The sequence below is a fragment of the Rhinoderma darwinii genome, chromosome 3 (assembly GCF_050947455.1).
Source record: "Rhinoderma darwinii isolate aRhiDar2 chromosome 3, aRhiDar2.hap1, whole genome shotgun sequence".
NCBI classification, from domain to species: Eukaryota; Metazoa; Chordata; class Amphibia; order Anura; family Rhinodermatidae; genus Rhinoderma; species Rhinoderma darwinii.
Window position 1 is genome coordinate 121,725,868 of NC_134689.1, and position 144,179 is coordinate 121,870,046.

At 42.8% G+C, this 144,179-nt stretch overlaps 1 protein-coding gene across 1 annotated transcript; it reads left to right on the forward strand.

Annotated features, from left to right (window-relative positions):
- Positions 1 to 44,025: 44,025 nt before the first annotated feature.
- Positions 44,026 to 94,859, forward strand: SNCB (synuclein beta). The gene is made up of 7 exons (XM_075856633.1): positions 44,026 to 44,333; positions 44,436 to 44,488; positions 45,587 to 45,723; positions 57,210 to 57,251; positions 61,736 to 61,854; positions 83,207 to 83,293; positions 93,948 to 94,859. Exons 3-7 carry the CDS (start codon positions 45,603 to 45,605, stop codon positions 93,978 to 93,980), a joined length of 402 nt encoding a protein of 133 aa, XP_075712748.1. The 5' UTR covers positions 44,026 to 44,333; positions 44,436 to 44,488; positions 45,587 to 45,602; the 3' UTR covers positions 93,981 to 94,859.
- The last annotated feature ends 49,320 nt before the right edge of the window (positions 94,860 to 144,179 follow it).

Genomic DNA, 144,179 nt, shown 5'->3' on the forward strand with positions numbered 1-144,179 from the left:
AGCAAAATACCTGTGGGGTCAAAGTGCTAACTATACCCCTAGATAAATTCCTTGAGGGGTCTAGTTTCCAAAATGGGGTCACTTTTGGGGAGTTTCCACTGTTTTGGCACCACAAGACCTCTTCAAACTCGACATGGTGCCTAAAATATAATCTAAAAATAAGCAGGCCCCAAAATCCTGTAGGTGCTCCTTTGCTTCTGAGGCCAGTGCTTCAGTCCATTAGGACACTAGGGCTACATGTGGGATATTCCTAAAAACTGTAGGACCTGGGCAATAAATATTGAGTTGTATTTCTCTGGTAAAACCTTCTGTGTTACACAATTTTTTTTATTACAAATGAATTTCGGCAAAAAAAAGAAAAATTTGTACATTTCCCCTCTACTTTGCTTTATTTCCTGTGAAACGCCTAAAGGGTTAAAATACTTTCTGAATGCTGTTTTGAATACTTTGACGGGTTCAGTTTTTAAAATGGGGTGACTTATTGGGGTATTCTAATCTATAAGGCCCTCAAAACCACTTCAGAACTGAACTGGCCCCTGTAAAAATAGCCTTTTGAAATTCTCTTGAAAATGTGAGAAATTGCTGCTAAAGTTCTAAGCCTTGTAACGTCCTAGAAAATAAAAAGGATGTTAAAAAAACTATGCAAATATAAAGTACACATATGGGAGATGGTAACTAGTGACTATTTTGTATGGTATTACTATCGGTTTTACAAGCAGATACATTTAAATTTAGAAAAATGCACATTTTTGCAAATTTTCTCAAAATTTTTGTGTTTTTCACGAATAAATATTGAATTTATCGACCAAATTTTTCCACTATCATAAAGTACAATATGTCACGAGAAAACAATCTCAGAATCGCTTGGATAGGTAAAAGCATTCCGGAGTTAATACCACATAAATTGACACATGTCAGATTTGAAAAATGAGGCTGTGCCACATGGCCAAAACAGGCTGCGTACTAAAGGGGTTAATTAAATAAATGAAAGAACACGAAATTGACCAGTGAAGAGAGTTTATCTAAGTGTGGACAGATTGAGTTAAAATATACATGTGTATGTCAAGGTGTTAGATTAAAAAAGATTTTTTGGGGTTTATTATTCCTAGAGATACACTTGGACAATAGTACAATAGTACAATGTATTTTGTATTTATTTACTGGAATGTGGCGTATATTCGGATCGAGTACTGGTGTATATACTCTTTTTATTCCAGTTTTATAGTATACTGGCACAGATATACATTGTGTTGTGAGTCTTTTTTTTTCTCTCCGTGTTTATTAAATCTAATATTTTATTGAATAGTAATATTTGTTTGAATAATGAAAACTTGATGGTTTGACTCTATACAAAAGTTTATTATCGAGGTGAAGGTTTTTTGAACAAGATCATTAATGGAACATTAATTCTTTCCTTAAATTAAGACCTTTTGGTACTCTTGTTTGTAATCTGAATATCCAATATGCTTCTCTTGTATGTGTTTTATGTCTGATGTCTCCCCCTCTCTTGGGAGTATGGATTTTTTCTATGGCATAACACTTGAAGTAATTGGTCAATCTACTGTGTTTGTGAATAAAATGTTTGCCAGCATTGGAAGTATTTATGATGTTCGGGTTACATATGTAGCCTAGATGTTCCAATTGTAATGGCAGGAAGGAGGTGAAGGGAAAGTGAGCCCTAATCTACCCACCGCCCTGTCCCTGCCTACTTGCAACGACCCGCCCTAGGCGACGAGGTACAACTGGGCGGCGGTCCCTACGCTGGCTAAGTGCACAGGAAGACAAACAGGGAACACGCAAGGGAAGGGGCAGTAGCCACGGAACGCCACGAGGAAACGGGGCGGCGAACAAACAGTCAGGACCAGGACGAAGTGAGTACACCCGAGCAGGCACAGAGACAGAAGCAAGCCAGGGCAAGCAAGCAGGTCAAGCAGAACTGCAGCAAGGCAGAAGCACGGCAGAAGCAGGCTGGAGCAAGCAGCAGAGGCCAGGAATCCAAAAGAATTACAAGCACTGAGGGAGAGCACAGGGCAGGTAATAAAGGGCAGGGGGCGGAGCTAACTCCGAGAGACCAGGCCGCGATAGGCTCTCCCACTCCTGAGCCTGCCACCCTGGTTGGTGGGAGAAGGTGTCAGTCGAACAGGTCTGGCCTCAGGTGTGGATTGATTAATCCCAGGAGTATAGCTAGATGAAGTACCTGGCAGATCCCTAACAGTACTCCCCCTTTTATGAGGGGCCACCGGACCCTTACTAAGGGGACCCGGTTTAGTGGGGAAGAGGAGGTGGAACCTCCTGATCAATACCCCAGCATGAACATCACGGGCAGGTACCCAAGTCCTCTCCTCCGGCCCGTATCCTCTCCAATGGACCAGGTACTGGAGGGAGCCCTGGACCATCCTACTGTCCATAATCTTGGCCACCTCGAATTCCACCCCCTCAGGGGTGAGAACGGGAACAGGAGGTATCCTCGAGGGGGACCAGGACGGGGAGCAGCGTTTAAGGAGGGAGGCATGGAAGACGTCATGTATGCGAAAGGATGGGGGGAGCTCCAGACGGAAGGATACAGGGTTGAGGACTTCAATGATCTTATAAGGTCCAATAAATCGGGGAGCAAACTTCCTGGACGGGACCTTAAGGCGCAAGTTCCTGGACGACAACCAGACCAAATCCCCGACGACAAACCGGGGGTTAGCAGAACGTCTACTATCCGCCTGAATCTTTTGTGCGCTCTGGGACGCCTCTAGGTTCTTCTGAACCTGGGCCCAGACTGTGCACAGTTCCCGATGAACCTCCTCTACCTCAGGATTATTGGAACAACCAGGGGAGACGGAGGAGAACCTTGGGTTAAACCCGAAATTACAGAAAAACGGGGAGACACCTGACGAGTTACTGACCCGGTTATTCAGGGAAAATTCAGCAAGGGGAAGGAATGAGACCCAATCAAATTGACAGTCAGAGATGAAACACCTTAAATATTGTTCCAGGGATTGGTTGGTCCTTTCCGTTTGGCCATTAGTTTCGGGATGGAAGGCGGAGGAGAAGGATAGATCAATCTCCAACTTTTTACAAAAAGCTCTCCAAAATAAGGAAACAAATTGTACCCCTCTGTCAGAAACGATATTGACTGGGGCCCCATGGAGACGCAGGATGTGTTTCACAAACAAAGAAGCTAACGTCTTGGCGTTAGGTAGCTTCTTAAGGGGCACAAAGTGGCACATCTTGCTGAAGCGGTCGACTACCACCCACACCACCGACTTGCCCTGAGATGGAGGCAAATCGGTGATAAAATCCATGGAGATATGGGTCCAAGGTCTCTGGGGAATGGGCAAGGAACGTAGTAGGCCCGCAGGTCGGGACCTAGGGGTTTTGGACCTAGCGCAAACTTCACAAGCGGCGACGTAAGCCCTAACATCTTTAGGCAACCCAGGCCACCAATAGTTTCTGGTAATGAGGTGTTTGGTGCCCAAGATGCCAGGATGACCAGATAGAGCGGAGTCATGGTTTTCCCTGAGTACCCTCAGCCGGTATTGCAGGGGAACAAACAGTTTGTCCCCAGGGGCGTTCCCGGGAGCTGCACCCTGATCAGCCGCGATATCAGAAGCTAAATCAGAATCCGTGGCAGAGACGATTATACCAGGGGGTAAAATACAAGCGGGATCCTTCTCGGAAGGAGGATTGGCCATGAAACTACGTGACAGAGCGTCAGCCTTAATATTCTTGGACCCAGCCCTATAGGTAACCAAGAAATTAAATCTGGTAAAGAATAGTGCCCACCGAGCTTGTCTAGGATTAAGCCTCCGGGCCGATTCTAGGAAAACCAGATTCTTGTGATCCGTAAGGACCGTTACCTGGTGTCTGGCCCCCTCCAGGAAGTGCCGCCACTCCTCAAAAGCCCATTTAATGGCTAGAAGTTCGCGGTTACCAATATCATAGTTACTCTCCGTGGGCGAAAACTTCCTAGAGAAGTAAGCACAGGGGCGGAGATGGGTGAGGGAGCTGGTACCCTGGGACAAGACGGCCCCTACTCCCACCTCGGAAGCGTCAACCTCCACAATAAATGGCTCCTCTTGGTTGGGCTGAATCAGCACGGGGGACGAGATAAAGCACTTCTTGAGAGTCTCAAAGGCCTGGACGGCCTCAGGGGGCCAATGGAGGACATCGGCACCCTTGCGGGTAAGGTCCGTAAGAGGCTTAGCGACGACCGAGAAGTTGGCAATAAATCTCCTGTAATAGTTGGCGAACCCTAAAAAACACTGTAACGCCTTAAGGGAGGCAGGTTGGACCCATTCCACCACAGCTTGAACCTTGGCAGGGTCCATGCGGAATTCATGAGGAGTGAGGATTTGCCCTAAAAATTGTATCTCCTGTACCCCAAAGACACATTTTTCAGTCTTAGCAAACAGATTATTCTCCCGAAGGACCTGGAGCACCTTCCTGACATGCTCCACGTGGGAGGACCAGTCCTTGGAAAACACCAGTATGTCATCAAGGTACACAACAAGAAAATTACCCAGGTACTCTCTCAGGATTTCATTAATAAAATTCTGGAAGACAGCAGGGGCATTACACAGCCCAAAGGGCATGACCAGGTATTCGAAATGACCCTCGGGTGTGTTGAACGCAGTTTTCCACTCATCCCCCTCTTTGATGCGGATAAGGTTATATGCCCCCCGTAGATCGAACTTAGAAAACCATTGGGCTCCCTGAACCTGATTAAAAAGATCCGGAATCAAAGGAAGTGGGTACTGGTTCCTTACGGTGACCTTATTCAGGTTACGATAATCAATGCACGGCCTAAGACCACCATCCTTCTTCCCCACGAAGAAGAAGCCAGCACCTACAGGAGAAGTCGAGGGGCGAATGAAACCCTTGGCCAGGCATTCTTGGATATACACCCTCATCGCTTCACGTTCAGGACATGAAAGATTAAATATCCTACCCTTAGGAAGCTTGGCACCAGGCACCAAATCGATAGCGCAATCGTAATCTCTATGGGGGGGCAACACCTCGGAGGCCTCCTTAGAAAACACATCGGCGAAGTCCTGAACAAACTCAGGAAGCGTGTTTACCTCCTCCCGGGGAGAAATAGAGTTAACAGAAAGACATGACATAAGACATTCATTACCCCATTTGGTGAGATCCCCAGTATTCCAATCAAATGTGGGATTATGCAACTGCAACCAGGGAAGGCCTAAAACCAGATCAGACGATAATCCCTGCATCACCAGTACAGAGCACTGCTCCAAATGCATGGAGCCAACCAGGAGTTCAAAAACAGGAGTATGCTGAGTAAAATAACCATTAGCAAGGGGGGTTGAGTCGATTCCTACTACAGGGATAGGATAAGGTAAATCAATACAAGGCATCTTTAGAGACATAGCAAAATCCACAGACATGATATTAGCAGATGAGCCAGAATCCACGAAAGCACTGCCCGTGGCAGACCGGCCAGCAAACGAGACCTGAAAGGGAAGCAAAATTTTATTGCGTTTCACATTAACGGGAAATACCTGTGCGCCCAAGTGACCTCCCCGATGATCACTTAGGCGCGGAAGTTTTCCGGCTTCTTATTCTTGCGCCTGGGGCAGGTGTTCAGTAGATGCTTGTCGTCCCCACAGTAGAAGCAGAGACCATTCATTCTGCGAAACTCTCTACGTTGTCGAGGGGACATGGAGGCCCCGAGTTGCATAGGTACCTCCGAGTCCTCCGTGGAGGGGCGAGGAGACGGGACCTCGGGGGGAATCACAGAAAAGTCAGAGGGGAGCACACTGAAGCGTTCTAGCTGACGTTCCCTGAGACGTCGGTCAAGTCGTACTGCTAGGGCCATAACCTGGTCAAGGGAGTCAGGCGAGGGGTAGCTAACCAGCAGATCCTTCAGGGCGTCAGATAATCCTAATCTAAACTGGCACCTTAGGGCCGGATCGTTCCACTGAGAAGCTACGCACCACTTCCTAAAATCAGAACAGTATTCCTCAACCGGTCTCCTACCCTGACGTAAGGTCACCAGCTGACTCTCGGCTAAAGCAGTCCTGTCAGTCTCGTCGTAAATGAGTCCGAGGGCAGAGAAAAAACGATCAACAGAGGAAAGTTCAGGGGCGTCAGGAGCCAAGGAGAAGGCCCACTCTTGGGGCCCTTCCTGGAGTCGGGATATGATGATACCCACCCGCTGGTTCTCGGAACCTGAGGAGTGGGGCTTTAGGCGGAAATACAGTCTGCAACTCTCCCGGAAGGAGAGAAACGTCTTACGGTCCCCTGAAAACCGGTCAGGTAGCTTGAGGTCGGGTTCTAGAGGTGAGGTGAGGGGTACTACTAAAGCAGCGTCACCCTGATTGACCCTTTGGGCCAGGGCCTGGACCTGTAGGGAGAGGCCCTGCATCTGCTGGGTCAGGGTCTCAAGGGGGTCCATGATAGCGTCAGCGTAGGAGAAATGGTAGACTAGGTAAGGGCTTGTAATTATGTAATGGCAGGAAGGAGGTGAAGGGAAAGTGAGCCCTAATCTACCCACCGCCCTGTCCCTGCCTACTTGCAACGACCCGCCCTAGGCGACGAGGTACAACTGGGCGGCGGTCCCTACGCTGGCTAAGTGCACAGGAAGACAAACAGGGAACACGCAAGGGAAGGGGCAGTAGCCACGGAACGCCACGAGGAAACGGGGCGGCGAACAAACAGTCAGGACCAGGACGAAGTGAGTACACCCGAGCAGGCACAGAGACAGAAGCAAGCCAGGGCAAGCAAGCAGGTCAAGCAGAACTGCAGCAAGGCAGAAGCACGGCAGAAGCAGGCTGGAGCAAGCAGCAGAGGCCAGGAATCCAAAAGAATTACAAGCACTGAGGGAGAGCACAGGGCAGGTAATAAAGGGCAGGGGGCGGAGCTAACTCCGAGAGACCAGGCCGCGATAGGCTCTCCCACTCCTGAGCCTGCCACCCTGGTTGGTGGGAGAAGGTGTCAGTCGAACAGGTCTGGCCTCAGGTGTGGATTGATTAATCCCAGGAGTATAGCTAGATGAAGTACCTGGCAGATCCCTAACACCAATATTCTTATTTTAAGTTTACGATTGGTGCATCGTATATATTTAAGGTTGCATTGGGTACACTCGATGATGTAAATTACTGATTTTGTGTTACAGTTAACATAGTTGTTTATGTTGAAAGTATTGATGTTATTTGAGTCCGAAAATACCTTTTTTGGTGTTGCATATAAGCAGACCTTGCATGGGTTATTCCCACATTTGTAAAAACCTTTTTGTTCCAGCCAGGTAGTTTTGGTCTCCTTGGAATTGAAAAAGGACGGTGAGAGGGAGCTACCTAGGGAAGGGGCTTTTCGTGCCACGATTCTGCATCCCTCTTTGAGGATATCTTCCAGAATATCGTCCTCCATCAACATAGGTAAGCGTTTAATAATGATCCTTTTTATATCTTGAAACTGACTACTTTGCTGGAGGACCAGGGTCGGTTTATTAGAATCTGGTGTTGAATGTGACTTCTCTTGAAATAGTAGGACGTCTCTAGATTTTTTGGATGTAATATTATGTGCTCTTGTTAAGGACCAGTCTGGGTATCCTCTATTGTGTAGCCTGTTGTGAATTTATTTCTGTTCTGAGTTGTAATATGTATCGGAGCTACAATTACGTTTGGCTCTGCACATTTCCCAAATTGGAATTTATGTGATTGTCTGCTTAGGGTGGTTGCTCATCGTGTGTAATATAGTATTACCTGTTAATGGTTTTCGAAAAATTTTGGTCTGTATCAATGTTCCTGCTGTTCCCATTAGCTCTAGATCCAAAAATATAATACTGTCTTTATTCCATATGTGGGAAAATCTGAGATTTGATGTATTTGAATTAAGGAAATTCATGAATTCCGGGATAGCAGATATGTCCCCGTCCCAGATGAACAAGAGGTCATCAATATATCTTCTATACCAGTGTATATTGGCTCCAAAAGGGTTACTGGTTGAAAAGATTGACAATTCCTCCCACCATGCCATCACCAAATTAGCTAGGGAGGGGGGAAATTTGGCTCCCATAGAAACACCCCTTAGTTGTAGATAAAAATTGCTGTGAAATAGGAAATAATTGTGAGACATTAAAAACAATAATACTTCCAAAATGAATGCCTGTAGTTCCTCGGTATAGGTACTGTGTGTAACCAAGTGATGTTTGAGAGCTGTAAAGGCTACATAGTGAGGGATGCTTGTGTATAAAGATGTGACGTCACAGGTTAACCACAGATAATTATCAGACCATGTTTTATTATGAAAAGCATGGAGAATGTCCCGTGTATCTTTTAGGAAGCCTGGGGTTTCTTGGGCTATAGGTTGGAGGAGAGAACCTAGCCATTCTGATGTTTTCTCTAGAAGTGATCCTATTCCGGACACTATGGGTCTCATTGGAGGGGGAATAATGTTTTTATGGGTTTTGGGGAGGGAATGCATGATGAGTATAAATGGGGTGTTCTACATACATATATTCTGCTTGTTTCTGTGTGAGTGAACCTACTTCAAGCCCATCATTTATTAACTGTTTAATTTCCCTTTGAATTTTTTCTGTAGGGTTATGTTCTAACATTTTATAAGTGTCTTGATCCGACAATAGAGCTTTAATTTGTATTTTGTAATCTTCTTTATCCATTATCGTGATACTACCCCCCTTGTCCGACATTTTGATGATGATATCTTTGTTATCCTGAAGAGATTTAACTGCTTTTCTTAGCTTTATTGGAAGGTTTGATTTCTCATTATGCTTTTTATTGCTATCTGCTAGTTGTTGAAGATCTTTCTCGATAGCTGCTTGGAAACGGTCCATTGCTTCAGTCCTTGACGTGATTGGATAGAATCTTGGATTCATTGTTTTGAAATTGTTTCATGTATTTGTTACTTTATTTGAAGTTTTTGTATCTAAGCTCTCCAAACAAATGGTAGTTCTCTGTTCCTCAAAAGAAAATGTGTTATAGTCTATCCTTTCTGATTTAAGTTTTTCTTCTAGTGGGTTGTCACTGGGAGTTTTATTACTGGAGGATGTTTCTTTTTTGTTATTTTGTTCTTGTTCAGTCAATTCCGATGTATAAAAATGCCTTTTCACCGTTAGATTCCGTACGAATTTATTGACATCTAATAAGGTGTTAAATGGGTCAAAATTTTGGCTGGGGGCAAAATTGAGGCCCAGAGAGAGTACCTCTGTTTGTTCCGGAGTAAGAGTAATTGATGACAGATTAATAACGTTTAAATTGGATCTTTGTTCCTGCGGGTACGGAGGCGACGGCTCTGTTCGTGATCCATGCAATTTATGCTTTCTGCCGCCCCTCCTGCCTCGTTTTTTGATGTGTAGTTGACCTTGTCAGGTCTGTGATTGTACTTGTGTCCCCCTCTGGGACCCACACTATCCGATCCCTCATTACCCCCATCCATAGAGTCTAATTCAGTAGAGCTGAAACTGACTCTGTTTGAATATTCTCCATATTTCCTCTGATGTTTTCGGTGCTTTAATATGGGCTTAATTTTGTTATGGTTCCTTCCCCGATTTTTCCATTCATATACTTCATTATTGGCGTAATCCTGGAGGTCCCGTTGGAATTTGCTTCTTTTAACTTCTGCTATTATTTTGTCCAATTTGTCTATACTCTGGGTGGTACGTGTTTCCAGCAATGTGAAATCAGGTGAGCTGGAAAAAGAATCCAATGTGTTTTGGATTTTGGAGATGTCAGTTTTTAATTCCAGTAATTTTGTTTCCTCTTGTTTAATGATTAATTCCATTAATTTTAAGGAACAATCTGATAAAGTTTAGTTCCATTCTTTACTGAATTCGTCAGAGTAATTGAGGGTTGGAATCTTTTTCAAGCGTAGACCTCTCGGAATAATTTATTTTGTGGTATAGTTCCTGAGGGTTGTCAGGTCCCACCAGACTTTGGCCTCCTGGGTCATTAATTTTTCCAATTCGTGGAATAAATCGTGTATTTCCGAGTTATTCCCTCTGAAATTGTCTGTATTGCCAAATACTTTAGCAGCCATTTCGGCTCAAGTATACTGTGCCTCATGACTCAGGATATCCAGTTAATTTTATCTCCAGCTTCCTTGTGTCTCCAGTACGAAGTAGTGATTTAAGAACAATGTGATTTAAAACGCAATCAGCCAGAAAAATATATATAATTTTTTGACAATATTTCAGTTTTGGTATTCACTCTATTATTTGTCATTAATTATTCACAACAATTGCCAATGTATCAATATGTACTAGTGATTTGGATGTACACTACCGTTCAAAAGTTTAGGGTCACTTTTAAATTTCCTTATTTTTGAAAGAAAAGCACAGTTTTTTTCAATGAAGATAACATTAAATTAATCAGAAATACACTCTATACATTGTTAATGTGCTAAATGACTATTCTAGCTGCAAACGTCTGGTTTTTAATGCAATATCTACATAGGTGTATAGAGGCCCATTTCCAGCAACCATCACTCCAGTGTTCTAATGGAACATTGTGTTTGCTAACTGTGTTAGAAGGCTAATGGATGATTAGAAAACACTTGAAAACCCTTGTGCAATTATGTTAGCACCGCTGTAAACAGTTTTGCTGTTTAGAGGAGCTATAAAATGGACCTTCCTTTGAGCTAGTTGAGAATCTGGAGCATTACATATGTGGGTTTGATTAAACTCTCAAAATGGCTAGAAAAGAGAGCTTTCATGTGAAACGCAACAGTCTATTCTTGTTCTTAGAAATGAGGCTATTCCATGCGAGAAATTGCCAAGAAACTGAAGATTTCCTACAACGGTGTGTACTACTCCCTTCAGAGGACAGCACACACAGGCTCTAACCAGAGTAGAAAGAGAAGTGGGAGGCCCCGCTGCACAACTGAGCAACAAGACAAGTACATTAGAGTCTCTAGTTTGAGAAATAGATGCCTCACAGGTCCTCAACTGGCAGCTTCATTAAATAGTACCCGCAAAACGCCAGTGTCAACGTCTACAGTGAAAAGGCGACTTCAGGGCAGAGTGGCAAAGAAAAAGCCATATCTGAGACTGGCTAATAAAAGGAAAAGATTAATATAGGCAAAAGCACACAGACATTGGACAGAGGAAGATTGGAAAAAAGTGTTATGGACAGGCGAATCGAAGTTTGAGGTGTTTGGATCACACAGAAGAACAAGGCTATCATTCCATTTTGCAACACCATGCCATACCCTGTGGACAGCGCTTGATTGGAGCCAATTTCATCCTACAACAGGACAATGAGCCAAAGCACACCTCCAAATTATGCAAGAACTATTAAGGGAAGAAACAGGCAGCTGGTATTCTATCTGTAATGGAGTGGCCGGCGCAGTCACCAGATCTCAACCCCATAGAGCTGTTGTGGGAACAGCTTGACCGTATGGTACGCAAGAAGTGCCCATCAAGCCAATCCAACTTGTGGGAGGGCCTTCTGGAAGCATGGGGTGAAATTTCCTCCGATTACCTCAGCAAATTAACAGCTAGAATGCCAAAGGTCTGCAATGCTGTAATTGCTGCCAATGGAGCATTCTTTGACGAAAGCAAAGTTTGAAGGAGAAAATTATTATTTCAAATAAAAATCATTATTTCTAACCTTGTCAATGTCTTGACTATATTTTCTAGTAATTTTGCAACTCATTTGATAAATATAAGTGTGAGTTTTCATGGAAAACACAAAATTGTCTGGGTGACCCCAAACTTTTGAACGGTAGTGTATGTCTTGTTTATGGAAAACACTGTCTTAATAGGATTGAGCACGTGAGGGAAAAAACGATAATAGTAGTAAAGAATGGGAGAGATCCTCCAGCTCACCTGGTTGTATGTTCACATTGCCTGTAGTGCTCGGGTCCTCGTGTCGGCACACGTATTTAATAGACAGATAGATAATGGATGGATCCAGCGCTGAGACCAATGTGTCTGTTAAAATCGGAAGCTTCTTCCAAGTTTTATTCCAAAAGAAAAAGTGGTTTCAAATTGACAATAAGTGTTTCCAAAGTACAGTGGCTAATTGAAGAAATAGGCAGTGCCTACGCGTTTCAGACGCGACCTGCGTCCTTAATCATGGCTTTTTGTGAAATTCTGACTTGCATAATTGGAATTTATATCCGGTCATTCATGTGGAATTGATTGCGGTCCGGGTTAATTCACGGTCTGGAACGCATCTCCATTTCATGTACTGGATGGTAATTGTATTGATAAGAAGACAACAACCGGAAACAACTGATCAGGTAAAATGTTTATGTTCATGTGTCTCTCATTGTTTAGGATGTTTTTGATCATGCCGTGGCCATGATCTTTAATTAAATAAATGAAAGAACACTAAATTGACCAGTGAAGAGAGTTTATCTTAGTTCTGATAACCCCTATATTACGGAAACAGCGAAGCTTGCTGACATTGGGGCTCTAGTGATGGACCCTAGGAAGGTAAGTAAAATAATTGCTATGCTTTTTTATGTTTTATTGATTTATATTTTGTGTTTTTTACAGGTTCGGTTGTTGGACTACTTTGGATTCGATGACGGCAGTATTTTTATTCTCAATATAATGGTTAACGAGGGTTGTGTGGGTTTTTTTATTTCAAAAATATATTTCTTCTATGTCTCTGTATTTTGTTTTAGCTTTATTACTACCGCCTTAGTATTGGCCGCTGGCTGATTGACAGCGTCCATTACTAAGGCAAAGCTTAATGTTAGGAGGTGAAAAGTCTAAGGGTATGTGCACACGACCAATTTTCAGGCGTAATGGAGGCATTTTACACCTCGAATTACGCCTGAAAAGACGGCTCCAATACGTCGGCAAACATCTGCCCATTGCTTGCAATGGGTCTTACGATGTTCTGTGCAGACAAGCTGTCATTTTACGCGTCGCTGTCAAAATACGGCGCGTAAAATGACGGATCGTCAAAAGAAGTGCAGGACACTTCTTGGGACGTTTTTGGAGCTGTTTTCTCATAGACTCTATTGAAAACCGCACCAAAAACGGCCGTAAAAAACGCAGCGAAATACACGAGTTGCTCAAAAAACGTCTGAAAATCAGGGGCTGTTTTCCCTTGAAAACAGCTCCATATTTTGAGAAGTTTTGGACTCTGCGTGTGCACATACCCTAACACTAACCTCCCATTATTACCCCGGTACCCACCACCACCAGGGGTGCCAGGAAAAGCCTGGTACGATCCAGTATCTCACTATCTGCAGTGATAGTCGGGTACTGGCGTTATTAGGCCTCGGAAAGGGAAAAAATGTTGGCCCTTCCAAAAAAAACACAGGCACATAGAAAAAAAACTATTTTATTGAAATAAAAAAAAAAACAACACACAACCCTCGGTAACCATTTTATTGAGAATAAAAAAACTGCCGTCATCGAGATAGTCCTCATATCCAAAGTATTCCAACAACCGAACCTGTAAAAATACACAAACAAAACCTCATTAGAAACACCTAAAAATAATTACTATACTTACCTCTCTTCGGTCCGTGACAGTAAACTAAGCAGTGACATCTCTAAGCTGTCATTGGTTAGTCTACATCAAGTGGTCCCAGGTTACCTCAGTTCATTGGCCTACTTTTAAAAGTAGGCCAATGAACTGAGGTAACAGGGCACCACGTGATATAAACTAACCAATGACAGCTTAGAGATGTGCCAAAATTTTAGCACATCTCATTCGCGTACGCCAGAAAACAATCCTAGTGTGGGGACTCCTTATACAAAGGAGTCCCTGTGCTAGGAGTTATTAATGGTCATTCACCTACTTTCAAAAGTAAGTGAATGATTGCTAGTAACAAGGCCCTTTTTACATCAGCCTTTCGGCATTCTGTTGTTCTGCTCTGTCAGAGCAGCTAACAATGAAAATGCCGGAAGTGCAGGCTCTGTTGAACAACGGAGACAACAGGCGCCCAACAGAACCCATTGACTTTAATGGGTTCCGTCGGCTTGTCCATGGTTTTACCGGAAACAATAGCGCAGCATGCTGCACTATTGTTTCCGGTATTTTCAGTGGAATCTGTATGGAGACCCCTAATGAAGCCTCCAACGCAGATGTGAATTAGGCTTGAGAGCTTATGGGTGATGGATTCCACTGTATGGCATCTGTCACAGGTATACATTAAACGTGTACATCGGGGAGCTCCCAACATCACTGTCCATATATGGACAGTTTCGTCAGGAGCAGTTCTAGAGTACCCGGGCAGAGCGCTATTGCCTAAGGGAAAATTAGGGCCTGCATACTGGGCTCAGCAGACAGTATCACACATGGTAAGCTTAGATGAAGGGCCTAGCATGCAGTATTACACCATGTGTGATACTGTCTGCTGGGCCCTGTATACAGGGCCCATGTGTGATACTGTGTGCTGTAGGCTTAGATACAGGGGCCAGCAGACAGCAACACACCATGCGTGATACTCTTCTGCTGGGCCCTATACTCAGGGCCGCCATCAGGGGGGTATTAGGGGTACTTCTGTAAGGGGCCCGGCCAGTGGCCTGAAGTTCTCCATCACAAACCTCGGACTTCCGGGGTCTGTGTCGGCAGCTCCGTAGAAATGAATGGAGCGCCGGTCGCGCTTGTGCGCATGCGTGACCAGCGCTCCTTTCATTTTTATTGAGCTGCGCAGACGCCGGAAGTCAGAGGTTAGTCATGGAGAACTTCGGGGGACTTTCAGTTCTCCCTATAGCTGCCAGCAATGACACATGTATCCCCTATCCTGTGGATAGGGGATACATGTCTTTTGTAGGACACACTGTAGGTCAGATTTTTTTGGGGGGGTTGGGGCTGCATGGCGTTACCTACAGGGGGGCTGCATGGCGTTACCTACAGGGGGGCTGTATAGCATTATCTACAGGGGGGCTGTATAGTGTTACCTTCAGGGGGGCTGTATAGCGTTACCTACAGGGGGGCTGTATAGCGTTACCTACAGCGGGGGCAGTATAGCGTTACCTACGGGTTGGGCTGTATCTTGTTACCTACAGGGGGGCTGTATAGCGTTACCTACAGGGGGGGCTGTATGGTGTTAGCGCCACACAGCCCCCTCTGTAGATAACGCCATACAGCCCACACTGTAGAGAACGCCATACAGAGTCCCCCTGTAGATAACGCCATACAGCCCCCTTTGTAGATAATGCCATACAGCCCCCCCCTGTAAGTAACGCTATACAGCCCCCCCTGTAGGTAATGCTATACAGCCCCCCTGTAGATAACGCCATACACCCCCCGCCCCCGTAGAGAACGCCATACAGCCCCCCTGTAGAGAACTCCATACAGCCCCCTCTGTGGATAACGCCATACAGCCCCCACTGTAGATAACACCATACACCCCCCCATAGAGAACGCCATACAGCCCCCCCTGTAGAGAACTCCATACAGCCCCCTCTGTAGATAACGCCATACAGCCCCCACTGTAGATAACGCCATACAGAGTCCCCCCTGTAGATAATGCCATACAGCCCCCTTTGTAGATAACGCCATACAGCCCCCCTGTAGGTAACGCTATACAGCCCCCCTGTAGGTAACGATATACTGCCCCCTGTAGATAACGCCATACACCCCCCGCCCCCGTAGAGAACGCCATACAGCCCCCCCTGTAGAGAACTTCATACAGCCCCCTCTGTAGAGAACTCCATACAGCCCTCTCTGTGGATAACGCCATACAGCCCCCACTGTAGATAACACCATACACCCCCCCGTAGAGAACGCCATACAGCCCCCCCTGTAGAGAACTCCATACAGCCCCCTCTGTAGATAACGCCATACAGCCCCCACTGTAGATAACGCCATGCAGAGTCCCCCCTGTAGATAATGCCATACAGCCCCCTTTGTAGATAACGCCATACAGCCCCCCCTGTAGGTAACGCTATACAGCCCCCCTGTAGGTAACGATATACTGCCCCCCTGTAGATAACGCCATACAACCCCCCCCCCCGTAGAGAATGCCATACAGCCCCCCCTGTAGAGAACTCCATACAGCCCCCTCTGTAGATAATGCCATACAGCCCCCACTGTAGAGAACGCCATACAGCGCCTCTGTAGATAACGCCATACAGCCCCCACTGTAGAGAACGCCATACAGCCCCCCTTGTAGAGAACGCCATACAGCCCCCTCTGTAGATAACGCCATACAGCCCCCTCTGTAGATAACGCCATACAGACCCCCTGTAGATAACGCCATACAGAGTCCCCCTGTAGATAAAACCATATAGCCCCCTTTGCAGATAACGCCATATAGCCCCCTCTGTAGATATCTACAAAGGGGGCTGTATGGCATTATCTACAGGGGGTCTGTATGGCGTTCTCTACAATGGGGTCTGTATGGCGTTCTCTGCAGTGGGGGCTGTATGGCGCTATCTACAGAGGGGGCTGTATGGCGCTATCTACAGAGGGGGCTGTATGGAGTTCTCTACAGGGGGGCTGTATGGCGTTCTCTACGGGGGGGTATATGGCATTCTCTACAGTGGCGGCTGTATGGCGTTATCTACAGAGGGGGCTGTATGGCGCTATCTACAGAGGGAGCTGTATGGAGTTCTCTACAGGGGGCTGTATGGCGTTCTCTATGGGGGGGTATATGGCGTTATCTACAGGGGGCTGTATGGTGTTATCTACAGGGGGGCTGTATGGCGTTATCTACAGGGGGAGCTGTAAGGCGTTATCTACAGGGGGGCTGTATGGCGCTATCTACAGAGTGGGCTGTATGGCGTTATCTACAGGGGGGCTGTATGGCGTCATCTACAGGGGGGGCTGTATGGCGTTATCTACAGGGGGGCTGTATGCCGTTATCTACAGGGGGGGCTGTAAAAAAGGCACTATCTACAAGGGGGGGGGGGGTTGTGTGATACCCAGGGGAGGGGGGCAGGGCCGCCATCAGGAATTTCAGGGCCCCCTACAGCTAAATTTTCTGGGCCCCCCTACCGTGGTACCGCCTGTTAACGGTACTCCATCCAGCACTATATCATGGTACCCAGGGCCGCCATCAGGGGGGGTATTATGGGTACTGATGTGAGAGGCCCGGCCAAACCTAATTGAAAGGGGGGCCCGGCAACTGCTGCGACTTGTCTTTGGTAGAAAAAAAACAGGCCCCTGCAATGGGGCCCGTTTTTTTCACCAAAAGAATGTCGTGAGCTGCGGGCCCCCCTTTCAATTAGGTTTGGCCGGGCCTCTCACATCAGTACCCATAATACCCCCCCTGATGGCGGCCCTGGGTAGCATGGGGGTCGTCATGGGGGCCTTCAAACACTGCCGCCCGTGCGACCGATCGCGCGCACCCGCAAACTCCCGCGCATGCGCACCCGCGACCGCCTGGAACCGCGCACCGAATTTTGAGGCAGATTTTGACCTGCCCACACTATCTTGCCGCGTTTTTTGCCCGCGGCGATTGAGGACAGCAAACAAAAAAAGGCAGGGAAAAATGCATTTTCTGCCTCCCATTGATTTCGATGGCAGGTCAGAGGCAGAACCGCGGCAAGAAAGGATGTGCTGCTTTTTCTTTTTTCCGCAACTGGCTCCCATTGATTTCAGATTAAATCAATGGGAGGCGGTTTTGGAAGTTGTTTGATGCTGATTCTGACGCAGTGTCCGAGTCAATATCAAGGCCCAAAAACTCTGTGAACTGGGCCTTATTGTTAGGGCTTATTCAGACGAACGTGTAATACATCCGTGCAACGTGTGTGATTTTCACGCGCCTCGCACGGACCCATGTTACTCTATGGGGCCGTGCGGACTGTCAGTGATTTTCACGCAGCGTGTGTCCGCTGCGTAAAACTCACGACATGTCCTATATTTGTGCATTGTTCGCGCACCACGCACCCATTGAAGTCAATGGGTGCGTGAAAATCCCGCCCAGCGCTTCCGCAACAGTATAAACTATGAATGAAAACAGAAAAGCACCACGTGCTACAAACATACAAACAGTGTCATAATGATGGCGGCTGCGCGAAAATCACTCAGCCGCGCATCATACGCTGCTGACACACGGAGCTGTTATGACCTTTTGCATGCGCTAAACGCCACGTTTTTGCGCACACAAAAAGCACACGCTTGTGTGAATCCGGCCTTAGGGTAGGAACACACTAGGCATGAACACTGCGGATTTTATGCAACACATTTTATTGTGGAAAATCCGCAGCGTATTACAGTCACAGCAGAGTGGGTGAGATATGAACAAATCTCATCCACACGCTGCAAAAATAATGGACCTGCAGTGTGGCTTTTGGCTTTTTAAGCCGCAGCATGTCAATGTATTCTGCAGAATCGCTGCTCCTCTGTTGCGGAAATGCTGCGGTTCTGCCGCAAAAAGCACACATGAGAAAAAAAAAAAAGGCACTTTTTTAAATTTATAAAAAGTTTAGACTTACCCCGGCCGTAGTCCTGGTGACGCGATCCTCTATTCTTAGCGCAGCCCCGCCTCCTGTCATGACGTTTCATCCCATGTGACTGCTGCAGGTCACATGGTCTACAGCGTCATCCCAGGAGGCGGGGCTACGTTCAGAAGAGAGAGATGCGTCATCTAAACTACGGCCGGGGCAAGTCGAAACTTTTTTTTCCCTGCAGGATTCCCGCAGCGGACACGCCTCACGAAACCTGCGCCACTATTTGGTGCGGTTTTGCTGGCGGAATTCCCTGCGGCTACCGGGGGCGGATAAGCTGTGTAGTTTTAATCTGCATATCCGCCTAGTGTGTCCCTTATGATGTCGCTCCTGGAGCTGCTGCCGGTCTCTAAATAGGCAGTTGGTCCAGTAGAATTTGGAATTATTTTTTTTTGTGAACCAGCTTAAAAAAATACAAAACTTTTGTGTTAGGGCCTGTTCACATCACCGTTCGCTTCCGCTCCGTCTGAGGTTTCCGTCGGGTGAACCCCGCAACGGAAAGTGAAAGTGACAGCTTCTGTTTCCGTCACCATTAGCGCAGTCGACTACGCTATTGATTCCGTCCGAAAACCTGCCGGAATGGTGACGAACGGAAACCATTAGCGATGTTTCCGTCACCATTGAGATCAATGGTGACTGAAACGGAAGCTGTGCTGTCACTTTCACTTTCTGTTGTGGGGTTCACCCGACAGAAACCTGACGGAACCACGGAGCGGAAGCGAACGGTGATGTGAACAGGCCCTAACACAAACGTTTTGTGTTTTTTTAAGCTGGTTCACAAAAAAAAATAATTCTAAATTCTACTGGACCAACTGCCTATTTAGAGACCGGCAGCAGCTCCAGGAGCGACATCATAAGGGACACACTAGGCGGATATGCTGAGTAAAACTACACAGTTTATCCGCCCCGGTAGCCGCAGGGAATTCCGCCAGCAAAACTGCACCAAATAGTTGCGCAGGTTTTGTGAGGCATGTCCACTGCGGGAATCCTGCAGGGAAAAAAAAGTTTAGACTTGCCCCGGCCGTAGTTTAGATGACGCATCTCTCTCTTATGAACGTAGCCCCGCCTCCTGGGATGACGCTGTAGACCATGTGACCGCTGCAGCAGTCACATGGGATGAAACGTCATGACAGGAGGCCGGGCTGCGCTAAGAATAGAGGATTGCGTCACCAGGACTACGGCCGGGGCAAGTCTAAACTTTTTTATAAATGTAAAAAAGTACCTTTTTTTTTTCTCATGTGTGATTTTTGCGGCAGAACCGCAGCATTTCCGCAACAGAGGAGCGGCGATTCCACAGAATACATTGACACGCTGCGGCTTAAAAAGCCACACTGCAGGTCCATTATTTTTGCAGCGTGCGGATGAGATTTGTTCATATCTCACCCACTCTGCTGCGACTGTAATACGCTGCGGATTTTCCACAATAAAATGTGTTGCATAAAATCCGCAGTGTTCATGCCTAGTGTGTTCCTACCCTAAGGCCGGATTCACACGAGCTTGTGCTTTTTGTGTGCGCAAAAACGTGGCGTTTTGCACATGCAAAAGGTCATAACCGCTCCGTGTGTCAGCAGCGTATGATGTGATTTTCGCGCAGCCGCCATCATTATGACACTCTGTTTGTATGTTTGTAGCACGTGGTGCTTTTCTGTTTTCATTCATAGTTTATACTGCTGCGGAAGTGCTGGGCGTGATTTTCACCCACCCATTGACTTCAATGGGTGCGTGATGCGCGAACAATGCACAAATATCGGACATGTCGTGAGTTTTACGCAGCGGACACACGGACACACGCTGCGTGAAAATCACTGACAGTCTGCACGGCCCCATAGAGTAACATAGGTCCGTGCGAGGCGCGTGAAAATCACGCACGTTGCACGGACGTATTACACGTTCGTCTGAATAAGCCCTAACAATAAGGCCCAGTTCACAGAGTTTTTGGGCCTTGATATTGACTCGGACACTGCATCAGAATCAGCACCAAACAACTTCCAAAACCGCCTCCCATTGATTTAATCTGAAATCAATGGGAGCCAGTCGCGGAAAAAAGAAAAAGCAGCACGTACTTTCTTGCCGCTGTTCCGCCTCTGACCTCCCATCGAAATCAATGGGAGGCAGAAAATGCATTTTTCGCTGCGTTTTTTGTCTGCAAAAAACGCAGCAAAAAACGCGGCAAGATAGTATGGGCAGGTCAAAATCTGCCTCAAAATTCCTTAAGGAATTTTGAGGCAGATTTTTTTGGCCTGCAAAATACTCTGTGTGAACAGGGCCATACATAAATAGCACTTTGAGACACTTTACTCACCATGTCAGAAGAGCTGCTCCCACTCCAGTCCTCTTCAGGCGATGTCTTCGGTCCAGATGTCGTCCTTCACCTCCAGCCTCCAGAAAATGGCGGGGATCGTAGAACTGCCGCCGCGCAACAACTAGACTCCTCCCCCTCTCCTTACGCAGCCACGCTCTGAAGGATGAGGAGGCGGAGTCGGACGAGGAGGCGGAGTCGGACGAGGACGAGAAGGCGGAGTCGGAGGCGGACGAGAAGGACGAGTCGGAGGCGGGCCAGCAGGTAAGTAGACTGCGCCGCTGTCCAGTGTGGCTGTCCTCCCCCCTAGATCTTGTGTTGCGGGCGCACCGCCTCCCTCTCGGCGGCGCGCCTTGTCGTTCGCGTGTGGGAGCGCGCGCTTGCGGTCGTTCGCGCGCGGTCGCGCGTAGTCGCGCAAGCGGGTGGTATTTCGCGGTGGTGATAAGAGGGGGGCCCGCAGCTCACGCCGGTGTTTCACGAGAGGGGGACCCGCAGCTCACGACATTGTTTTGGTGAAAAAAACAGGCCCCATTGCAGGGGCCTGTTTTTTTCTACCAAAGGCAAGTCGCGGCAGTTGCCGGGCCCCCCTTTCAATTAAGTTTGGCCGGGCCCCCTACACTACTACCCCTAATACCCCCTGATGGCGGCCCTGGAGGGGGGGCCCCAGTCAAAAGTTTGCTATGGGGCCCAGTCTTTCCTAGTTACGCCCCTGGGCCCGGCCAAACCTAATTGAAAGGGGGGCCCGGCAACTGCCACGACTTGTCTTTGGTAGAAAAAAACAGGCCCCTGCAAAGGGGCCTGTTCTTTTCACCAAAATAATGTTGTGAGCTGCGGGCCCCCCCTCTCGTCATGGGGGCCATCAAACACCGCTCCCGCCCCCCCGCAGGAGTCCTTCAGTTGCCACCTGGTCTTCATGATGATGCAATATTGTGTGGCAGCAAATTATTACTGGCTGCTGGTGGAGGGCATCTACCTGCACACCCTGCAGGTGCTGTCTGTGTTCTCCGAGCAGCGGCTCTTCAGCTTCTACCTGTGCATTGGATGGGGTGAGTACGGCCGGTGTGTTCATTGCCTTCAGGACAAGTCTCCCTAGAAAACCTACGTAACACGTATAAATTCCCTGCGAGTGGTGCAGCACCCCAGCCTACTGTATAATGACATTCTGCAGATTTCTGTCTTCCTGCTTCAGTTCCTCCTGATTTTCAAGATCTCTGCCTGCTGTCTGTGAATGAGAAGTTTGTTACAATGTATCAGTCAATCATCTGTGAGCTAAACGCAGCAACAGCACAAACCCCTCTCCTGTGCTGGACTCCAGGCAGATGGCTCTTATCTACACTGATACATTGTAACAAGACCATCAGCTGTGAAATTAATAAGCCAGGACTGGTTTTAATGTTCTCATTCACAGACAGCATGCAGAGATCTTGAAAATCATGAGGAACTGAAGGAGGAAGACAGAAAGCTGCAGAATGTCATTATACAGTAGGCTGGGGTGCTGCACCACTCGCAGGGAATTTATACGTGTAAGGCTATGTTCACACTGAGTATTTTGATGAGTTTTTTGACGCGGAAACCGCTTCGCAGAACTCATCAAAAACGGCCCAAAAATGCCTCCCATTGATCTCAATGGAAGGCGTCGGCGTCTATTTCCCGTGAGCAGCAAAAGGGGGGCCCAGAAAATTTAGCTGTATGGGGCCCTGAAATTCCTGATGGCGGCCCTGATGGCAGCCCTGCCTATACTACATTAAAAGGGGCCTGTATAGTATATTACATAGCCCCAGTTATTATAGTAAATATAAATTGGTGTGGTGTGGGGGGTCGTGGGTCGCCTTGGCTTCGGGGCCGAGACAAATGCGACCGCTATGACCCCTATAGCTATGCCACTGGTTAAAAAAATTGTACAGTTTTAAGGAAACATGGCTACTTTCTTCCAGAAACAGAACCACACCTGTTTATGGGTTTTGTCCCGTAGTTGATCTCCATTAAAGTGAATCAGCATCAGCTCCAATACCCCACACAACCTGTGGACAAGTGTGGCAATACTATTGGAAGAAAGCAGCTATGAAAACAGCCGAGTCATTGATGGGAATCTTCTGTGTATATATAACATGAAAGGGTTAATGCCTGTTTCCCTGTGGTCTAGGGTAGTGGTAGGGATGTAACTAGGAAAGACTGGCCCCCACAGCCCCCTATAGATAACGCCATACAGCCCCCTGTAGATGGTGGCATAAAGCCCCCCCTGTAGATAGCGCCATACTGCCCCCCTGTACAGGGCACCATACAGCCCCTTTAGATTGCGCCATGCAATCACCCCTGTAGAGTCCCCCCCTGTAGCTAGCACTCCCAAACAAATAAAACAAAATAACTCACCTAGGTTTTGTTCCCAAGATGAATGGAGCTGCTCCAAAGCATCAATGCCGACGGGATCCTAGCGTACGCCGGCGTGATCCAGTGACGTCATCACGCCGACCTGCGAACCTGGCCAGTAGCCTAATAAGTGGCAGAGCAGGGAGATACCTTCCTGCTCTGCCATAGTGTTCAACAGTGTCTGCGTCCTAAAGACTAGCGGCGCCACAGGGCATAGAAGGGGCCTGTGCTTGCGGGCAGCATGGGCCCCCTCATGCCGCAGGCCCCGTAGCAGCCACTATGGCTGCTACAGCGGTGGTCACTGGGTAGTGGAAATGTTGAGGAGAAGCAGGGCAGTAGTAAAAGCTGGACAGTTCTCCCTATGATTGGGCATTTTCAGGGCTGAGACATTGGGGAAGGAGGAGAATGCTTCTCTAAAGAAAAGTCAGATGTCATACATGGCAGATATTTATTCATAAATGTCTGCAACTAAACTCTATCTGATATATCTTAATGGGGTTTGTAAAAATCACGTGAACATGCTGCAGAAATAACCCCATTCAGATGTATAAAACAAATTTTCAGTCCTAGAAATTTCTGCAAGTAATGGGCCAAAATTGGACACTAAAGGCACATGCGTGGTTTTGCTTTGTGCACTGTCCCTTTTAGGAGACATTGCATCCGCTGTTACGTTTTTATTCCTCATTTTCGCTCCCATATTCTCTTTTTTGACACGTTAGGGATTGGATTTGCTTAGCTGCCACTAGTCTAGGTTGGTCCTGTAAACAATTCATCAATCTCACAGCCAGACTCGTCAGTGGTTCTTAAGGGAAAACCTGAAGAGTTAAATCAGTATTGTGTCAAAAAGTGTCAGTTTTTAAGGTCAGTGAAGCATCAACGATCATTAGTTTTTCACATCAGTGAAAAACTGGAAAAATTATACTTTTTTTTTCTTAGATTTGCTAGCAACCCATCAGTGAAAAACTGACTGCACTCTTGTAGTTCCACCCTAAAACACCCTGACTGGTAATTGGTTTCCTATGAAATTACTATATGACGCCTGAAAATTTACAGACACATGCCCTAGTATCAGTTCCAGTCTCACACTGTTCTTAGCAATGGCAGCCACATTCACCTATATCAATACCGGCCACAAATCCCCCTTAACCACTTCCCGACCACACCACGTAGATTAACGGGTTGCAGCACTGGTCCCTGTGCCTGCAGCCCGTTAATCTACGTGTGCTCCTAACAGATCACACAGGCGTTCCCCTATGCCCGGCATCTCCCAGTACGGGCTGCTACTAGCAGCCTTAGTACTGGGGGAAGACATCGGTTCGGATCACAGAGGTGATCCCCGCCAATTAATCCCTTAAATGCGGCCGTCAAAAGCGGTCAAGTTGTTATAACAATATAGGCACCCCGCGTCCGCATATGCCCCCTATCAGTGTGAAACTGACAGGTATAATACCTTTCAATACATAAGTATTGCAGGGTATTATAACAACGATCCAACAATTGGATCTTCAAGTCCCTAGTGGGACTAAAAAAAAAAGTTGCAAAAAGTTGCAAAAAAATTCTACAAAAGTAAAAAAGTTAAAGTAAATCGCCCTTTTTCCTTTATAAAGTCCTTTACTATTAGATAAAAAATGAAAAAAATAAATAAACTATACATAATTGGTATCACCGCGTCCATAACGGCCTGAACTATAAAAATATAATTTAATTTATCCCGCAAGGTGACCGCTATAAAAAAATTATAAAAAAAACTATACCAGAATCGCTATTTTTAGTCACTTCAGCTCCCAAAAAAATGGAAGAAATAGGGATCAAAAAGTCGCATGTACTCAAAAATGGAACCAATAAAATCTACTGTTTGTTCCGCAAAACACAAGCTCTCACACAACTTTCTTGACGCAAAAATTAAAAAGTTGTGGCTCTTAGAATATGGCAACACAAAATTTACATAAATTCTTTTTAGGGCTGTAGTTTCCCAATTGGGGTCACTTCTGGGGGGTGTCCACTGATTTGGTCCCGCAGGGGCTTTGCAAATGCGACATGACACACAAAAAACAATCCAGAAAACTTGAGCTCCGAAAGACAAATAGTGCTCCTTCCCTTCTGAGCCCTGCCGTGTGTCCAAACAACCATTTATTACCACATATGGGGTATTACCGTAATCAGGAGAAATTGATTTACAAATCTTGGGGAGCTTTTTCTTCTTTATTTCTTGCAAATATTGATAATTTCTAAGTTTTATTGGAAAAAAATATATATTTTATTTTTACGGACGAATTTCACTAATTTCAGCAAAAAACCTGTGGGGTTAAAATGCTCACTATACCCCTTAATAAATTCCTTGAGGGGTGTAGTTTGCCAAATGGTTTCTTTTTGGGGGTGTTTCCACTGTTTTGGCCCCTCAAGACCACTTCAAACCTGACATGGTGCCTAAAATATATTCTAATAAAAAGGAGGCCCCAAAATCCTCTAGGTGCTCCTTTGCTCTGAGGTCTGTGCTTCAGTCCATTACCACACTAGGGCCACATGTGGGATATTTCTAAAAACTGCAGTATCTGGGCAATAAATATTTAGTTGGTTTTCTCTGGTAAAAACCTTTTGTGTTACAGAAAAAAAATGGATTAAAATGGATTTTCTGACAAAAAAAATTAATTTGTAAATTTCCCCTCTACATTTCTTTAATTCCTGTGAAACACCTAAAGGGTTAAGAAACTTTCTAAATGCTGTTTTGAAAGCAGAGGGGTGCAGTTTTAAAATGGGTGACTTATGGGGGTTTCAAATATATAAGGCCCTCGAAGCCACTGAACTGGTACCTATAAAAATAGGTTTTGGAAATTTTCTTGAGAAATTGCTGCTAAAGCTCTAAGCCTTGTAACGTTCTAGAAAAAAAAAAAGATGTTCAAAAAACAATGCCAACATAAAGTAGACATATGGAAAATATTAATTAGTAACTATTTTGTGTGGTATTGCTATCTGTTTTACAAGTAGATACATTTAAATTTAGAAAAATGCTAATTTTTGCAAATTTTCTCTAAACTTTGGTGTTTTTCACAAACAAATACTACATTTATTTATCAAATTTTTCCACTAACATAAAGTACAATATGTCACGAGAAAACAATCTCTGAATCGCTTGGATAGGTAAAAGCATTCCCAAGTTATTACCACATAAAGTGACACATGTCAGATTTGAAAAAATCGGCTGCGTCCACAAGGCCAAAACAGGCTCAGTCCTGAAGGGGTTAATATGCCAGCCACATGACCCCTTAATAGTGCCAGCCATATGAGCCAAATACCCTCATATCTGTGACAGTTACATTGCCACCTCTAGGAGCAGAATCCCTGGTCAGAGCGTCGGCAACGCCCTAGCCGGGGATTCCAGTCCAGAAGGAGCCCCTGATGGGACAGTGACGTCAGGGGCTCCTCCAGGAGAGGAATCCCCGGCCAGAACGTCGGCAATGCTCTGACTGGGGATGCCTCTTCTAGAGGAAGCCCCAGTGGAGCTATCTACAGGGAGGGGGTGCAGCGCTGTTGACGGGGTGGGGTGTTTGGGGCGCTATCTACAGGGGGGTATGTGTGGCACTATCTATAGTGGGGTGTGACACTGTCTACAAGGTTGTGTGTGCCACTATCTACGGAGGGCACTTGGCACTATCTACAGGGGGCACTGTGGCATTATCTACAGAGGACACTGTGGCAATATCTACAGAGGGCACTGTGGCATTATCTACAGAGGGTACTAATCCCACACAATCGCCGCTCATACACAGCCGGTTCAGCCCACACAGTATCATGCTCCCGTAGCTGCCACCATACATTATAATGCCCCCCCATACAGTATAATGCCCACACAGATGCCCCATACAGTATAATGCCCACACAGATGCCCCATACAGTATAATGCCCACACAGATGCCCCATACAGTAGAATGCCCACTCAGATGCCCCATACAGTATAATGCACACACAGATGCACCCATGCAGTAAAATGCCCAAACAAATTCCCCCATACAGCATAATGCCCCATAGCTGCCCCATGCAGCATGATACCCCCATAGCTGCCCCCACAGTATAATGTCCCCCATTGCTGCCCCCACACAGTATAATGCCCCCACACTGCCCACACACAGTATTATGCTCTCCATAGCTGCCCCCACAGAGTATAATGCCTCCCATAGCTGCCCCCACACCGTATAATGCCTCCCATAGCTGCCCCCACTGTATAATGCCCCCATAGCTGTCCCCACATTATAATGCCCCCATAGCTGTCCCCACAGTATAATGCCTCCCATAGCTGCCCCCACACAGTGTAATGCCTCCTATAGCTTCCCCCAGAGTATAATGCCCCCATAGCTGTCCTCACAATATAATACCCCCATAAAGTATAATGCCCCAATAGCTGTCCCCACAGTATAATGCCCCCATAAAGTATAATGCCCCCATAGCAGTCCCGACAGTATAATGCCCCCATAGCTGTCCCCACAGCATAATGCCCCCGTAGCTGTCCCCACAGTATAAATGCCCCATAGCTGTCCCCACAGTATAATGCCCCCATAGCTGCCCCACAGTATAATACTCCCACAGTATAATGCCCCATACTGTATAATGCCCCCATAGCTGTCCCCACAGTATAATGCCCCCATACAGTATAATGCCGCCCCATATAGTAAAATGCTCCTATAGCAGCCACCATATCAGCCCCCCTTCCCTACCCAGTATAATGCCCCATAGTGCCTAATAGAAAAATAATAACATAATTACTTACCTATCCCCGTTCCCACTACGGGTGGTGGATCCTTCTCCTCTGGTCTGTGCTGTGAGTGACTTGGTGCAGACAAGCGATGACGTCACTACATCGTGCCTGCCTGCGCCAAACCGCTCACGGCAGAGTGAATGCTGGAGCACGGAGTTGTCAGCTCCTTGCTCCAGCATTCAGGAAGCAGGACCAGCGTGGTGAGCTCTGTGTGGCTACGGGGGCCCTGCGACCGTTGTGAACCCTAGAGCTACTCCACTATATACAATAGCCTATGGCAGAGCAGGGTGATACTTCCCTGCTCTGTCATAATGTTCAATAGTATCTGCAGCCGACGGACGCAGACACTATTGAATATGGTGTTGCTACCGCTGTAGCAGCCATAGAGGATGCTAGCGGAGCCTCCGGGCATAGGAGCGCCCGTATAGGCTGGTGGCACGGACCCCCTCATGCTGCGGGCCCCGTAGCAGCTGTTATGGCTGCTACAGCGATAGTTACGCCACTTGAAATAGGTTTTTAGAAGCCTCCCTGAAAAATGCACCTTCTCTCTCGATGTTCATTTTATTGCAAGTGTAAATTATTTCGTTTTTCACTTTGTGCCTTTATATTTCATGTATTTTCATGTCAATAAACAGAGATTTGACAGAAAACAAGGGTTCCAGCTTACAAAAACAGTGCCATACATGTCCACGATATTTGTGTAATATAGCAGCTAAGCCATGTTCACTTCAATGGAGCTAAACTGCAATACCAGACACAAACCAAGGACAGGTATGGTACTGTTTTTGGAAGAAAGATGTGTTTTTCTAATCCTGTGCAACCACTTTAACTATGGCAGTAAATAAAGCAGTGAGTCCCCTGGCTATTTTGATGGCATCGATGGTACAGGCCACAGGCTTCCTTGCACCTAGTGAGTGGGACTGGGCTATACACCACAGCCTTGAGTCTCGCTCTGGCCACACAGTTTAACCTCTTCCCGCTTTGGCCACTTTTGTCCTTCCTGACAGAGCCTCATTTTTCAAGTCCAACATGTTTCACTTTATGACGTAATAACTTTGTAATGCTTTTACCTATCCAAGCGATTCTGAGATTGTTTTCTCGTGACACATTGAACTTTATGTTACTGTTAAAATTTGCTTGTTACATTTAGTATTTAATTGTGAAAAACACCAACGTTTTGTGAAAATTTTTAAAAATTAACATTTTCCTAAATTTAAATGTTTCTTCTTGTAAGTTATACCACACAAACTTGTTGCTAATTAATATCCCACATATGTCTACTTTAGATCGGCATCGTTTTTTTGAACATCCTTTTATTTTTCTAGGACGTTACAAGGCTTAGAACTTTGGTACAAAGTTTTACCAGAGAAACGCAACTCAATATTTATTGCCCAGGTTCTATAGTTTTAGGATATATCCCACATGTGGCCCTAGTTTGGTAATGGACTGAAGCACCGGCCTTAGAAGCAAAGGAGCACGTAGTGGATTTTGAAGGTTTGAAGGCCTCTTGAGGTTCGAAAACAGTGAAAATCACCCAAAAGTAACCCCATTTGTAAAATTACACCCCTAAAGGAAATTATCTATGGGTATAGTGAGCATTTTGACCCTACAGGTATATTGCAGAAATTATTGAAAGTAGGCCGTGAAAATTCAAATCTACATTCTTTCAAAGAAAATGTAGGTTTAGATAATTTTTTCTCATTTCCACAAGGACTTAAGGAGAAAAAGCACTGTAAAATTTGTAAAGCAATTTCTCCCGAGTAAAAAAATACTCCACATGTGGTAATAAACGGATGTTTGGACACACGACAGGGCCTAGAAGGGATGGAGCGTCATTTGGCTTTTGGAATTCACATTTAGCAGGAATGGTTTGCGGAGGCCATGTCACATTTACAAAGCCCCTGAGGGGACAAAACAGTGGAAACCCCCCACAAGTGACCCCATTTTGGAAACTACACCCATTAAGGAAATTATCTAGGGGTATAGTGAGCGTTTTGACCCCACAGGTTTTTTTTAGAGCGCCATTTGGCTTTTGGAGCTCAAATTTAGCAGGAATGGTTTGCGGAGGCTATATCGCATTTGCAAAGCCAAAACAGTGAAGGCACCCAAAAAGTGACTCCATTAAAAAAATTACACCCCTTGAGGAATTAATCTAGGGGTGTAGTAAGCATTTTGGCCCACAGGTGTTTCATAGATTTTATTAGAATTGGGCAGTGAAAATAAAAACAATCCTTTTTCTTCAATAAGACGTAGCTTTAGCTCCAAATTTTTCATTTTCTCAACAAATGAAAGAAAAAAAGAACCCCAATATTTGTAAAGCAACTTCTCTGGAGTACGGAAATACCCTATATGTGGTCATAAACTGCTGTTTGGGCACACTGCAAGGATCAGAACAGATTTTGAAGGTATTGGCTTTTGGAGCACAGATTTTGCTGGAATGGTTTCTTGATACCATGTCGCTTTTGCCAAGCCCCTAATGTACCAGTACAGTGGAAACTCCCCAAAAGTGACTCCATTTGGGATACTACACCCTGAGGAATTAATCTAGGGGTGTAGTGAGCATTTTGACCCCACAAGTGTTTCATTTTTTTTTCCAATAAGCCGTAGCTTTAGCTCAAAAGTTTTCATTTTCTCAAATGATAAAGGAGAACAAGCACCCCAACATTTCTAAAACAATTTCTCCCGAGTACGGCAATACCCCATATGTGGTCAAAAACTGCTTTTTGGGCACACGGTAGGGCTCAGAATGGAAGGAGCGGCATTTGGCTTTTGGAGTGCAGATTTTGCTGGATTGGTTCCTGGTCGCTATGTCGCATCTGCAAAGCCCCTGTTGGACCAAAACAGTGGAAATCCCCCAGAAGTGACCCCATTTTGGAAAATACATGCCTCAAGGTATTCACCAAGGGGTGTAGTGAGCATGTTAACCCCGCAGGTGTTTTGCAGAAATTAGTATGCACTCGATGTTGCAGAGTGAAAATGGGATTTTTTCCATAGATATGCCAATATGTAGTGCCCAGCTTGTGCCACCATAACACGACAGCTCTCTAATTATTATGCTGTGTTTCCCGGTTTTAGAATAACCCTACATGGGGCACTAATCTTTTGCCTGGAAATTCAACAGGGCTCAGGAGTGAAAGAGAACCATGCGAAGTTGAGGCCTAATTTGGCGACTTACAAAGTATTGGTTCACAATTGCAGAGGCTCTGATGTGAAATAATAAAATAAACCCCTGAGAAGTGACCCCATTTTGGAAACTACAACCCCCAAGGCATTTATTAAGGGGTCTAGTGAGCATTTGCACCCCACAGGTCTTTTCCATAAATGATTGTGCTTCGGATGGTGCAAAGTAAAAATTTTCATTTTTCCCCAGATATGCCATTTCAGTGGCAAATATGTCATGCCCAGCTTGTGCCACTGGAGACACACACCCCAAAAATTGTTAAAAGGGTTCTCCCGGATATGGCGATGCCATATATGTGGAAGTAAACTGCTGTTTGGGCGTGCTGTAGGGTTCAGAATGGAGGGAGCGTCATTTGGCTTTTGAAGCGTAGATTTTGCTTGGTAGTAATTTTGTTTGGAGTTTAATTGGTATTTCAGTTTATAATGTTGGGGTACATGTAAGCTGGGCTGAGTACATAGGGGCATATTCAGGTGGTATAATAATGGGGTGAAAGAAAAACAATAAAATAATCCATAGATGTATGTTACACTGTGAAGCAATCCTTTATGCACAGGCCGGTGTCGCACTGATAAATTATGCCCTTCCTTATCCTCTTTTGGTCCACACTCTGCACCTTTGCAGTTTGGGGAATTTTACTGGGAAGTGTTGTCCTAGTATAATGCGGGCTCCCTCGCTTCCAGCAGATATGTTTGGGCCCTACCCTTCCTGGTTCTCCTAAAATTACATATTAACTTTATTCTGTCAGTCCGATTCTGGCGATACCAAATGTATGGCACTTTATGTCTTACAACTTTTTGCACAATAAAATTACTTTTGTAAAAAGAATGTATTTTTTCTGTCACCATGTTATGAGAACAATAACTTTTTAATTTTGTCGTCGACGCGGCTGTATGAGGGCTTCATTTTTGCGAGATGAGCTATAGTTTTTATAGGCACCTTTTTTTGATAAATGCAACGTTTTGATCACTTTTTATTTACATTTTTTGTAGGTCTAAGTGACAAAAAAACTGAAATACTGGCATTGTTTTTTACGGTTTTTTTTACGCCGTTCACCGCGTGGAATAAATAACTTTAATTTGTTTCAATAATAAAGTTCTTGATAAGGGGAAAAGGGCAATTGTGTTTATTTTATTACTTGAAACTTTAATTATATTTTTTACAACTTTTTTTTCACTTTTTTGACACTTCTTGTTACACTTTTCTTTAGTCCCACTAGGGGACTTGAAGGTCCAACTGTAAGATTTTTTTTCTAATACATTGCACTATCCATGTAGTGCAATATATTAGATCTGCCAGTCATTTACTGATAGCAAGCCAATTAGGCTTCGCCTCCGGGAGGCCATTGTTAGGTCTCCTGTTGCCATAGTAGCAGTCAGCTGCCGATCTGCTGACAACCACAAAGATGCAGCGATTGCTTTTGATCGCTGCATCTAAGGGGTTAATGGCAGGGATCGGAGCTAGCTCCGGTTCCTGCCGTTACAGGTGGATGTCAGCTGTAATATACAGATGACATCCACCACTGATGACGCCGGCTCAGCTCCTGAGTCAGCGCAATCTTGCCGACGGCCCCTTCAATGGGCAGGCGCTGGAAGTTTTCCGTGATAGACACACCTATTAGGCCTCTGGTTGCCATTGCAGCCACCGACACCCGGCGATTTCTTTGCTGGGGTGCTGATGAGCTGCAAACACCTTAAATACAGCGATCGCATTTGACCGCTGCATTAAAGGGCTTAATGGCGGGGATCGAAGCTAACTTCGGTCCCCGCCATTACAGCAGGTTGTCAGCTGTAAGATACAGCTGACATCCAGGGATGATGGCACCGACTAAGCTTCTGAGCCGGTGCCTTCCATTTGTCGTAGGTATACAACATTTTGCGGGAAGCACTGGTTTTCCATGACGTATACTTGCGATAAATGTCGGGAAGGGGTTAAATATGAACTGTTAGGAAATGTCCGTTCCTTTAAAAGGAACCATTCACCAGCATTTCACCTATTGAACTCTACTCACCCCTCGCTGGCCACTGCTGTCAAAAGTTCATTGCTGTTATCCCCTCTCCTAAACTCCTCCTCCGACCATAAATAACGATCTGCAAACATTTTGCCCCTTTTATGGTAATAATCCATCAGTCTCATTCGTTCCTCTTCTTATGCCCGCCCACCGCTGAAAACTGGCCTGCCATGAATGCAGAAATCTCATCTGAGATAGCGCGCATGCGCCGGTCAAGTATGGTCCGACACCCTTCCCTCCTTCGTCCAGGCCTCAAATCTAATTATGGCGCATGCGCCACTATAGTGTCCCGTTGCGCGCACGCAGCAGAACAGGACATCGATGCGCAGGATTTCGCGTCTGCTGGGGGAGACAAGGAGCTGTCAATCTAAACTAAGGAGTCGGGGTTAAGTTGGAAAGACTTGGGGAATGAAAATATGACTCTTTTCGAACTAATATATGACTCTTTTATATTCATTAGCATACAGTGAGGGAACACTAAAAAACGAAATATGAAAGGTACAGAGCCGACTTAAAAGATAATTATAGGTTACATAATAATTATTTTTCACCCACTTCCACCAGGTATCGCTGGTTTACTAGGTGAAATGCTGGTGACAGGTTCCCTTTAGGATTGCCATGACTACTAGTCTAGCTTCTGCGGCGTGTCCTCATAGGCTTGCTGTCAGTGTATTAGAGTAGCGATCGGGGCATCAGGTCCTCAAGTCCCTTAGTGGGACAAGTAAAAAAAGTAAAAAAATGTAAATAAAAATGTGGTAAAACAATAAAAACACACACATTTCAAATAAAAATAAAGCTAAACTGACTTTTTTTCCCATAGTAAGTCTTTTATTATGGGAAAAACCGTAAAAATAAAAAAAAACTATACATAATTGGTATCGCCGCGTCCGTAACGACCCAAACTACAAAACTATTATGTAATTTATCCCGCACGGTGAACGCGGTAAAAAAAAAACATGAAAAACAGCGCCAGAATCTTTGTTTTTAGGTCACATCTCCTTCCAAAAAATGCTAGAAAAAGTGATCAAAAAGTCACATTTACTCCAAAATAGTACTAATAAAAAACGACAATCCGTCCCGCAAAAAATAATCCCTGACACCGCTTTGTGCACGCAAAAATAATAAAGTTATGGGTCTTAGAATATGGCGACACAGAAAACAAATGATTTTATAAAAAAAGTGATTTTATTGTGCAAAAGCTGCACTACATAAAAAAAACTATATAAATTTGGTATCGCCGTAATCGTATCGACCCGCAGAATAAAGCTAACATGTAATTTAGGGCGCACTGTGGATGCAGAGAAAAAAAACAATAAAAAACTATTCCAGAATTGCTTGTTTTTGGTAATTTCCTTTACCAAAAAATGAAATAAAAAGTGATCAAAAAGTCCTACGTGCTCTAAAATGGTACCAATAAAATCTACAGCCCGTCTTGCAAAAAACAAGCCCGCACACCGCTCAATCAGCCGAAAAATAAAAAAGTTACGGCACTAGTAATGCGGTGATGAAAAAACATCTCAATGCGCAGGCCGGAGGGGAACATTCCTTCAGTTTCAGGTCCCTAGTATTTAGGAACTAGGAAAGGGCAGGGACATAGCACATCCGCTGGAAGCGAGGGTGCCCGTATTATACCAGCGCAAAACTTTCCCAGTAATATTTCCCAAACTACGAAGGAGAAAAAGTCCCCAAAAGGTGCAGAGCGTTACAAAAGGGGGATAAGAAAGAAAACCGTTTATCAGTGCGACACCGGCCTGCGCATAACGGATCGCTTCACAGCGTAACACACATCTATGGATAATTGTATTATTTACCCCATTATTATACCCTCTTATTATACCCTGATGTACTCCGCACAGATTACATATGCCACCACATTATAAACTGAAATACCAGCAAAACCCCAAACAGAACTATTACCAAGCAAAATCCATGCTCAAAATGGCGGTCTTTCCCTTGTTAGCCCTACAGTGTGCCCAAAAAGCAATTTATGGCCACAAGTAAGGCATTACCATGCCTGGGAGAACCCGCTTAACAATTTATGGGGTAAGATTCTCTAGGGGCACAACATCTTGTGCGGTGAATGGGCAGATCAGTGGAGAAATTGCAATTTTCACTTTGCACAATCCACTGCGTATTCATTTCTGAAAAACACCTGTGGAGTCTAAATTCTCACTACACCCCTTGATAAATGCCTTTAGGGGTGTAGTTTCTAAAACGGGGTCACTTTTGTTTGGTACATCAGGGGTTTTGCAAATGCAACATGGCGTCCGCAAACCATTACAGCAAAATCTACGCTCCAAAAGATAAATACCGCTCCTTTTCTTCTGAATGCTCCCATATATGTAAACAGCTGATTATAACCACATATGGGGCGTTACTGTACTCGGGAGAAATTACTTTACAAATGTTGGGGTGCTTTTTCTTCTCTATTCCTTGTAAAAATGAAAAATGTGTATCTAAAACGACATCTTGTTGGAAAAAAAAAATTATTTTTCATTTTCATGGCTTAATTCTAATTAATTCAGCAAAAAACCTTTGGGATCAAAATTTTCACTATACCCCTAGATGATTCCTCAGGGGGTGCAGTTTCCCAAATGGAGTCACTTTTGGGGTGTTTCCACTGTACTAGTACTACAGGGGCTCAGCAAATGTGACATGACACCCAGAAACCATTCCAAAATCCAAATGGTGCTCCTTCCATTCTGAGCCCTACCGTGTGTCCAAACAGATGTTTGTGACCACATGTGGGGTATTATTTTACTTGGGAGAAGTTGCTTTACAAATGTTGCGGTGCTTTTTCTCCTTCAGTCCTTGTATAAATGGAAAAAAAATACCTAAACCTACATTTTCTTTGAAAAAATGTAGATTTTCATTTTTACGGCCTAGTTACAATAAGTTCTGTAAAAAACCTGTGGGGTCAAACTGGTCACTCTACCCCTAGATAATTCCCTCATGGGGTGTAGTTTCCAAAATGGGGTCACTTGTTGGGGTTTCCACTGTTTTGTCACCTCTGGGGCTTTGCAAATGTGACATGGCCTCCGCAAACCATTCCTGCTAAATTTGAGCTCCAAGAGCCAAATGGCGCTCTTTCCCTTCTAAGCCCTGCCGTGTGTCCAAACAACTGTTTATTACCACATGTGGGGTATTGTTTTACTCGGGAGAAATTGCTCTACAAATGTTGTGGTGCTTTTTCTACTTTAGTTCTCTTGGAAATGAAAAAAAATTAGCTAAACTTACATTTTATTTGAAAAAATGTAGATTATCATTTTCATGACCTAGTTCCAAAAATGTTTGCAAAAAAACTGGCCGGTCAAAATGCTTGCTACACCCCTAGATAAATTCTTCGAGGGGTGTAGTTTCCCAAATGGGGTCACTTTTGGGGGGTTTCCACTGTTTTAGTTCCACTAGACCTGTTCAAAGCTGACATGGTGCCTAAAATATATTCTAATAAAAAGGAGGCCCAAAATCCACTAGGTGCTCCTTTGCTTCTGAGGCCGGTGCTTCAGTCCCGTAGCACGCTACGGCCACATGTGGGATATTTCCTAAAACTGCAGAACCTGGGCAATAAATATTGAGTTGCATTTCTTGGGTAAAACCTTCTGTGGTACAAAAAAAATGGATTCAAAATGAATTTCTGGAAAAAAATAATGAACTTTGTAAATTTCACCTCTACTTTGCCTTAATTCCTGCGCAATGTCTAAAGGGTTAAGAAACTTTCTAAATGCTGTTTTGAATACTTTGAGGGGTGCAGTTTTTAAAATGGGGTGACTTATTGGGGGTTTCTAATATCTAAGGACCTCAAAGTCACTTCACAACTGAACTGGCCCCTGTAAAAATAGCATTTTGAAATTTTCTTGAAAATGTGAGAAATTGCTGCTAAAGTTCTAAGCCTTGTAACGTCCTAGAAAAATAAAATGATGATCAAAAAACGATGCCAATCTAAAGTAGACATATGGAGGATGTTAGTTAGCAACATTTTTGTGTGGTATAACTGCCTGTCTTACAAGCAGATGCATTTAAATTGAGAAAAATGCTACATTTTTGCAATTTTTCGCTAAATTTTGGTGTTTTTCACAATAAATACTGAATGTATCGGGCAAATTTTGCCAGTAACATAAAGTCCAATGTGTCACGAGAAAACAATCTCAGAATCGCTTGGGTAGGTGAAAGCATTCAGAAGTTATTACCACATAAAGTGAAACATGTCAGATTTGAAAAATGAGGCTCTGTCAGGAAGGTCAAAAGTGGCCAAAGAGGGAAGGGGTTAAAAAATTTTCATTTTATGGAATTTTGGGGAAAAATTGTTGGCAGTACAGGTGGGCTTAAATTCTTCTGAGATTTAGGGTTCAAATGTTGGTAGGTATAGTATTATACGCTGTTAGTAATTCTTGTATTTTCGCTTCTATATTATAACCCGTAAATATAAAGCATGACACATTTCCAAAGACTATAGCTATATAAATCGCATGTCCATGGGCAGGTAGCTTAGTACTGCAGATGATTTAGTGCTCTGTATTTGTGCTCTGTTGGTGCACATATATGATAACATCAAATATTCATTAAATACAGTCCTTTGACAATTCTAATGCATTTTAAATCCCGGTACACCGCATATGAGAAAGAAGTCCTCTGTATTGTTTGCCTTTCTTTCCTAGTCACTGGAAGGGCCAGGGATGATGTTTTTATCCCTAAAAAGAGAAAATGATCATTGGCAGCCCTGTGCTTGTGTTAATAAAGCCTATTTCAGGAGGAGCTAAAAGGAAAACCCCTGGACCATAGCAGGCATCAGGGATTTTTATAGGTTCCAGTGGAAGAATCCTTTTACATCTAGACTGAGCAGTTTCCATTAACTAAACACTGACAACAAGAGCAAGGAAAGAATCTGTTGATACAGCGATGGGAATTTCTACATTAGGTGGATTACTAAAACATACGTAATATAAGATATGAGTTCACTGGTAGGTTTCAAGCATATCTGCACATAAGTGGAAATTCTGAGTGAATCTTTTGTAAGGCTTCTGTTATTAACATTTGTCAGTTGTCACCTATCCACAGGATGGCTGCAGTGGGGATGAGTTGTATGGATCAATGGGCAAGTATGTGTATGGCTCATTCTATGCTAAGCTATAGAAAATATGGAAACAGCACAGTGGATAGGTGATAAATCTTAATAATGGGAACACTTCTTTAAGGTTAAGTGTAGGGTTGTATCGTGGCAGGGCATTGCTCATAAGTCTCAGAATAAATACGAAATTATTAAAGGTTGTAATTGTAATGATTTTTTTTAGAAAAATGATGCTGTATCAATTATATTCTCATCTTGCGGACACTTTATACATTGCTTTATTAGCAATTATCTGAATTCCTTGGTAAGCAAAATAAATTCCTGTAGCAGCATTATATTAGAGCAGTGCTGATATCTATTCCTGTTTAAAGTGGATTTTAAGGCTAGGTTCACACCATATTTGCGGTGAATGTTCAATGTACACTACCGTTCAAAAGTTTGGGGTCACCCAGACAATTTAGTGTTTTCCATGAAAACTCACACTTATATTTATCAAATGAGTTGCAAAATGACTAGAAAATATAGTCAAGACATTGACAAGGTTAGAAATAATGATTTTTATTTGAAATAATAATTTTCTCCTTCAAACTTTGCTTTCGTCAAAGAATGCTCCATTTGCAGCAATTACAGCATTGCAGACCTTTGGCATTCTAGCTGTTAATTTGCTGAGGTAATCGGGAGAAATTTCACCCCATTCTTCCAGAAGCCCTCCCACAAGTTGGATTGGCTTGATGGGCACTTCTTGCGTACCATACGGTCAAGCTGCTCCCACAACAGCTCTATGGGGTTGAGATCTGGTGACTGCGCTGGCCACTCCATTACAGATATAATACCAGCTGCGTGCTTCTTCCCTAAATAGTTCTTGCATAATTTGAAGGTGTGCTTTGGATCATTGTCCTGTTGTAGGATGAAATTGGCTCCAATCAAGCGCTGTCCACAGGGTATGGCATGGCGTTGCAAAACGGAGTGATTGCCTTCCTTATTCAAAATCCCTTTTACCTTGTACAAATCTCCCACTTTACCAGCACCAAAGCAACCCCAGACCATCACATTACCTCCACCATGCTTGACAGATGGCGTTAGGCACTCTTCCAGCATCTTTTCAGTTGTTCTGCGTCTCACAAATGTTCTTCTGTGTGATCCAAACACCTCAAACTTCGTTTCGTCTGTCCATAACACTTTTTTCCAATCTTCCTCTGTCCAATGTCTGTGTGCTTTTGCCCATATTAATCTTTTCCTTTTATTAGCCAGTCTCAGATATGGCTTTTTCTTTGCCACTCTGCCCTGAAGGCCAGCATCCCGGAGTCGCCTCTTCACTGTAGACGTTGACACTGGCGTTTTGCGGGTACTATTTAATGAAGCTGCCAGTTGAGGAACTGTGAGGCGTCTATTTCTCAAACTAGAGACTCTAATGTACTTGTCTTGTTGCTCAGTTGTGCAGCGGGGCCTCCCACTTCTCTTTCTACTCTAGTTAGAGCCTGTTTGTGCTGTCCTCTGAAGGGAGTAGTACACACCGTTGTAGGAAATCTTCAGTTTCTTGGCAATTTCTCGCATGGAATAGCCTTAATTTCTAAGAACATGAATAGACTGTCGAGTTTCACATGAAAGCTCTCTTTTTCTAGCCATTTGGAGAGTTTAATCGAACCCACAAATGTAATGCTCCAGATTCTCAACTAGCTCAAAGGAAGGTCAGTTTTATAGCTCCTCTAAACAGCAAAACTGTTTACTGTAAAGGAACTGCCAGGCACAGCTTCGGGGTTAACTCCCATAATTAATCAGTCAGCACCTGAATCTACATCCCTGAGACTGACTCCAGCTTCCACCACTCAGGCTGGCAGGCTTAGGAGTGGGAGAGCCTATCGCAACCTGGCCAGACTCAGCTAGCTCCCGCCCTCGGTCTATTTAAGCCTGCCCTTCCTGTCCCTCGGTGCTTGTGATTCTTTTCGTGTGGTTTCCTGGCCCAGCTCAGCTCCTTCTATTTTGATCCTGCTCCATACAGACCCTGGCTTACTGACTACTCTTCTGCTCTTCGTTTGGTACCTCGCACACTCCTGGCTTGACTCGGCTCGTTCACCTCTCTGGTTGCTCACGGTGTTGCCGTGGGCAACTGCCCCTTTCCCTTGCTTGTATTCCCTTGTATGTTTGTCGTGTTTGTCGTGCACTTACTGAGCGCAGGGACCGCCGCCCAGTTGTACCCCGTCGCCTAGGGCGGGTCGTTGCAAGTAGGCAGGGACAGAGTGGCGGGTAGACTAGGGCTCACTTGTCCGTTTCCCTACCCCCCGTCATTACATTTACAGTGGTGCTAACATAATTGCACAAGGGTTTTCAAGTGTTTTCTAATCATCCATTAGCCTTCTAACACAGTTAGCAAACACAATGTACCATTAGAACACTGGAGTGATGGTTGCTGGAAATGGACCTCTATACACCTATGTAGATATTGCATTAAAAAATAGACGTTTGCAGCTAGAATAGTAATTTACCACATTAACAATGTATAGAGTGTTTTTCTGATTAATTTAATGTTATCTTCATTGAAAAAAAACTGTGCTTTTCTTTAAAAAATAAGGAAATTTCTAAGTGACCCTAAACTTTTGATCGGCAATGTATATGCCGGAATATTCTCCCACAGTATATATTTAACATGCCCATAGGCTATCATTAGGAAGACGTATGCCATTTGGTATGTTTGGTAGGTATAATGTTACCTCAACTGATTTAAAAAGCATAATCGACCACGCTTTTTAATTCAGCCATTTAAATCCCAAATTTGGTGTAAACCTGGCCAAAGAAGTACTACAGTGTATTCACCTTAAATCTAACTAGTACTGATGTGGCTATTACAGGCATTTACGACTGCAGGTTGTTTTATCTAGAAACTGTAAGGCCCTGTTCAGATCTGCGTTTGGAATTCCGTTGTTCTGCTCCATCAGAATAGCAGAACAACGAAGATGCCGGAAGCGCAGGCACCATTGAACAACTGAGAAAGGCAGCGCCCGACGGAACCCATTGACTTTAATGGTTCTGTTTGGTTAATGGTTCTGTTTGGTTTCCGTCAGGGTTTTCGTCGTTTTACCGGAAATAATAGCATGCAGCGCTATTGTTTCCGGTATCTTTGGCGGAATCTGTGACGGAGGCCCCTAACAGAACCTCCAACACAGATGTGAATGTTAAATTGCATCATGTAATTCTAGTATAAAACTAGCTTCATAGAGGACATACCGTTTGTTTTAGGCACGTGCCTCTGCTGTCTTCTTAGCCCTTCACCCACTTTTGTTTTTGTGTTAATTTTCTTTTTCCTGTGTAGCAATAAATAAATAAAAATAAAATAGTAATATTGTATTCAAATGATGTATCCCTGATCTACTTGCACTCGAGCCATTTAGTTTTTTTCTTTTATTTTTAAGACAAATTGAAAATACATAAAACGAACAACTGTACATATCACATATACCCTGAATACAACAATGAATATTACCAACATGATCCGAAACCAACAACTCACGTTCATTGTGCTCATTTCTATACACTAGGACCATAGAAACAAATGGCCCATATATAATAGTTCCACTTTTTTACCACGACCCTACTGAATACATATACTCTATAACTCCTATAAAAAAAACAGAGCATATCACTAGATAGTTTTAACTCTGCACAAAAAAATATATGAACCAACAACGTACAGCTGCTTAGTTTCTTCACAGAACATTATAACAATTAAACCCCCATCCCAAAAAACAAAAACAAAACAATAAACAAAAAAAAATTATATCTCCAAACCACTTTCTCCTCCAATACTTCCCTTTCCAGTGCCTCAAACCGACACTGAATCCATGGGGCCCAACCAGAGAAGAAGAAAAGAGATCTTCCCCTTCTTTCTAAAATCATTCTTTCCCAACAATTCTATAATTCTATTGGTGTATTTAACCCATTTATCTACCGATAGAGGGATTTTTCTCTTCCAATTCAATAAAATACACTTCCTAGCATAATAAAGTAATTTTCCCACTGCCATAGTTCTCCCCGCAGACCCCTCTCCCACCTCCAGAGCACTCAATAAACAAATCCAAGGGACTAGAGATATTCTTACTTGTAAAATCCCAAAAATATCATTATAGATCTCTTCCCAGAACATATTTCTTTTTGGGCACATCCATAGTAGATGCAGGTTATCAGCTTCTAGACATTTAGGGCACCTGGCTTCCTGATGCCCATAGAATTTGGCTATTTTGGTGAGGGAGAAATGTAGATTGTGAACAATAAAAAATTGTGATATCCTATGGGCCGGGCTGGTTGACACTTTTTTGAGACCCCTTAATACCATTCTCTACCATCCCTAGTACATAGAATCTCTTCCCAGTACTTCCTGGATTTACCTGGATTCCTTACCAACCTTTGCCTCATATAGGATTTATATAATTTAGACGACAGCCCCTTATTAGAAAGTGAATTCATCATTAATTTAATCAATTCTGGAACCTCCACAATCCTCATTGCTCGGCCATTTAGTTTTTATTATGAATTATTACATTATTTAATTCTGTTATTTATAATTATATAATAATAATAATAATAATAATAATAATAATAATAATAATAATAATAATAATGACAAAATGTCTGGCAGAACTGAACAAAGAGAAAGGAGACACATTAAGGGCGGGTTCACACATGGCGGAATTGCACTTAAATTCCGCTGCGGACACTCCGCAGCGTTAATCCGCAGCGGAGCCGTTTCTACATTGACTTTCACTTTAATTTAGCAGTGTTCGTTTACACGATGCGTACAATTCCGCTGCGGAGCATAGGCTGCGGAGCGGAATTTGGTGTCCGCAGCATGCTCTGTCTGTTGCGGAGCAGTGGCGGACTCATGGCGGAATTTCTCCATTGACTTCAATGGAGATTCAAAGTTCCGCAATGAAGTCCGCAGCTGTCATGCACATGTCATGTGTGCTGCGGATGCGTCTTGCTTTTTTTACTTGACATTTCTTCATTCTGGCTGGACCTATGTATTTCTAGGTCTACAGCCAGACTGAGGAAGTCAATGGGGCTCCCGTAATGACGGGAGCGTTGCTAGGAGACGTCTGTAAATAGTCACTGTCCAGGGTGCTGAAAGAGTTAAGCGATCGGCAGTAACTGTTTCTGCACCCGGGACAGTGACTACCGATCTCAATATACATGTATCTGTAAAAAAATATATAAGTTCATACTTACCGAGAACTCCCTGCGTCTGTCTCCAGTCCGGCCTCCCAGGATGACGTTTCAGTCTAAGTGACGGCTGCAGCCAATCACAGGCCAAGCACAGGCTGCAGCGGTCACATGGACTGGCGCGTCATCCAGGGAGGTCGGGCTGGATGCCGAAAGAGGGACGCGTCACCAAGACAACGGCCGGTAAGTATGAAAATCGTTTACTTTCACTAGGGAAAGTGCTGTCCCTTCTCTCTATCCTGCACTGATAGGGAGAAGGGAAGCACTTTTCCCGCAGTCTGCAGCAGCTAGTCCGCATCAATGTACTGCACATTTTGTGCAGATCCGCTGCAGAATCTGCAACGCAGATTCTGTGCGGCATCGATGCGGACAGTTGCGGAGGAATTCCGCCATGTGTGGTCATGCCCTTACAGACAAGGTAAATGGAACAAATGCCTTATTGTGACATTTTAATATCCGCCAGCCTTTTAAATATATCCACTAAACACATATATACATGTACATTTAAACATGTTTCTTTAGATAAGTGACCAACTATTATAATCATGGATGATACAATACATTATAATAAAGATTGCAGAAAGCTATTGGCTGATGGAATGAAAGAATTGAAAAATGGTGCCCTAGCTACGGGTTCATGGTAGTGGCTGACGTGTATCTGACCTCACCATGTCTGATGGGAAGAGGGAAGTTACAGAGCATCCTTGCATGAAGGAGACAAGGTCAGAGATGAGAGCTGAGGGAGGGTTTTTCATTTTGCGTATGTAATTTTATGGGTTGTGTTGGGGGCTGGTAATAAAAAGCTAGGTTCTTCTGTCTTCTAGCAGCAGCATAGAGGGGGCAGTTTTTGACTGTGGGCTCCTGCTTCTGATATCTATTCTTGGTTGTTTATAGGGTCTCCTACCACAAGGGGGTAGACAGCACTCACATAAGCATTAAGCACTTTCAAGTGGAGCTTCATCTAGGAGACAGAGGCGGGTGTACAGCTGAGTAGCATCCCATGGCTCTGTAGCACCAACACTGCCTACTGAGGGACCCCCTGAGATATCTACATCTGATCCCTCCTCTGGTTTATCGTCACATAGAGAAATAACTGAAACCAATTTACCTCTGAACCCCAGGTAAGGGAGGGTGAGGGGCAGGCAGAGCTGCATTTATAAGGAGCTTCATCACAGCTGCTCCATCTGTCTGACATTTTCCTCTGCCTTTTTTCACACTTACAGGCAGCCGGTTCCAGAAAAGCGACAGCACCTGCAATAAGATTGGGTCTGAGAAGGTCAGTGTTTGTATTTATAATTCTCTACTTATGGTCGATTGCATTGTTGTCCAACGAAACCTGTTTGCAGGGCCCCTAGGACACAAGAGAGTGGGGGTAGTTGCATCTGTCATAGGAAAAAAAGCATTGGCTGGTCTCATCTGCATCATGCCTGGGGAGACAATTCCAGGTCCTTCTACTAATTCCTCTGTTTATGTCTGATAATATGGGGAGACACCGAATATAATATAGCCTAATCTCCCATTATGTGTAAGTCTGAGTAACAGATGAATAATCCTGATGCTTAGCGAGGGTGGAACTAAGGTGTCCTCAGGGTAATTTCTGGTCTGTCATCATCATCTGCTGTCTCTCTATAATCACAAGATGGCCAAACTGTAGTCTTCATCTTATCCATCATAGTATTTCTAGTGTCCTCTTTTTCTAATATCACATCCCCATCTTTTGCTCATGCAATGCTTATGTACAGGGTAATGCTGGGATTGCTGCACCTCCCCCTCGTACCCTTCCTCCTTTATTTTGCAGAGGAAAAAAATCCAGGTTTCAAGGACATGAGGCCAATCTCGCAGAATTATGTTGCCTGAATATTTACACTGAATTACACCTGTTCAGAGCTTTATTAAAATATGCCATTCACATACACCATACACATATACACATGCCATACACATATACACACAATGAATGTCTATTTGAATGATTATATATGTAAATATATCAGTGTTTCCATCATAGATATAAATCTTTGTATGATAGTTACACTTATATATAAAATAGCAGATTACACTTACACACTAGCTATATCTCTCATATACATATATTAGATCACCTTATTTAGTATGGATATTTTTCCTATGAATATAAATCATACAAGCATATATGTATACATATACAATTCTAGAATGACATGTGTAACATTCATTTTACTGACTCATTGTTAGCCCTTGCTCCACCAGAACAAGGAAGGTACTAATCTGATGTGAGTAGGGGTAGCTTCCTATTTGAAAAGCAGGTCAGAGTGAGCTGCAGGGGCTTCTGCTATCACTCTGCCTCCTGTGCTTACACTACTAAGCTGCTGCCTCCTCTCCCCCCTATCTGCAGACTGCAACAGATCAGAATGGATGTGTTTATGAAAGGCTTGTCCAAAGCAAAAGAAGGGGTGGTGGCTGCAGCTGAGAAAACCAAGCAAGGGGTGGCAGAAGCTGCAGAGAAGACCAAGGAAGGAGTTCTATATATGGGTAAGTATCTCAAGACTATCACAGACTTGTGCTCTACAAGTAACTGTTGTCTGTAAGCCAATAACTAAAGCCTCTAGACAAACCATTAATCTTTGGTGAATATAGTCTGGGGTTAAAAATGACCTTATCCATATTCATTATATCCTTAGATGACTTGAGAATTTATATGTGTCTATATGGAACGAAGTGCTTAATTTGTAGCTTTAGATATAAATTAACGGTAAATAGGTATCCAAAATATCCACAAAATCGCAAAAACTTTTTCCATTAAAAAAAAATTAAAAAAATTAATAACGACAGTAAGAGGCCTTAAAGTGACATGTCACTAGTTCATATAATGGAAACAGTTTATCTGACCTAAATCCCACTGAACCCCAGATTCCAGTGCCATTTTTCATTTGTTCCTTGGCCAACCTGTTCCTGAGACATGGACCCTTGTTGTGTTGGTGCCCTATATTCTAATTCCCTGTAGTTAGCCAACAGGGCGTGAACTACACTGATACTCCAAAGGTGAAGTCAGATCCACAGCCTCTGATGTTGTTCAATCAGCGCAAAGCAGCTTTAGTCCAGTTAGGCACAGCGTGATCTTACTAGAACAACCTTATCTCGCATAACCACGCAGGGTGAAGACTTCAGAGCAGATCTGAAGCTGGCTCACGCTGATTGGACACCATCAGAGACTGTGATGCTGGCTCCACCTCGGGAGAATCATTATAGTTCACACCTTGTTGGTCAGCCACAGGAGAGTAACATATAGAGCACCAATACAACGGGGAGCCATATCTCAAGAACGGGGGGACCAGACACAAAAGAAAAATGGCACTGGAATCAGGGGGCAGCAGGATTCAGCTCAGATAGTTTGAATTTTATGACCTAGTGACATGTCCTCTTTAAATCTGTTCATTATAGAATGTCTTTTGTTACACAGCATACAAAGGAGCTGTCCAGTGCTGAAACCTTCCACATCACTGGCTGGCTTTTATAGGTAAATAGCTCCATGTCATTAGTGGTAGTCCTCAAATATACACAAATATACACTATGTTTGGTCTTGGAAAGCTGACCTTGAGGGCCATGGTGGTAGACAGGTATTGTGTATTTACATGCCATACATTCATGCAGGCAACTCTATGGACAGGACATTTATATCATTTTGTATAGGTGTATCCTTTGTATCTATTTCCATAGGGACTTTGCCTGTCCACAGTTTCACGTGTACTTATCATCTTGTTTTTGGAATTTAAATATGTCAAATTCTGTGCTAATTAATTTCATGATATATAATTATACGGGTCAGCTTATGTTTTTTTCAGTCACAGAGATCCAAATCCCTTTCTTTACTTAGTCTTAGAAATGTATTGCATATCCATAGGATATGCCATAAATGTCTGATAGAGGCGGGTCCTACCTCTGGGGCCAACACCTATCACCCAAACAGGGGTCTCCGACCCGGTCCCACCTGATGAGGGGACTGCTGGCTGCCGCATCCAGACATATAATTAGTGGAGAGGTGGTCAGAAATTTCGGAAACAGCCAAGCTCGCTGTGCTTAAATGTTTCCGTAACACCCATAGAAGTTCATGAGAGTTATGAAAACAGCATAGCACAGTGAGCGCTGTTTCCTTTATTCCAGTCACTTCTTCACTGATTCTCCACCTAAATGCGACAGTCCGCGGCCGCCTCACCAAGCGGGGCACTGTTGGGGAACCCCATTCTGGGGATAGGTGCTAATGTCTTAGATATTTATGGCATATCCTATGGAAGATATGAATATCCATTTAAATGAAATTATTCTGGCTGCTTGCAGCCACCCCTAGGGTGAAATAAGGAGCTACCAAAGATGGATTTATTGTTGTAATGCACAACCAGAAAGTCATATTTTAACTCTTTGGCTGAAAATAAGGTATGTGTTAGATAATTGCTGTATATATAATTCCATAATATATAATGTAGGTGATTCTAGACTTTGAGCTTAGTTTTTATCACATTGGGGGAGATTTGTCAATACAGTCGTAGGATGCATACATTAACAAGATGGCAAAAAATATGTAAATTTCACCAAATTATTAAAATGGCAGACGTGGCTTGATTAATTTGGCACAATTTACTAGGCATGTAAGACACATTTTTCCTACTGGTGGACCCATGCATCAATATTTTATAGCAAAAATTGGCACAGGTTTTAATATATTTGGCAAGTTTTATGTCTCTTCTTAGTCTCGCACCTTTTTCTAGACCCTTTTCAAAACTGTCAAGGTTGGAGCAAAAGCCGTCAAAACAAATACTTAATTTGTCGCACGTCATGTAATGCATTTTTTGGAATCGTTTTTGACCGAATTCTGTCACAGTTTGCTTAGTAAATCTTCCCATTGATATTTTGCATCTAATAATTAAATGCAGATTCTTTAAGAGATTAATGTGTTCCGGGGGGGACAAAAAAAATTCTCTCTTTGCTTGGAGCTGAAAGTGGGTTTAGAGTTGTCACTTTCCTTTCCCCTGATGGGAGTTATGGGTGTAGGTGGATACCATGTCTGGATGTGTCTTTTACAGGTGCTTTAAGAAGTTTGGAATGAAGTGTCTTACTACAAGTTACAATGAATTTGGATTTGTGTTCATGAAGACGCATTCAAAACTGTTTCTTCTCATTATTTATAAGAGCAGAGCTGTACACAGAAAGTACCCCATCATAAAAAAAATGCTCCATAAAAAAGTATAATGCCTCCCTGACAGTATAATGACATTTTTAGTGCCCCACATAGTATAATGCCCTTTATAGTGTCCCCACACAGTATAATGTGCCCTTTAGTGCCCCTCTTACAGTATAATGTCTCCTAAGTGCTCCCACACAGTATATTGCCCCACACACAGTATAATACCTCTTTAGTGCCCCAACACAGAATAATGCCCCTTTAGTGCCCCCATACAGTATAATGCCCCCATAGCTGCCCCATACAGAAAAATAATCATATTTAATAATATAATATATTATAACCCTTTAAAGGACACAGTATTTTGTCTTCTAAATGTGCCCACACAGTATAATTCCCCCTAAGTGCCACATATATTGCCCCCTGTTATGCCCCTACACAGTATAATGTCCCCTTATTGTCCCTCACACAGTATATGCCCCTTAGTGGCCTCCTGGGTGCCACAAACACACACCCCCCTTGTAGAAAGTTCCCCACTGTAGATTGTGCCATACAGCCCCCTTGTAGATTCTGCCATTCAGCCCTCCTGTAGTGCGATACAGCCATCACCTCCCCCTTGTAAATAGTGCCATACAGACCCCACCTCCCCCTTGAAGACAGTGCCCCCAACCTCCCCTTGTAGATAGTGCCATACAGCCCCCTCCCCCTTGTAGAAAGTTCCATACAGTCCTCCACCTTTCCCTTTGTAGACAGTGCCATACAGCCCCCCACCTCCCCCTTGTAGACAGTGCCCCCAAACCTCCCCCTTGTAGACAGTGGCATACAGCCCCCACCTCCCCCTTGTAGAAAGTTTCATACAGTCCTCCACCTTCCCCCTTGTAGACAGTGCCATACAGCCCCCACCTCTCCCTTGTAGACAGCGCCATACAGCCACCCACCTTCCCCATGTAGACAGCGCCATACAGCCCCCTCCACCCCCTTGTAGACAGAGCCCCTTAACAAATAAAACAAAAACTGTATGCTCACCTAGGCCCCGTTCCCGCGACGAATGGGATCCTTGAGTAGGCAGGCGTTATCCAGTGACCTCATCACGCTGGCCTGTGCAGGGATCCTTTCCCTGCGTCTGATATGCAGCAGGCCGAACAGACTGTCGCCTAATAAATGGCAGAGCAGGGAGATACCTTCCAGCTCAGCCATATTGTTCAATAGTATCTATAGCGGCTGTTAGTGGCGCCACTGGGCATGGCACAGGCCCCCTCAATCCGCGAGCCCCATAGCAGCCGCTACGGCTGCTACAGCAGTAGTTACACCGAGAGCAGAGAAGGAGCGCCCAAGCCCGGCGACTGCAGTTGAGTTTCTGTCCGGGCGCTCCTTCTCTACTCTCGGCGTAACTACCGCTTCAGGAACACAAGCAGGGGAAGGGAGGCAGCGCAGCACTCCCTTCCATCTGCTGGAGTGATGTGCCCTGCGCGATGGCACAGGTCGCACACCCCAAAGGCCGGCCCTGTATATATATATATATATATATATATATAAAAGATCGTTTTTGGATGGAAATACTCTTTCAAGTATTCCTACGACCAGTTTGGTTATAACTAAGAATGCACCAAATAACATAAATCAGACTAAGGGCCTTTTACGCGAGCAGATCGATCCCTGCACGCAAACGAGTACCAATCGACGATAACGATGTGTCGATCGGCACTCGTTTGCTCTATTTACTTGAAGCAATGATCGTGGCTATATGGGGGACGAACTAAATTTAATACGATTGTTCATTCCCATTACAGTTTACACAGTGTCGGCAGCACATCCCCTGTTTACACAGGGAGATGTACTTCTGAGAAACAATCATTTTTATGGCCACATAAAAGATTTGATCAGCCCAGAAATGAACAATTGCTCATTCATCGGCTGATCGCTGTCCTGTTTACTCGGGCCGATTAACGGAAACGCGGGTTCCCATGAGCGCTCGTTCGCCAGATCATTTTTCCGTGTAAAAGGGCCTTAAGCTTTTTGTTGATTAATACTACTTGCCATTTCCATCAATTGAAACAAAAACAAGACAAAATTGAGCTATTCATCTGTAATTACATAGACTTACACTTAGCAATATTTTGCACTGTATAGCATTGGTTCCCTTCGTTTATGCCCTCTATAAAAACAAAAGCATCTTTAATCTATACTATCAATAAGTGGATTATTGTATTTAAATGTTTCATCGTACAGCATTTACTAAAAAACTGAACAAAATATATTTTAAGGTTCTGTAAAAACCAGTGTGTAAACAAGCGATTTTTCACAGTATTCATTCACACCTACATGCCAAGAGAGGTGCAAGATAAGCTTGAGAGAGCTGCACATCTAATAAATTAACTATTGCAAGGATAGTGTATAAATTATCCACATATTATTACATAGGAAAATGGGGATGTCAACCAATAAGGATTGATAAGGTTATTGGCAAGATCGTGTTTATTACCTTAATAAGCTCCAACCATGCATGTCCCTGAGTGACACTGCTATTTACATATGTAATGATTTCTTGAAATCCTCAGCTGTTCTTTCTGGGTGAACATGGGTTAATTATAGTTAATCTTAGCGTTTCTTTGTGTATAGCTGAAGCTCTGTCCCTCTGGGCCTCTTGGATGAAATGCTGAACCAAATTAAATGGTCGCTATCAAGGTCTATTTCATGAGCCATTCATTATACAGACAGGCAGAGTATTCTCTCATAAGTGAGTGGTGCTCAGTGATTGTTTTAGCGGTATATGTATTAGTAAGTTGCTGTTTTATTCTTTTATTGTATATGAAAATATGTTCCTTTTCGAATGCTTGATATCAGCGGACATGTCTTCATATTATAGTCCATATCAAGTTAGGAATCCTCTAAATAAATTTGTGTTTATTTTAATGGCATGTGAGCAAGCACACATGAATATTAAGTTATACAATCCCTTGTATATATGTATCACATGTGCCTCCAACTTGTTTTCTCCAAAATGGCAGATGTGCGTTACAGTTGTGTAATACTCAAAAACATTTATTTTCTGTATCAACATCTAAATACCTATTATCTTGTCATCCTCTTAACCTGTACTGTAAATGTATACAAATAATAATATATATCACGGAGTTTATATAGTATATAGTATTGCGCATCTGTGACAGTTACACCCCCTTAAAGGGGTTTTCCAGTCCCTAAAAATTGATGGCCTATCCTCAGGATAGGCCATCAATAGCTGATTGCTCAGGGTCCGACTGCCGGGACCCCCGCCAATCAGCTGTTTTGAAGGGGCCGCAGCGCTCGTGTGAAATACCAACACAGTAGTAGCAGCGGTTTACAGTATTACAGCTTTCTCACATTCACTTCAATGGCAGAAGGTTGTAATACTGTGTAATACTGTGAATCGCTGCTACTGCCGTGTCGACGATTCACAATACCAGCAGTGACAGGAATGAAAGGGAAGCAGCGCTCGCAGAGCGCTGTGGCCCCTTCAAAACAGCTGATCGGCGGGGGTCCTGGCAGTCGGACCCCGAGCGATCAGCTATGGATGACCTAGCCTACAGGGACTGAAAACCCCTTTATTTAGAGACACCCTGTGCAACCACACAGACCGGTTCTGTATAAATACATATATATATATATATATATATATATATATATATATATATATATGTGTGTGTGTGTGTGTGTGTGTGTGTGTGTGTGTGTGTGTATATATATATGCATATATATAAATTAGTACCAAGTACCAGATGGTACTCAGACTCAGGTTCTGACACAATAATGGACTGCAAAGGTCCAGCAGAAGACAACCCAATTTGAAGCTGATTTGGCAGTCATCATTTGCTTCTTGGGACAATTCTTATGGGTTGAATCACAATTTATAATTGTTTAACGATACTATATGACCTGTGTCCACAATGATAACATTATTAAGGTTTTAAGTGAAACTGGACATTCACGTGTTCTGTATAGATTTAAGTCATGCTTCTGTCTTCAAACACTTGGGCCCAACGCAACATTTTTAACAGTGCCACCCAACTATCACATATCATTTACAGTACTGGCCTCCTCAGATAGGACAAAGGGAACTTTTGGGCCACATCAGGCTCCATGGAATGTGTGCAACCACAACCTATACGCTCCCTATAGATATATTCCTGATTGAAGGTAGCCCCTCTGGAGGTCACAAGACCCAAAGGACCTCAGTCCAACTCTAAACAGATCCCTGCCTGATCTATTTTTTGCTAAAGGAGATTGAAACATAATGGTTCCTAACTGATACCATCCACTTTAATGGGATATATTAGGTTTCCATTTTTTTTTTAGTGGGTAGGTAGAATTGCGTAGTGGATTATGCAATTCTGCCCACCACTAACAACAGAAACCTGATGGAAGGGGGCTGATGACCCAACTGATGAAATTTAGTAGAAAGATCCCATTGAAATTAACAGGGACATTATTGGAAACATTTCTGTATTCTTTTCTGTAAAAATTACAGAACTGAATTAACGTAGAGAGAACACAAATGTAAAAAAAACGTACACAGTTATTACATTAGACAAAGTAAAATAATATGTCATGTATAAATGGAGGGAATCAAATCCATCCCCTCCCCCTTCCACTGAATTTGTCAGCCCAAAGAACAGTACTGCCTTCCATGTTCTATTAACCCTCAGAATATTGGTGCCCTCTTTAGAAAGGCTGCTCATCCCCTGCAGTAATAAGGTTGTGAGGTCGTAACAATATCAATAACATCATTATCTCCTCCAGCTTCTTCAGGCAGCTATGTAAATCTGGATCTGTGGAAGTGTTTTGTTCCCTAAGGAGGACATATTAGCTCATGTAAATGAGATCAATATAGATATCTTTATAAATAACTGCTAGTGCTTGCCCACAATAATGTTGGATCCTTCTGCCTAGGTTTCACTCACGTAACCTTTCATAGATTTGCAAATTATAATATCTAATAATAATAATAATAATAATAATAATAATAAAAAGATAGTGGTCTATTTAATTTTTTCTTTGAACTCACAAATTCTGAGAACACATTGGAGCTACCCTCCACCCCAAAGTGAACGGGGTTGGGATACAGTTCCCTGCACAGCTGGTAAACGGGAGCACTGCTGTGCAGGGAAAATCTGTGAAGGCTAACTAGTGACCGATCAGGAAGTCATGGCATAACCTAGTGACATCCCATCAATTCTAATGGTGGGAATACCTCTATAACCATGGTGTGTTTCATTATCCAGTGCATCCAAGAGTCCCTTAAATAGGGCACATGTTTATAATTTATGTAGCATTTAATAATTTTTTGTATAAAATGAGAATTTATGATCATGGTCCAATGCAGAAAAGCTGAACACGTACCTATTCTTTGTATAATATCATTTACCTAATATTCCACATTTTCACTGGTTTTTATGAGATTTTGCACAGTGATTGAGAATGCGCAAATTGATTGTTGAACTATTCAGAAAGCTGAACATTTTTCAAATTCTGACCGCACTGCAAAATTTTGGGTTAAAATATTCTAAGTCTAGCTTTTTATTGATAGTTTTAAAATGCATATGTATTTGTACCCGACGATATATTACAGGCACTCTTCAGCTGTGATTAGATAAATCCATTTGGAGGTATGAAGATATGTACCATAAATTAGAAATGGTTTACCTAGAGTCACGGTTTTCTTAATGACAGGATGTTTGTCTAAATCAATAAAATAGTATCTTAGTATTGTAAGGTTGAAAAGAAACATAAATCCATCTAGTTCAACCTATTCTCCTGCAATGTTGATCCAGAGTACAACAAAAACACTCATGAGGCAAAAGACAATTTTCCTCATCTAAAGAAAAAAAATGCTTTCTGCCTCCAAATATAGAAATCTGAATATTTTTATGTTTTTAATAAAAACGATGTGGCCCGATATAAGGTTAAAGTCTATAGTGAAATATGAAAAAGTCTACATTTTGGTTCTTAACGTTTTTGAAAACGCACCAATATAGGACATGCAGTGAGTTTCGAGCAACGGACTCTCGCTGAGTGAAAACTCCTGCATGTGTGAACGGCCTCATTGAAATCAATGGGTCCGTGTGCTGTGCGTGATTTCCCTGCCCAGCACACAGACAAGATTCACGTTCGTGTGAATGGGCCCTTAGGCCTTATTCTGATGAATGAGTTATACGTCCGTGTGACGGCCGTTAAAACAACGGCTGTCACACTGACCTATGTAATTCAATGGGGCCGTTCACACGGCCATTGTTTCAACGGACCGTGTGAAGGGTCTGTGAGAAAATAGAACATATCCTATTTTTTCACACTTCACGCATCCCTCCATAGACTCTAGTCTATGGGGAATGTGTGATAACGCGTAACACAGCGCAGAGCACTTACTTTAATGGGTAAAATTGTGACATTAGAGGGGTTGTCCGGTTTCAGCAAATTAATGTTATTTTTCTGTATAATTAAAAGTTTTAACATTTTCCAATATACTTTCTGTATTAGTTCCTCACCATTTTTAATATCTCTGCTTCTTGTTATTCAGTAGGAATATTCATTGTTTACTTCCAGCGGATACAATTCTGTCCATGGTCATGTGATGGACACACAGGTGCTGGAATCGTTAGAAGACACATCTCTGATACACATACTGTAACGATCCCAGCACCTGTGTGTCCATCATATGACCAAGGACACAAACTTATGCACTAGAAGTAAACAATGAACGTTCCTACTTAATAACAACAAGCAGAGATCTTGAAAACCATGAGGAATTAATACAGAAAGTACATTTGAAAATTGTATGACTTTTGGTTATACAAAAATATATAATATTAATTTGCTAAAAGCGGACAACCCCTTTAATCACAGTTTTCCTTAGCAGTTTTAGGGACATTTCATAGAATTGCTTCTTTAAATGTGCCACAACTATGTGAGACGAATTTACCTATAGACACTTTGCCTATATGTGACCCTGGAGAAATAGCGTCTGATTCAGGGTAAAACCTATGAATCCTCTGAGCAATGTGTATTCATAGATAAAGTATAATATAAAGACGCAGTGGGAATGAGAGGAGGACACCCATGCAGGAACCAGGGGAAGACTACAGAGGGAGCTAGATGTTGGGAGAAGTACATTGCAATGTTCTTCTTTATTTTATAAGAGCCTCCTGAGATGTAAATCCGGTGCACCGCCGATTTTATTAACATATCAGACAAGTTGCCAAATCTTAATAGGCCTTTATGCTGATTTTCTAAATGTTCAACCCTATGCATGTGGTATAACAAAGGACTCACATTTTACCATAAGTAATACAGGTTGATCCACTTGTCTGCAAATCAACCCAAGGGTCATGTTATCTCAACAATACATTCATTATAAAGTGTTTATATTGTGGCTTGCAAACATTAAGAATTTATTGCACTTTCATAGTTACAGCAGCTCAGCTTAATGTCTTTGCTCTACATGTAGCAGCTGAGTACCTAAACATGATCATAACCCACTTTGAAATATCATCAGCTTCTATGTGGTTGTCTCTTAGAAGAAACAATATATAGCGCTTTTCTTTATACAGCCTGTATGTATTCCCAGGTGTAGCCATTCCCTATACCATGTTATTACAATGCAGGGATAGAAGTGTAAATGTACAAAGACTCAATATTCATATGGTCTGGCATAACATGATTTGGTTACAATCAATTTCTTATCTAAAAATCCAGAAATGGCTTTATTTATTTTGATATAGTTGATATATAGGCTGAGTGTTATTAATAACTTACCTTACGTTACCTTTATTGAGGCTAGTGTTGCATAAGGGCTCCTATGTCTAGATTTTTGCCGCCAATGTCTATGTACTATTATATGTAACAACTTTAACTGATAGAGAACATTACATGATATATCTTCAGTAGCACACTTTTTAAAGAGCGTGGAATAAGCTCATCTCTAAATTAGATATGGTCTCCATTTAATGACATCCCATAGCAGTACTGCCTATAATAAATTTTAAAATTGTACCCTAGTTATTAAAGTCCTTCAGTGACGGGTGAAGTAATATTTATAAGCATGTAGTCTATAGGTTCACAATGATCCCAATAAAAACATACCTCCCACTCACATATAAAATCAATGTTATGACATTTCACCCACGCTCCTTCATATCTTAACCCCTCACCCATCTCTCAGCAAGCCCCATCTTCATGCCAGGTTTAAGACAGGCCAGCAATGTAATGAATTATAAGAAAATAATAACAATAGGTAAAGCTACATTATGTCCAGTATAATGTCATTAAAGTTAGAGTTCACCTCTCATGATGATGGCAGGGCAGACTGGCAGGACTTTAGCTATATCATGGGTTGCGCGAAGGGTAAACCACAAGAGCCATAGATAAGATATAAAATGTTATCACAAGCCAACCAGGAGCTCAACCTAGATAGGAAAAAAAGCAGCACAAGGAAAGTGGGGAAACGGGGATCGAGGAAGAATATCATAAGCAAGTTGAGGAAAGAGATCTGGTGTAGGAGTATGAGCAATGGTCACTCATTACCGGAAAAGAAGGATAGCCCTTGTATTCTATTGGGCATTGTCCATTAGGAGAAGTTCATATTTTTGAGAGATGAAGCATTGTCCTCATCTAGATTATTTCATTATGTTAGTAGATGCATTGCTGGTACGTTTCTGCGCAAACAAACATGTCCTTTTGACTGATAATATTTGCTTTGCACATACTACTCAAATCTCTTTGTTTTTTTATGTGTGACCCTACATATAATACACTACACTATAATAATGTACATTTTATAACAATCCATCTTGTATTCTTCTCTTTTAGGAAGCAAAACCAGAGATGGAGTAGTACAAGGAGTGACTTCAGGTCAGTGTCACCATGGTTTGAAAGCTGTGTTCTTAGTGCCGCTACAAAGGCTGCCAATCTGTGTGACACAGCACCTCAGGCAGCCAGAGCCAGCTCTGGTCATAATAGGATCAAAAGCTAATGGGTGACTGAGATCACCCAGGCTGAGCTAATGCAATTAATACAAGTAGCTACTGCTCATCTTCTGCATGTTTACATCGAAATCTGAAACTAGAAACATGCGAAATGCATAAAATCCTGATATGATATGACAGACAGACAGCTTGTTTAGTCACGTGCCGGATTGAACATATGGAGCGCTGCGGTTTCCGTGCATAATATTTTACATACATACAGTAAAATTTTTGAAGCTTTGCAAGCATCTCAAGAACCCAGGTGGCTCAGCAGAAGTAACAAATATTAGTCCACATGTCACAAATAGGTTCAATTCTTACAATTTAGGGAATGTGGACGTTACGAAGGTCATACACAAAGTTAAGGGAGCCTGATAGCAAAGACTGTAATAGGGTCCCCCTTTTGGTGTTGGTTAACACTACAGAACTTCAACCACCTAAAACAGTAGGACTTGATGCTAGTTTGCCCCATCTCCGTTCCATGATCTGTGGGTTAATTACCCAGACCCTTCTTTGCACAGGTTCTCACCACCCATTAAAATAAGGGAGTGCAGCCGACCTGGGCTAGGTCGCTATATCCAGTGGCCCCATAGCAGTCACATGATCTGCCTCATTGTACTGTACGTACACCCTTGAATGTTAAGGGCCTTTTAGACGAGCCAAGAAATTGTAACGATTGAACGATTTCGGTCCGTTGCGAATGATCGTTATTTAATTGCATCTGTTATCGTTGAAATAGTCATTGTTGTAATCGGTGTTTAGCTCGCTTGTCTGGCATCTTTTTGTGCATTTGCACCTGCTTTGTCGTTGAAATACGAACGATACCTGTTTAAATTTGCACCTTTAGTGATGACGAACAATAATATTTCTCTCATTCAAAATGAAAGGATCGTCGATATACGAAGGATATATCGTTAATCGTTCGATCACTTGTAGTGTTTACACCTAGGCTGATTGATCACTTTTGCTCAAGCGAAAGATTATTCGAAGCAGAATCGACTCGTCTGAAAAGCCCTTTACTCTTCATAGGCTATGTGCTTATTATATGCAGAGCTGGCCTCTTACAAGGCATGTTTGGCTTTTGCGGAGCACTAGGAGTATGTTAAATTAAGTTATTTGAAGTCGAACCTAAAAACAATGCTTTGTGTGAACCCATGAATATGTATTTCTTAGTGAGTAGTATACATAGTTTGGTTTACCAGAGCAAATAGAAGTAGTTCTAAAATTATCAACATGAAAAAAGTGCCTATTTTGGAACCTCATCAAAACCGTATATGTATAAATGTAATATAATAATGATTTTTGCTGCATATTTTATATGCCTTAGTAATTGTGTGAATCCAGTTTTAGAGCAGGGATGTTAGTCATATAAAGAAGTTTGGGTGGGAGCTACTTGGAACTATGCAACACCTACTGGTGTGACTATTTAGCAATCTACGTAGCCTAAGGCCTCATGCACACGACCGTGGTGTTTTTCTGGTCCGCAAATTCCAGGACCGTGTTCCGTGGAATGTCATCCGCAGTTCATCCGTATGTAATCCGCAGTTCATCCGTATGTAATCCGCAAAAATGCGGATGAAAAAAAAAAAAAAAAAAAAAGGACTTTTAAACAGGATGCCAAAAGCTTGGTCAAACCCCCTTTAGAAGGTCACATGATCCGCAAATCCGCAAACTGCGGATGACACACGGCGGTGTATCCGCAATTTCCACGGGCCCATTGACTTCTATTGGCATGTCCGCACCGCATTTGCGGCCCATAATAGGACATGTCCGGAGTTTCTGCGGCACGGATGTGCGGACATGCGGAGAGCCGTGAAAACACGGATAGTGGGTATGGCCACATAGAAATGAATGGGTACGCAATTAACCCGTGGATTTGCGGTTGAATTGCGGACGCAAAAACACGGTCGTGTGCATGAGGCCTTACTCTAAGCTTCAAGGTACAGAAGAAAGTAGAGCAGGGTTCTATCACCCTGTTACAGATTATGTTACAGATTTAGGATTGCTGCAGGCTTCGTTACATTATTTAGTTTGCTAACTTTTTCATGCCAAAATTATCTAACTCTTCTTGTCACCTCAAAGTTTATAAATAGTATACGGGAGCGCAGACAAGGCTTACAAAGGGTCACCTCAGGAAACAAGAATTCATTTATACGTGGCCTTTTATACAGGCCTAATTCAAGACATCTGATATCAGTGATCTCATACTGACGTCAGTGTTCGAACAGGGTACATTGAGTCCATCATTCTTAGGAAACATATACCGTACTAATTTCATCCATACACAATTGGATTGTAAACTCTATTGTGTTCATTGAATATGCTGGCCATGACATCAAAAGAGCATAAAAAAACACCAAGAAATAATTCTCAAGTTTTGTTCTCTGTCGTTTCCATGAAATATGTGTGGGTTTAAAACTCCTTAAAAGGCTATTTACGCTTTTCCAGCCATTTTTTTTTATTGTTTCAGTGCATCTAAAATAAAATAAAAAATAAGAAAGATCTTAGAAAATAGTTTTGGTTCTGCGGCTATGTCTCCATAGTTACAGACTACAAACCAACCCCGTGTGAAGTCGGAAACTGCTGTTATACCCACTTCCATCTGCAAGAAGCAAGGGACAGAAGGACAGGAGTGGTGTATGACTGTAGGATCAGATTAAACAGGGTTGGGGTGTAGTCTGTAATCACAGAGACACATATGCTGCATATGAGCTGTGTACAAAACAGTAGGATATTTTTAATCAAGACTATTTACAAAGTTGCTTCTTTTTGTTATTTTAAATGCATTAAAGCACTGAAATAATGGTTAAAAAAGTGTAAGCTGCCTAATGACATAATATCATTGGTGACCAAACGATCTCCAGATGACAATGAAAGAAGCCTATATATGTTTGGCTTATGCAAGTGAATTCTATGGATGAAGGAAGAGGTGAAACAAGATTAAAAAAATACAAATTACGCAGACTATGTTTGCAACTACACTAGAAAATAGTCTGATCTGTAAACAAAATTATAATGTCCATGGGCAGCTTTAAAGAGGCTCTGTCACCAGATTTTGCAACCCCTATCTGCTATTGCAGCAGATCAGCGCTGCAATGTAGATTACAGTAACGTTTTTATTTTTAAAAAACGAGCATTTTTGGCCAAGTTATGACCATTTTCGTATTTATGCAAATGAGGCTTGCAAAAGTACAACTGGGCGTGTTGAAAAGTAAAAGTACAACTGGGCGTGTATTATGTGCGTACATCGGGGCGTGTTTACTACTTTTACTAGCTGGGCGTTGTGTATAGAAGTGTCATCCACTTCTCTTCACAACGCCCAGCTTCTGGCAGTGCAGCACTGTGACGTCACTCACAGGTCCTGCATCGTGTCGGCACCAGAGGCTACAGATGATTCTGCAGCAGCATCGGCGTTTGCAGGTAAGTCGATGTAGCTACTTACCTGCAAATGCTGATGCTGCTGCAGAATCAAGTGTAGCCTCTGGTGCCGACACGATGCAGGACCTGTGAGTGACGTCACAGTGCTGCACTGCCAGAAGCTGGGCGTTGTGAAGAGAAGTGGATGACACTTCTATACACAACGCCCAGCTAGTAAAAGTAGTAAACACGCCCCGATGTACGCACATAATACACGCCCAGTTGTACTTTTACTTTTCAACACGCCCAGTTGTACTTTTGCAAGCCTCATTTGCATAAATACGAAAATGGTCATAACTTGGCCAAAAATGCTCGTTTTTTTAAAATAAAAACGTTACTGTAATCTACATTGCAGCGCCTATCTGCTGCATTAGCAGATAGGGGCTGCAAAATCTGGTGACAGAGCCTCTTTAAAGTGACTGTCCAGTAGTGAGCATAAAGATGATATGTAAATCAGTATCTATAGTGAATGATTACCTGCTATTTAATTTCCTCAGTGCTTGCTGATTAGCTACTTTTTAGCTCAGCTCCGTTAGGGCAGAGCTGTTATTTGTCACTGCAGTGTATCTACAGTGTCTGGGGTAGTCTGTGACACGCCTCCTATCTCATGATTGGTTCAGGCTGCTGCTCTGTCCCTCCCCAGTGTAGCTCTACCTCTTCAGATTGGATGCTGTGTATAAACACAAGTCCAGCGCAGGCTCACCAGTATGGCAGTGCATGGAGAGCTGATTTCTATTACAGGAAGAGCAGAATGACTATAAAGAATAGACTTATATATCACCAGTAAGAAAAAAATGAACATGAGATAATTGTTGCACATATACTGAGAGAAATTAGCCCTATTAAGCCTCGAGAGCTGTTTTAAACCACTGGGTTTGCCTGAGACCCAGCCATCCTTCATATTGTATGTAAAGTTCTGTAATCATGTTTACTTATTTTCCTTATTCCCAACAGTGGCTGAGAAGACCAAAGAGCAGGCCTCTCAGTTGGGTGGAGCTGTCATGTCGGGAGCTGGGAACATTGCTGCAGCCACTGGCCTAGTGAAAAAGGATGAATTTCCCACAGATCTAAAGGTAAGATATTGACAACTTAACTATTAACAGCTATCGCATGACTTCTGTCGGTGACATTAACTAACTCATGTCATTCTAATTGGTATATTTGTCATGCAAAAAAAATGTACTCAATATAGTTTTTGCACTAAAAAAAAGTCTATGTGTACCCCCACTCTAAATATCAAAGCATGTAGAAGGATACTCCGTCTTAAGATATGAAGAGAAATATTTAAATTTCAGTTTTTGTCCAGATTTGGGCCAATTTCTCTGCCTCCTATGGTCCTGTGATGCAGAGATCTGTGAGGTTGTTCCTTTCTTCTTCCTCTGGAGCATAACACCTTTATCTCCTACACAGCGTGGTATCATGATCTTCCTCATTATTCATATGAATGTGTACTCCATCAGCAGACATGATCAAATCCAGCAGCGGGAATATCTATTTATACAGGTAACGGGGTGGATCATGATTCCACTCTATACTTGTGTCATGCTCCACTCCAGAGCACATAGGAAATCATTACCTATATCTTTACATCACAGCCTTCAGGTACGTAAAAGTTTGTGTCACCTTGTGCTTCCCTTTAGGCCTTCTTCACAATGGCAAACTTAAAACTGACAGCGTTTTTTAACTGTAACTTTTTTATGGCGGTTTTACAAGTGTTTTTGATGGCTATTTTATTTAGTGTCATTTTGTACATGGGTTTTTACGGGCCTTTTTGAAGTTCTATAGAGAAATCTATGGAGCAGATCAACAGAGTACAAAATAGAGTATGCTGCGTTTTTTAATTAAAACACCACTGACGGCAAAAAGACATTCTCATACTTTACTATAGACTTTAAACTGACATCTGGCGGAAGGATTTTTGTTCCCAAAAAAACATACAAAGAAAAAAAAAACAAAGACATATCAAAACGCTGTTTGTGAAACCAAACTCAGGGAAATGGGATATTTGGGTATATTGGATATATACTTATCATGATTTCAATTTGCTGTCCTTCTCACAGTCTCTTTAGGCTGTATATTCCACATGAGTGGATATATACTTTCATATCTCCTGAACTGATACAGTTTGTTAGCTTCTTTTGCATCTCTTTGTACTCTAAAACCAGCCATAGAAATAAAATAACAGTCGGCCGAATGCTTATCTTCCCCGACCACCCGTCAAAATCAATTTAATGTGTATAGGCAGATTAAAGCGGTAGTGGTGAACCAACAAGCTACACATTCACATTCAAGAAAAGTCCAGAACAGTAAAAGAAACATGGAAACAAGATGAATGTTATATAATGAGATTTAATTATGATCGGAAAGTAGAAGGTAGCACAATGGAAAACATTATTTCTATTTTTACGTTCATTCTTTAAAACATAGCTACATTTGTGACTTGTCTGGTTGTCTACTTTGGTCTTATGGAAGATACTAAACACAAATAAACACCAAGTTGATGGTTGGTTTTGGTAGGTTTTGAGTCTGGCTGATCTAGAAGTGGATTATTAGATATGTCCGAGTTTCCAGTGCAGTCTGTCGAGTGTAATTCCTTAATTCTAAATGGTGGCATCTATGTAATTTTGCTTTAAATTGGTATTGACTACGTACAACTCACTGCTAAACCATTGTTGCAGAGTTTCTGCTGGAACATAAAGATCAAGATCTAATAGGCTTTAGATTGTAATTTGATTGTAATTTGTTTCTTTTGAATTACATTTACAAACATAAACCTATTTATTGTTAAATATTTACTAAGAATTAGCTATATTCTAACTCCACACTGTAATACCAAGCTGATATTTACAGCAGCTTGTATTCTGTATATTATGAAGATGTGAGAGACACGATGATGTCATACGGTCTGTTACTTATGTGTGATAGTTATGTCATTTTGTAGAACTTAACAGTTTAAATGTAGCAGCGCTCTGTGAGAAAGGAGTCAATCGTATTCAAGAGCTACCGCTCCCCCGCCTAGCCATTGCTGATTGGCAGCTTTTTCTCTATGCACTGTAATAGGGAGAAAGCTGTCAATCAGCGGTGGCTGGGTAGAAGGAGTGGCAGCCTATGAATACTCTGGACTCCTTCCTCACAGCGCCACGTGAGCGCTGCAATATTTAAACTGTACAGTCACAATACTGACATAACATTTCCACATACAGAAAGTGAAATCAGCGTGTCTGTGACCCGTTTATGCTGCCATCAGTGAGGGTAGCATAGAAATGTTGACATGGTAATTTTAGTTTGTTTCTGTTTGTGAAGGGAGCAAATCTGATTTTAGACATATGTATTCCCTAGTATGTAATTTTGTGTTCACTACTGGTGAGTTTACACTTTGTTGTAGTGTGCTGACTTCAGAGTACAGCCTGCTTCAGAAGGCAGGAGTATTTTTAATTGGTACAGAGCCACTAATTCCAATAATAAAATGATAATCAAGAATTGATGATAATGAATTCCTTCACATAATCGTTCATTCTTTCAATCTTTTCATTCTTTTAAAATAAACTTTCTATCTGTCCCAAATTTCTTTATAATAGCCACGCACATACCTAGGCAAAACAATCTATTTAATCCCTAGATATTTAGATTATTTTTTTGCAGTTTGTACAGTTGTTATATTTCGGATGAAGGATTTTTAGATACTACAAATCCTGAAGCCAAACTTCATGTCCTGAGATGAGTTGCGTATTCCTTTGTTCATAAACCATAAAAAACAATAATATTTCTGGGAAATCACTTTAATATTCATGGCTGATCGCTGATTCCGCCGATCAGCTGAATAAAGGGACCGAGGCTAAATATTGCAGCTCAGCCTCATTCACTTAAAAGGGACTGAGATGCAATATCAGGGAGAAAAAAAACACGGACAAGTGTGGCACTATTTCAAGAGAGAAAGCAAACTCTTTTTTTTATTTTTTTTTATTTCAGAGAACCCACTGTGTATGGTTTATGTTCATTAAAACTGGAGCATTTATGAAGCTACAAATCAAAATAAGATAATTTTTTTTTCTCTTCTACTCCATCTCTCTTACTCTGGGTTGGGTATTGTTGCAAAATATTTACTTGTCCAGACAAAGTTGTATTTTTTAAGCAATAAATGAAAAAACGTTAAAAAAAGGGAAAAAATAGGCTAAATTTAGCGTCAATTCTCTTTGCCAGTAACAGCTTTCCCTCATCCAAAGATAGTGTGCCGTATACTATGTTTACCCCTTTGAAGAAGAGAAGTATGGTAAAAACATTGGGGCAGTTGAATTCTTTTAGTTGTTAAGCCTGTTGGAGGAAGTTAGGGCCAATCTTAGCTGAGACCCCTCTCCACAGTCCTCAAGGCAGCCATACAAATTAGAACTATGGCACGCACATCCTCGTGATTAAATGTATTACCTTGATACATTTTCCAGGAGTGTTAAAGGGGTTGTCGCATCAAGATAAACCCTGTCAATAGGCCCTATAAGGGTATATGGACATCATAGTGGCGGTTCGGGGGTTCCACCGCTCGTGACCCCCCCTCTACAAGTCAGGGTGGAGAGCAGCTGATAAGCAGGGCAGACAAGTGCAGTCAATGCCGCCCATTTTAATGACTGCATGAAATACTAAATTTTTCATTCAGTGGCCATTGCAGGGGAAATGTTCAGCTAACAGCAACTTCCAATGCAAATTCAGCTGTTTGCCCAGGATCTCAGGAGCCGGAACCATGTGATCAGAGTCATGGCAACTCTGAGATCATAGGAGACTTCTGTGATGAGACAACCCATTTAGACCCCCTTCACACACAGAATTTTTCTGGCAATTTAAAGTGCATCAAAAAACGCTTCTCTTATTAAAATGTAACATACATTTTTTTTTCAGGCATTTATGGTGGTGTTTTTCATTTGGTGTCATTTTGTACATGCTTTTTTTATGGTGTTTTTGAAGTCCTATAGAGAAGCCTATGGGAAAATGCATGAAAAATCCCAAACCCAGAGCATGCTGCACTGACCACAAAATTGCCTCAAAATGCCACAAACCAAAAAGCAGTTGTATGTAGTGAATTTTATATTTCACTAAAGACTTTAATGTAACATCTAGTCACACTAAAAAATGCAACAAAAAAATGCTGCAAAAACACCATTAGAAAAATCACGAAAAACCCTAAGGCTGGGTTCACACGACCTATTTTCAGGCGTAAACGAGGCGTATTATGCCTCGATTTACGCCTGAAAATACGGCTCCAATACGTCGGCAAACATCTGCCCATTCACTTGAATGGGTTTGCCGACGTACTGTGCCGACGACCTGTAATTTACGCGTAGCTGTCAAACGACGACGCGTAAAATGACTGCCTCGTCAAAGAAGTGCAGGACACTTCTGGCAGCTATTCCAACATTGATTTTCACATTATAAATTTACGCCGTTTACTATGCAGCATAAATAACATGTTAAATTTATTCTATGGGTCTGCACGATTACAGGGATACCAAATATGTATAGGTTTTGTATGTTTTCCTACGTTTGCACAATAAAAAGCCTTTTAGAAAAAAATTACTTGTTTTTGCATTGCCGCATTCCAAGAGCCGTAACTTTTTTATTTTTCCTTCAATGTGGCCGTATGTGGGCTTGATTTTTGCAGGCCAAGGTGTAGTTTTCATTAGTACTATTGAGGTATATAGGACTTAAAGATTAACTTTTATTTTATTTTTTTATGGGGGTGAATGGGAGAAAAATAATTTTCCTATTGTTTTTTGCATTTTGTTTGGACAACATTCATCCGGCGGTTTAATTAATATGTTAATTTTATTGTTCGAGTCGTTACAATCGCGTGGATTTTTTGGGGAAAAATTGTTTTTATTTTATATTATTTTGACTGTAATACTGTTTGGTTTTTTTTCATAAACTTTATTTAAATGCTTTACCATGGGATCTGCCGATTGCTTATATAATGCTTTGGTATACTTAGTAAAACTGACAGGCAATCTATTAGGCCATGCCTCCGGCATGGCCTAATAGGCAGTTGCTGAAGGCAGACCTGGGGCCTTTGTTAGGCACCTTGCTGCGATTTCTTTGCGGGGGCGCCGATGGGGAGACAGAAGGAGCTCCCTCCCTCTGTCAAACACATTAGATGACAGCGGCATCTAATGGGTTAAACTGCTGGAATCAGAGCCCGCTTAGATTCCAGCAGTTGCGGCAGGAGCCAGGCTGTGTATAACAGCCGTGCTCCTGCCGCTGATCACGTGGGTACACTGGCAGTACCCACGTGATCAGAGGAATGATATATCCATCCTTTTGCGGGAACTAGCACCTTCACAGGACGATATATCCGTCCGTCGTTAAGGGGTTATGCGGGGACCAAAAATTATTAGCAGTGTACTCAGTGCATTATGTTAGTACACTCGCTAATGTACATTCCGGTCCCCTGTTGTGCTGATTCTGAGATTTTCCTAGATTTTAATAGCGTTGCTGGGAGTCCGGAAGTCTAGTTGCACAGCCCTCTTTGATGACGTTACGCTTTGTCATGTGACCGACCCCACTGTGCTCTATGTACAAGCAGTAGAGGTAGTACAGCAAATACATGGAGTACAGCGGGTTTGATCACGTGACAAACAGTCATATCATCATCAAAGAACGCTGTGCAACTAGACTTCCGGTCCCGCGGCAGCGCTATTAAAACCGGAATGTATATTAGCGAGTGCACTCACATACTGCAATAAGTACACTGCTAATCATTTTTGGTCCCCGCATAACCACTTTAAGCGTTGCAGAGTATTAATACATAATTTCAAGTATTGTTTGTAGTAGTAGCAGCAGACGTATTGTATATTAATAAGGACAGACAAGCAAAAGATATCAGGAGGGTAATCTACGGGATATACACGCATATTAAGTGCCTGCTGCAGTAAGCAGTAAGGGCAGATTCACACGAACGTTGCGTTTTTGCGCGCGCAAACAACGCAGCGTTTTGCGAGCGCAAAAACCATTTGACAGCTGCGTGTGTCATGCGTGTCTGATTTTCGCGCAGCCGGCATCATAGAGATGAGGCTTGTCAACGCCCGTCACTGTCCAAGGTGCTGAAAGAGCTAAATCTTTCAGCACCCTCGACAGTGAATGCCGAACACAACAGCGAAAAACCTGTAAAAAAAAAAGATAAAGTTCCTACTTACCGAGAACTTCCCGGCCGTTGCCTTGGTGACGCGTCCTTGGTGACGCGTCCTTGGTGACGCGCCTCTCTTGACATCGGGCCCCACCTCCCTGGATGACGCAGCAGTCCAAGTGACCGCTGCAGCCTGTGATTGGCTGCAGCCTGTGCTTGGCCTGTGATTGGCTGGAGCTGTCACTTGAACTGAAGTGTCATCCCGGGAGGTCCGACTGCAGGAAGGAGACAGGAGTAATCGGTAAGTTAGAACTTCAGGTTTTTTTTACAGGTTAATGTATTTTGGGATCGCAAGTCACTGTCCATGGTGCTGAAACAGTTTAACTCTTTCAGCACCATGGACAGTGACTATCTCCTGACGTCGCGTACCGATAATTTTTTTGCCGGGATCGGCCAAAACGAGTTTGGCCGAACCCGGTGAAGTTCGGTACGCTTGTCCGGCTTCGCTCATCGCAAAGACACTCCGTTTGGATGTTCGGAAACAGAAAAGCACGTGGTGCTTTTCGGTTTTCATTCATCCTTTTCACTGCTGTTGCGCGAATCACGCTCGTCCCACGGAAGTGCTTCCGTGTGGTGCGCGTGATTTTCACGCACCCATTGACTTCAATGGGTGCGTGATGCGCGAAATACGCAGAGTTATTGAACCTGTCGCGCTTTTTGCGCAGCAGACAAACGCTGCGCAAAAAGCACGGACTGTCTGTACTTCCCCATAGACTTGTATTGGTCCATGCATGCCGCGTGAAAACCACGCGGCCCGCACGGACCGAATACACGCTCGTGTGAATCCCCCCTAAGAAAAAGGAATCTTGGAATACGCACACTCCTCAGACAACGAAGGGACTGCTTCCAGCTTAGCTTATAAATAGCAACAGCTGAGAAAATGAGGCCACAGCTTATACTGCCAGGATGAGAACAAGCACTGGCGGAAGGCAGCATGCCATGCTGGGGAATGATTGGAGGGAATAAGCTTGCCCTCCCTCACCAACCGTCTTCTTTGATCCTATAAATCCCTCTGTTCATATGACCCACAGACAGATATGAGTGGCCCTCTCCTCCGCTTTTGCAGATTACACTCAGACTACAGGCTCATTCCCCAGTTTTACACTGCTTAAAATCGACTGATTTGTTTTACCTGATGTATTATTTTTTTTATGTCTGCAGAGGCGTAGCTTGATGCTATGTAGCAGTCAGGCTTTATTGGAAGATTATTTTATATAGAAATTGAGCACAGCAATGGTGCTACCTACATAATGTCACACTAATTATTAGATTTATTTAATATGCATATCACAGATACAGCGGGGGCCTTTTATTTAGTTAATAACATAACTTAATTCTTCAGGGGAATATGAAGATAAAAAGATCACAGCGAGAGGTGAAATCAGCAGGAACTGTTTCACTCCCTGTAAATCAAAAAGTCTGTTATTAAATGAAAATGATCATTGAAATGCAATCCAAAATATGGGATACAGTTGTACTCACCAATGCCAAACAATATTTCTATATGTATATTTATGTCTAACTTGCAGTGTGAGTTTGTCAAAGAATGAAGATTTCTTCTTAAAATATGCCAGCAAAATTGATCTATGGACTTTAATTGATAGACATATTTAGCATATCCCATTGTCTAAGGGCGGATTTACACGAGCGTGTGCGTTTTGCGCGCGCAAAAAACGTGACATTTTGCGGGAGCAAAAGGCACTTGACAGCTCCGTGTGTCATCACCATATGATGGGCGGCTGCGTGCTTTTCGTGCAGCCGCCATCATTATGACACTCTGTTTGTAGGTTTGTAAATAGAAAAGCACGTGGTGCTTTTCTGTTTTCATTCATACTTTTCACTGCTGTTGCACGAATCACGCTTGTCCCACGGAAGTGTTTCCGTGTGACATGCGTGGTTTTCACACACCCATTGACTTCAATGGGTGCGTGATGCGCGAGAAACGCAGAAATATAGGACATGTCGTGAGTTTTTACGCAGTGGACACCCGCTGCGTAAAAATCACGGACTGTCTGCACGGCCCCATAGACTGACATAGGTCCATGCGAGGCGCGTGATAATCACGCGCGTTGCACGGACGTATATCACGTTTGTGTAAATCCGCCCTAAGTCAGGGGTAGGCAAACTTTTTTGTATCGCGTGCTGATTTAAAAAAAAACAAAAACAATGATCAAATACTTAGTGTGCCATGCAAACATTAAAGTCATACGAAACAAACTATTACCACACATGTGACATAAACGAAATCCTTAAAGGGGTTGTCCAGGAATACATTTTATTTCAGTTTTAACATAATTAGTCATATTTAATAACATTTCTAATATAGTGTCTGCTTACCTGTGCCAGCGTTACCGTGTTCCGATCTGCCGTCACGTGACCGCACCCAGGGTAAATTTTTTATCTCCTGTGAGGTACCGTGTCTTTGCTCAGCCAACACTTCCGGCTGAGAAAGGCAATGCACGTCATCAACTACATTTACAGGCAGTGGGCCAGGCGGATGTTTCATGAGCTCTTCAGAGCTCCGCCTCCTCTGGTCCCGCCGCCTGTAGATGTAGTTGATGACGCGCCGTGTCTTTACACAGCAGGAAGTGCTGGCTGAGCAAAGACACGGAGCGTCATCAATCTTAGTACACGCCCCCTCCTCCTATCTCGTCGTCCACACCTCCTCAGCCCTCTTCACACTCGTAGGTCCCGCACTACCTGACCGTCTTGTCTCTTCCCTAACACACCCCCTCCTCCTTTTATCTTGTACTCCATGCTCCCTCCTCCTCCTCTATTGTCCTCCTATCGCTAATGGACCTTTTTTTTTTTTAATCTATTAGCCTAATTACTGTCTGCAACAACATTTGTTAATTGAATAAAGTGTTCAAACTGTTTTCATCTATCTGTTGGACTGGTTTATTTCTCTACAAACCACAGCTCTACATTATACTTTGCTCAACACAAACCATTCATGTAAGTATAAAAGAGATGTGCCCTATCTCTCTTTATACTGGATTGTGTGTAACAAGATGTCTGAAATAGGTGGACTGGGCAGAATTACATTTATCAGTCATTGAAATGGGTGGGGGAGGGAGATGGGTGCCTGTAATTAGATCAGGGATAGATGGAGGCACAAAGGATAATGATGATTATTAGTGTGTAAGGCCTCATTTACACGAGCGTGTGCGTTTTGCGCGCGCAAAAAACGCTGCGTTTTGCGCGCGTTTGTATGGCGTATGCACTGCGTATACGCAGCCTTGTTGCGCTTTAAACGCGCAAAAGGCATTTGACAGCTCCGTGTGTCATGATGCGCGGCTGCGTGATTTTCGCGCAGCCGCCATCATAGAGATGAGGCTAGTCGACGCCCGTCACTGTCCAAGGTGCTGAAAGAGCTAACTGATCGGCAGTAACTCTTTCAGCACCCTCGACAGTGAATGCCGAACACAATATACACCAACCTGTGAATATAAAAAGACTTTCATACTTACCAAGAACTTCCTGCTTCCCCCAGTCCGGGCTCCCGGCCGTTGCCTTGGTGACGCGTCCCTCTCTTGTCATCCGGCCCCACCTCCCAGGATGACGCCGCAGTCCATGAGACCGCTGCAGCCTGTGATTGACTGCAGCCTGTGCTTGGCCTGTGATTGGCTGCAGCTGTCATTTGGACTGAACTGTCATCCCGGGAGGTCGGACCGGAGTTATCGGTAAGTCAGAACGTCTTTTTTTTTTTACAGGTTCATGGATTTTCGGAGCGGAAGTCACTGTCCATGGTGCTGAACCAGTTTAACGCTTTCAGCACCGTGGACAGTGACTGTCTCCTGACGTCGCGTACCCGAACATTTTTTACCGGTTTCGGTCAAAACGAGTTTGGCCGAACCCGGTGAAGTTCGGTGCGCTCATCTCGAATTTGACACTCCGTTTGGATGTTTGTCAACAGAAAAGCACGTGGTGCTTTTCTGTTTACATTCAGGAGTTTGACAGCTCTTGCGCGAATCACGCAGTTCGCACGGAAGTGCTTCCGTGCGGCATGCGTGGTTTTCACGCACCCATTGACTTCAATGGGTGCGTGAGTGCGCGAAAAACGCACGATTATAGAACATGTCGTGAGTTTTTTTCTGCGCACACGCGCTGAGCGCAATTCACGCATCGTCTAAACAGCCCCATTGACTAATATAGGTGCGTACGACATGCGTGCAAAGCACGCGCGTCGCACGCGCGTATAATACGTTCGTGTAAATGAGGCCTAAGACAGTGTGCAGGGAGCTAGGTGCCTGTAATTAGAGCAGGGAATCACACTGTGAACATAGAGGGGCGTGGCAGTATGCAAATAGCTGAGATTCTTTGGAGGAACGGGGGATGTAAGCTGTCTCTTCAGATGCAGCAGGGGATCATGGGTATGGTGGGTTACAAGATAGGAAACAGCCTGGACCAGAAGCAAGGGATGTAAACAAACAGAAACAGCAGCAGTGACGATTTAGATCAAACTGAGGGGACAGTTTTTAGAAAAAAAAAAATCCTGGACAACCCCTTTAAGGCCTGATTCACACGAGCGCTGCGGATCTCCGACATGAAAAACTGCAGTTTTTCACATCCGAGGTGCATCCGTGCTCAGCGCTGCGGGACGCGATGTCACGCATCCCCCATATTTGAGAGTCCATAGAGGGATGCGTGAAAAGATAGGACATGTCCTATTTTCGCACGGACCCTTCACACGGTCTGTTGAAACAACGGCTGTGTGAACGGCTACATTGAATTACATAGGTCCGTGGGACGGTCGTCCCACGGACATTTAACACGTTTGTGTGAATCAGGCCTAATACTGAGTTGCAATGAGTGGCTGCCCCCTCCGACAGCACATCGGCCCTCCTCATGATGCGATCGCGCAGTGGTGCCATTAATTGTCATGGCAGCCTGGAAGCCTTATGACCCCAGATCTGCCATCTCTCCTTAAAGAGGCTCTGTCACCACATTATAAGTGCCCTATCTCCTACATAAGGAGATGGGCGCTATAATGTAGGTGACAGCAGTGCTTATTATTTTAAAAAACGATCTATTTTCACCACTTTATTAACGATTTTATATTTATGCTAATGAGTTTCTTAATGCCCAAGTGGGCGTGTTTTACTTTAGACCAAGTGGGCGTTGTACAGGGGAGTGCTCTCTAATAGCAGCCTCTAAAACTCACGATATACTGCTCTACATTAGTAGTGCAGTATATTGTACAAGCAAGCCAAAGATCGCTGGTTCAAGTTCCCTAGGAGGACTTATAAAATAAAGTAAAACACAGTTAAAGTTTTTTTATTGTACAAAAAAATATTAAAAGTAAAAAAAAACTTTTTCCATTTTCCCCCTAAAGTAAAATAAAATAAAAATAAGCATAAGTGGTATCACCACGTTTGTAAAAGTCCAAACTATTACAATATAACATTATTTGGTAAAGGCTGTAAAAAAAAAAAATTATAGTAAACGCCAGAATTTCTGTTTTTTGGTCACCATAGCTCCCAAAATAAATTTAATACAAAGTGATCAAAAAGTCACATGTACCTCAAAATGACACCACTAAAAAGTACAGCTTGCTCTGCAAAAAAAAAGCCCTCAAACTGCTTAAATGGTGAATAAACTTTTGAAAAACTTCTGATATGTCAGTGACATGTCAGAAGTTTTGATCGGTGGGGGTCTGAGCACTGAGACCCCCACCAATCGCTAAAATGAAGCGGCAGAAATGCTTGAGTGAGCATAGAGCCGCTTTGTTTTTGACCGGCTTTTCTCGGAGTTCCGAGCAGTTGGTGTACAGGCTCATAGACTTTCTATTGAGCCCGTACACCAACTGCTTGGCTTTCCGAGAAAAGCCGATCAGAAACTTAGTGGCTCAGCCCTCACCTGAGCACTTCTGCTGCTTTGTTTTAGCGATCGGTGGGGGTCTCAGTGATCAGACCCCCACCAATCAAAACTTCTGACATGTCACTATGACATGTCCGAATTTTTTTGAAAGTTTAGTTACCCTTTAATCGATGGAAATATTAAAAGTTATGGCTCTTAGAATAGCTAAATTTGTTTTTAATAATTCATTTTTCCTTTGTAAAAGGGGTAAATCATTAAAAAACACGATATATAAATTTGGTATTTTCGTAATTGTACTGACCCGCAGAATAAAGTTACCATGTCATTTTTACCACACGGTGAATGCTATAAAAAGTAAGCTCAAAGAACAATAGTGGAATTATCGTTTTTTGCCCATTTTATCCCACAAAGATTTTTCTTTTTCCTAGTATACTATTTGGTACATTAAATGGTGCCATTAAAAACTACAACTTGTCCTGCCAAAAACAAGCCCTCATACGGCTATGTCAATGAAAAAAAATGAGTTATGGCTTTTGAAATGCAGGGAAGGAAATACGAAAATGAAAAACCGAAAATTGGCTGCATCTCCAAGGGGTTAAGTTATGTCAGGGACCAGATGCAATATGAAAGTATGACAGCTTTTCCTCCAGTTTTCAGAATTGAAGCAGATGGACAGGTCCAGGGAAAGCGAACAAGCCTGGAGTCAGAGACCCAAGAGACTATTTCACTAGAATATAGAACCAAGATTAGAACCAAGATTAGAAGAAGTTATGTAGTTTAACATGTAGTCAAAAAAGTAACCATGATCAAAAATGACAAAATTCTGCGAAAAATTCAGGAATTTTAACTTACAGTGAAGGAAATAAGTATTTGATCCCTTGTTGATTTTGTAAGTTTGCCCACTGTCAAAGACATGAACAGTCTAGAATTTTTAGGCTAGGTTAATTTTACCAGTGAGAGATAGATTATATTAAAAAAAAACAGAAGATCACATAGTCAAAATTGTATATATTTATTTGCATTGTGCACAGAGAAATAAGTATTTGATCCCCTACCAACCATTAAGAGTTCAGCCTCCTCCAGACCAGTTACACGCTCCAAATCAACTTGGTGCCTGCATTAAAGACAGCTGTCTTAAATGGTCACCTGTATAAAAGACTCCTGTCCACAGACTCAATTAATCAGTCTGACTCTAAGCTCTACAACATGGGCAAGACCAAAGAGCTTTCTAAGGATGTCAGGGAAAAGATCATAGACCTGCACAAGGCTGGAATGGGCTACAAAAGCATAAGTAAGACGCTGGGTGAGAAGGAGACAACTGTTGGTGCAATAGTAAGAAAATGGTAGACATACAAAATGACTGTCAATCGACATCGATCTGGGGCTCCATGCAAAATCTCACCTCGTGGGGTATCCTTGATCCTGAGGAAGGTGAGAGCTCAGCCGAAAACTACACGGGGGGAACTTGTTAATGATCTCAAGGCAGCTGGGACCACAGTCACCAAGAAAACCATTGGTAACAGATTACGCCGTAATGGATTAAAATCCTGCAGTGCCGGCAAGGTCCCCCTGCTCAAGAAGGCACATGTACAGGCCCGTCTGAAGTTTGCAAATGAACATCTGGATGATTCTGAGAGTGATTGGGAGAAGGTGCTGTGGTCAGATGAGACTAAAATTGAGCTCTTTGGCATTAACTCAACTCGCCGTGTTTGGAGGAAGAGAAATGCTGCCTATGACCCAAAGAACACCGTCCCCACTGTCAAGCATGGAGGTGGAAACATTATGTTTTGGGGGTGTTTCTCTGCTAAGGGCACAGGACTACTTCACCGCATCAATGGGAGAATGAATGGAGCCATGTACTGTCAAATCCTGAGTGACAACCTCCTTCCCTCCACCAGGACATTAAAAATGGCTCGTGGCTGGGTCTTCCAGCACGACAATGACCCGAAACATACAGCCAAGGCAACAAAGGAGTGGCTCAAAAAGAAGCATATTAAGGTCATGGAGTGGCCTAGCCAGTCTCCAGACCTTAATCCCATCTAAAACTTATGGAGGGAGCTGAAGATCCGAGTTGCCAAGCGACAGTCTCGAAATCTTAATGATTTACAGATGATCTGCAAAGAAACTTGTAAATAACTCATGAAAGAATAAAGTAACGTTAAAACCAAGCACACCATTGTTTTTCTTTTGAAATTCTCGATAAGTTTGATGTGTCACATGACCCTCTTGCCATTGAAAAAACTAAAGTTGGATACAAAATGGCTGACTTCAAAATGGCCGCCATGGTCAACACCCAGCTTGAAAAGTTTCCCCCCTCCCATATACTAATGTGCCACAAACAGGAAGTTAATATCCCCAACCATTCCCATTTTACTTAGGTGCATCCATATAAATGGCCCACCCTTTACATCATTTTGCTTGACCTCATCAAAATCCAATATCTTGCCGATATGAGACTATCCTATAGGATAACACCACATCATTATTTGAATACAGTTTTGAATGCCAAAATATGTGTCAGTGAAAAATTATTCTCCAGCGGCCGAATCAATAAGACAATAATAAAGGGAATTTTTTTTTATTTTTTTTTAGTTAAACAATTGTTATTTAAGTGATTACACATTATTTAAATTTATTTTATTTTTTCACAAGTCAGGAAATATTATAAATTAGATTCTAATTTATAACATTTCCATGTGCTGGCCACTAGAGGGAGCAGTTCCGAAAATGGTAGCATTGTCAATGTGGTAAAGCAACCTCATTGCTTTATGCTGCAAATTTGGGGTAGACGCACTCTCTCTAGTGTACTCACACATTCCCCCTCCCTTCTTCTGGCTAGTGCCAGGAGAAGGAGGGGTTTGAATATTCAAACCTCCTACACTGTGTGTCGCCATATTCTGAGCGACTGCACAGTGTAGGAGGATTAGATACAGTGCTCAGCAGACAGTATAACATGAACATAATACACACATCACATACACAAACATAAATTACCTTCTCCTGCCGCCGCCACCACCTCTGCTCCTATTCCTTGCGACTTCGCTTTCTTGAACATATGGCCGAAAGCCGCGGCCGGAAGTCGTCATCTTACTGTCCGGCAGCGGCTTCCGGTCCACATGAAAATGGCGCCGGATTTCGCTCTGCAAACGAGCTTCGTTTTGGTCTGTGTGGGAGCGGCACATGCGCCGTTCCCACACACACGGCATACGCTTCTGAGAATGGAACGGCTCCCGTTCGCATACTCTATGGGGTTGTATGTGCCGTATTCCATCTCTGTATGTGTCGTTAATCGACATATACAGAGATGAAAAAAAAAATGGCAGCCCCCATAGAGAAGAAAAAGTAAGAACAAAGTAAAAAGTAGAACATGAGAACACAAATAAATAAAATTTATGTTCATATCATACTAAAAGCAATATGACACCTTCCCTTTAAGTTGGAAAGTGATATGTTACAGAGTGAAGTGTGGTGGGTAACTAGAACACAATCACTATATCATTAAATCATCAGTCATTCATCAATCTTACATGGGGTCACAGCTTCTTCAATCTTTTACATATATTCGACATCCTATAACAGCATCATCTGCCTCTTACGATGAGCTTACAGAAAACAAGCACATATAGTGCACATAGAGTTGATGCACTTTATGGTGTAAAATATACACAATAAATACATTCAGGGTCAGACTTGGCCACCAAAGTACCTGAGGATCCTCCGGTGGGACCAGGGTATGACATAATAATGGGCCGCAAAGGTCCAGCAACCGTATTCAGAGCTCTGTGGCCAGTCATTTGCCATTAGGGTCTATTTTTTATGGGTTAATTCACAAATAACATATTTGACCTTATTGATGATATGTTCTTTGTGTGCAATGAAAACAGTAAAGTTCTTTTTTCTGGCTGTATGGGCATTCTTGGTTCTCAAAAGGAGGCTAAGCTTTTACCGTTGTTGATAAAAAAGGACATTTCTTTACTGTAGTGACTGACAAACCCTATAAGTACCATTTCATGGTGCCTGTATGAGTTGTTACTTCCTCCCTCAAGCAAATGTCTAATGCGGAGATAAAGCTCCCACCTTTGAACTCCCCTATCACATCCGTATAGGTTACCCTACTTAGACTATCCAATCATTTTGGGTTTGGAGATGGCTTTGCAAATGAAAAAAGTGGAATGGGCTAGGCAGAACATTTTAGTAGATGATTATGGAAATCGGTCTACATATTTCTAAGAAAAACTCCACCTTTTTTTTAATTGTATTTATAATAGTTAGAATAAATCAATTAAGAATATTATTTATCATGTTTATGTTTAGAAGACTTGTTTTTATCATGTGGCTTGAAACATACTATGGTCTGTGTGCTCATAAGGAATACCCGGATTCTGTCCGTTTTACTATGAGCAAATCCTGAGCAACCAATAATATTTCTGGATGTAGAGACAAAACAATATCCACCACCACCACCACCACCACAGTCAGAGGCACACCTAGAGATTTTAGTGGGGGTGGTTGTTCTAGTTCCATTTAAGTGAGATTCAAATTGAGTTGCCAGGTGTCAAACTGCTGTTAATATTGAAGGTTTCTAGTGGTCTGGTGTGGATTAGGGATAAATGCTGGATAGTCCTAGTGATGTAGAGGTATTTAATGAATAATACATATTATCCCTTGTGGTCTAGTGGTTCAATCTAATTTTCAAGGTGGTCTAGAGTGGTTAGGGTGTTATTATAATATTTCTAGTGGTCTGTTGTGGTTTACAGATTAAAGGGGTATTCCAGTGGTGATGTTAATTTTCTATCCCCCTAATGTGTTTGCTTATGAAATAGAAAGCCCATGGTTCTGTCCTGCTCAATGATATTTCTTACACTGATTTCTAGCCCTTGTAGTGCTACCTTGCTTATTTTTTTGCCACTATAGTGGGGCATGTTTTATATAGTGGCCACATGACCTGCAGAGCTTGTCTATCTACTACAATTCCCATAATTCCCTCCTACAGCCTCCTACATTGCCAGGCTATCACTAGGCTAATAAGCAGACTGTGAATGGTGCATTTAGAAGTACAGGGCATGCTCGGCCACTGTTCGTCTGGAGCATACAGGACGTTGTCAATGGCAGAAAGCTGCAAGCAAACAATAAGGTGCACGTCTAAGGTATTTATTTCACTCGTAAATACGTTAATACATTTTCTTCCTGGTGTTGTAGGCTAGAGAAGAGGTTGATCTTTGCATCTCTGGTAGTCTAGGGTGGTTAGGCAGTTTAGGGGTTAAGGGAAACCCCTTAAGTGGGCTGGGTGATGAAAGGGTTAATGGCAACACCCTTTGTAGTCTAGGGTAGTAAAGGGGTTATTTGTTTCATACCTAGTTACTCATCTCTTTAGGCTCCAGTAAGGTGTTACCCACTTATTTATGAATCAAGAGAGCAGTATTTCCAAGCTGTGCGCTCTAGAAAACAAAGAGTTAAAACAAATTACAGATCTACCTATCTGCAGGGCGTGATTTTTTAAGGGGTTATGCCACACAAAAAGTGTGTGCGAAGGAGGCCTTATTATTCACATGGTAGGTGTATGTGTTGGAAGTGTGGTCTATAATGGCACAGAGAAGAAAGAGCTGAGAATTGGTTTGCAGCACATAATGAAATGATTCTTAATAGAAATGCCTGTGTCTTGCTCCCAGCATTCACTGATGTATCAAACATGATAAATGCATTCACACTTTATGTACCAAAGGTGTAAAAACTGCTGTGAAGGAACAAGTGATATAAAAATGGTGCTGGATCAATGCAACAATGACAGGAGCTAGATCTGGGGTCACACTGTGGGTACTTGGCAGTGGGGCTCTGTGCACATCACATTTTGGCACTATGTTTAGGTAAGCTCCCAACGTACATTAATTGTGTCCATAGGGCTCCGTTAGCCCGACAGAGGCCAAAAGAGTGTCCTGTTGGCCTCTGATGGGTTGGTATATGTTGGTATACCTTTTTTTATGGAAGATAAAATAACGTAGTAGACTGTTTTTCACGCAAAAAAAACAAAATGGTAGCCTGTGGCATATGTTACAGGTGTACGTTTAACGTATATGTCATGGACTATTTCATAGCCTTTCATGGCGATACCAATATAGTCTATGGGAGAAGTATGCTTTAAACAGATGCCCAATAGTTGCATCCATCACCCATTGACTATAATGGTATCCGTTTAACATATACGTCATTAACAGGGTCATGAGATTTCATGACGTATACATTTAACATATACCATTAAACTCTGTTAAGACATCCGTCACAGTCTACAATCAACGTATATGCCAGAAGTTTTTTTTCTGGCATATACGTTAAATGTAGGTCACAAACGTGATGTGCACATAGCCTATACAGTATGTTCTTTGACCATTGCTTTTATCTAGCTCTGTTTCCTGTGGACTGCCCTCTACCTTTTGTTCCAGCGATAGAGCGAGTACGATTCTCAGCTTTCACTGTAAAGAGGTCATTCCTAATCTGAAAAATCTGAGAATCTATCAGTGAAGTTGCTTTTGCAGGAGTACAGTGTTCATATGTCGTACAGTAGATCAATCACTAGATTGATTACATTAAAACAAGAAGAAACAACGTATATCTAGAGGTCTAGACTTAAGTACTATTCAATTATCGGCCAGTGTTTAGGAGAAAAAAACATCATAATATGTGGCCCCTTATAGGATGGAATCCTGACAAAAACAGCCTGAAAACACAGAACCTGAGGGAACCACAATCCTTCATTATAACTGACACGGATGACTAAGTCTAGGGCTCCCTGGCAAAATATTGTTGCCTGCGAGAGTAAAATTTTGTAATTAACGCAGTCACGTCGACACTTCTCTATGGGAAAAAAGCAACTTTGTGGCCATAACAGAAAGTTTGACCATGTCACAGTGCAGGAGACCCCTTCATCGTGCTGATCAGGGGTGATCCCAGAGTTTGGAGCCCTACCAATGAAACAATCATTGTAAAAGTCCTGGAGAATCATCTCCATACTATACCAACCTCTAAGTACAGGTCTTAGAAGATTACTCGTGCTTTCGTTGCCTGTCCAAATGAAATTTTAAGGTATATCTGTAATTTACAAAACGCCTTTTTAACAGATTTCTATCATACATTTGAACATGATATATATCTAGCTTTTGAACTCAGTAGGCCCCTTAGTATATTTTATTTGCTTTGTAAACTGGTAGTGAGCAGATTGCCTCCTATAAATTGCTTCATGCCAGGAGTACATAATGCCTTGTAGATAAAGCCGATAAAATATCGAAAGGAACCTGCTGGCTGATGCCCTTTAATGTAAGGTATAAGTAAACAAAACATTGTCTTTCAGAAAAGGATCCAGCTAGACAGCAATATATGTGTGTGTGACTTGTGTTTCTAATGCATTTGACCTCAGTTTTCGTGTGACCCAGCACTCCACATGTATACAATGATACACCAGCATTTTCATCCATTTGTATGGGGAGAAAAATACAATTTTCCCTATTAAATACAAGTTGCATAGTATCATCTAGACTTACATTAGGTGACATTGCTGTATTCTAAATCTGTGGTTGGTTACTTGAGTGTAGACGGTTACATGTGCTTAAATAGGGTACATGTAATGTGTATATATATGGTATGAGGCTAAAATATTTTTTGGACTGAACATTGATAATCGGTCTGACTGTGGAAAATATGCAGATTTACATGATACCAATGGGGGATGTTGTTGTTGTACCACACTTGGACAAAAGTTTGGGCATCCATGGAGTGCTGATACGGGTTCATTATTCTGGAGTCTTACCATTGTGTCTACGCCATACTTATCTGAATCCAAAATTGGTGGAAATTTGTTAGCCCCGTTCTGTTCCAAATAGAAACTGTCCGACATACCCCCAAAACTGCTCCTTTTAATCCAAATTTGCAGATATCCCACTTCTTTGCTGTCTAGTTCGCAAAGAAATCGAATATAACATTCTATACAAAGATCCATTCAGATCGATGAAGGCTTGCTTAGAATGTTGTGACAGATTTTCAGTCGAGAAATCTCTAAGCAGTGCCAAAGGGGTTTAAAGAGGCTCTGTCACCAGATTTTGCAACCCCTATCTGCTATTGCAGCAGATCGGCGCTGCAATGTAGATAAGAGTAACGTTTTTATTTTTTAAAAACGAGCATTTTTGGCCAAGTTATGACCATTTTTGTATTTATGCAAATGAGGCTTGCTAAAGTCCAACTGGGAGTGTTTAAAGTAAAAGTCCAACTGGGCGTGTATTGTGTGTGTTACATCTGGGCGTGTTTACTACTTGCTGGGCGTTAGGAATGGGAGTGTATGATGCTGACGAATCAGCATCATCCACTTCTGTTCGTTAACACCCAGCTTCTGGCAGTGCAGACACACAGCGTGTTCTCGAGAGATCACGCTGTGACGTCACTCACTTCCTGCCCCAGGTCCTGCATCGTGTCGGCCACATCGGCACCAGAGGCTACAGTTGATTCTGCAGCAGCATCAGCGTTTGCAGGTAAGTAGCTACATCGACTTACCTGCAAACGCTGATGCTGCTGCAGAATCAACTGTAGCCTCTGGTGCCGATGTGTCCTCGCTCGTCCGACACGATGCAGGGCCTGGGGCAGGAAGTGAGTGACGACACAGCGTGATCTCTCGAGAACACGCTGTGTCTGCACTGCCAGAAGCTGGGCGTTCTGAAGAGAAGTGGATGATACTTCTATACACAACGCCCAGCTAGTAAAAGAAGTAAACACGCCCAGATGTAACAGACACAATACACGCCCAGTTGGACTTTTACTTTAAACACGCCCAGTTGGACTTTAGCAAGCCTCATTTGCATAAATACAAAAATGGTCATAACTTGGCCAAAAATGCTCGTTTTTTAAAAATAAAAACGTTACTGTAATCTACATTGCAGCGCCTATCTGCTGCAATAGCAGATAGGGGTTGCAAAATCTGGTGACAGAGCCTCTTTAAGCTCTTAGATTCAGGAATTCAATGGTGGGCTGAGATCACAGATCTTTACCCTGGTGATCTCCTTACATGTAGCTATGACATCAGAAGATAACTTTCACTGGATTTCCACTGTAATGTTTTCAATATTTATGTATTGTTTTTCTGAGAAAGTATAAAAAGTCTCAGTGCATTGTGCTGTCATCTTGTAGCTCTTCAGCCCTTAGTTCAAATCCAGCCAATGCAACATCTGTGTGGTATTTGTATCTTCCTCCTATCATGTGGCCGCATGGTCATGTGCTGTAGGCAGAAGGCAGGGATACATGTAAAACATAAACACAACCCTTAAACATTAGAGATTCCTCAATATATGATGTTGTAGCTGATACTCCACAGAGACAGTCAATTACTATGTATATAATAAAGGTTTAGCAAAAAGTTATTGTTTATATTGTCATTATTCACTGCTGTTTCTCTATTTTTCCAGCCTGAAGAAGGTCAGGAAGCTTTGGAAGAACCTGCTGCTGAACCACTGCTGGAACCTGAAGGGGAGAGCTATGAGGAAGCCCCCCAGGTAAGAGATCATGTATTGTACATAGGATGCTCGAAAGAAAATCATTGAGTATTTCCATATCACGACATAAAATATTGTTAATATGTAAATAATAATCTGAAAATGTTTTTTTTTTAGACACTTACAGGTTACATACCAACTAAAATATCCAGTTAGCTGTGTTCATAGGCATAAAGAGCAGAAAGTGGTTCATATATGCACCTTTTTTCCACAAAAGCCACTCCTGTCTATGGGATATGTCTGGTATTGGAGATCAATAGTAGTATCCTATTTCAAATACTGTTTCTGCACTTATACTATAGTAATAAATTGTTCTGTTCACATAAACAATTTTATGCACGGACGCACACATACTCGAATGCCGTAAAAATAAAAACGCAGCATGTGGATCGGATGCTTAATTACGTCTAAGAAATTCTCATAAAAGTCAATGAAGACCTAAAATAATTGCATTTGTTACGTATTATGGTTGGTACAATATAGGATTTTTTTGGGGACAACTGAGCTCCACACATTTTATTTTTTTTTTTTTAATATCTATTTTCATTTGCTTGATACACATAGACCATAATCCAAATAATATCAATCAGACCAAATAAAATCCCTCAAACCACTCCCTAAATCAACCTCCCCAGCCCCAGGAGAAACAGAAAAATAAATAAATATTATTTCTATTTTTTGCCGATGACACCAAGCTATGTAGTATTGTTCAGTCTATGGAAGATGTTCATAAATTTCAAGCCGATTTGGACACACTGAGTGTTTGGGCATTCACTTGATAAATTAGGTTTAATGTAGATAAATGTAAAGTTATTCGCCTGGGTACCAACAACCTGCATGCATCATATGTCCTAGGGGGAGCTACACTGGGAGAGTCACTTGTTGAGAAGGATCTGGGTGTACTTGTAAATCATAAACTAAATAACAGCATGCAGTGTCAAGCAGCTGCTTCAAAGGCCAGCAAGATATTGTGGTGTATTAAAAGAGGCATGGACTCGCGGGACAGGGATGTAATATTGCCACTTTACAAAGCATTAGCGCGGCCCCGTCTAGAATATGCAGTTCTGTTCAGGGCTTCAGTTCATAGAAAGGATGCCCTGGAGTTGGAAGAAATACCAAGAAGAGCAACTAAACTAATAAGGGGCATGGAGAATCTAAGTTATGAGGGAAGATTAAAAGAATTAAACCTATTTAGCCTTGAAAAGAGACGACTAAATGGGGGACATTATTAACTTATATAAATTGCCCATACAAGAAATATAGCGAAACCTGTTCCATATAAAACCCCCTCAAAAGACAAGGGGGCCCTCCGTCTGGAGAAAAAAATGTTCGACCTGCAGAGGCGACAAGCCTTCTTTACTGTGAGAACTGTGAATCTATGGAATAGTCTACCGCAGGAGCTGGTCACAGCAGGGACAGTAGATGGCTTTAAAAAAGGCTTCGATAATTTCCTAGAACAAAAAAATATTAGCTCCTATGTGCAGAAATTTTTTACTTCCCTTTCCCATCCCTTGGTTGAACTTGATGGACATGTGTCTTTTTTCAACCGTACTATCTATGTAACTATTTATCAACTCTTATTTCGATATTTATTTTTTTATCCAATTAGACCATATCAATAAGAATGTGACTGCTTTTTCTTCTCTTGATAATTACATTTTTTGGCAATAAACAGTGTATTCATTGCCCTGATCCAAGCTTCAAATCCCAGAGGGATCTTCGCCTTCCAGTTCACACATGTCACCCTTCTGACCATTTGAAGTGATTTCAGGCCCAACACTAAATTTCTCTGCGATTTTCTTATCCCCACACTACTCCCAGGCAAAGTTTTTACTAAGCACAGGTTTGAATGGGCTATTAGTCTCCTCTATGATTTTTGCCCAGTAGATATGAAGCTTGGGGCAGCGCAACACAAAATGTTTATCAGGTAGGCATTTTCCCTATTACATCTAGGACAGCCTATGTCAAGTTTGGAGTCAAATTTCTTTAATAATTTAGGAGTATAGTAAACAAATATTTCTTACCATTTTCAAAGCGTTCTTTTATTGATTTAGTGATAGTGTATCTATTACCTCCTTCCATTATAACCTTTATTATAACTCTTATCTAAATTATTCTCCGTGCTCGTGGTAAACAATAAGCTATATATTTTTGCCATAACCCTCTTTCTACTTGCACATCCTATAATATACATACAAAATCTTGTAATTTTGGGCTCTAAACAGCTCAATATTGATCTGTGCTTTCATCGTGTGCTGTACTTGTAAATAGGTTAAAAACATTTTTGTCTGAAATCTTATATTTATCTTTAACATCCTGAAAAGCTGTAAATGTGCTAATATTGAACCATTGGGATACCAAGTTTACCATTTTGTTCTCTCAAAATTCCCCACAGTGAAGTGAACTTGTAATATACTTTTTATTTGCCCATAGAGGTGTAAAAGGTAAGTACCCCTCAACTTTATTTTTTATTTTTGATGGTTTCTAAGAATATGGATCTAAAAAATGGATCTAAAATCTAGAACGGATTTAATACAAACAGTCAGACGTAATACGGACATGCTTATGGAACTCTTTTCCAGAACTACCTGTGAAACTTTTTTATGGTCGTGTCACGTGTGAATAAGGTCTTACTTAGGCTGCTTTCACACGGCACTGTTTTGCATTAGTATTTATAAGCCAAAACCAGGAGTTAAAAAATAAAAAGTATAATGACAAGATTTGTACCTCTTCTGTGTATTGGACCCAATCCTTGTTTTGGCTTCCAAATTTCAGACAGGCGTAATAGGGGAGCTTTTCCCCCCGTAAAACAGACGCAACACTCGGAACTCCCGTGGTTTATCAGAACCGGAGATAGAGCACCGTAAAAGCCTATGGTGCTCCAGTTCTGCTTGAGAAAGGCTTCATGGAGTAGGGCTAAAATGTTGCACTGGTATGAATGAAGTACCCAGCTTGCTTCTTGTATTTTTTTTTAGCTAGATAGATTGATTTAGGAACACTTTATCACAGCAACTGCCTAAATTGTCACTAAAAAGTCACAAATCAAAAATGTGATTTTGGGCTACTGTTTTTTTTTTAAGACAGAATTGGTTTATGTAGCGTTTAGAAGGCTAGGGTAATTTAATCATAAGTGGAACATTTCACCTGAGCCTCGGCAATTGTTTAAGTATGATTAAATGAGTTTAATAATTAATGACATCCAGGTGCAGAAATTTATGTCTGCCAATAAGCACCGTAGAAACAGCAAAATTAATAACACAACCTCAGCACTATTTGCAATTATAATGTACATTAATGGATTTTTCCTGAAATTAAAGGATCTTTTACACGGGCCAATGATTGGGTAAACAAGCATTTGTACAAATGCTCATTCCCGATCATTGCCCTGTGTACAGGGCAAAGATCAGCCAATGAAGGAGCAAATGCTTGATCGTCGGCTGATTACATCTTTTATGCAGAAAAAAAATGGTCACTATTTGGCAGCACATTTCCAGTGTGTAAACGTAAATTGTTCGACGCCATACTAACAATCATTGCTCAATTTGAATGGAGCAAACGAACGACGATCGACAAGCTGTAGTGTCAATCGGCGCTCATTTAAAGGTTGTAAACACAGGCAATATCTGCCCATGTAAAACCATCTTAACCCCTTTACTACTAGTGAATGTATCTAGATGTTTGGTGGGGTGGTACATATTATTTCAAGAAAACTGTAGGTACAATATTATGTTTTTTATTACGGCGTTAGGCCTGATTTCCATTGCATTTTAGCCCTACATTTAGTCTGTACATCGGGAAAGGTACAGACGGCCCCGCTAAACTTGTCCATAGGGCTCCATTAGCAAAACGGTGGTCAAAAGAGTGTCCTTTTGGACTCTGTCAGGCTGGTATACGTCGGTACAGGTTTTTTTGAGGATGGAATAACGTAGTAGACACACTATTGTTTCCCGGTACAACCACGGACACCCTGACAGAAAGCAGACGGAACCCCTTAAAGGGGTTCCGTCGGCCACCGGTGGTGTCTGTGGTGCAACGAAACCGTTGCTTCTGGTTTTCCCTTGTTCTGCTCTCTCTCAGAACAGAGCAACAAAAAGCAGCAACACAGGTGTGAATACAGCCTGAAACAGGTAAATAATTATTATGAGTAAGAATCTGCTGGTTCAAAACGCGTAAGTGTCTTTTCCTGGGAAATTTTTAGCTATTCTTTTAACTTGATGAAATAAAGTAATTTTGTTTTTACTTGGAACGTGTGCTGGACAATACCTTGCTTTTGTGCATTACTATCTACTACCGACGTGGATTCCCTGTCCGAAGCACTGATGTAATACAAGCGAGGTGTCCTGGATTAAAGTGTACGGTGAGCGGACCATTAGTATATTCTTTTAAACAATTATTATGCCAGTACTATACACAATAGAAACCCCCAAGGAAACAGTAATAGCCGAACATCCTAGGTAAAAAGTAAACGATACCAATACAGTTGGCGATGAAAAGGCCTAGACAAGACACCAGAGCCCACCAAACCCGACATGCGTTTCGCAAAGGATGCTTCGGCCTGAGGGATAAATAACATGTTACCTTTTTTCTATTGGTCGGTACAATACCAAATATGTAAAGTTTGTTTTATGTTTTGCTACTTTTTCCACAATAAAAGCAAGTTTCAGGGAAAAAAATAGTTTTTCTGTCACCACCTTCCAAGAACTTTAACCTTTTTATTATTTCATCAATGTAACCTTATATGGGCTTATTTTTTGAGGGACAAGTTATATTTCTTAACAGAACCTTTTTGAGGTACATATAAATTATTGAATAACTTTTATTATTTTTGGGGTGGGGATGGAAGAAAAATCAATTTTGGCGTTTTTATTTATGCTGTTCACCATAGGTTTTTTTTTTTTTATGCTGTTCACCATAGGGTTTTAATAATATGTTAACTTTATTATGCCGGTCGTTACAGTTTCGGCGATGCCATATACTGAATATGTATTTTTTTTTTTATACATTTTTGTGTGAATTTATATTTTTATATTTCTTTAAGTGAACACTTGGCTGTATATTACATAATTTTACGGGAATGTACCATTAAAATTGACATACACTTACGTCAAAATGCGGGAAAGGGTTAAGATAGAAGCACAAATATCCTCTGTGTTTTCATGCTGTACACTCAGGCTCCCCCCCCCCCACACAGTGGGCTTGCCCAGCAGGAAAAATCACACAGCAGTCAAAACCTAGTGAAGCTTTGACTGCTCACTGCTGCCTAGCTGAAGTCGTCTCCCTCTCTTAAAGGGCAAGAGCTTTTATCACTCAATTTTTATTTTCCTAATTTTATATATTTGAGAAAGGTTTTATATATTGGTCTCCTGTAACTTCATGAGGTTTCCCAGGAACTGATAAGTACTCTTAAAGAGGCTCTGTCACCAGATTTTGCAGCCCCTATCTGCTATTGCAGCAGATAGGCGCTGCAATGTAGATTACAGTAACGTTTTTATTTTTTTAAAACGAGCATTTTTGGCCAAGTTATGACCATTTTCGTATTTATGCAAATGAGGCTTGCAAAAGTACAACTGGGCGTGTTGAAAAGTAAAAGTACAACTGGGCGTGTATTATGTGCGTACATCGGGGCGTGTTTACTACTTTTACTAGCTGGGCGTTGTGTATAGAAGTGTCATCCACTTCTCTTCACAACGCCCAGCTTCTGGCAGTGCAGCACTGTGACGTCACTCACAGGTCCTGCATCGTGTCGGCACCAGAGGCTACAGATGATTCTGCAGCAGCATCGGTGTTTGCAGGTAAGTCGATGTAGCTACTTACCTGCAAACGCCCCGATGTACGCACATAATACACGCCCAGTTGTACTTTTACTTTTCAACACGCCCAGTTGTACTTTTGCAAGCCTCATTTGCATAAATACGAAAATGGTCATAACTTGGCCAAAAATGCTCGTTTTTTAAAAATAAAAACGTTACTGTAATCTACATTGCAGCGCCTATCTGCTGCAATAGCAGATAGGGGCTGCAAAATCTGGTGACAGAGCCTCTTTAAATATTCGGTTTTTGCTCCATTTTTTAATTGGGCAAACCCTCTAGTAATTTACACACAATAAATGTCAACATGCCAGAAACTTTGTTCCTGCAGGAACAAGAGAGAGATGACTGACCATGGCTCATTCCCTTCTCTCCATTGAAAACAATGCATATGTATGGGGGAGACGATAGGAAAAGCTGTCAGGCCAACCGACAGCTATCTAAATTGTATGGCCTGCTTTACACCACAGAAAAAATTCACAGTATGCTCTAAAACTTCAGTGATCACTTTATGAAAAGTCTACAGCTGCCTCAACGCTTTAGGCTTCGTTCACATATCTGTTAGGGCTTTATTCTGACGTTCCATTGAAGATTTCCGTCAGAATAGAGCCCTGACTGACAAATGGAAACCATAGGTTTCTGTTTCCATCACCATAGATTTTAAAGGTAACGAATCCTGTCCCAATGGTTTCCGTTTGTCTCCGTTGTGCAAGGGTACCGTCGTTTTGACTGAATCAATACCATAGTCAACTTCGCTTGAAATCAATGGTGATGGAAATGGAAATATATGGTTTCCGTTTGTATCGGTCAGGGCTCTATTCTGATGGAAACCTCCGACGGAACGTCAGAATAGAGCCCTAACGGATATGTGAACGAAGCCTTAGATCGCCATAATCCTAACGATTGGGCAAAAAGCTTTTCCTCTCAACTCCCCCATAAGTGAATCCAAGCGTGCATGTGTGTTCAAAGGTGAGAGTGGAATAAGCCCCTGCTAGACTCCTCTGGTAGTGGCTTGTCTCCCCATGGCAACAAAATAACAGCAGTCACGGGAAAGTCGGGACAACCCTATACACATTAGATAGTCACCCATCCCTGTTGAAATCCTCTATTGTGTATGGGCACCTGAAGGGCCTCATGCACACGACCGTAGTGGTGAGTATGGCCGTGATTTTCGGAACGGACGGCCCTGGAGTATCACTTGCGGGCTGCCCGCAAATCACAAGCATTGCACATGGCACAATACGACATGCCCTATCTTTTTGCGGTCCAGGCTCCAGGGCAATGCATGGACCGTGGAAACCACGGTCGTGTGCATGGGCCCATAGAAATTAATGGGACCGCAATTCACCCACAAAAACACATTCGTGTGTATGGGGCCTAAGAGGGAACTCGTGAATTTTAATTCACTAACATTGCACACCTGGACCTTGACATTAAATACCACAGTGGCAAAATGGAAGCAAGGATTTGTGAGCACAGCTCTAAAGAGAAAAGGTGACAAACCCCAGTTACCTATTGTAGTTTTTCATTCTTCAGATATCCTATGGAATCATATTTTTAGTAGTAGCTAAAATATATTTAGGCCCTTGCTTAGGAACAGAAGCCATGTCAGCAGGTGACCCCAGATCTTACCACTTCTCCACATTATTCTAAAGACGCTGGTGATACCACCACTAGCCCATACCCCAGTGGTTGAGAGGAAGTTGGCACATCTCCCCATTCCTGAAGCTTGAATTTCTTGGTAATGGTTTTTGACATTCCTATCATGAAACGGGGGATGCACAGGAGACTTTATAACATTGCTTGTTATTAATAACATCAATATTCAAACTTTTTTATTATCTATAAGCTGGAGCCAGGGTCAGCAATTTTGGAAATTGCCCTCAGATAGGGTTATAGAGGAACATAATCCACCATGATATTTGTGTGTATGGCATACACACACATATACATTGTAATTATTGTACACAAGAAAATGGCAACAGCACTCTGCGAACACTAATGCCATCTAAACACTATAAATAAATGAATATGCATTGCTTCTGAATCTACTTACAATAGTGAGGTTCTTAGCGCACATTTTGATCAAATTGTGTGAGCCCACCTGCCACGACAAGGCGACCTCTTGTAATTATTGTACATTTATCAGTGATGCTTGAAATTCCTGCATTACATATGATTATAGCGTCAGGCAATATCTATGGATGCAGCAAGGGACTTGGGCACTGCGATCTGTGAAAATAAGCAGTTCTCAGAGAAGACATGTTCAGCCAAAGCTCAGCTATAAATAGGAAAGACACGCTGTTATTTCATTACCAATCTCTCCCTCTGGTGGATACTGATGAAAACTCACACGCTGCAGTAGACGTTTGCAATCAATGTTTTTTATCTATCATTATGAGCCCTCTAGTGGCAACTAGCAAATCCCTAACTACTTAATCCAGCTCTATTTTACAGGCACATTGGTGCACTATAAATGAGATATGGATGTTGGAAGTGCTTGTTGCATCAGATTATTCACAGCAGCAAGGGATGCAATATTATGACACCAACAATACTAACCAACATCTGATTTATAGCAGTTATTCAAGGAAGAGTGGGTTAACCCCTATAGGACCTGGCCTATTTTGGAGTTTAGTTGCGCAGGAGCAGAACCACGAAAATTACGGCAGTGACGGCTTCATCACATGACGGAAACCAACTGCACCCGTCAAAACCCATTGAATTTAATGAGTTTTGGCGAGTTTACTTCATTTTGCCAGACTAAATAGTACTGCATGCTGAGCTATTTCATTTGTGAATTCGCCTAAAAGGGTTTGTTCAGTTTCAGAATATTAAGTAATACAATTTTCGAATATACTTTCTGCATTAATTCCTCGTCTATTTCAAAATCTCTGATTGTTGTTATTCAGTAGGAACCTTCATTGTTTACTTCCGGTGGATACAATTCTGTCCATGATCATATGATGGACACACAGGTGAACGTTTTTTTACAGTCAGGGTAAGTTCTCACATAGCGTAAATACTGCGGATTTTCCGCAACAGATTTAGTTGCAGAAAATCCACAGCATAAAACAGTAGCAGCAACGTGGATGAGATTTGAACAAATCTCTTCCACACGCTGCATAAATAATGAGTGGAAAAACTTTTAGAAATTGACCTGCGGTGCGTTTTTTTAATCCGCAGCATGTCAATTGTATTTGCGTAATCGTTGCTTTTGTGTTGCAGGTTTTCCCCATTGAATTCCCCAATAAAAGATGTTGCGTTTTTTTGCGCTGGAAAAGCAGCGATTTCGCCGCAAAAAACACATCCTCCTGGGATGACGTTTAATCCCATGTGACTGTTGCAGCCTGTGATTGACTGCAGCGGTCACATAGGATGAAAAACATTGGTTTTTCTACGTGCAGTTTTCTGCAGCGGATATATCTGCCGAAAAACAACACCACCATTTGGTTTGGTTTTTCCTCCGGAATTCCCTGCGGTGTCTGTGTGCTCTTACGCATGTGTATCATAGCTGTGTATCCATCAATTCTACTATTTTTTTTTCACTTTAACATTTTTCCCATTCACTGTGTGGCATAAATAGTATGTTACTTTTTTTCTATGGATCGGTACGATTACGGTGATACCAAACATGTGACTTTTTTTATGTTTTACTCAAATAATAACACATTTAATGGAGAAAAATAGTCTTTATGTCGCTGCATTCCAAAAGCCACAACTTGTTTATATTTCCGTCTTTGTAACCTTATGTGTGCTTGTTTGTTGTGAGATGAGTTGTATTTTTTTAGTGGCACTATTTTGGGGTACAGATAACTTGTTGATTAACTTTTTGGAGGTGGAAAAAACAGCAAATCCAGGACTGCTTTTTGCATTTTTAATTTATGCTTCTCACCTTACATCATAAATAATGTGTTACTTTTATTCTATGGGTCGGTACAATTACGGCGATACCAAATATGTGTATTTTTTATGTTTTACTAATTTTGTATAAATAATAGCATATTTCCAGAAAAAATATAGTTTTTATGTCGCCGCATTCCAAGAGCCATAACTTTTTTATTTTTTGTAGCTGTATGTGGGTTTGTTTTTTTGCTGGACAAGTTATATCTTCTAATAGAACCTCTTTGGGGTGCATATAAATTATTGCTTAACTTTTAGGCCTCATGCACACGACCGTAGCCATGTGCACGGCCGTGATTTTCGGGTCGGCCGGGGGCGGAGTGTCAGCCGCGAGCCACCCGCAAATCGCGGGCCGTGCACATGGCCGTGGCCATTATTTTCAATGAGCCCGGACCGCAGAACACGGCCGTAATAAGGCTTGTCCGTTCTTTCTGCGGGTCGGGCTCTGGGGCCATGCACGGACCGTGGAAACCACGGTCGTGTGCATGGCCCCATCATAGGAATGAATGGGGTCGCAATTCTCCCGTGGATTTTCGGGGGAATTGCGGCCGCAAAAGCACGTTCGTCAGCATGGGGTCTTAGTATTATTTTTTTTCTTGGGGGAATAAAAAAAAAATCTATTCTGCGTTTTTACGTCGAGCACCGTGTATTTTTAGATAAACCAATCAGGGAAGACCTACGTTTTTAAGACCTCATTCAATACTTCTAGGGGAGAATAATTCAGTAACATGGCATCCGATGGAGCATGCCTGATTCTGCCCTGAAAATCTGCAAGAAACCTTTATATAGCTCATATCCTACACAACAGAACAGATTTTGGGATTACATTACAGAGATGACGATGGGATCCGATCATTATTCACCTGAAGAATTCTCATTTTTGGTGGAAAATATTTACTATATCTTATACATCTTTGCTAAAACTGTTATCTCCTATTTTACAGGACGATTACCAGGAATATGAACCAGAAGCATAACACCCCTTCACTCTGGACCCAGCCACCAGCAGCATCAGCACAAAGATAGCTATAATGAAGATACTAATAAAAAAAATAAATCCCCATATCCCTAATATCCTGTCCTACCCCAAGAGGAGTGTGATCTACCCATTCTCTTTCCTTAAAAAGTGAGCTCTTCCTCTACTCCACCTTCAGAGAGCCTCATGTGAAGTGGTTTTATGTATGGTAATCCTTAGCGTTGAGTCATAGTCCAAACAAACTGGTGTTTAAAATAACAAAAAAGCCCTTTGTAATGTATGAACCCATGAATGCATTGTACTAGTCTTTGCAGTCATAATGCCCCCCCGGGGAATTATTTCTGTTTCCCTCCCAGAGAATAATTGCCGGGGGTTTTTGGTGAATTTTGTCTATCATAATTTTCTTTTGTTCTGGTGTGTCAACGTGTTCAGTAGCAGAAGGGCCTGCAACCACCTGCCATTGAACAGGTAATATTCTTTTGTGTCTACGTGCATAAATAAAGCATGTTCTAACTTTTTATAAAGAGATGGTGAAAAACACCTAGAAATGCTTTTTTCCTTCTGAACAAAACGGCTGCCATAAATTTGTGCACTTGCACTTTTTCGGTAGTCATGCAGTTGAGGGAAAAACACAAAAAAAAATGTAGCCGTGGATGACTGAACTTTGACATAGTTTATTCAGTGTTCTAATGTGATATTTATTTTGCTGTTGTTTTTTATACATATATACACATATCTAAAAACATATAAATGGGTTAACTTATTTGTGACTGTTCTGTAAAGCAGATAAAAATCTGTGAGAATTCATGCAGAATCTTTTCAATGTTCTCGTGTTCCAAATAATTTTGCAAAAGGAATAAAAAAAACAAATTTAACCAAACAGTTATTTTTATTATTATTATTATTATTATTATTATTATTATTATTTGTGTAATTGACTTAATTAATAAAGTATGATGTTTCTGGGGTTAGTGATGATCACATACTGAAACTGCGAACATACATGATCAGGGCTGTGACAATTGAAAGGTGCGGTAGGCATCCTCCTAGGGTGCAACAGAAATAAATGGAAAAGTGGACACCATTTTAATATGTTCTGTTCACCCAGACTCCCACAAGAGCTCCTTCTACAGAGATAAGGATATGTGTTGTGTATTGTGTTTATAATGAATCCACATCTTTACATTTTTTACAATTGGCATCCAAACGATTTGTACCACCACTGTTGCGTGCTTTAAACCTATACCAAGACATCATCTTCTACATTATCCTATTAAAGAGGCTCTGTCACCAGATTTTGCAACCCCTATCTCCTATTGCAGCAGATCGGCGCTGCAATGTAGATTACAGTAACGTTTTCTTTTTTTAAAAACGAGCATTTTTGGCCAAGTTATGACCATTTTTATATTTATGTAAATAAGGCTTTCTAAAGTACAACTGGGCGTGTTTAAAGTTATGTCCAAGTGGGCGTGTATTGTGTATGTACATCTGGGCGTTTTTACTTCTTTTACTAGCTGGGCGTTGTGAATAGAAGTGAATGATGCTGACGAATCAGCATCATCCACTTCTCTTCACAACACCCAGCTTCTGGCAGTGCACAGACACACAGCGTGTTCGCGAGAGATCACGCTGTGACGTCACTCACTTCCTGCCCCAGGTCCTGCATCGTGCCGGACGAGCGAGGACACATCGGCACCAGAGGCTACAGTTGATTCTGCAGCAGCATCGGCGTTAGCAGGTAAGTCGATGTAGCTACTTACCTGCTGATGCTGCTGCAGAATCAACTGTAGCCTCTGGTGCTGATGTGTCCTCGCTCGTCCGACACGATGCAGGACCTGGGGCAGGAAGTGAGTGACGACACAGCGTGATCTCTTGAGAACACGCTGTGTGTCTGCACTGCCAGAAGCTGGGAGTTGTGGAGAGAAGTGGATGATACTTCTATACACAACGCCCAGCTAGTAAAAGAAGTAAAAACAACCCGATGTAACGAACACAATACACGCCCAGTTGTACTTTAACTTTAAACAAGCCCAGTTGTACTTTAGAAAGCCTCATTTACATAAATATAAAAATGGTCATAACTTGGCCAAAAATGCTCGTTTTTAAAAAAAAACAAAACGTTACTCTTATCTACATTGCAGCACCGATCTGCTGCAATAGGAGATAGGGGTTGCAAAATCTGGTGACAGAGCCTCTTTAAGCTGACGTTACTGTTTCCAAAATGCCTGTGCTGTGACAACATGTTGCACATTATCGCTGTCCTTTGATATGACTCTGTGCATTCTTATTGTAGTGTGACATCACTGTTTGCATTATCAGTTTGCTATGACTTCATTGTGTTCATCATGCCTGTTCTGTGACTCATTGCATGCATTATACTTTTGCTCTGATATCATTGTGCACATTTTCCTGTAATGTGATATTAGTATGTACATTATCCCTGCACTGTGACAACACTGAGTATTCCCCTGCAGCAACATCACTAGGCGCATTATGTAGGGTAGGATCACCTTGTGTGGTTTCCCAGCATTGTGACATTATTGAGTCCATTTCTTCTGAGCAGTGACAACACTAGATGCATTATCCCTGTAGCTTAACATCACTTTGTGCATTATCCCTTTATTTTGACATCACTTTGTGCATTATCTTTGTACTGTGACATCACTAAGTGCACTATTTGACAGCTGTTACATCACTGTCTTCATTAGCCATGTAGTGTGACCTTACTGTGTATATTATTTATGTGCACTGACATTACTATGGGCTTTAGCTCTAGCTTCTTATTCTCTATAATTTTTTAAAAGAAAAATGGGAATGGATCACAGAAGAGTGTATAAGCCTCCCAAAGAATAAAAATAGACTTACAGGGTTTTTGTTGTTGTTATTATTATTTTTAATAGCAGACCAGGACAATGATAAATAAAGACTTTAAAATGGCAATACACAGTCAGATCATTCAATCAATATAAAGATAATTCCAATAATTTGTGTGTTTATAGAAATAAAATGACAATGTCTGACTATGGGAATTTTAGTCCAATTGTTTCTTGTAGTACTAGTACTTTCCTAGGAACTGCAGTAAAATACTAATAATCAGGCATTATAAATTCCACAAAATCAGCAGATCATTGAACGGAATCGTAATTTTGGATATTGGTAATGCACCCATTGTGTTGGCATCTCTGTGGCATCTTTCTTTCCCTTCTTCTCTCCTGCAGTTGACCATGAGTGCCAATATTATGCTGGCCACGTGTTAGCATCAACATAGAAGTGTCCATGTGTTCACATCATTATCATCATTATTTTTTTTAACAATAAAGATTTTTATTTAGTTTAAAATAATATGGTAACACAGGCATAAAGCAATGAAGGGCAACAGGACCAGAAATTGTCCCACATAGAGTGTCACATTGATAATAAAATACAATAATCAGATAATAGTCATCAGAGAATGTGGGATACAAAGTGTGTATGACAAATGTCAAAACTGATGACACAAAAAAGAAAGAATAAGAATGTAAATGCAGAATGTACAGCTGTCAGAAATACAGCAATCAAATATTGTAGAGCTAAGTAAAGAAGCATAAAGTGAGGGAGAAAGAAAAAAGGAGAGAAAATTGTAGAGGTAGGAGAGAGAAAGAAAAGAAAAGGGGGAAGGGAATCTGCTATCGGACGTTTAGATATAGATGTATGAAACTACTTAAGTAGCTGTTAGTTGAGGAGGTGAAATAATCAGGTCTGGGTATCTGTGAGGCAAATCTATTAAGCAGAGTACATGAAGTGGAGCCAGTGGAACCACGTCTTATCTACTGCAGCCGTCCATTTCCTTCTGAAGGTGGTCAGCTGTTCCATTCGCATGGCATCACCGACTCAAGAAAACCATTGGGGAGGGTTGGTTGAGTTGTAAATCTCCAAAGAGCTAGGATGCAAGCTTTCCCCCATTCAAGAGATGTCTCAAAAGTGAATGCTTGTATTTGTGAAGGGGTATGTTGCTGTGATGAAGAAGGAACAGCCCTGCCTCATGAGGTAAGGACCAGCCAGTCACTTGTGAAACAATGGAATGTACCTCCTTCCAGAATAAATTAAGGAGGTGACACGACCAGAACACATGAAGAAGAGTGCCATCTTCCTCTCCATATCTCCAACAAAGTGGAAAGGTTGCAGGGAACAGTTTTTGCTATACTTTGTGAAATCTGTACCAGCGGGTGAGTAGTTTCTAGTTCATTTTCTGATACCTAGGGAAAATTGAGAACTTATGAGCCAAGGTGAGAATCTTGAATTTTGCCTCAGCGGTCCATGTGATCTGGAGATCCCTCTCCCATCCAAGAGACACATGGGGGATAACAATCCTCTTCGGTGAGGGGAAGTCAACCATAGATCATGGAAAGTGAGCATCGTATTGGGTACCAGGCTGTATACAGTATTTCAAATGGTGTGAGAGTGCGATCAGTGCGCATCGAGGGTGTTAGTGAGGATAGAAAATGTGTAAGTTGAGAGAGATGTCAGAAGTCCAAGGGGTTAGGTGTAAAGGATCTGCCAGGCACAACTTCTGTGTATACGCCCATAGGTAATCAGTCTGCACCTGAGTCTATGTCTCTGAGACTGACTCCATCTTCCACCACTCAGGATGGCAGGCTTAGGAGTGGGAGAGCCTATCGCAGCCTGGTCAGACGGAGCTAGCTCCCGCCCTCTGTCTATTTATACCTGCCTTTCCTGTTCCTCCTTTGCTTGTGATTCTTCTCGTGTGGTTTTCTGGCCCAGCTACAGCTTCTACTATTTGATCCTGCTCCATACTGACCCTGGCTTACTGACTACTCTCCTGCTCTGCGTTTGGTACCTCGTGCACTCCTGGTTTGACTCGGCTCGTTCACCACTCTTGTTGCTCACGGTGTTGCCGTGGGCAACTGCCCAATTTCCCTTAGCTTGTGTACCCTTGTCTGTTTGTCTCGTGCACTTACTGAGCGTAGGGACCGCCGCCCAGTTGTACCCCGTCGCCTAGGGCAGGTCGTTGCAAGTAGGCAGGGACAGAGTGGCGGGTAGATTAGGGCTCACTTGTCCGTTTCCCTACCCCCACCATTACATTAGGTCTGGTGGGTTAGCAAGCAAGGATCCCGGCTCCCAATGGGAGTCTTTCAGGAATTGTCTTTATTGGATTCCCCGGGTGAAAAGCAGGGTTACTCAAAATGGGAAACAAGGACGATGGGGAAGAGAGAGCCCTAACCTATAAAAGAATCGGGAGGCGAGCAATAGTGTCGGCCCTTCAGTAACATGCAAACGAATGGCAGCGTCTACTGGAGAAGTAAACCAAGGTAGGTTAAAGAGAGGCATAGTTGTGGACGCCTACTCCACCAATATCCAGCATTTATGTAGGCAGTGACGGCACCAGTCTATTTTTCTTGTAAGATGTGCTGCTGTGGAATATTTATAGGGATCAGGGAAAGCTATGCCGTCCCAATTGGGAATACTTTTGTCCCATATAAATTAGCAAGGTTTCCAGATCCCTGGGTGCTGAATTAGCAAATGTCTCCTATATATTCACCTCTAGTCTACATATATAAATAAATGAAGGGAGAATCTGATTGCACCAATCCAGGTTTGAGACATACTATATCTATCTTTTTAGTCTAATATACATAAAACAGATATAGTGGTCTTTTATTAACTAATGTAGTAAAATAATACATCCACTTTTAGGTCAGTAAGAAAGTAAAAGTTAAGAATTAAAAATGCATATGTAGTGACTCAGCTAATGGCACACCATTTTAGACTTAGGGTATGTTCACATGCAGTATTAAAAACAGCTGAAAATTACGGAAATGTTTTCAGAGAAAACAGCCTCTTATTTTCTGCTGTTTTTAAAGCTGAATACATTATTTGAGGCATATTTGTAGCCGTTTTTGGCACTATGAAAAACAGCTCCAAAGATGTCTCAAGAAGTGACATGCTCCTTCTTTTTACGGGGTGTTTTTTTTATGCGCTGTTTTTTAAAACAGCAGCGTAAAAAAACACCCCGTCTGAAAATAACACCGTTTTTCCCATTGAATTCAATGGGCAGATGTTTGTAGGGGTTTAGCTAGCGTTTTTCCAGGCACATTTCGAGGCATTTACGCCGCGAAATACGCATGAAAACTCTGCATGTGAGCTTACCCTTAAAGGGGTTATCCGGGAGTATTCAAATTTGAAAAGAGAGCATAGGAAGGTACAAAATAAAAAGCTAACAGGTACTCACCCTTTGAAATGCCCCCGCTCCAGCGCCAACACCCCGTTTACTGCCGCCTCAGTCTTTAATTCCGGCAGCGTTTACGTGCCGTTCATGGGTTAATTGTCGCTGAAATTAGTCACTAGCTTCAGCGATCATGTTACATTCATGGCATCATCCCCAGTGAGGCCAGTGTTTTCGCTGCAGTAACACGTGACTGATGAATGGCACTTAACCACAGCCGGAACGTCAGCAAACTGGGTATCGGCGCTGGAACGGGGGGCTTTTTAAAGGGTCAAATCCTGTTAGTCTATTATTTTATACCCTCACCTCATGCAAAATTTTGAAAATTCCCGGATAACCCCTTTAACAGTTAGGGTATATTCAAAGTCAAAAACGGCTGAAAATTACGGAGCTGTTTTCAGAGAAAATAGGCTATGATTTTCAGACGTTTTTGAAGCTGAAAAACTTTTTAAAAAAACAACTCCAAAAATGGCTCAAGAAGTGACATGCTCCTTCTTTTTACACAGCGGTTTTTACGCTCCGTTTTTTAAAACGGCGGCGTAAAAAACGCCTCGTCTGAACAAAAGGCAGTTTTTTCCATTGAATTCAATGGGCAGATGTTTGTAGGCATTTAGCTACCGCTTTTCTCATCCGTATTTCGAGGCGTTTAAGCCTGAAAACACAGCGTGTGAACATACCCTTAGAGTTAAAGTTTACTTTTGTATACATTTTTTTAATGAATCAATAGTCTATATTTGATATATGAAACGTTGTGATATATCTTATATGGGTAAAGTTGCATATTCCTCACATTTTAGCCTGGAGGTTTCCTGTAAATATTAACCGCTCCGACGTGTTATTACATCCTGGTGCGGGGAATGATGTATGGAGCGGGCTCATGCGCTGAGCCCGCTCCATACGCTGTGGGTGTCAGCTGTGTTTTACAGCTGACACCCTGGACTAACAGCCAGGAACAGCGATCATGCTGTTCCTGGCCGTTTAACCCCTCAAATGCTGCAGTAAATCGCGACCGCAGCAGCACCGTAATCATATTGAGCCACAGAATTAATATAAGTTGTTTTTACCGCATGGTGAAAGCCATAAAAACTAAACTAAAAAAACAATGGCGGAATCACAGTTTTTTCATATTTCAGCCCGCAAATAATTTTTGTTCACTTTCCCAGTACATTTTATGGTACTTTAAATGGTGCCAATAGAAACTACGACCCCTCTCGCAAAAAATAGGCCCTCACACCACTCTATTGACAGAAAAATAAAAATGTTATGGTTTTTGGAAGCGGGGAGTACAAAATGAAAAGGCAAAAAATGGCTCTGTCCTGAAGGGGTTAATAAACCTACTTTGTCACTGATAAGTTTGTCTACATTGAAGCAGTTAGAAGTTGAGGGGGGAAGCTGCAGCAGTATCTCTCCCTCAGTGTCTGTGTGCTGTGAAAGGGGAGGGGGCATCATGTTACAGTCTCTGACTTATCCTATATGTGAGCATGTATGAACAGCAGGGGGAGACTAGTGATTGGTTCAGAGCACAAAGAATATCACATCAGGAAGAGCCTGCCCATTCAGTATGGAGAGAGAATAGGAACATTTACAAAAATGATGCAGAGGGATGGAAAAATACCCAAAATATTGAGGTCATGAACATTTCTGGTTGCACTACCTCTAATGCACATCTATAGCTGTCTAAGAAGGGATTGGGATTTTTGTTTTGAAAGGATAAGTGCTCTTTAAGATAATGCAATTGCAAATTTACAAACATAATCAACATTACAAGCTGAACAAGTGGACTACAATGGTTGTTACACCAACTTTCTTTTCCATGGTTAAGTACACCAAAAACCTCAACAATTCCATTACTGATATCACTTCACTACCCAATCCTACAACAATTAGAGTGCACAACTGACTAAGACTGGATTTACTGGATTTCCATGCACCAATCGGGCCTAGTATGTTGGAATTCTCCATGGTCTGATATTAGCCTGTATACCATGATCAGATGGGAAATAACATGGCCTTTTGCAAGGATGGGAACAAAACTAGCACTGATGTCCACAGACATATTTACATATTTGACCAGTCAGTCTTAAAGAGATCAAGGGTCAACCCATGTAAACCCAGCCTAAGTTCCAGATACAGTTCCACAGTTGACTTCTTTAGGATTTATAATATTGAGTCGTGTAGACGTTTCCTCAGCTGATTTATTTATTTATTTTTACATTCACGGTCTCGCTTATTAGACTCCTAACAAACAAAGGAGATACAAAATACGATGATACAATGATGATCATACATAACGTGCCTTATAATGTGCTCACATAACTGTCACTGGTCTGCACTGCCGAGGACGTATAATGACACCAAACCTGGAAGAAAATCTGCTCGCCCAACTCGAGGTAAGTTCTACAGCTTGTTTTGTGGCTTCTCAAGCTTCAACTATGTACTCCGCTTCTTCTACTGCTACTTTCATTGGCTAGACACATGCTTCCATTCCTCTTCCCATATGATGACATTACCCATGTAATATGTAATTCTGATCTGCACATTGTTGCTAAGATCTGATCCGCTACTGGTTTTTGTTCTAAGCCCAACCAAAGCAGGATATGTAAAAAATGGTAAGGAGATGACAATAGGCATGCAAGTCTTTCATTAGACTCCGCTAATTAAGGAATTATATTTTTAACAAAGTCCCTCAGTTCACAGTGGAATGTGAAAGCTTCTGTGTAATATACATATGCAGAATTTATTCAAGACTAAACTTGTTATGAAGAAATTTTAGAAAATGTAATGTTTTTATAGAAGTCTGTTGCAGAGGGTGGAAAAAGTAGGGTGAACAACATACTGAGAGAGGGGGCAGAGAAGGTTGGGGAAAGATAATAATGTAGACTTACACTGTTTTTGAGTGGGAGTTGACTGGAAAACAAATCTTTCCTCACAGTTGATGGTATAATTGCTTCTGTCCTGTTCACCTTCTGTTCAGTGGTGTGAATAACTGCGGAATATATTCATAAAATGCTATTTCCTTAAAGGACGACTAAAGATTTAAACTTCAGTTTACAGATATGACCCGTGGTCACAAATCTTAAAATTACATTTCATTGCAGCTCCATTAGAAAGTTATACCTCTCCCCTTTTCACTACAGTTGGCTCATACTTGCTAACTTTTTAAAAGGAACATTAGGGAGATTCTGAAAAACGTTGGATGCCAATTTTATTCCCGTATACTATGCTCATTTATATAGAACACCCCCCTCAAATTACAGCATTTATAAATAGTGCATATGACCCCCTTCAGCACACCCCAAAACTAATACAGACCGCCCGTAACAAATACCGGCCCCAGACCCCCTAAACAAAGGAAAACCTCAGACCAGACCCCCTAAATATATATATATATACACCAGATCCCCTAAAAAAATACAGACACAAGACCCCCGGAATAAAAAAAGACCACAGACCAGACCCCTAAATAAATACAGACCCCAGATTAGAACCCCTAAAGTAATACAGACCACAGACCAGACTGCCAAAAAAAATACAGATACCAGACCACCTAAATACATCCAGACCCTAGACCTGATAAATAAAGTCCTCAGACCAAACACACTCACAAATCCCTGTTCCTGGAGAACTTTTTACTCCTGGGTGCCGCTGCAGACAACGGCGCTTAGGAATGAAGTGTGTCCTATAGGAATGGTATAGGTCTGGTGAGTGTGTTGCATACGCAGGGCACCCAGGAGATTTGCCTGTTCTTTCCAGAGATCTCCCCTTTTCCAGGAATCTCACGGACATTCTGGGAGAGTTGACAAGTATGCAGGGCCGTATTTACAGTTCGCGCTGTCCCAGGTAGTAAGTCTGAATATGCCCCCATTAAAGGCCAATTTACACCCACCAATTATCGTTGTGATTCGCTTGTTTCTGAGGAATCAAAATGAAAATTGGTCAGCATTAAAAAAAGTTGAAGATCTACAAGAAAACTATCATTTATCATTAATTGTTATATCGTAAATATAACTGTTATTAGGCACGATTGATAAATTTAAATGTTGCTCAAAGACATTTACACTAGGCATTACTGCCTTGCGCACTGCCAGGTACTGCTGTTCAATGGTGTGGACTGTGTTCCCCAAGACTCATGTGCTCTATTCGGAAATACAGGGCACACTATGCTGTACCCAAATCTGTATACATATATTATCCCTAACCCCAAATAATAATATATTTTAGTGACTAAATATTACCACCATTAAGTGACGAAATAATACCACCATACCGTGAACGAATAACACCACAATACCGTCACTGGGTGATACAACCATACCGTGACCGGATAACACCACCATTCCGTGAGTGGATAACACCACCATACCATGGCTAAATAACACCACCATACCGTGACTAAATAACACCACCATACCATGAATAAATAACACCACCATACAGTGACTGGATAACACAACCATACAGTGACTGGATACCACCACCATAACGTGACTAAATAACAACACCATACAATGACTGGATAACACCACCAAATAGGGAGTAAATATTACCACCATACAGTGACTAAATAATACTGCCATACAGTTACTGGATAAAGCCACCATACCGTAACTGAACAATACCACCATAGCGTAACTGAATAATACCACCATACCGTAACTGTATAAAACTACTTTTCCATGACTAAATAACACCACAATACTTTGACTGAATAATACCACGTACCATGACTGGATAACACCACCATACAATAACGGAATAATACCACCATACCATGACTGGATAACACCATAATACCGTAACTGAATATTACCACCATAAAGTGAACATTACTATACCGTGACTGTATAACACCCCTACCCCTTTGCTTGATAACACCAGCATACAGTAACTAGATAATACCACCATACCATGACTAAATACCACCCTACAGTATCTGGATAAAACCATACAGTGACAGTAACGTCCGCAGTCGCAGACCGCAGACTCCCCTCATCCTGACGACGCCTTCCACCCCGGAGTTGCCAGCACATGCGGCCATCCTGGCCTGCAGTGACCACTAAGGTGCGCGCGCGAGCTCAGTCCTGGCCTTAAAGGGCCAGTGCACACACATGTTTAGAATTGTCTCATCACCCATGATAACCCTGGACTATGAGAAGGGCCATGCCCCTTGACTTATTGCCTGAGCGTTGTTGTGTTTTCCCGTGTCAGTCTATCAAATGGTCCCTTAGTGTTTTTCTGTTCCAAGTGTTCCCGTTCCTGCTACCTGTATCCCGTGGCTACCTTGTTCCTGTGCCTTAAAGAGTTGGAGTAGTGTTGTGTTACACCAGGCCTAGTGTCTGCTGCCAAGGTCCTATCTGAGCCTAGTCATCGCTACTGTCTGTACCACCACAGGTACCCTTGCTCGGACTATAGACTTTACTTGGTACACTGTGTGGCCAGCTGCTATCCCGCTACGGCGGTACGGCCCAGTGGGTCCACATACCCACAGAACGTGACAGTGACTAGATAACACTACCATACCATGACTGGACAACACCACCATACCATGATTAAATAACACCCCCATACTTTGACTAAATAACACTACCATACCGTCAGGGCCATAATTACATCTCATGCTGCCCTAGATACAAAGCCTGGATATGCCCCTATTAAAGGGTAACTAAACGTTAAACAAACTTCTGAAATGTTATAGTGACATGTCAGAAGTGTTGATAGGTGGTTGTCCGAGCACTGAGACCCTCACCAATCGCTAAAACAAAGCTGCAGAAGTGCTCGTGTGAGCGCTGAGCTACTTCGTTTCTGTTAGTCTTTTCCAGGAAATCAATGTAGCGGTGTATGGACAAAAGAGTATCCTTTTGGCCTTCATCAGGGTAAAAAAACATCAGTATACCTTTTTATGAATGATGGAATAGCGTAGTTGACTATGGTATTCCATTCTGAAGGATCCAGCAAAAAAACGTATACCGTCCGATATACGATTATTTAACATAAGAACTACTGTCTGACATCCGTTACAGGTATACATTAAATGCATTGGCGTAGCTATAGGGGTCGCAGCGGTCGCAATTGCGACCGGGCCCCGAAGCCAGGGGGGCCCACGGCCCCCCGCACTACATCAATAAAAAGTTACTATAGTAACTCGGGCCCCGGGCCCCTGTTACTATAGTAACATACTTTACTTACCTTCCTGGTTCCGGATGGCAGCGGAGGTCCTGACGTAAAGCGCTGTGCACAGCGCATGACGTCACCACGCTATGCGCCGCGCACAGCATCGAGACGACAGAACTCCCGCCGCGGCCGAAGAGGAAGGTAAGGTTAGCCCTGACTGGCGGGGTCCGACTCCCGGGACCCGCCAATCAGCTGTTTTGAAGGGGCCGCAGCACTCGTACGAGAGCTGCTCCCCTTCATTCCTGTCACTTCATTCCGGTCACACTGTGAATCCGTGTTGGCGATTCACAGTGTGGGCGAGTAGTGAAATGAAGGGGAAGCAGCTCTCGTACGAGTGCTGCGGCCCCTTCAAAACAGCTGATTGGCGGGTCCCGGGAGACACATCAGCTATTGATGGCCTATCCTGAGGATAGGCCATCAATGTTTAGGGACTGTACAACTCCTAAGCCTACGATGTAGCAGGCTTAGGGGCCCATGAGACAGGATCACAGATTGTGTGATCCTGTCTGCTGGGCCCTGTATCTAAGCCAATCACATGGTAGGCTTAGATACATGGCCCATGCGTGATCCTGTCTGCTGGGCCCTGTATCTAAGCCATTCACATGGTAGGCTTAGATACATAGCCCATGTGTGATCCTGTCTGATGGGCCCTGTATATAAGCCAATCACATGGTAGGCTTAGATACATGGCCCATGCGTGATCCTGTCTGATGGGCCCTGTATATAAGCCTACCACACTGTAGGTTTAGATACAGGCCCCCAGCACACAGTAATCTTATACTGTATAAGATTACTGTCTGCTGGACCCTGAATCTAAGCCTACGTTGTGGTAGGCTTAGATACAGGGTCCCACAGACAGTATCACACATGGGCCCTGTATCTAAGCCTAACACACGTGTTACTAATCATTTTGTGTGTTTTCTTACAGGTTCGGTCGTTGGACTACGGCGGATTCCAGGACTACTTCGATGACGGCTTTTTTTTTATTAATAAAATGGTTAATGAGGGCTGTGTGGGGTTTTTTATTTCAATAAAATATTTTTTCTATGTCTTTGTGTTTTTTTTTAAACTATATTACTACCGCCTTAGTAATGGCCGCCGGCTGATTGACAGCATCCATTGCTAAGGCGGGGTTTAGTGTTAGCCGATGCAGAGGCTAACACTAACCCTCTTTATTACCCCGGTACCCACCGCCACAAGGGGTGCTGGGAAGAGCCGGGTACGATCCAGTACCTGACCATCTGTAGTGATGGTCGGCCACTGGGGTGGCCACAGGCTGGTATTATCAGGAGGGGAAAGGCCAAAAACAGTGGCCCTTCCCACCCTGGTGATGCTAGGCTGCTGCTGCTTTATTGTATCTGGCTGGTTATGAAAAATGGGGGGGACCCCACGTTATTTAAAAAAAAAAAAAAATTGGAAAGAACTATGTGGGGTCCCCCCCAATTTTCATAACCAGCCAGATACAACACAGCAGCAGCAGGCAGCATTACAAGGGTGGGAAGGGCCACTGTTTTTGGCCTTCCCCAGCCTAATACTACCAGCCTGCGGTCACCCCGGTGCCTGCCCGTCACTACAGATGGTCGGGTACTGGTTCGTACCCGGTTCTTCCCAGTACTCCTGCTGGCGGTGGGTACCGGGGTAATAATGGGGGTTAGTGTAGCCTCTGCACCGGCTAACATTAAGCCCCGCCTTAGTAATGGAGCTTGTCAATCAGCCAGCGGCCATTACTAAGGTGGTGATAATAAAGTTTAAAAAGATACAAGCACATAGAAAAAATATTTTATTGAAATAAAAAAACAACCCTCATTAACCATTTTATTGAGAATAAAAAAAACGCCGTCATTGAAGTCCTCGAATCCGAAGTCCAACAACCGAACCTGTAAAAAAAACACAAACACACAAAAATAATCAGTAACACATAAAGAAGCAAAATTATTATTCTTACCTATCCTGGGTCCAGCGCTGGAGCCGCAATGTCAGCGAGCTGAGCACTGTATCTAATCCAATCATGTGTGATACTGTCTGCTGAGCTGTGTATCTAATCCAATTATGTGTGATACTGTCTGCTGAGCTGTGTATCTAATCCAATCATGTGTGATACTGTCTGCTGGGCCCTATATCTAATCGTATCTTGTGTGATACTGTCTGCTGGGCCACTGTATCTAATCCAATCATGTGTGATACTGTCTGCTGGGCCCTATATCTAATCGTATCTTGTGTGATACTGTCTGCTGGGCCACTGTATCTAATCCTATCATGTGTGATACTGCCTTCTGAGCCACTGTATCTAATCCTATCATGTGTGGTACTGTCTGCTGAGCCACTGTATCTAATCCTATCATGTGTGGTACTGTCTGCTGAGCCACTGTATCTAATCCTATCATATGTGGTACTGTCTGCTGAGCCACTGTATCTAATCCTATCATGTGTGATACTGTCTGCTGAGCCACTGTATCTAATCCTCTCATGTGTGATACTGTCTGCTGAGCCACTGTATCTAATCCTATCATGTGTGATACTGTCTGCTGGGCCACTGTATCTAATCCTATTATGTGTGATACTGCCTTCTGAGCCACTGTATCTAATCCTATCCATAGTTTATAGGGTTGTAGTGCTATAGATATGATATGCTGTCTCATATACACACTTTTTTTTGGGCGGACACATATGTATTGGGGCTATTTCCCTGACATTTTAAGCCCTGAGGGTATGTTCACACGGCAGCGTCTGTTACGGCTGAAATTACGGTGCTGTTTTCAGGAGAAAACAGCACCGTAATTTCAGCCGTAATGGCATGTGCAGGCGTCTTTCGCTGCGTCCATTACGGACGTAATTGGAGCTGTTTTTCTATGGAGTCCATGGAAAACGGCTCCATTTACGTCTGAAGAAGTGACAGGCACTTCTTTGACGCGGGCGTCTTTTTTACGCTCCGCCTTTTGACAGCGGCGCGTAAAAAAAAATGACCGTCGGCACAGAACATCGTAAGACCCATTCAAATGAATGGGCAGATGTTTGAGCCGCATTTTCGGACGTAATTCAATGCTAAAACGCCCGAATTACGTCCGTAAATAGGGTGTGTGAACCCAGCCTTAGTGACGCCCTGGCTGCTAGTGCTGCATTGTTGGGTCACTTAGGAGACCCAGCGATGCAGCTGAAAGCTGCGGACCGTCGGCCATTAGAAGTTTGCGGGGGGGGGGCCCAATAAGAATTTTTGCATCGGGGCCCATGAGCCTTTAGCTACGCCCCTGATTAAATGTATACTGTACATCAAGAAGCCCCTGACATCACTATGCTTATATAGACAATTATGTCAGGAGGTTCGCAATATAGGAGAGCTCGGGTAGAACATCGAAAGTGCTCTGCCCGCAGACTCTGGCCCTGGGGAAGCTCCTTACATCATTGTCTATACGTGCACAGCAATAGTCAAGCCCTTCCCCGAGCCGAAGTCCCCAGGTAACATATTGGAAGTGCTCTGCCTGCAGACTTTGGCCCTGGGGAAACTCCTGACATCACTGTCCATATATGGACAGTGATGTCAGAAGCCTCATCAGGGCTGTATTTCAGTAATATGCCTGTAACCAAAAGACTCCAGCTACTGTACCATTACCACTGTCCAACAGAGAGCATTGGCTAAATATCCCTGCATGTCTCTGTTTTATGAGTACTCTGTTAGCGTAGTTGTTCATGCTATGTGACTGCTATCGACCAGCATTGAGCCACTTAAGGGGGGATGGGGATATAAACATCAAACTATTTAATGGTGTAATAAAGTAAAGAGAAGGAATATCATTTACCCAATATGCTGTCCAATTCTCTGGACGTAGATACAAATGAACATTATAGGCGGCTGCTGTCTCTCTGAGGGGGCGGTGGCGCCACTGAAACCAGCCACCGCCACCCCCTCTTGCATGAATTGTACCTCCGTCTTTAGCACGCAGATACAATTACATGCATTAGCACTGAATGGCCATGCACATTCCGTGCCTGACCATTCAGCGCCTTACAATGACACTGATTGGCAGGGCAAAATGACTTGCCCCACTAATCAGTGCCTTTCAACGACGCCAGCAGACCTGCTCAGAAGAGAGCACCACTGCATTGCCACCGGACGGATGATCATGTGAGTATGTAAAACATTTTTTTTTTCTAATAAAACTGTGAGTGCCATTATATACAGGAAGGGGGGGGGGGGTCTATATGTGTGAATGTGGAGCACTATATACAGGGCTATATGTAGGGCACAATCTACAGGGGTGGGCTATATGTGGGACACTATACAGGGATGGGCTATGTGTGGAGCTATAGGGGGAGCTATTTGTAGGGCACTGTCTACAGGGGAGGGCACTATCTACAGGGGTGGGCTATATATGGGACACTATATACAGGGGTGGGTTATCTGTAGGGCACTATCTACAGGGGGCAATATGTAGGGCACTGTCTACAGGGATGAGCTATATGTGGGACACTATACAGGTAGATTTCAAGAAGTCAGCAGCACAACCAAATCAATTTCATCAACAGGAGAGGACAATTTCCCAACAGTGGGTGGTGCATGCAGCAAAAAAGTCCTAGGTCCAAAAGAGACAGCTTACATAGACGAGAAAGGAACTGCAGCACTCAAATTTTCCAAAAATTGTGTTGGTTTATTCACCAAGCATGTAACACTTGCAACATTTCAACCCAGCATGTCTTTTTATCGTGCTTGATAAAGACCCATGCTGGGTTGAAACATTGCAAGTATTACATGCTTGGTGAATAAACCGACACAGTTTTTGGAAACTTTGAGTGCTGCAGTTCCTTTCTCTTCTATGGACACTATACAGGGGGAGCTATATGTGAGGCACTATCTACAGAGGTGGACTATATGTGGAGCACTAGCTATAGGGGGAGCTATATGTAGGGCAGCACGGTGGCTCAGTGGTTAGCACTACTGCCTTGGATTCCATATGTGGGCAACACCTAAATGGGGCTGTATGCGGGGTACTATCTGCAGGGGCTTCTATGTAGGGCACTATCTACAGAAGCTCCATGGGGGTCACTATCTACAGTGGAGCTATGGGGGCACTATCTACAGGGGGCACAATGTGTGTGTGTGTGTGTGTGTGTGTGTGTGTGTGTGTGTGTGTGTGTGTGTGTGTGTGTGTGTGTGTTTGGAACACAGTGTATGATACTATTATAATCAGGGACACAGTGTATGGCGCTATTATAATTAGAGGTGCAGTGTATGGTGCTATTATTTTTGGGGGTGTTGAGAATTTTATCTTCGATTATAAGTGCAGAAATGCTTTAAATGTGAAAAGCTGAAGATATCTGAGCGGAAAACTGCAGAAATGGGTTGTGGCCTGGAGAAGTCATCATAGAGGTCTGGACCGGATGGAGAAAAAAGAGAAAAAGAACAACTAGAATCTGAGACGTCACTGGTGAGTCACTTAATGTAAATGTTTATTCTGCCTCTAATCTGTAATGTAGTCACTGTATGATCTGCAGCGAGATGATGGGTGGTTTGATTATGATATGATTTTTTTTGTGAAACAGCAACTCCCAGCATATCCTTACCATTCTTCAGGCCATGCTGGGAGCTGTAATTTTTTTTTTTCTGTGCAAACCTATACGACAGGGGTTGCACTAAATTGAGCTGTATTATTTCTGGTGCTGTATATATTTACTGAGCTTGGTTATGGGGCTGTATTTATGTACTGAGCTTTGTTCTGGTGCTGTACCTATGTACTGAGCTTGGTTCTGGGGCTGCATATATGTACTGAGCTTGGTTCTGGTTTTGTATATATGTATTGAGCTTGGTTCTGGTACTGTATATATGTCAGAGCTTGGTTCTGGTGCTGTATTTATGTACTGAGCTTGGCTCTCGTGCCATATATATGTATGAGCTTAGTTCTGGAGCTGTAATTAAATAGGATATAATTCTAATAACAAAATTGCAAGGCAGATGGAGTTGTTTTCAATTCATTGTATATTTAATGGTAACCTGTCTGGTAGTTTTAACCCATGGAACCGCCACCATGCGGTAATACATGACTTGACAATATTTCTAAATGTATGTTTTTTTCAGATACAGCAAAATCTATAAAATTAACTTTTAAAACAGTGCACACGGTATGATAATTACTTATTAAAGGGTCATGGGGCAGTGCCGCTATCCTGAAGAGTCACATAGTCCTGCCTCCAAACCCACTTTTCCATGTTTGATTGACATCCCCCTGGCTGATACAACTTTCTCAGATGCGCCATTGCCTTGTACTATTTGGGCACGCACAGTGCCGCAAGGTGTACTCTGCCCGGCTTCATCGCTGCACCACGCCTACTAGGGGAGTACAAGGCAATGGCGTATCCACAAGAGTTTGAGGAGGCTGGTAGTAATGTTGAACAGCCAGGGGGAGGTCAAGCAAAATATGGGGGGAGCCATTTCAATTTTCGCCTTAGGCAGCAGAAAAGCTAGAATCGTCCCTGAGGCTGTAGGACACTTTAGGCCTGCAGCCTATAAGGTGTTGGGAAGACTGCCTGCACCGGCCTGCGTGATGACATCACTGTACCACGCTGTTCTGCACATGTGTCCCGACCGGAGCCTGTGCATCGCTCCACTCGACGCAAGAACGGGGTAAGGTAAGTACAATATTAATTTTTTTGGGGGGGGGGCTTTGTGGCACTATATACAAGGGAGGGAGCAGGGTGGCACTATATTCAAGAGGGACCAGGGTGGCACTATATACAGGGGGGAGCAGGGTGGCACTATATACAAGGGTGGAGCTGGGTGTCACTATATACAAGGGGGGAGCAGGGTAGCACTATATACTAGGAGGCTGTGTGGCACTATATACAAGGGAGGGCTGTGTGGCACTATACAGGGGGGGCTGTCTGGCACTATATACAAGGGGCTGTGTGGCACTATCTACTAAGGGGGGCTGTGTGGCACTATATACAAGGGAGGGAGGCTGTGTGGCACTATATACCGGGGGAGCTGTATGGTTTTATATGCAGGGGGGGCTTTATGGCAATATCTACAGGGAGGTTGTATGGCACAATCTACAAGGGGAGGTGGGGGCGCTATCTACAAGTGGTGTGTGACACTGTCTACAGGGGGGCTGTATGGCACAATCTACAGGGGGCACTATCTATAAGGTGGGCTGCGTGTGGCGCCAAGGGTGACCCCAGTCAAAAGTTTGCTATTGGGCCCCAGTCTTTCATAATTAAGCCCCTTTTCGCTGAAGATAGTGACAGGAATTTTTCGCAACATTTACTTATAATTTCTAGTGAAATCTACATTTTTGTGGTTATTTTAACTTTTTTTTTTTTACCTTTTGTACTATTCCTCATAGTTAGTAAAATATTTTTGGTTGCCAGAAAATCCAGACATCTAATAGGGTATATTGATTTGGATAGCACATTGATTTGGTGCGCACTATTATGTTTTTGTTTGTCTTTCAACTCTATAAATAAACACAAATGAATCTGCATTTGTTTCCCTCTTGTGGTCAGAAGAAAAACTGTTTGTAGAGGTAGTAATACCAAGAGGTAGTCCGGCTTCAGCAAATTAATATTATTTTTTGTATAAAAATGTTGTATAATAAGTTATACAATTTTCCAATAAACTTACTGTATCAATTCCTTAAGTTTTTATTTTTTGCTTGTTGCTATTCAGTAGGAACATTCATGTTTACTTCCAGTGGATACAATTCTCACACACAGGTGCTGGGATCGTTAAAGTTACAGTATGTGTATAACGATCCCAGTTTTATGTTATGAATACCACCATACTGTCAGATACAGTGCCACAATAACCAGGGGTGGATTATAATGAGGGCAATCTGGGCAAGTGCCCGGGGCCCGAGGCTGGAAGGGGGCTCAGTTCGCCCCGGTTCTCCCGTACCGGCTGTTAAATTTACAGCCGGTTCAGAGAACCGGAGTGAAGCGGGACCTTTCACCCAATTATATCCGCATCCTTAGGATGCGGATACAATTGCTTACTGCGCTGGCGAGACAGGGAACTATTCGTTCCCTTCCTCTCATTCGGCGCTTTACTAATGACATAGTTGGCGCTATGATGTCATTACGCCGACTGCGCCATTACACTGAATGACACCCTCTGATCTCCGACCAGTCCTGCGGCGCTGGAGGAAGAAGCGGGAACGGGGACAGGTGAGAAAGTTATTTTTTTTGTTCTGGGCAGCGTTGGGGGTAAAAGATGCAGGAGTCATTATCTACAGAGGACATTGTAAGTGGCGCTATCTACAGGGGTCATTATCTACTTAGGGTATTGTAACTGGCACAGTCTACAGGGGACTTTATCTACATAGGGCATTGTAACTGGCACTATCTACAGGGGACGTTATCTACAGAGGGCATTTTAACTAGCACTATCTACAGGGGTCATTATCTACTTAGGGCATTGTAACTGGCACAATCTACTGGGGACATTATCTACATAGGGCATTGTAACTGGCACTATCTACAGGGGACGTTATCTACAGAGGGCATTGTAACTGGCACTATCTACAGGGGGCGTTATCTACAGAGGGCATTGTAACTAGCACTATCTACAGGGGGCATTTTTAACATAGGGCATTGTAACTGGCACTATCTACAGGGGACGTTATCTACAGAGGGCATTGTAACTGGCACTATATACAGGGGTCATTATCTACTTAGGGCATTGTAACTGGCACAATCTACAGGGGACTTTATCTACATAGGGCATTGTAACTGGCACTATCTACAGGGGACGTTATCTACAGAGGGCATTGTAACTAGCACTATCTACAGGGGTCATTATCTACTTAGGGCATTGTAACTGGCACAATCTACTGGGGACGTTATCTACATAGGGCATTGTAACTGGCACTATCTACAGGGGACGTTATATACAGAGGGCATTCTAACTAGCACTATCTACAGGGGGCGTTATCTACAGAGGGCATTGTAACTAGCACTATCTACAGGGGGCATTGTAACTAGCATGATCTACAGCGGACATTATCTAAAAAGGGCATTGTAACTGGCACAATCTACAGGGGAGTTTATCTACATAGGGCATTGTAACTGGCACTATCTACAGGGGACATTTTCTACAGAGAGCATTGTAACTGCTACTATCTACAGGAGACATTTTCTACAGAGGGCATTGTAACTGGCACTATCTACAGGGGGCATTGTGACTGTCGCTATCTACAGGGGGCATTTTCTACAGAGGGCATTGTAACTGGCACTATCTACAGGGGGCATTGTGACTGTCGCTATCTACAGGGGGGCATTGTGACCGTCGCTATCTACAGGGGGCATTGTTAGTGTGTGTGGTGTTTTACTTAACAGTGTTTGACACAATTTAATTCAGGGGCGCAGTGTATAGTACTATTATATTCAGGGGCGCAGTGTATAGTGCTATTATATTCAGGAGTACAGTGTATAGTACTATTATATTCAGGAGTGCAGTGTATAATACTATTATATTAAGGAGTACAGTGTATAGTACTATTATATTCAGGCGTGCAGTGTATAGTACTATTATATTCAGGAGTACAGTGTATAGTACTATTATATTCAGGAGTGCAGTGTATAGTACTATTATATTCAGGAGTACAGTGTATAGTACTATTATATTCAGGGGCACAGTGTATAGTACTATTATATTCAGGCGTGCAGTGTATAGTACTATTATATTCAGGAGCACAGTGTATAGTACTATTATATTCAGGAGTACAGTGTATAGTACTATTATATTCAGGAGCACAGTGTATAATACTATTATATTCAGGAGTGCAGTGTATAGTACTATTATATTCAGGAGCACAGTGTATAGTACTATTATATTCAGGAGTGCAGTGTATAGTACTATTATATTCAGCACAGTGTATAGTACTATAATATTCAGGAGTACAGTGTATAGTACTATTATATTCAGGGCTGCAGTGTAAGGTAGTATTATATGCACTGGCACAGGTTATATTGCTATTATATTCAGGAGCACAGTGTATAGTGCGATTATATTCAGGAGCACAGTGTATAGTACTATTATATTCAGGAGTACAGTGTATAGTACTATTATATTCAGGAGTGCAGTGTATAGTACTATTATATTCAGGAGCACAATGTATAGTACTATTATATTCAGGGGTGCAGTGTAAGGCAGTATTATATTCAGAGGCACAGTGTATAGTACTATTATATTCAGGGGCACAGTTTGTAGTGCTATTATATTCAGGAGTACAGTGTATAGTACTATTATATTCAGGAGTGCAGTGTATAGTACTATTATATTCAGGAGTACAGTGTATAGTACTATTATATTCAGGGGCACAGTGTATAGTACTATTATATTCAGGCGTGCAGTGTATAGTACTATTATATTCAGGAGCACAGTGTATAGTACTATTATATTCAGGCGTGCAGTGTATAGTACTATTATATTCAGGAGTACAGTGTATAGTACCCTTATATTCAGGAGTACAGTGTATAGTACTAGTATATTCAGGAGCACAATGTATAGTACTATTATATTCAGGGGTGCAGTGTAAGGCAGTATTATATTCAGAGGCACAGTGTATAGTACTATTATATTCAGGGGCACAGTGTGTAGTGCTATTATATTCAGGAGTACAGTGTATAGTACTATTATATTCAGGGGTGCAGTGTAAGGTAGTATTATGTTCAGGGGCACAGTGTATAGTGCTATTATATTCAGGAGTACAGTACATAGTACTAGTATATTCAGGAGTACAGTGTATAGTACTATTATATTCAGGAGTAGAGTGTATAATACTATTATATTCAGGAGTGCAGTGTATAGTACTATTATATTCAGGAGCCTAGTGTATAGTACTATTATATTCAGGGGTGCAGTGTAAGGTAGTATTATATTCAGGGGCGCAGTGTATAGTGCTATTATATTCAGGATAACAGTGTATAGTACTATTATATTCAGGAGTGCAGTGTATAGTACTATTATATTCAGGAGTATAGTGTATAGTGCTATTATATTCAGGAGTACAGTGTATAGTACTATTATATTCAGGGGCACAGTGTGTAGTGCTATTATATTCAGGAGTACAGTGTATAGTACTATTATATTCAGGAGCACAGTGTATAGTGCTATTATATTCAGGAGCACAGTGTATAGTACTATTATATTCAGGAGCACAGTGTATAGTGCTATTATATTCAGGAGTGCAGTGTATAGTACTATTATATTCAGGAGCACAGTGTATAGTACTATTATATTCAGGAGCGCAGTGTATAGTACTATTATATTCAGGAGTATAGTGTATAGTGCTATTATATTCAGGAGTACAGTGTATAGTACTATTATATTCAGGGGCACAGTGTGTAGTGCTATTATATTCAGGAGTACAGTGTATAGTACTATTATATTCAGGAGCACAGTGTATAGTGCTATTATATTCAGGAGCACAGTGTATAGTACTATTATATTCAGGAGCACAGTGTATAGTGCTATTATATTCAGGAGTGCAGTGTATAGTACTATTATATTCAGGAACACAGTGTATAGTACTATTATATTCAGGAGTACAGTGTATAGTACTATTATATTCAGGAACACAGTGTATAGTACTATTATATTCAGGAGCACAGTGTATAGTACTATTATATTCAGGAGCACAGTGTATAGTACTATTATATTCAGGAGCACAGTGTGTAGTACTATTATATTCAGGAGTACAGTGTATAGTACTATTATATTCAGGGGCACAGTTTATGATACTATTATATTTAGAAGCATAGAGTGTGGCATCATGAGAAATTTAATCTTGATTTATAGGTGGATATTGGAAAAGTGAGGAGCTGAAGAAATGGGCCGTGCCTAGAAGAAGTCTGGACCAGATGGAGAAAAAAAGAGAAAAAGAACGAAAAAGAATCTGAGACATCACCTGTGAGTCACTCAATGTAAATGTTTATTCTCCCTGTGACTGATCAGTACTGTAGTCACTGTATGATCTGCAGCGAGATGATGGATCGTAGCATTCTTTTATGTTAAATAGCAACTCCCAGCATAACCTAACCATTGTTCAGGCTATACTGGGAGCTGTTGTTTTATGTAGTACAAATTTATACAGCAGGGGTTAAACTGAATTTGCAAATGATCTCTGTACTGAACTGTATTTGTTCTGGTGCTGAATATATGGACTGAGCTTTGTTCTGGTGCTGTATATATGTACTGAGCTTGGTTTTGGGGCTGTATATTTGTATTGATCTTGGTTCTGGGGCTGTATATATGTACTGAGCTTGGTTTTTGGGCTGTATATATGTACTAGGCTTGGTTCTGGGGCTGTATTTATGTACTGAGCTTTGTTCTGGTGTGGTATATATGAACTGAGCTCGGTTCTGTTGCTGTATATATGTACTGAGCTCGGCTCTGTTGCTGTATATATGTACTGAGCTTTGTTCTGGTGCTGTATATATGTACTGAGCTTGGTTTTGGGGCTGTATATTTGTACTGAGCTTTCTTCTGGGGCTGTATATATTTACATTCTCTTAAGGTAAAAGTAGATGTTAAAATCCACTTTTACCTTAAGAGAAGGCAAATATATACAGTTAAAACTGAACCCCAAAAAACATGGAGGAATCTCAGTTTTTTCCAATTCACCCATTATATGGTACTTTAAATGGTGCCAATAAAAACTACAACTCCTCCCGCAAAAAAAAAATCCTTCACACACCACTCCATTGACACAAAAATAAAAAAGTTAGAAAGCTCCTGACCACTTTAGTGTCTAAAAATATTCTGCTTTTTCTCTTCTGTATGGCTCATTCTGCTTTTACAGCTAATTCAAATCAGTTCCAGATCTGTGGCCGCCTAAACAGAAATCTGCAAATATATACGGTACAGCGTCTTCAAAGTTCTGTCTTCAGAGTTTGGGGGGGGGGGCCCAGACTTGAAAAAGTGCCCGGGGCCCATGGTACCCTTAATCCGCCCCTGCCCATAACAATGACAGCTACAGTGTCCACATCATTGGGCAATCTGTGACAGAGTGCTGACATAAAAATGATGATCATAGTACCCCTATAAGGCTTCCTTGACACGCGCTGCTGTTAATGTAAATTGAAATGAACAATGTTCAAGGTTTAATGTGGAAATAAATAGCTAAACAAGCTGAGCATTTCAACACCGGACCGGTGTCTTCATCAGGCTGATACAACTAAATTTTTTCAAAAACGAGGAAAACAACCGTCAAAAAGGCGGGTCAAAGATCAAAGCTTAGGTGACACACAACCACTGCCAAAAGACAATGGGATTACACTGGGGGCAAAAAACGGGGGGTGGGTGAAAAAAATATTCTAAATAAAGGACATAAATAATGAAACAGAATATAATTCAAAGTATAAATGTGAAAGAAGATTGTTAATAGATTGATGTTCTTACTAAATCTTTCCCACATTGTTTACCAATAAACCTAGACAGATCACGTTTTTTTTCCTCAGTCTACAGACATTTCAAATTATTCTCTATGTACTTTTGCTCTCTCAACGTAATAATAGAAACGAGCAAATGTGTGGACATCCTATAAATCCCTAGAATTGATTTTCTATTCTATTCTAATGCTGGAGTTTACATGAAAGAGTTCATTATTCAAGATATTTCCTAGATATAATACTATATTTGGGATTTGTGATATTTATTTACTTCCATTTAAATTTTATGGGTACCCATTACTTAGACATGTTGAGGTCAACCGATTTAGAGACTAAATTGAAGTGAATTCTTTATAATTACTAGAAAGTAGATGTAATGACGGGGGTGGGGAGACAGACAAGTGAGCCCTAATCTACCCGCCACTCAGTCCCTGCCTACTTGCAACGACCCGCCCTAGGCGACGGGGTACAACTGGGCGACGGTCCCTACGCTCAATAAGTGCATGACAGACAAACAGACAAGGGTACACAGAGCTAGGGGGAGAAAGGGGAAGTTGCCCACGGCAACACCGTGAGCAACAAGAGAAGTGAACAAGCCGAGTCAAACCAGGAGAGTTCGAGGTGCCAAACGCAGAGCAGGAGAGTAGTGAACAAGCCGAGTCAAACCAGGAGAGTACGAGGTACCAAACGCAAAGCAGGAGAGTAGTCAGCAAGCCGGGGTCAATATGAAGCAAGGACAATGGTACAAGAAGCTGCAGCAGGGCCAGGAAACCAAATGAGAAGAATCACAAGCAAAGGAGGAACAGGAAAGGCAGGTATAAATAGACAGAGGGCGGGAGCTAGCTCCGTCTGGCCAGGCTGTGATAGGTTCTCCCACTCCTAAGCCTGCCACCCTGAGTGGTGGAAGATGGAGTCAGTCTCACAGACATAGAAGCAGGTGCAGACTGATTATCTATGGGCGTTAACCCCCTAAGCTGTGCCTGGCAGATCCTTTACAGTAGAAACATCAATTGGCGCCTTACTGTGATGGGGCTAGTAACCTGTTAAATGAAAAGGCCCATGAAATGGCCCGCTGTAGTGTGGCAAGGTAACAAATGCATCTGAAATACAGCTAGTATGCATTGGGTGCCGTATCTGGTGCTGTGATTTTTGGATGCTGGTTTACATTGTAACGTTTAGTAACTGTTATTTCAAGCAGGTAATTTGTGATAATGCTACATAATCATTTCCTCAATGAATGTCTATAAAGAGACAGATCATGATCCACTCATTTTCTAACTCCCTCAGCCAGTGGTGCCTGAAGCTGGTTTGGTGACCCCACAAGGTTACAATAGAACCTCAGCAGCTACACATTTCTTCTTTTGCTGAATACAACCCCTGCATCCCATCTGCGAGCTTCACATCTGTTCAAGTTGTCTGACTTTCTGCATGGGTTCATGCTTGAGTCAATTTGGCAGTCTTGCAGATAAAACAGTCAGTCATGTGCAAAAAGTCAGAGATTGGATAAGAGGGGGATGCCCCCTAGCAGCCCAAAGGAAAAAAGATTAAATTCTGCTAAAGAATTCTAGTTTACTTCGCAGAAGAGAAAATTCCAGCAGATATGTTGTGCAGCAGCACAGATTGGTACCTCAGTATATGGGTCTCTTGCCGCAAGTTGCCTTCTGGATGAACAATTGTTATACAGTATCTCCAACATTCAAAAAGAAATGCAAGAAAAATTCACACTGTATCTATTAAACACATGCGCTCATACACAACTATTTTTTGAGAATATTTGCATGTAAATAGCAATTCAACAAAGATGTTTGGTTTGAACTGGTAGCATCAATGGAAAGCTTGATTGATATTTCAATATTTACAATGTTACATGGTGGACAGATACCAGGTACCTATACAAAATGACATTAATTTAATCCCAAGTCACCTCCTGCCTCAATTTATCCATTAAAGGGATTGTCCTATCAGGATAACCACATGACCTATTAGAGCATATGAACGTCATAGAGGAGGGCCTCAACTCGGGACCCCATCTAAGAGCCAGAACGAAGCTTACACGGAGTGGCTCTCACTCTGGCTGACTTTTTCTTTTGAATGGCTGCATGTAATACTACATTTTAATGGTATCGGCTACTGCAAGGGAAATAAGTAGCCGATGGCAAAATCAGACCTGGCTTTTAGATTAAAGAGGTTATCTGTGATGTGACAACCCTTTAAGTATGGAAAATAAGAAATATTACAACTAACCCCTTCTCGCAAGTGGACGTACAGTACTATTACGTCCTTATTGCGGTCACCGAACCAGCGGGTGTCAAGTGTAATATACAGACGACATCCCACTGCAACAGCCGTAATCGGAGTTACCTCTGATTCCAACTGTTCAACCCCTTAGATGCGACTGCGACTGTTCAACCCCGATAGCAACTGCGGCTCTGTCACCCATCGAGGACCACGCTGCTCCTCGTGGGAACAGGGTAACGTGAGTTTCAATTTGTATATGCGCCGAGGGGGCGCTATAAATAGGAGGGGGGTGTGACCATATTACTAACATTACTATGTGAGAACATGAAAGTGCTCTGTGTGGGGGCAAAAAGTAGGATATCACTATTGCATGAGGGCACAAAGGAGGACATTACCCGTCTGTGCAGAACTGGTATTAACTACAATATGTTGTATGGTGATAACATTTGTTACAGTGGTGTTATTTGTTAACTGTATGGCTATTATTTAGAGGTGTATTGTCATACTGTACATGGCAAATTATCTTATAGCTATATTGTCTTTTTATATATATATATATATATATATATATATATATATATATATATATATATATACACGTATATTTTTAATATTTTTAAAGGGGAAACATGTCATTATAGAGCCCAGCAATGCCACTATAGCCAAGCGCATCAGAGAGACATACTGGAAGTGGTGGGGGTCCAGGTAAAAAATTTGCCCTGGGGCCATAGGACTCTATTTACGTCCTGCCTTTTTTTGCCATGTCGCCCAGCTCTAGGAACGTCAGCAGCGCCAAGTGAAGTGTGGGATTGGTACTAGTGGGAGATTTAATGGGCAATTCATTAGAGAGCCAGGGACATTTATATTTAGCAGCCGGACATGTGCACTTCCTGCCTGCACAACCCTGAAAATCAAGAGTGGAGGTCAGAGAACACTGACTGAAATAGCGTGTGTCGGTCTGAGGCTCCTAGACCTCAGTGTTAAATCACACTCAGTGTGAAGGGCCAGACCCAAAACCACACTCACTTTTTGCCAATTTTAGGGTATACTTACAAGTGCTGGTTTTGTGGTTTTTGTGTTTTTTTGTTTATTTTATTTATGATTTGAGCAAAATCGCAGCAAAGAAAAAAAAAACACATAAACATGACCAGTATTTATGGGTAGAAAAGGTGGCAACCCTAGTTCGACACAAAACTGTTGTACCACCATGTAGTGTCCCAAAACTGGAAAATGTAGAATTTTACATGGAAGAGAATATCTGCTGCACATATTGCACGTCTACTATTCCTTCCCAATGAATTAGAATATCATCAAAAAGTTCATTTATTTCAGTAATTCAATAAAAAAAGTGAAACTCATATATGATATAGATTTATTACACACAGAGTGATCTATTGCCAGCATTTTTTTTTAATGTTGATGATTATGGCTAACAGTTAATGAAAACCCAAAATTTTGTATCTCAGAAAATCAGAATATTATATAAGCCCAATTTCAAAAATTATTTTTAATACTGAAAAGTATGTACAGTACAGTATATGCGCTCAATAGTTGGTCGGGGCTCCTTTTGCATGAATTACTGCATCAATGCGGCGTGGCATGGAGGCGATCAGCCTGTGGCACTGCTAAAGTGTTATGGAAGCCCAGGTTGCTATGATAGTGGCCTTCAGATCGTCTGCATTGTTGGGTCTGGTGTCTCTCATCTTCCTCTTGACAATACCCCATAAATTCTCTATGGGGTTTCGGTCAGACGAGTTTCCTGGCCAATCAAGCGCAGTGATGCTGTGGTTATTAAACCAGGTATTGGTACTTTTGGCAGTGTGGGGAGGTGCCAAGTCCTGCTGGAAAATGAAATCAGCATCTCCATAAAGCTTGTCAGCAGAGGGAAGCATGAAGTGCTCTAAAATTTCCTGGTAGACGGCTGCGCTGACTCTGGACTTGATATAACACAGTGGACCAACACCAGCAGATGACAATGCTCCCCAAACCATCAGTGACTGTGGAAACTTCACACTGGACCACAAGCAACTTGGATTGATGCCACTCCACTCTTCCTCCAGACTCTGGGACCTTGATTTCCCAATTAAATGCAAAATTTACTTTCATCTGAAAACAGAACTTTGGACCACTGAGCATCAGACCAGTTCTTTTAAAGGCTTAGGAAACCTTTGCAGGTGTTTTGTGTTGATTAGCTGATTAGAGTGTCACATGAGCCTATAATCCTTAACTTTTACCCAATATTCTAATTTTCTGAGACACTAAATTTTGTGTTTTCATTAACTGTTAGCCATAATCATCAACATTAAAAGCAAAAAATGCTTGAAATAGATCACACTGTGTATAATGAATCTATATAATATATGAGTTTCACTTTTGAATTTAATTACTGAAATAAATTAACTTCTTGATGATATTCTAAATCATTGAGAAGGACTAGTATAATTCAAGACATTCATAACGTATTAAAAACACTCTGAAGGCTAAAAGGAGCCAGTTGGATAAGTATAAAATAAAGATCAGTATATACAGTATCTCTCATACATATTACAGATGTAGCCGTCTTTACCTTGACTTTTAACGCATTAAAGAAGCTCTATCACCACGATATAAGTGCCCTATCTCCTACATAATCTGATTGGCGCTGTAAATTATGAGCAAGTTTAGATTTATGCTAATTCATTTCTCAATGCCCAACTGGGTGTTTTTTAACTTTTGACCAAGTGGGCATTGTAAAGAGAAGTGTATTACGCTGATCAATCAGCGTCATACACTTCTCCCCATTCATGTCCATTTGTACTCAGCACAGCGTGATCTCTCGAGATCACACTGTGCTGTCACATACACCCACATTAAATTGTGTCTATTCACACTCCCGACATTTCGGCAAAGTTTGTGTGGGACTTAATGACAGCACAGCGTGATCTCTCGAGTAAGTCCCACAAAAACTTTACCGAAGTGTTGGGAGTGTGAATAGACTTCGCGTCCTGGCTGGAGGTAATATCTATTCACTCTCAAGACACTTCAGTAAAGTTAATGTGGGTGTATGTGAAAGCACAGCATGATCTCGCGAGATCACGCTGTGCTGAGTACAAAGGGACATGAATAGAGAGAAGTGTATGACGCTGATTGGTCAGCGTCATACATTTCTCTTTACAACGCCCACTTGGTCAAAAGTTAAAAAACGCCCAGTTGGGCATTAAGAAACTAATTAGCATAAATCTAAAATTGCTCATAACTTGCTCAAAAATGATCGTTTTTCAAAATAAAAAGCACTGTTGTTATCTACATTATAGCGCCTATCAGATTTTGTAGGAGATAGGGCCCTTATAATCTAGTGACAGAGCCTCTTTAAATAAACAATGACTAGATCTCTTATCTTGACTTTTTAAATGACTTTTCAATGGCTTCTGTTGAGTGATATCACGCTGCAGAAAGTTATCAGAATCAAGTTAAAGACGACTACATCCGTATATTTATATATAATTTCTATTTAGATAGATAGATAGATAGATAGATAGATCAGAGGCGGACAAAGACTGCAGAGGGCCCCTGAGAGGCACAGCCAACCAGTATTAGGCTTAATTTCAGCTGCGCCGCTAACCCGGATCAATAACTGGTACGTAGATAGCGATACTGCTTGCTAGGTGCGGCACGCTCTGTCTGGTGGTCTTGGTTACCTAGTGATGTTGCACTGCGTCTGACAGTGACGCTGGTTACTAGGTGACGAAGACCAACAGACAGAGCAAGCCTCACCAGGCCCCTCCCCTCCTAATACGTTTTCTACGTAATAGATCCGTCCGGCAAACGGTGGGGGCCCCATCCCACCCTGTGCACTTTCGGCAACTCACAGATCGGCATTGATTGCATCAATAACATATATGACGGAAGGGGGTCCGATCTGTGAGTTGCCGAAAGTGCACATGGAGGGAAGAAGGCCCCCTCCGTCTGCCGCCCTGACAAATGTTGGGAGGTATTCATAAGGGGGTAGTAATATAGGTTTACCATCTCCTTACAAACAGCCATGAAAAAATTACTAACATATTTATTATTATTTGCATGACTATGCATATTGTAAACACCATGTATTAACCCCTTAACGACATGCCACATACCTGTACAGGGCAGCTGTTAAGAGGAAAGTATGGAACGGACTAACGGGCTGAGCGCGCTCCATACTTAGCAGGTGTCAGCTGTGTAATACAGCCAACAACTCACTGCAATGGGCGAAATCAAAGATCACTTTGATCCGCCGATTTAACCCCTTAGATGCCAAGGTCAATCACGGTCAAAAGCGTTAGAATGAGAGGGCAGCCCCTCTAATGTGCCATCATCCCCCCACGAAGGCCAATGGTCATCATAGCAGTCCGGGCAGCCTGGGGGCCTCTGGCAGGTCTTCATAGTAGACAGTATGAATCATGATATACTGCAATCAGGGGCGTCGCTAACACCGGGCCTTCGGGGCGCAAGCCCCTGATCTTTGGCCCGGTACCCAGGATCCTCGGCGATTGCCACATTCAGGTCGCAGCAGTCGCAATTGTGACAGGGCCGCGTCTGCCCGCACCGCATATATAAAAGTTACTATAGTAACTGGGGCCTATGTAATAAAATACACGGGTCCCTGTTTCTATAGTAACGACACATACTTACCCATCTTCCTTCCCGAGTTCAGCGGAAGTCCTGACGTCTTCTCGCGTCATGATTTCACGACGCTGTGCGACGTGGGTGACGTCACTATGCTAGATGGTGTTCGGACATCCGCTGCACCTGGAGCCGAAGATGAGGGTAAGTGTAACGTTACGGTCTGCTGGGGTCCTGTATCTAAGCCTACCTTGTGGTAGGCTTAGATACAGGGTCTAACAGACAGTATCACACATGGACTCCCTATCTAAGCCTACCACATTTTACAGTATCTTATACAGTATAAGATTACTGTCTGCTGGGGTCCTCTAGCTAAGCCTACCTTGTGTTAGGCTTAGATACATGGTCTAACAGACCATGTCACACATGGACCCTATATCTAAGCCTACCACATGGTATTCTTAGATACATGGTCCATGTCTGATCTTGTCTGATGGGCCCTGTATCCAGGGGCGTAACTAGGAAAGACTGGGCCCCATAGCAAACTTTTGACTGGGGCCCCCCTCCCCTGGGTGTCACACAACCCCCCCCCTTGTAGATAGTGCCTTTTTTACAAACCCCCCCTTTTGATAACGCCATACAGCCCCGCCGTAGATAACGCCATACAGCCCCCCGTAGATAACGCCATACAGCGCCCCTGTAGATAACGCCATACAGCCCCCCTGTAGATAACGCCATACAGCCCCCCTGTAGAGAACGCCATACAGACCCCCCCCCCTGTAGATAACGCCATACAGACCCCCCCTGTAGGGAACGCCATACAGCGACGTCCCCCCTGTAGGGAACGCCATACAGCGTCCCCCCTCCCAAAAAAATGCGACCTACAGTGTGTCCTAATAAAAGACATGTATCCCCTATCCACAGGATAGGGGAGACATGTGTGATCGCTGGCAGCGATAGGGAGAACGGGGGAAAGTCCCCCTGAAGTTCTCCATGACTAACCTCTGATTTCCGGCGTCTGCGCAGCTCTGTAGAAATGAATGGAGCGCTGGTCACGCATGCGCACAAGCGGGACCGGCGCTCCATTCATTTCTACGGAGCTACCGACACAGACCCCGGATGTCCGAGGTTTGTGATGGAGAACTTCAGGGGACTTTCAGTCCCCCGTTCTCCCTATCGCTTCCAACGATCACACATGTATCCCCTATCCTGTGCATAGGGGATACATGTGTTTTGTTTAATGGCAGAGCGGGGAGATACCTCCCTGCTCTGCCGTACTGTTCAGTGGCGTCCCGCTGTAGCAGCCATAGCGGCTGCTAGCGGAGCCTCCGGCCATGGTGGGGGCACGTGCCGGCGGGCGACACTGGCCCCCTCATGCCGCGGGCCCCGTAGCAGCCGCTACTGCTGCTACGGCGGTAGTTACGCCACTGCCTGTATCTAAGCTTACCACTTAGTAGGCTTAGATACAGGGCCCCAGCAGACTGTAATCTTATACAGTATAAGATTACTGTCTGCTGGGACCCTGTATCTAAGCCTACCTTGTGGGTCTAACAGATAGTATCACATATGGGCCCTGTATCTAAGCCTACCACATTTTTTTACAGGTTCGGTCGTTGGACTACGTCGGATTCGAGGACTACTGATGGCTTTTTTTAATTTTAATTAAAATGGTTAATGAGGGTTGCGTGGGGGGTTTTAATTTCAATTAATTATTTTATATATGTCTTTGTATTTTCTTTTAAACTTTATTACTACTGCTTTAGTAATGGCCGCTGGCTGATTGACAGTCAACACTAACCCCCATTATTACCCCAGTACCCACCGCCACCAGAGGTACTGGTAAGAAATAAATAATTGGAAAAAATGACATGCCCCCCCCCCATTTTTCATAACCAACCAGATACAACATGTGCGTGCACAGGCCCTTTAACCCCTTCCCGCATTTTCACGTACAGTTACGTGATGGGAGCTGGTGTTTTCATGCAATTCCACGTAACTGTACGTGAAGGAGATGGAGCTGGCTCAGGAGCTGAGCCAGAGACATAACCGCCGGGTGACAGCTGTATATTACAGCTGGCACCCTAAGGTATCGGCCAGGACCGGAGCTAGCCTCCGATCTGACCGATTAACCCCTCACATGCTGCGTTCAATAGAGATGGCAGCATGTGAGGAGTTTATAGCCACCGGCACCCCCGCAACGTGATCGCTAGGTTGCCGGTGGCTGCAAAGGCGATCGGAGGCATAATACTTACCTCCCGGTCTGCCAGCAACTAAATCCTCCTATACCCCATCGTCGGCGGGGCCCAAAAGGCTTCCGGTACCATCGGCAAGATGGCGCCGGCTCAGCTTCCGGCTCAGAAGCTGAGCAGGCGTCATCAGCAGTGGGTGTCCGCTGTATGTTACAGCTGACATCCCACTGTAAAGGCAGGAACCGAAGCTAGCTCCGATTCCTGCCATTAACCCCTTCAATGCAGCGATCCAATGCGAACGCTGCATCAAAGTGGTTTGTATCAAATCGGCAGCCTGCCATGCAATGGCAAGGCTGGCGACTGCTATTATGGCAACAGGAGGCCTAACAATGGCTTCCTATTTGCCATTACGGAAGCCGATTAGGCCCCGTCCGGAGGCGGAGCCTGATCAGCTTGCTGTCAGTGAACAACTGACAGTTCTAATACATTGCACTACATAGGTAGTGCAATGTATTAGAACATCAAACAAACAGTTGGACCTTCAAGTCCCCTGGTGGGATTAAAGAATAGTGTAAAAAAAGTGTCAAAAAAGGAAAAATAAAAGTTGTAAAAAATACAATAAAAGTTTCAAGTAATAACATAAAACACAATCGCCCTTTTTCCCTTATCAAGTCATTTATTATTGAAAAAAATAATAAAGCCATAAATATTTGCTATCGCTGCGACCGTAACAACCTGAACTCTAAAAATATTATGTTATTTATTCCTCACAGTGAACGCCGTAAAAAAAAAATAATAATTACTGACATGATTGTTATTTTTTGGTCACTTTGTCTTCCAAAAATTGAAATAAAAAGTGATCAAAAAGTCGCATGTACCCAAAAATGGTACCTATAAAAACTATAACTCGTCTCGCAAAAAACAAGCCCGTCGACGAAAAAATTAAAAAGTTATGGCTCTTACAACTTGGCGACAGACAAAATACATTCTCTTTACGAAAGTTATTTTATTGTGCAAAAAGTTGGAAAAAATAAAAAAGTGCTATAAATTAGGTATCGCCAGAATCGGACTAACCCGGAGAATAAAGGTAACATGTAATTTATAACGCGTGGTGAACGCTGTATAAAAAGAACTAAAAAAAAATATGCCAGAATTGCAGTTTTTTGGGTCACCTCGCCTCACAAAATAAAAGGATCAAAAAGTTGCATGTACCCCAAAATGGTACCAATAAAAACTACAGCTCATCCCGCATACCACTATGTCTATGAAAAAATAAAATTAGTTAAGGCTCCAATAAGTCAGGAAAGAAAAAATATGCAGTTGTGCTGACCCGAGGGAACATTTCTTCTGTTTCAAGTGGCGAATTATCAAGGCCCCTAAAATTAGGGAACCAGGAAGGGGAGGGCCCAAACATATCTGCTGGAAGCGAGGGTGCCGTATTATACCAGGACAACACTTTCCCAGCAAAATTCCCCAAACTGCAAAAATGCCGAGTGTGAACCAAAAGGGGAATAAGTAAGGACCATTTATTAGTGAGACACCGGCCTGTGCAGAAAGGATTATGTCACAGCGTAACAAATATCTAGTTGTAAAACATAAAAAAGTGCTATAAATTTGGTATCGCCAGAATCGGACTGACCCGCAGAATAAAGTTAATATGTAATTTTAGGGAACCAGGAAGGGGAGGGCCCAAACAAATCTGCTGTAAGCGAGGGTGCCCGTATTATACCAGGACAACACTTCCCAGCCAAATTCCCCAAACTGCAAAGGTGCAGAGTGTGGACCAAAAGAGGTTAAGGAAGGGCATAATTTATCAGTGCGACACTGGTCTGTGTAGAAAGGATTGCTTCAAAGCGTAACACACATCTATGGATTATTTTATTGTTTTTCTTTTACCCCATTATTATACCACCTGACTATGCCCCTGATGTGCTCTGCCCAGCTTACATGTACCCCTACATTATAAACTGAAATACCAGTAAATCTCCAAACAAAACTACTACCAAGCAAAATCTACGCTTCAAAAGCCAAATGGCGCTCCCTCAATTCTGAACTCTACAGCAGGGGCGTAGCTAGGGGGGGGCAAGCGGGGCATGTGCAGTTCAGCGCCCCCTCCTCCTGCACTATAATTGTACCTGTGTCGCAAGGACACAGGTACAATTAGAAACAATGAATGACCGGGCACGTTCCGTGCCCGGCCATTCAGCGCCTTTCCATGAATGAAGCGACTGGTACCTTTTGTACCAGTGACGCTTCCGTCGATGAAAGGCGCTGACTGACTGACAGGGAAAGTCATCCTGCCCAGCCAATCAGCGCCTTTCATAGACGCCGCATTCAACCCCCTGGAGACCTGCGCAGAAGAGAGCAGGTCTCCATGGCTGCCGGACGGCGTGGGAGCGGGAATAAGGTGAGTTTGAATATTTATTTATTTTTTAATTGTAATAGACGTGTGGCTGTATTTGCGGGGGGGGGGGTCACTTTGTCTACAAGGGGGACTTTATCTACGGGGGGTGTCTATCTGCAGGGGGACTATATCTAGAGGGCTGGGCTATATACAGGGGGACTATATCTGCTGGGCTATATACAGGGGGACTATATCTACAAGGGGGCTATATACAGGGGGACTATATCTACAGGGGGCTATATACAGGGGGACTATATCTGCTGGGCTATATACAGGGGGACTATATCTGCTGGGCTATATACAGGGGGACTATATCTGCTGGGCTATATACAGGGGGACTATATCTACAGGGGGACTATATCTATAGGGCTGGGCTATATACAGGGGGACTATATCTATAGGGCTGGGCTATATACAGGGGGACTATATCTGCTGGGCTATATACAGGGGGACTATATCTACAGGGGGGCTATATACAGGGGGACTATATCTACAGGGCTGGGCTATTTACAGGGGGACTATATCTGCTGGGCTATATACAGGGGGACTATATCTACAGGGGGACTATATCTATAGGGCTGGGCTATATACAGGGGGACTATATCTACAGGGGGACTATATCTACAGGGGGGCTATATACAGGGGGACTATATCTACAGGGGGGCTATATACTGGAGTGGGCTGTCTATAGAGCACCATATACAGGGGTGGGCTATATAGTATATAGCCCCCTGTAGATATAGCCCACCCCTGTATATGGTGCTCCATAGATAGCCCACCCCAGTATATAGCCCCCCTGTAGATATAGTCGCCCTGTAGATATAGCCCCCTGTAGATATATTCCCCCTGTATATAGCCCCCCTATGTATAGCCCACCCCTGTAGATATAGCCCCCCTGTGTATAGCCCACCCCTGTAGATATAGCCCCCCTGTGTATAGCCCAGCCCTGTAGATATGGTCCCCCTGTAGATATGGTCCTCCTGTAGATATAGTCCACCTGTAGATATAGCCCACCCCTGTATATAGTATCCCACAAATAGCTCCCCCTATAGTGCTCCACAGAAAGCCCACCCCTGTATATAGCCCCCTTGTACATATAGTCCACCCCTGTATATAGTGCTCCACAGATAGCCCACCCTTGTATATAGTATATACAGGGGTGGGTTACCTGTGGAGCACTATATACAGGTGTGGACTATCTAGTGGAGCACTATATAAAGGGGTGGACTATATGTACAAGGGGGGGCTATATACAGGGGTGGGCTATCTGTGAAACACTATATGTGGAGCACTATATACAGGGGTGGGCTATATCTACAGGGGGGCTACATACATGGTTGGGCTATCTGTAGAGCTCTATATACAGGGGTGGGCTATATCTACAGGGGGCTATATACAGGGGTGGGCTATCTGTGGAGCACTATAGGGGGAGTTATTTGTGGGACACTATATACAGGGGTGGTCTATATGGGGGCACTATCTACAGCGGCTCTATGGCAGGCACTATCTACAGGGGGCTCTATGGCAGGCACTATCTACAGGGGGCACAGTGTGTGTGTGTGTGTGTGTGTGTACGTACGTGTGGGACATGGTGTATGGTGCTATTATAATTAGAGGTGCAGTGTATGGCGCTATTATATTTAGGGGCATAGTGTGTGGTATAATGATAACTTTATATTTATTTATAGGTGCAGAAATGTTGGAAAAGTGAGAAGCTGAAGACATGTGAGCGGCAAACTGCAGAAATGGACCGGGAGAAGTCATCATAGAGGTCTGGACCAAATGGAGAACAAGAACTAGAATCTGAGACGTCACCGGTGAGTCACTTAATGTAAATGTTTATTCTGCCTCTAATCAGCACTGTAGTCACTGTATGATCTGCAGCGAGATGATGGGTGGTATGATTATGATAGGATTTATTTTTTGTGAAACGGCATCTCCCAGTATATCCTTATCATTGTTCAGGCCATGTTGGGAGCTGTAGTTTTACGCCGTACAAACCTATACGGCAGGGGTTGCACTAAATTGAGCTGTATTTGTGCTGGGGCTGTATATATGTACCGAGCTTGGTTCTGGTGTTGTGTATAGAACCATATTGCTTGTGAAATGTACAAATAATTTTATGCTCGCGTTACATAAAAAGAAATGACACGTCGATTGGTAGAGAAAACAAACACGGCGAGGGGGAAGGAGATGTCGAGAAAGAGGTTGGGGGGGGGGGGGGCGCCAAACTGAATCTTTGCCCCGGGTGCTTTTGTGGTGCGTGTCTCCAGTGGCATAAGCTGGGCACGACATATTTGCCACTGAAATAGCATATCTAGGGAAATATTGTCATTTTTACTTTGCACCTTCCACAGCGCAATCATTCATGGAAAAGGCCTGTGGGGTGAAAATGCTCACTACACCCCTTAATAAATGCCTTGAGAGGTGCAGTTTCCAAAATGGGGGTCACTTCTCAGCAGTTTATTTTATTATTTCACATCAGAGCCTCTGCAATTGTGATCTAATACTTTGTAAATTGCCAAATTAGGCCTTAATTTTACATGGTACTCTTTCACTCCTGAGCCTGGTCAAATGTCCAGGCAAAAGATTAGGGCTACACGTAGGGTATTTCTAAAACCGGGAAACACAGCATAATAATAAGAGAGCGGTCTTGTTATGGTGGCACAAGCTGGGCACCACATACACCACTCGATACTGAAGTGTTTAGACAGTGAATAGACATTCCACGGGATGTCTATTCACAATCTCTGCACTTCGTTACTGTTTCTATGGTAGTTACAGCAGAGGAAGCATGATCTCGTTGTAACCTGTCATTGACAGCGGGATCTCGCGAGATCACGCTTCCTCTGCTCTAACTACCACAGAAGAGTAACGAAGTGCAATGTCCGTGGAATGTCTATACACTGTCTAAACACTTCAGTATTGTTAATGTGTTAATATAAGACCGCACATAAGGATCTAGCAGGATCCCTATGCGCTGAGTAAATCAATGGAGAGGAGTGCATGACGCTGATTGGTCAGCGTCATACACTCACCTGTACAATGCCCACTTGGTCTAAAGTAAAAATACGCCCACTTGGGCATTAAGCAACTCATTAGCATAAATCTAAAATCGCTAATAAAGTGGTGAAAACAGATCTTTTTTTTTTTAAATAAAAAGCACTGCTGTCACCTACATTATAACGCCGATCTCCTTATGTAGGAGATAGGGCACTTATAATGTGGTGACAGGACCTCTTTAAAGAGGCTCTGTCACCAGATTTTGCAACCCCTATCTGCTATTGCAGCAGATAGGCGCTGCTATGTAGATTACAGTAACGTTTTTATTTTTTAAAAACGAGCATTTTTGGCCAAGTTATGACCATTTTCGTATTTATGCAAATGAGGCTTGCAAAAGTACAACTGGGCGTGTTGAGAAGTAAAAGTACAACTGGGCGTGTATTATGTGCGTACATCGGGGTGTGTTTACTACTTTTACTAGCTGGGCGTTGTGTATAGAAGTGTCATCCACTTCTCTTCACAACGCCCAGCTTCTGGCAGTGCAGCACTGTGACGTCACTCACAGGTCCTGCATCGTGTCGGCACCAGAGGCTACAGATGATTCTGCAGCAGCATCGGCGTTTGCAGGTAAGTCGATGTAGCTACTTACCTGCAAATGCTGATGCTGCTGCAGAATCAAGTGTAGCCTCTGGTGCCGACACGATGCAGGACCTGTGAGTGACGTCACAGTGCTGCACTGCCAGAAGCTGGGCGTTGTGAAGAGAAGTGGATGACACTAATATACACAACGCCCAGCTAGTAAAAGTAGTAAACACACCCCGATGTACGCACATAATACACGCCCAGTTGTACTTTTACTTTTCAACACGCCCAGTTGTACTTTTGCAAGCCTCATTTGCATAAATACGAAAATGGTCATAACTTGGCCAAAAATGCTCGTTTTTTAAAAATAAAAACGTTACTGTAATCTACATTGCAGCGCCTATCTGCTGCATTAGCAGATAGGGGCTGCAAAATCTGGTGACAGAGCCTCTTTAACTCCATCTAGGATAAGCATTTAGACAAGTTCCTCCGCCCTGACCAAGCTCCTGTATCTCTGGCTCCCTCCTCCCTCCATTCTCTCCTTTTAGAATTCAATATTACAGATGCTTGGAGAACCATAAACCCTCTTACTCTGCAATATTCTTGCTTCACTCCTCAATTTTAGACTTTATCCCGTATTGACTTAATGCTGGTACACACTTCCCTCCTGACAGCTGTGGACTCTGCGGAGTAATCTTTCCAGGTGTGTTTCGGATCACTCCCCTGGCCGTTTACGTATTAGACTCCCAAATATACCCCCCCAAAAAAAATCGCTGGCGATTGAACCCCTTTTGGCTGAAAATTCTCCCCCCATCTGACTATTTTCGTAAAAAAACTACAAATAAAGTAATGTTAAATAAATATTTAAAAAAAAAAACACACCCATTTTTTACAAAAAAAACAACATAAAAGTCTCAATACATAAAATATACACACATTCGGTATTCTCGCGCCCGTAATAACGTGAGCAACAAATTTATAGCATCATTTATGATGTGTACAGTATTAAAAAAAATTAAATAAAAACTGCTTTCTTTCACTTATTAATGTGAGGCACGAGGTGTTAGGAATTTTGTACCTCCATGTGCTTCACATTAATACTAATTAACTGCATCATGTACCTCAGGTCACGAAGCGGGTTAGTGGACCCACTATGCCGTACCGCCATAGCGGGGAGGCAGCTGGCCAAACAACAGGAAACCCCAGCAATACAATGTCCCGCACAAGGGTACCTGAATAGTCCGGACCGTGGCCACAGCTCTGGCGCTGATGGAGATAGGTGCAGCAGGTAACGCCAAACGTGGCGGATGACACAGGTTGCGCCAGACGTGGCGGATTCCTCCGGATGTGGCAGATGACACAGAACGTGCCGGATTCCTCTGGACGTGGCAGATGACACAGGACGTGGCGGATTACTCCGGACTTGGCAGATGACACAGGACGTGGCACGACTTGATACTAAAGGCACAGCACGGGAAACAGGAACAGGGAACAAGGCACGGGTAACAACTGGAACGGGAAACCGAAAGGGACCATTTGCAAGACAGACTGGGAAAACGAACAACGCTCAGGCAAGGATCAGAAGGGCTGGGACCTTCTTATAGACCAGGAAATCGTGGCAGTTGATGATGATGATGATTTCCTATGTGCGTGTACTGGCCCTTTAAGGCCGGGCACGAGCGTGCGCGCGCACCCTACGGGTTCCAGCAGAACGGAGCGGAAGTGAGCGCTGGCGTCTCCAAGGAAGGAGATGGGGACCAGTGCTCACGGATCCATGGCTGCGGGCGTCGGGAGGTGAGTAAACCCGACGGCCCGTGGCCATGGACTCTACACCTTACACATTAACACGATAGGGTTAATTACTATTAATGTTAGGCATATGTAGGTTCAAAATTCATCACACTACGTCCCTCACATCAGAAAATGGAAGGGCTTTTATTATCGTTGGCCAAGTATCATTTTGGTATCGAGAATCGCAATACTACACAAAGTATCGGTGTCGAAGTCCAAATTCTGGTATCATGACAACCCTAATGTAATGTACTGTATTCAATTGTATCCGCGTCCTTAGGAAGCGGATACAATTGAAAGCGCAGGTGAAGTGAGAGAACCATTAGTTCCCTTCCTCATCATTCTACGCTTTCTTGTGGCGCAGACAATGCGATTACATCATTGTGCTGCCTGGCGTCATTTTGCTGGAGCAGGCCTGATCAGAAAAGACCAGGCCTGCATCAACAGAAACTATATTGCTGAGCCCCGCCGACGCTAGTACCTTCTAGTGCGGGATTCCTTTGTATATGCAGGAATCCCCGCACTAGGTTTATAGTGGCACGCACCCGAGATGCAATAAAATTCTGGGGTGATCCTGTGTTGCTTACAAGGCTTAGTAAACTAAGCAGTGACAGCTCTAAGGGTATGTGCACACGATGAGAGGCTTTTACGTCTGAAATGACAGACTGTTTTCTGGAGAAAACAGCTGCCTCGTTTCAGCCGTAAATGCTCCTCCTCGCATTTTGCGAGGCTTCTCTGGCAGCCGTAAATTTTGAGCTGTGCTTCATTGAGTTCAATGAAGAACGGCTCAAATTACGTCTGAAAGAAGTGTCCTGCACTTCTTTTGACGAGGCTGTATTTTTACGCGTCGTCGTTTGACAGCTGTCAAACGACGACGCGTAAATGACAGGTTGTCTGCACAGTACGTTGGCAAACCCATTCAAATGAATGGGCAGATGTTTGCCGACGTATTGTAGCCTTATTTTCAGACGTAAAACGAGGCATAATACGCCTCGTTTACGTCTGAAAATAGGTCGTGTGAACCCAGCCTAAGCTGTCATTGGTTAGTTTACATCACATGGAGGCCGGTTACCTAAGTTCATTGGCCTACTTTTAAAAGTATGAATGAACTGAGGTAATATAGGACCACGTGATGTAAAGGAACCAATGACAGCTAAGAGCAGTCACTGCTTAGTTGACTGTCATAGACCCAGGAAGGCAAGTATGATAATGGTTTTGCTTTCTTACTTTTCTTGTTTTTTTTGGTGTTTTTTTTTTTACAGGTTCGGTCGTTGGACTACATCGGATTTGAGGACTACTTTGATGACGCCATTTTTATTTTCAATAAATTGGTTAACGAGGGTTGTGTAGGGCGTCCTATTTCAATAAAATATTTTTTCTGTGTCTGTTTTTTTTAAAACTATATTACTACTGCCTTAGTAATGGTGGCTGTCTGATGGACAAAGGAGGAGCTTAGTGTTAGCTGGTGCAGAGGCTAACACTAACCCCCTCATTATTACCCTGATACCCACCACCACCAGGGGTGCCGGGAAGAACCAGGTACGATCCAGTACCTGACCATCTGAAGTGATGGCAAGGCCATGGGGCGGCCGCAGCCTGGTATTATTAGCCTGGGAAAGCCCAAAAAAATTGCGCTTCCCACCTTGGTAATGCTAGGCTGCTACTATGTTGTATCTGGCTGGTTATGAAAAGTGGGGGGTCCCCCTATTTTTCATAACTAGCTAGATACAATAAAGCAGCTGCAGCCTAGCATTACCAGGGTGGGAAGGGCCATTGTTTTTGGGCTTTCCCAGGCTAATAATACCAGCCTGCATCCGCCAAGTACCCAACATTCACTTCAGATGGTCAGGTACTGGATTGTATCCGGCTCTTCCTAGCACCCCTGGTGGCGGTGGGTACTGTGGTAATAATGGGGGGTTAGTGTTAGCCTCTTCACCATCTAACACTAAGCCCCGCCTTAGTAATGAACGCTGTCTTTCAGACAGCTGCCATTACTAAGGCAGTAGTAATGAAGTAAAAAAAAAAACACCTACAGAATATTTCATAGAAATAAAAGCCCCCACACAACCCTCGATAACCATTTTATTGAAAATAAAAACGCATCATCAAAGTAGTCCTTGAATCCGGCGTAGTCCCTCAACCGAACCTAAATAAACACATTAGTAACGCCAATAACTAAAAAAGCAAAACAATTATTATACTTACCTTCCTGGGTCTGTGATCTTGTGTCACTTACAAGGCTTAGTAAACTAAGCAGTGACAGCTCTAAGCTGCCATTGGTTAGTTTACATCACATGGTCCCAGATTACCTCCGTTCATTGGCCTACTTTTAAAAGTAGGATGATGTACTGAGGTAGCCGGCAGGGCATTTTTTGCTCCAGTAGGGAAGGGGTGGCCGCTGCAGGAGTGTTTTTTTCCCCTAAAAAATAATAAACTGTGAACTAATCAATAATATGGGTAATGGGCCCCAGTGTTCATCTGGGGGGCAGGGGAAGGAATGTTAATGAGGTAGCACTGAGCATTTCTTTTAGTGTATGTCCACACATAGTGTAAACACCGCGGATTTTACGCAACGGATTTCATTGTGGAAAATCTGCAGCATAATACAGTAGCAGTGGTGTAGATGAAATTTGGACAAATCTCATCCACACACTGCGTAAATAACCCACCGAAAAAACTTTCATAAATTAACCTGCGGTGCGTATTTTTAATCCGCAGCATGTCAATTTATGTTGTGGAATCGCTGGTTTCCTGTTGCAGGTTTTCTCTATTGAATTCAATGGGGAGGTAAAACCCGCAACAATTAACACATGTTGCAATTTTTGTGGTGAAAAGACTGCTTAGGGCAGCACAAATCCTAAATACGGCCGAGTCTACCTACACAGTATAATGCCCCTATAGTACCTCCTCACACAAAATAATGCCCCCATAACTGCCCCACACACAGAATAATTCCCTTATTGTGACCCCAAACAGTATAATGCCCCCATAGTGCCTCCTCACACAGTATAATACCCCTAGAGTGCCTCCCCCACACAGTATAATGCCCCTATAGCTGTCGCCACACAGAGTAATGCCCCTAAAGATTCTCTCACACAGTATAATGCTCCTACAGTTCCCCCTACAGAGTATAATGCCCCGAGAGCTACATTACACACAGAATAATGCCCCTTATAGTGCCTCACCACACAGTATAATGCCCCTATAGTGCCTCCCCACACAGTACTGCCTCTTTTTCCTATTTTGTCTACATTTGGGGATTTACAAGTCGGATCCCTGGAGGCCTGCACCCTGATACCCTAGAGGTTTTCGTTCTGCTGTGCTGCCCATACTTTCTTTGGATCCCCACACAGTATAATGCCCCTATAGTTCCCCCAACACAGCATAATGTCCCCATAGCTGCCCCCACACTGTATAATGCCCTCATAGCTGCCCCCCATCTCCAGTACAATGCCCCCACAGCCGGTATAATGCCCGCACAACCAGTATAATGCCCCCACAGCTGCTTCATACAGTATAATGCCCCCATATATGCCCCATGCAGTATAATGCCCCCATAGCTGCTCTCGTACGGTATAATGCCCCTATAGCTGCCCCATGCAGTATAATGTCCCAATAGTGGCTAATAAAAAATACCTAACCCCATTCCCGCGACGAGTGGAGGAGATCCCTCTGCTCATCCGGCCTGTGCAGTTTGTGGCTCGGCACAAGAGGCGCGATGACATCACTACATCATACAAACACAGAGACATATAAACATAGACACATATATAGAAACACAGAAACACATATAGACACACAGAGACACATATACAGGCAAAAACAGCAGAAATATTCTCCATTAGGCACTTACCTCCTCCCTTGCCGACAGGCTCACATGTTTCTTACAGGGTTGGGCTGTGGGTGGAGCTTCCTTCTTTCCTCTTGCTGCCTCTGCTCCTGTCACCTCTGTGTGTGTAACCAGGAGCAGAGGATAGAGAGCTCATTAAATGGCAGGCCCAGTGGTGCCGCCTACATGCAGGGACGATGCAGTGCCCTGTGCACTCTGACAGGTCGCACACCCCTAAGGCCGGCCCTGTGCTGGAGAGGGGTTCTCACGGCTCGTGCTTCAGAATTGGATTCAACTGTATCTGCATCCTGCCCCTGGGCCCCACCATCCCAGTGGGCCTGGGGCCAACGCCCACCTTGCCAAACCCCCCCCCCCCCACCCTCCTAGCTACACCTCTGGTCCTGGGGCCAGCCAAGTACCTTTGCCCTAGCCGAAGTCACGGGAAAAGGAGGTTCTTTTCCTGCGTTTCACAGATACCAGACCTTTACAGTTCCCTGACCACTGAAACTACCCCTGTCTAGAACTACTACATGTCTAGAAAATTGAATAAAAAATGTATAAAAAAAAAATATATAATTAGAAAATAATAATAGATTAGAAAAAGAGCATAGCTGTAATTAGTAAAAAATAAAATAAGGTAATGCATTGTTACAATGTGACAGGTCAACAAATTACATTACCAGATTTTTCTGAAGCTGTAACTGTAGAGATCATTTGAGCAAAGCCGCCAGCTTGTAACACTTGTAATAACCCCCTTCTTCTGACTCTGAATTATTCTGTGCAATAAGAGGCTGTTAATAGGGTTGCCATGGTAACAGTGGAACACAATGTTTTGAACATTCTGTAGCACTGATTGTATTTAATCAAACCTCAAATTATCCTTTCCAATACATAACGCCTATAGAAACCATTCATGACAAATACATTCATGCTCACTCCCTATGTTCACTCTTTTCAGGACATACATGGGTACAACTTTTTACTGAATTCTAAATCAAGAATTAAAGAGCATGTAAAGTCACATTTGGACATTAATATTTATCAAAGTCTGTGAGTTACTAAATTACTTATATACCTGGAGAAAATGATGAGTTTATACTTAATCTGTCCCTTGGAGCCTTTAGTTTATAATGCCGTATACTGTTTTTGAAGAGAACCTGTCAGCTCTTCTGACATGTCTATAAAATAACAATTTTGGGAAATACATTTTAGACCTCTGGGATGTGCCATTCCTCTGTTATTCCACTTAGAAATGTATGAATATATTGACAACTAGGTGTTACCATTCCCCTTGTCAATGGGGGTGTGTCCTTACTCAGTCTCACTCTGTCAGCGCTGATTGGACAGTCTCAGTCTGTGTGGAGACACACCCCCAACTGGTAACACCAGTTGTCAATTTATTCATAAATTTCTAGCAGGATTGACACATTGTAGAGTTCTAAGAAAAGGGAAGTATAATTCATAGGAAATACAATTATTTACTAAAGATAGATGTCAGGAGAGGTGACAGGTCCTTTTTAATAGTAAAGTAGCTAGTCGATTTTTCAATGATATTTAAAATGTGTATAAAAAAAAGAAGAGTGGTGATCTATCTTAGCGACACTTGCCTTACGCCATCCCGAGATGACGTAATTTTGTCCCATGTGACCGCTGCAGCCAATCATAGGCTGCAGTGGTCATATGGGACAAAACTACGTCAGCTCAGAAAGTCGTCAGGAATGCATTGTTACAGGAGGCAAGTGGAGGGTGAGTATGTTATTGTTTTTATTCTAGGGGTGGAATCGCAAGTACTTCGATTGTCCTGTTTGACTCTCTGATACCTTCTAGGACTATATCCAACTTGACTGCTTTGGTCGCATGGTACATGGTCTCGCCTGCCGGACTCCTGAGATTACATAGTTTTGAGCAATGTGACTGCTGCAGCCTGGGATTGGCTCCAGCGGTCACATGGAATAAAACTACATCATCTCAGGAGGTCGGCAGGGATGCGTCGTTACAGCAGACCAGGGGAGGGTGAGTATGTTATTTTTTTATTATTATTTAAAGGGTGGAATGGCAAGTGTTTTCCGATTGCCCTGTTTGACTCCCTGATGTTTTGTACGACTATATCCAACTTGGATACAGTCCTAGAAGACATCAGAGAGTCAGACAAAGCATACGGGGCACTTGCGATTCGTGGCGAATTTATCCAGACTGAATCGAATTTTGGAAAATTTGCTCGTCTTTACTTCTCATATAATCTGTGAATGTTTGCTGGAGTTAGGTGGAACCTACTTTCCAAGCAATGCATGCAACATCGGAACTGCTAACATCCTTTTTACTGCTAAGGAGACAACCCTGGAGCTGCAAAGCATAAGTAAACCATTGCATGGACTGTAATTTGGTCAGTAAAAGGCATAATATTGGGGGTAGCAGCAGGCACATTATTTGGGTTAGCTTGCAGCAATATGCCTCTATTAAAGGGGACAGCAGAATGGGGTGCTTATTTTGCTAGAGTCAGTGGCTTTAAAAGCAAAGTGTCAAAGATTTCTAAGTATCAAATTCTACCATGGCTGGAAGAACCCTCATAATGGTCTTCATCTAATGGAGAAGACAGGAAAAGGGAACAACTACAATCAGACAAGACATTGATAAGTCGTTGACAGCCAGACCAGACATCATTGATGAGTCACTCACTTGTCCGGTCTTCCGTATTCCCTGCAAATCACCTGTGTGGCACTGATATCTTACCACTACATGTTAATGATATGGTGGTAATATCGGTATTTGTATAGTCGTTTTTATTCTGTCTTCAGTTTTATAGTAGCATTTCTTACAGTATGGCAGTATTATTAATTTACAGTACGGTGATATTAATCAGTCACTATGTGGTGGTACTATATGATCATGGTGCAGAGGTGTAACTTGAGGCCAACACAAGGGGCAGACAAATAACTGTTCATCTGCAACTTACAGATTGTAATGACTGGTTCCAAGGAAGGATATTTGGCCCATACAGGAAGTGGGTGTGTGAAGTGTTTCCAGCCAGTGCATGTGTGGGGGAAACTGTTCCAGAGGTGGCTTGTGTGAGCTTTTTGCAGGGAAGCTGTGTACGGAGGAACAAGATGAGTGAAACCAGAGTCGGGTCTGAAAAGACTAGTCGGCCAGAGACCTGGGACCTGAACGGGGGTCAGTGTTTGAGGAAGGCCTCCACCAAAACAGTGGCCGCATCGCAAAACGGACGGAAGGGACCATCCATACAGAAAAGTGTACCTGGTGTTTGTAGAGCATAATACAAAAGGAGGTAAAGAGAACAGCCTAAAAAACTGTACTTGGACGCCTGAGTTGTGCTGCTGCATTATTCTGATATTATCTTCAGTTTACTTGAGAAAGACTGTTCTGATACAAAAAAGGACTTCCCAAAGTTCCCATCAAGATATTGCTGAAGCACTGCTAAAGTTTGTTTACTGCATTCACTTCAGTAAAGAACGAGTTAATCACAACTTGGAAGAATGGGCATAAATATGGCGACTAAAGGAGCATCATTTTCTCATCCAGCACATCCGACGGTAACTGTGGGAGCTCTGTTGAATAATCTATTAAAGTTCAATGGATCGTTGTTAGAGGACTGGAGAGAGAGAGAGAGACTATAGGAAGTAGCCCGACTATGTAATGTGGCCCCACACCTAAAACCAGAACTGGCCTTAAGCATGTTGGAGGGCGAAGCAACAAGCACAGTGCTATGACAACCAGCAAGAGACAGGCAGATATTTAAAGTGTAGCTAAACGTTCGGCAAACTTCTGACATGTCATAGTGAGTACGGAGACCCCCACCA

What these genes read in the sequence shown, in the direction of transcription:
- SNCB (XM_075856633.1), top strand. Translation starts at nt 45,603, where the DNA reads ATGGATGTGTTTATGAAAGGCTTGTCCAAAGCAAAAGAAGGGGTGGTG. An exon ending in GGAAGGAGTTCTATATATGG is followed by an intron (nt 45,724 to 57,209) that starts GTAAGTATCTCA and finishes CTTCTCTTTTAG; the next exon opens with GAAGCAAAACCAGAGATGGA. An exon ending in AGTACAAGGAGTGACTTCAG is followed by an intron (nt 57,252 to 61,735) that starts GTCAGTGTCACC and finishes TATTCCCAACAG; the next exon opens with TGGCTGAGAAGACCAAAGAG.